Raw genomic sequence first — 144,179 nt, 5'->3', positions numbered from 1 at the left:
TGAGGATCCCAACGTCGTCCTTGGTACGCTCCTTGTTAACTGCCATCTGGCATCTGTTCTTTTCGATACTGGAGCATCTCATTCATTCATATCCGAGAACTATGCTCGATTGCATAACACGACATTCTGTGACATGCCCACTTCCATGGTAATTCAAACACTAGGTTCCAAATGGCAAACTTCTAGAGTAAGCCATGGGAACAAAATTCTTGTCGATAGACTTGTCTTCCTTGCATCCTTAATAGCTCTCAAGTCCACGGACATAAATATCATCTTGGGTATGGACTGGATGTCAGCTCATTATGCTAAGATTGATTGTGCCACTAGAACCGTTCAACTTACTCACCCATCGGGTAAGACAGTCAATGTCTTAACTCGAGTGGCCAAGCGCCAACTTTACTCCCTAAATGCCAACCCCCTTCCAGACCTTGAGGATGTTCCGGTAGTCCGAGACTTTTCGGATGTCTTTCCAGAAGAACTGCCAGGTGTTCCACCTGACAGGGATGACGAGTTTGTGATAGACCTTGTTCCAGGAACCGTACCAATTTCTAGAAGACCCTACAAGATGGCGCCCTTAGAACTAGCCGAGCTTAAAAACCAACTCGATGAGTCCTTGAAAAAGGGTTTCATCCATCCTAGTTCCTCTCCTTGGGCTTGCCCCATCCTCTTCGTCAAGAAGAAGGATGGAACGGATCGAATGGTTGTAGATTATCGACCTGTCAATTTGGTCACCATCAAGAACAAATATCCGCTTCCTAGGATCAACGATCTGTATAATCAGCTCGCTGGATCCTCAGTCTTCTCCAAGATGGATTTGAGGTTGGGCTACCATCAAATCAAAATCAGAAACGGGGACATTCCCAAAACGGCCTTTGTTACTCGTTATGGCCAATACGAGTACACCGTTATGTCCTTCGGTTTAACCAATGCCCCAGCTACCTTCTCCCGGTTAATGAACTCGGTTTTCATGGAGTACTTGGATAAATTCGTCGTAGTATACCTCGATGACATACTCATCTACTCCAAGAATGAAGAGGAACATGCCGAACATCTAAGGCTGGTATTGATGAAACTTCGAGAGCATCGCCTTTATGCCAAATTCTCCAAGTGTGAATTTTGGTTGCCAGAAGTGACCTATCTAGGCCATGTAATCTCTGGCAAGGGTATTGCTATCAATCCCGAGCGAGTTCAAGTCGTCCTTGATTGGACTCCAACTGAGACGGTCAAGCAAGTTCGGAGTTTCCTTGGCTTAGCGAGCTATTGTCGCCGCTTCGTTGAGAATTTCTCCAAGGTTGCTAAACCTCTAACTGAACTCCTCAAGAAAGATAAAAGGTTCGAGTGGACTCCACCGTGCGAGTTCAGCTTTCAGGAACTGAAAAGACGCCTGACATCTGCTCCCGTACTAGTACCACCAGATTTCTCCAAGGACTTTATTATCTATTGCGATGCCTCGCGACAAGGACTAGGTTGCATACTCATGCAAGATCGTCAGGTAATTGCCTATGCTTCACGGCAATTACACCCACATGAGGAAAATTATCCCACACATGATCTAGAGCTTGCAGCTATAGTCCATGCACTTAAAACTTGGCGACATTACCTCCTCGGTAATCGTTGTGAGATCTTCACTGATCACCAAAGTTTGAAATATATCTTCACCCAACCAGATTTGAATCTCAGGCAAAGACGTTGGGTCGAGTTGATCTCGGATTACGACTTAGGAATAACTTACACCCCGGGCAAAGCCAATGTCATGGCTGATGCGCTAAGCCGTAAGTCCTATTGTAACAACCTGATGTTACAACAAAGTCAACTACTTCTCCATGAGGAATTTCGTAAGCTAAATCTTCACATTGTTCCTCGAGGATTCCTATCCACACTGGTGGCGAAACCTACCCTTACGGATCACATCATCAAGGCACAGAAGGTAGATCCGGGAATCTCCCGTATTAAGAGAAACATTAAGAAAGGAGTCGCGAATTGTTTCTCCATTAATGATCAAGGTGTCGTATACTTTGGAAATCGCCTAGTGGTTCCAAAGGCACGAAACCGAGGCGGCTGATCCTTAAGGAAGCTCATGAATCCCCTCTCACCATTCATCCCGGTAGTACTAAAATGTATCAAGACCTACGCCAGAGGTTTTGGTGGACTAGGATGAAGAGAGAAATCGCTCAATACATTGCTAATTGCGATGTTTGTCGTCATGTTAAAGCAGAGCATCAACGGCCTGCTGGCACCCTTCAACCTTTGGCTATTCCTGAATGGGAATGGGATAAAATCAGTATGGATTTCATCACTGGGTTTCCCAGAACCAAGAGAGGGAATAATGCCATCTTCGTCGTGATCGACCGACTTTCCAAAGTAGCCCATTTCCTACCTGTTCGTGAGAGTATCACCGCTAGCCAGCTAGTAGATTTATACATCTCCTGAATAGTGTCTCTTCATGGTGTCCCATTGGAAATTAATTCAGACCGTGGGAGTCTCTTCACCTCTCGATTTTGGGAAAGTTTCCAAAATGCTATGGGAACTCGTCTCTCTTTTAGTACTGCCTTCCATCCTCAATCAAGTGGTCAAGTAGAACGAGTTAATCAAATTCTGGAAGATATGCTCCGAGCTTCTGTTATCTCATTCGGAATGAGTTGGGAGAAATGCCTTCCATTCGCGGAGTTTTCTTATGACAATAGTTATCAAGCTAGCTTAGGCAAGGCTCCTTTCGAAGTTCTCTATGGGCGAAAATGTCGAACGCCTCTTAACTGGTCAGAAACTGGGGAAAGACAACTCTTTGGCCCGGATATGATTCAGGAAGCAGAAGCACAGGTTTGCGTTATTCGTGAGAAATTGAAAACAGCCCAATCTCGTCAAAAGAGTCAATATGATCGTAAACATAAGCCTATGACTTATGAAGTCGACGAGAAGGCTTACCTTCGGGTTACTCCGTTAAAGGGAACCCATCGTTTCGGTATCAAAGGCAAATTGGCTCCTCGTTACATTGGACCCTTTCGCATTCTTGCCAAACGAGGAGAAGTTGCCTACCAATTGGAACTACCTTTGCATCTTTCCAGAGTTCACGATGTCTTCCACATTTCTCAACTCAGGCGTTGCTTCGCGGATCCCATCCGTGGAGTGGACCACGAAACGCTTGATCTACAAGATAACCTCTCCTATCGGGAATATCCCGTTCGTATCCTTGATCAAGCCGAGCGTACCACTCGACGTCATAATATCAAGTTTCTCAAGGTTCAATGGTCACACCATTCCGAGAAAGAAGCCACTTGGGAAAGGGAGGATCGTCTTCGACTCGAGTACCCCACCTTCTTCCCGGAGGATCCTAAATCTCGGGACGAGATTCTTTTGAGTGGGGGTCAGTTGTCACACCCTAGCTAGTTCAAGCATTAGAGTGTGCATCATGTTTAAATTCCTCTTAAATTTGAAATGGGGAAGGCAGAAACCCCCAACACCCCCCCCTGGAAACAACTAGGGTTTACTAAAATTATTTTCAATGAACCTGAAATGCCCTTCTCAAAAATTCACCCTCTTTGTCTTGGGTTAGAACCTCTGGCAAAATTGGTGCACAATTTTCTAGGTCAACAGAAGGTCATTGAATTAAATCATAAGTATTTGAATTTGGGCATTTAAATGCTATAAAATAATTTAAATGCTCAAATAATTCTGGAAATAAATGTTTGCTGTTGGAAATATTCTAAACAGAGCCCACAATTATTTTCAGGATTTTTGGAAATGTTTTAGTATTTTTAATAAAGCCCAACAGTTGCAGTTTAATAGAAAAAGAAAACAATCAGAAAAAAAAGAGAGAGAGGGAAGGCCACCTGGGCCTTACCTGTGCTGGCCCAGCCCACCTGGCTCGGCCCAGTCGACTGGCCTTGCCAGTCGTCGTCCTCCTCCCGCCAGAAGGATGAGGAGCGCGTGGCCGGCGCCCGCGGCCACACGCCGGCCACCTCCTGCTTCTACCGACGCCCTGGAGACGTCTAGGGATGCCACGCCGACCCCCACATCCCCCTCTCATCCTCCCTCACTCTCTCCCTCGTCTCCCTCACCCTCTCCCGTGATGGCCGAGCGCGGTCCTCGCCGCCGTTTGCCGTAGATGTCACCAGAGCCACCCCCTCGCCCCTCCGACAAGCCCAATAGCTCCGCCTCGTCGCCCTGGACCTCTCCGCTGACCCACGCGACTCCAAACGCCGCCGAACACCATCTTCGCCCTCGTCTTCAACCTCGGGCTCCCGAGCCGTCTCCGGTCGATTCGCCGCCGCCAGGATCTCCCCGAGCTCGCTGACCCCTCTCCAATCCCGCTGTGAGCTCCTCTTCCTCTTCCCCTAGCTCCCGTGCTTGTTTGGCCTCTGTAGTCGCCACTTCCACCGCACCCGAAAGCTCCCCGCCGCCGGCCATGGCGCCGTCGTGGCTAGAGCCACAGTGGCTCGAAGCCAAGCTCACCGTTGTGCTCAGCGCAGCACCAGGAGCCCGTAGCACCATTCCACGCGCCTCGCCGTGCCCCGCAGCCTCGGGTTCGACCTCGCCCGAACTCCGGCGGACGCCAAGGTCATCGCCGGCGACGTTTCCGACCATCCTAGCTCCACCCACTGCCACCACTCGATGCGGCTCGCTCCCAGCTATGCGTAGAAGCTCTCCGCCGTCGTTTTGGTTGCCGGAGCCCGAAACCCGCAGCCCTCCACCGCGTCTGGCCTCGCCGGCGGCTAAACGCCGGCAGGCTTTGAACCATTGACCGGTGGGTTTGACCGCTGACGTGGACTGGGTGGGCCCAGGTTGACTCCCCTGAGTCAATGACAAGTGGCCCCCCTCTGCTAACTAAATCAAATTAGTTTTAACTAAAAATAATTAGTTTAATTAACTACTGACACGCGGGACCCACCAGTCAGGTTTGACCTGGACGTCCCCGTTGACCACTGACGTCACCCTGACGTAATGCTAACGCAGTAATTAAATTACTGGAATTATTCTTATACAGGAAATTCCAGAAAATAGTCAAAACTTCTAAAAATCATAGAAAATCAACCATAGCTCCAAATGTAAAGATTTATATATGAAAAATGATCAGAAAAATTCAATCTATCCATCTGTAATGGTTTCATGCATGACAAAACAAGTTAACCTTGCTGTTTAAGCAGAATAAGGTAATGCACTAATGTGGCCATGTTAAATGAACTAACATTTGAACTTTTGGTTCAAATAAGCACATTCCTTTCCGTTATAGCTTGCATTAGGCCAAGACACATTCATATTGCCATGCCATAGCATGCATCATATTGTTGCATATCGTCATGTGTTGATTGTGTTCCGATGTGTTCTTCGTGGTAGGTTCTGCCTCCGAGGATATTCACGAGTATCCAACTGAAGGGCAGTATCCCACTACCACTCCATCAGGCAAGCAACCCATTGATCATTCCGATGCAAACCCATGTTCTCGCTTCTGCTCTTGTTTACTGCATTAAGAGAACGCGATTCAAACTGCTGTGTGCTACGGTAGCTGAACCCTTATCCTCTGCATGACCTGTCATTGCCACAGTAACTAGATGAAACCCACTAGCATGTGTAGGAGTTGATTGAGCCATGTATGTGATTCCTACCTTGCTATGCCTGCTATGCTTAGAGTTGTGTCAGGTCTGGTTCATCTGGGTGATGGGCTAGAGTGAAATGCTTATGCCGGTAATGTGAGGGATGTGTTGAACATGTTTTGGTAAAGGTATCGATGAGAGGCCATGTAGGAGTACATGGTGGGTTGTTTCATTGAGGCCGTCCATAAGAACTGAGATCTATATGTGTGATTTAAGATGCAGTTACTACCGTACATTGGGCTCGAAACCAATGGACCCTCTCGGCTTCTTAATCACCCTAGTACTCTGTCCAGGAGTTGCAAATAGTTTCTGGTGTTTGTAGGTTATGTGTTGGCGGCCGTGCGTAGCGCTGACTCTAGGGGTGGGCTATGTTGTGGTAGATACACCGTGGCACAGTGTACCGATTCACCCGTTTGGTGTCTCGGGAACCCTGTTCACATCGTTCGGGGCCGTAAGTGGAAACCTTGGCCAGACTTCCTGCGGATGGAACCTGAATAGGCGATAAACCTGGACTAGAGACTTAAGTGTTTAGGTAGGCCGTGGCCGACACCCTCGCTGGGCTTCCGCTTGAAGGTTGCCGAGTACATGTCGTGTAAACGGCGGTAAGTGGTGAAAGCGTGTATGAAGTACACCCCTGCAGGGTATAAAACTATTCGAATAGCCGCGTCCGCGGTAAAGGACTACTTGGTTGCCTATACAGTTCATAGACAAGTTAATGGATACTACTAAAAGACTTGAGATAAGTGTGAGTACCGAGGATGGCCCTCTCGTAGGATGACGAGGGAGGATCCCCGATGGAGTATTGTGTTGGTGAGTAGTGGACTCGTGTGCGAAAACTATTTTACTAGTGAAGTTCCGTAGGATAGCTTAGCCAAGAGTCAAAGCTGGCTTGCTGCAATAACCCCACCACCTTCTTGAGAATGAGCATGTATATTAGGTTCTGATGTAAGACTTGTTGAGTACCCTTGTACTCATGTTTGCTTAATTACTGTTTTCAGACGACAACACCGCCCCCTCCGATGGGTTCTGCGTAGACCTTGACGTCGACGAGTGACTAGCCACCCAGGTGGTGATCCTGGCCATGGAGGGCCCTATGTAGATAGACAGACTTCGAGAAGCCTTCTTTCTTTCTAGAGTCTGTACTCAGACTAGTTGCTTCCGCATGTGCTTGTATGATTGTATGACTTGAGTGTCGGGTCATGTGACCCCTATCTGTATGAACTTGTTATGTATGGCTCCCTGGAGCCTTTAAATAAAGTACTTGAGTTGTAGAGTTTTGTTGTGATGCCATGTTGTATGTACTCATATCGGGCATATTGTGTGTATGATTGAAATGCTTGGTATGAGTGGGATCCGACAATCTAGTTGTTTATCCTTGGCAGCCTTTCTTATGGGGAAATGTAGTCTAGTGTTCCTCGAGCCATAGTAGTCCGCTACAGCCCGGTTCACCGGAGTCCTGCTAGCCCAGCACTACTGTTCAGGACACTTGACTGGCCGGCATGTGTTTCACTTCGTTCCTATGTCTGTACCTTTGGGTAAATGTCATGCGGTGATATCCATAGTCCTGCCTAGCCTGCTACAGCCCGGGTTCCCCGGAGTCCTGTTAGCCTAGTGCTACAGCCCAGAATCCCTCGCTGATGACCGACATGCTCGATGTGATTCATGTATGCCTGTCTCCATAGGTCTGTGCCGCTTTGGGTTCACGACTAGCCATGTCGGTCTGGGTTCTCTGTCATATGGATGCTAGCGACACTATCATATACGTGAGCCAAAAGGCGCAAACGGTCCCGGTCCATGGTAAGGCGACACCCGTGGGATACCGTGTGTGAGGCCGCAAAGTGATATGAGGTGTTACTGTCTAGATCGATGTGACTTGGAATCGGGGTCCTGACAACACCAAAAAGCCTAAGCTTGGGGATGCCCCGGAAGGCATCCCCTCTTTTGTCTTCGTCTATCGATAACTTTACTTGGAGCTATATTTTTATTCACCACATGATATGTGTTTTGCTTGGAGCGTCTTGTATGATTTGAGTCTTTGATTTTTAGTTTACCACAATCATCCTTGCTGTACACACCTTTTGAGAGAGACTAGCATGATTTGAAATTTATTAGAATACTCTATGTGCTTCACTTATATCATTTGAGCCATATAGTTTTTGTTCTAGTGCTTCACTTATACCTTTTAGAGCACGGCGGTGGTTTTATTTTATAGAAATAATTGATCTCTCATGCTTCACTTATATTATTTTGAGAGTCCTTTAGAACATTTTGGAAATTTTCTTTTAGGAATAATATAAAAACTTTCATAGAAGTGCATTGAATACTACGAGAAGTTTGATACTTGATAATTGTTTTGAGATATGGAGATGGTGATATTAGAGTCATGCTAGTTGAGTAGTTGTGAATTTGAGAAATACTTGTGTTAAAGTTTATGATTCTCATAGCATGCACATATGGTGAACCGTTATGTGATGAAGTCGGAGCATGATTTATTTATTGATTGTCTACCTTATGAGTGGCGGTCGGGGACGAGCGATGGTCTTTTCCTACCAATCTATCCCCCTAGGAGCATACGCGTAATACTTTGCATTGATAACTTGTAGATTTTTGCAACAAGTATATGAGTTCTTTATGATTAATGTTGAGTCCATGGATTATACGCACTCTCATCCTTCCACCATTGCTAGCCCCTCTAATACCGCCCACTTTTCGCCGGTATCATACACCCACCATATACCTTCCTCAAAACAGCCCCCATACCTACCTATTATGGCATTTCCATAGCCATTCCAAGAGATATTGCCATGCAACTTTCCACCATTCCGTTATTATGACATGCTTCATCATTGTCATATTTCTTGCGTGATCATGTAGTTGACATCGTATTTGTAGCAAAGCCACCGTTCATAACTCTTCATACATGTCACTCATGCATCATTGCACATCCCGGTACACCATCGGAGGCATTCACATAGAGTCATATTTTGTTCTAAAGTATCGAGTTGTAATTCTTGAGTTGTAAGTAAATAAAGTGTGATGATCATCATTATTAGAGCATTGTCCCAAGTGAGGAAAGGATGATGGAGACTATGATTCCCCCACAAGTCGGGATGAGACTCCGGAACAAAAAAAGAAAGGCCATAAAAAAGGAGAAGGCCCAAAAAATGAGAGAAAAAGAGAGAAGGGACAATGCTACTATCCTTTTTCCACACTTGTGCTTCAAAGTAACACCATGATCTTCATGATAGAGAGTCTCCTATGATATCACTTTCATATACTAGTGGGAATTTTTCATTACAAAACTTGGCTTGTATATTCCAATGATGGGCTTCCTCAAAATGCCCTAGGACTTCATGAGCAAGCGAGTTGGATGCACACCCACTTAGTTTCTTTTGTTGAGCTTTCATACACTTATAGCTCTAGTGCATCCGTTGCATGGCAATCCCTACTCACTTACATTGATATCTATTAATGGGCATCTCCATAGCCCGTTGATACGCCTAGTTGATGTGAGACTATCTTCTCCATTTTTTTGTCTTCTCCACAACCACCATTCTATTCCACATATAGTGCTATATCCATGGCTCACACTCATGTATTGCATGAAGATTGAAAAATTTTGAGAACATCAAAACTATGAAACAATTGCTTGGCTTGTCATTGGAGTTGTGCATGATTTAAATATTTTGTGTGGTGAAGATAGAGCATAGCCAGACTATATGATTTTGTAGGGATAACTTTCTTTGGCCATGTTATTTTGAGAAGACATGATTGCTTAGTTAGTATACTTGAAGTATTATTTTTATGTCAATATTAAACTTTTATCTTGAATCTTTCGGATCTGAACATTCATGCCACAATAAAGAAAAATTACATTGAGAAATATGTTAGAAAGCATTCCACTTCAAAAATTCTTTTTTTATCATTTACCTACTCGAGGACGAGCAGGAATTAAGCTTGGGGATGCTTGATACGTCTCCAACGTATCTATAATTTTTGATTGCTTCATGCTATTATATTATCTACTAACTGGAGGCCCAGCCCAAATTGTTGTTTTTTTTCCTATTTTAGAGTTTCGCCGAAAAGGAATATCAAACGGAATCCAAGCGGAATGAAACCTTCGGGAATGTGATTTTCTCAACGAACATGATCCACAAGACTTGGAGTGGGCGTCAAGAAACAATCAAGGAGGCCATGAGGCTGGGGGCGCGCCTACCCCCCCCCCCCCCCCCCCCCCCCGCGGACGCGCCCTCCACCCTCGTGGGCACCTCGTTGCTCCACCAACGTACTTCTTCCTCCTATATATATCCACGTACCCCCCAAACATCCAGGAGCACCACGAAAACCTAATTCCATCGCCGCAACCTTCTGTACCCGAGAGATCCCATCTTGGGGCCTTTTCCGGAGCTCCGCGGGAGAGGGCATTGATCACGGAGGGCCTCTACATCAACTCCATGGCCTCTCCGGTGATGTGTGAGTAGTTTACTTCAGACCTTCGGGTACATAGTTATTAGCTAGATGGCTTCTTCTCTCTCTTTGGATCTGAATACAAAGTTCTCCTCGATCTTCTTGGAGATCTATTTGATGTAATCTTCTTTTGCGGTGTGGTTGTCGAGATCCGATGAATTGTGGGTGTATGATCAAGTTTATCTATGAACAATATTTGAATCTCCTCTGACTTCTTTTATGTATGATTGGTTTATCTTTGCAATTCTCTTCGAATTATCAATTTGGTTTGGCCTACTAGATTGATCTTTCTTGCAATGGGAGAAGTGCTTAGCTTTGGGTTCAATCTTGCGGTGTCCTTTCCTAGTGACAGCAGGGGCAGCAAGGCACGTATTGTATTGTTGCCATCGGGGATAAAAAGATGGGGTTTATATCATATTGCATGAGTTTATCCCTCTTCATCATGTCATCTTACGTAAAGCATTACTCTATTGTTATGAACTTAATGCTCTAGATGCATGGTGGATAGCGGTCGATGTGTGGAGTAATAGTAGTAGATGCAGAATCGTTTCGGTCTACTTGTCACGGACGTGATGCCTATATACATGATCATACCTAGATATTCTCATAACTATGTTCAATTCTATCAATTGCTCGACAGTAATTCGTTTACCCACCGTAATATGCTCTTGAGAGAAGCCACTAGTGAAACCTATGGCCCCTGGGTCTATCTTCCATCATATTAATCTTCCAACACTTAGCTAATTCTATTGACGTTTATTTTACTTTGCATCTTTATTTCTCTTTAACGTAAAAATACTAAAAATATTATCTTATCATATCTATCAGATCTCACTCTCGTAAGTGACCGTGAAGGAATTAACAACCCCTTTATCGCGTTGGTTGTGAGGTTCTTATTTGTTTGTGTAGGTGTGTGGGACTCGAGCGTGATCTCCTACTGGATTGATACCTTGGTTCTCAAAAACTGAGGGAAATACTTATGCTACTCTACTGCATCACCCTTTCCTCTTCAAGGGAAAACCAACGCAGTGCTCAAGAGGTAACACTGAACTGGACGCCTCACAAAGCTTCGGCTGATACTAGAATGCCGAGTGCCCATATATGTTCCCTCGTGGTGGTTAGTGCGTAAAGGCCAGTGGCCAACTCAGAACAAATACCCAAACCTGTTAGTGCATTATTAAAAGAAGTGACGGCTATCGGGACAAGTCCGGAGCTACCACCCCCTCCTGGGTGATACCACTAAATAGCCAGTTGCCATCATAACATCTCGTGGGTGCTCTCCGGGCCTGACCTACTTTCACAGGTATCTCTCGCTGGTGCTCACTGTGCCCGCCCGACTTTAACAAAGGTCTGGAGTAAAGTCAGGGTAACTGTGTGTCCAAAACATCAAGGGAGAAAACCCCAAGGAATCACCCTCCATGGATTCCTCTCGATGTAATCATCAAGGTGAACTTGGAGGAATCACCCTCGACGGTCCACCCTTGAGGGTTTGCACGACAAAGTCGTATTGGGGGTGGTGATGGAGGAATCACCCTTGATGACCACGACCAAATAACTACACTACAGAGTGAAGGAAATATACCCTAGAGGCAATAATAAAGTTGTTATTTTATATTTCCTTATATCATGATAAATGTTTATTATTCATGCTAGAATTGTATTAACCAGAAACTTGATACATGTGTGAATACATAGACAAAACACCGTGTCCCTAGTAAGCCTCTACTAGACTAGCTCATTAATCAAAGATGGTTAAGTTTCCTAACCATAGACATGTGTTGTCATTTGATGAACGAGATCAAATCATTAGGAGAATGATGTGATGGACAAGACCCATTTGTTAGCATAGCATATTAATCGTTCAGTTTTATTGCTATTGCTTTCTTCATGACATATACATATTCCTTTGACTATGAGATTATGCCACTCCCGGATACCGGAGGAATACCTTATGTGCTATCAAATGTCACAACATAACTGGGTGATTATAAATATTCTCTATAGGTATCTCCGAAGGTGTTTGTTGGGTTGGCGTAGATTGAGATTAGGATTTGTCACTCCAAGTATCGAAGAGGTATCTCTGGACCCTCTTGGTAATACACATCATAATAAGCCTTGCAAGCAATGTGACTAATGAGTTAGTTGCGGGATGATGTATTATGGAACGAGTAAAGAGACTTGCCTGTAACGAGATTGAATTAGGTATGAAGATACCGACGATCGAATCTCGGGCCAGTAACATAACCAGGACAAAGGGAATAACGTATGTTGTCATTGCGGTACGACCGATAAAGATCTTTGTAGAATATGTAGGAACCAATTTGAGCATCCAGGTTCCGATGTTGGTTATTGATTAGAGAGGTGTCTCAGTCATGTCTACATAGTTCTTGAACTCGTAGGGTCCGCACGCTTAACGTTCGATGACGATTTGTATTATATCTGTTATGTGATTTGGTGACCGAATGTTGTTCGGAGTCCCGGATGAGATCACGGACATGAAGAGGAGTCTTGAAATGGTCGAGAGGTAAAGATTGATATATTGGACGATGGTATTCGGACATCGGAAGTGTTTCGTGATGCACCGGGTACTTATCGGGTCACAGGAAGGGCTTCCAGGCACCCTCGGCAAAAGATATGGGCCTTATGGGCCAAGAGGGGAAACACACCAGCCACAAAGGGGCTGGTGCCCCCCCCCCCCCCCCGCTAATATGGGCTGGCAAAATTGGAGAAGGAAAGGGGAGAAGGAAAGGAAAAGGGGAATAGGATTCCCCCTTCCTCCTCTTCCCTTCCTACTCCGAATAGGAATAGGAAAGGGGGGCGGCCGAATTGGGAGGCACCCAAGTAGGATTCCTCCTACTTGGGGAGCCCCATTGGCTGCCTCTCCTCCCCTCCAACCTATATATATGTGGGGGTGGCACCGCTAGAAGACACATCAACAATTGCTATCCGTGTGCAGCGCCCCCCTCCATAGTTTACGCCTTCGGTCATATCTCCGTAGTACTTAGGGGAAGCCCTGCACTGATCACTTCACCATCACCATCACCATGCCATCGTGCTGACGAAACTCACCCTCGACATTGATCAAGAGTTCGAGGGACATCATCGAGTTGAACGTGTGCAGAACTCGGAGGTGTCGTATGTTCGGTGCTTGATCGGTCAGAACGAGAAGTTCGACTACATCAACCGCGTTAACAAACGCTTCCACTTTCGGTCTATGAGGGTACGTGGACACACTCCCCCCCTCTTGTTGCTATGCATCTCCTAGATAGATCTTGCGTGGGCGTAGGAAATTTTTTGAAATTGCATGCTACATTTCCCAACAGTGGCATCCGAGCCAGGTCTATGCGTAGATGATATGCACAAGTAGAACACAAAGAGTTGTGGGTTGTGATCATCATACTTCTTACCACCAATGTCTTATTTTGATTCGGCGGTATTGTTGTATGAAGCGGCCAGGACCAACCTTACATGACCATGTTCATGAGACCGGTTCCATCGACAGACATGCAACTAGTTTTGCATAAAGGTGGCTGGTGGGTGTCTGTTTCTCCAACTTTAGTTGAATCGAATTTGATTGCGGCCGGTCGTTGTTGAAGGTTAGAACAGCAAACTTGATAAATTACCATTGTGGTTTTGATGCGTAGGTAAGAACGGTTCTTACTAGAAGCCCGTAGCATCCACGTAAAACTTGCAACAACAAAGTAGAGGATGTCTAACTTGTTTTTGCAGTGAATGTTGTGATGTGATATGGTCAAGACATGATGTGATATACATTATTGTATGAGATGATCATGTTTTGTAAAAGTTATCGGCAATTGGCAGGAGCCTTAGGGTTGTCGCTTTATTGTATGAAATGCAAACGCCATGTAATTGCTTTACTTTATCACTATGCGTTAGCAATAGTTGTAGAAGCAATAGTTGGTGAGACGACCATGACGCTACGATGGAGATCAAGGTGTCAAGCCGGTGATGATGGAGATCATGACGGTGCTTTGGAGATTGAGATCAAAGGCACAAGATGATGATGGCCATATCATGTCACATATTTTGATTGCATGTGATGTTTATCTTTTATGCTTCTTATTTTGCTTAGTACAGCGGTAGCATTATAAGATGATCCCTTACTAAAATTTCAAGGTATAAGTGTTCTCCCTGAGTATGCACCGTTGCGAAAGTTCTTCGTGCTGAGACACTACGTGATGATCGGGTGTGATAGGCTCTACGTTCACATACAACGGGTGCAAGACAGTTTTCCACATGCGGAATACTCGGATTAAACTTGACGAGCCTAGCATGTACAGACATGGCCTCGGAACACTAGAGACCGAAAGGTCGAATGTGAATCATATAGTAGATATGATCAACATAGAGATGTTCACCATTGATGACTACTACATCTCATGTGGTGATCGGCCATGGTTTGGTTGATTTGGATCACGTATCATTTAGATGACTTGAGGGATGTCTATCTAAGTGGGAGTTCTTAAGTAATATGATTAAATGAACTTAATGTATCATGAACTTAGTCATGATATTAGTTGCATATCTATGTTGTAGATCAATAGCTTTTGATGTAGCTCCCCATTTATTTTTGATATGTTCCTAGATATACATAAGTTGAAAGATGATAGTAGCAATGATGCGGACTGGGTCCGTGATCTGAGGATTATTCTCATTGCTACACAGAAGAATTATGTCCTTGATGCACCGCTAGGTGACAGACCTATTGCGGGAGCAGATGCAGACGTTATGAACGTTTGGCAAGCTCGGTATGATGACTACTTGATAGTTTAGTGCTCCATGGTTTACGGATTAGAACCGGGACTTCAAAAACATTTTGAACGCTACGGAGCATATAAGATGTTCCAAGAGCTGAAATTGGTATTTCAGACTCATGCCTGAGTCGAGAGGTATGAGACCTCTGACAAGTACTTTGCCTACAAGCTAAGATGGGGGAGCATAGCTCAACCAGTGAGCATGTGCTCAGAATGTCTGAGGACTACAATCGCTTGAATCAAGTGGGAGTTAATCTTCCAGATAAGATAGTGATTGACAGATTTCTCTAGTCACTATCACCAAGTTACTGGAACTTCATGATGAACTATAATATGCAAGGGATGACGAAAACAATTCCCGAGCTCTTCGTGATGCTGAAATCGATGAAGGTAGAAATCAAGAAAGAGCATCAAGTGTTGATGGTTAATAAGACCACTAGTTTCAAGAAAAGGGGCAAGGAAAAGAAAGGGAACTTCAAGAAATATTGGCAAGCAATTTGCCACTCACGTGAAGAAACCCAAAGCTAGACCTAAGCCTAAAACTAAGTGCTTCTACTGCAAAGGGAATGGTCACTGGAGGTGGAACTACCCCAAATACTTGGCGGATAAGAAGGATGGCAAAGTGAACAAAGGTATATTTGATATATATGTTATTGATGTGTACTTTACTAGTGTTCATAGTAACCCCAGGGTATTTGATACCGGTTCAGTTGCTAAGATTAGTAACTCGAAACAGGAATTGCAAAATGAACAGAGACTAGTTAAGGGCAAGGTGACGATGTGTGTTGGAAGCGATTCCAAGGTTGATAAGATCAACATCGCACACTCCCTCTACCTTTGGGATAAGTGTTGAGCCTAAATAAATGTTATTTGGTGTTTGTGTTGATCATGAATATGATTAGATCATGTTTACTGCAATATGTTTATTCATTTAAGTTAGAGAATAATTGTTGTTCTGTTTACATGAATAAACCTTCTATGGTCATACACCCAATGTGAATGGTTTATTGAATCTCGGTCATAGTGATACACATATTCATAATATTGATGCCAAAAGATGCAAAGTTAATAATGATAGTGCAACATACTTGTGGCACTGCCGTTTAGGTCATATTGGTGTAAAGCTCATGAAGAAACTCCATGCAGATGGATTTTTGGAATCACTTGATTATGAATCATTTGATACTTGCGAGCAATGCCTCATGGGAAAGCTGACTAAGACTCCGTTCTTCGGAACAATGGAGCGAGCCACTGACTTATTGGAAATAATACATACTGATGTATGCGGTCCGATGAGTGTTGAGGCTCATGGAGGGTATCGTTATTTTCTAGCCTTCACAGATGATTTGAGCAGATATGGGTATATCTACTTGATGAAACACAAGTCTGAAACATTTGAAAAGTTCAAAGCAATCCAGAGTGAAGTAGAGAATCATCATAATAAGAAAATAAAGTTTCTATGATCTAATCGCGGAGGCGAATATTTGAGTTATGAGTTTGGCCTTCATTTAAAACAATGAGGAATAGTTTCACAACTCACGCCACCTGGAACACCACAGCGTAATGGTGTGTCCGAACATCATAACTGTACTTTATTAGATATGGTGTGATCTATGATGTCTCTTACCGATATACCACTATCGTTTTGGGGTTATGCATTAGAGACAGCTGCATTCACGTCAAATAGGGCACTATCTAATTCCGTTGAGATGACACCATATGAATTGTGGTTTAGCAAGAAACCTAAGCTGTCATTTCTTAAAGTTTGGGGTTGTGATGCTTATGTGAAAAAGCTTCAGCTCGATAACCTCAAACCCAAATCGGAGAAGTGCGTCTTCGTAGGATACCCAAAAGAAATTGTTGGGTACACCTTCTATCACAGATCCGAAGGCAAGATCTTTGTTGCTAAGAATGGATCCTTTCTAGAGAAGGAGTTTCTCTTGAAAGAAGTGAGTGGGAGGAAAGTAGAACTTGATGAGGTAATTGTACCTTCTATCGAATTGGAAAGTAGCTCATCACAGAAAACCGTTCCCATGATGTCTGCACCAACTAGTGAGGAAGCTAATGATAATGATCATGAAACTTTGGATCAAGTTACTAGCGAACCTCGTAGGTCAACCAGAGCACGTTCCACACCAAAGTGGTAATCCTGTTCTGGAAGTCATGTTATTAGACCATGACGAACCTACGAACTATGAGGAAGCAATGATGAGCCCAGATTCCGCAAAATGGCTTGAGGCCATGAAATCTGAGATGGGATCCATGTATGAGAACAAAGTATGGACTTTGGTTGACTTGCCCGATGATCAGCAAGCCATAGAGAATAAATGGATCTTCAAGAAGAAGACTGGCGTTGATGGTAATGTTACTGTCTAAAAAGCTCGACTTGTTGCAAAAGGTATTTGACAAGTTCAAGGAGTTGACTTCGATGAGACCTTTCACCCGTAGCGATGCTTAAGTCTGTCTAAATCATGTTAGCAATTGCCGCATTTTATGACTATGAAATCTGGAAAATGGACGTCAAAACTGCATTCCTTAATGGATTTCCTAAAGAAGAGTTGTATATGATGCAACCAGAAGTTTTTTTCGATCCTAAAGGTGCTAACAAAGTTTGCAAGCTCCAGCGATCCATTTATGGACTGGTGCAAGCATCTCGGAGTTGGAATATACGCTTTGATGGGGTGGTCAAAGCATATGGTTTTATACAGACTTTTAGAGAAGCCTGTATTTACAAGAAAGTGAGTGGGACCTCTGTAGCATTTCTAATATTATATGTGGATGACATATTGTTGATTGGAAATGATATAGAATTTCTGGAAAGCATAAAAGGATACTTGAATAGAAGTTTTTCAATGAAAGACCTCAGTGAAGCTGCTTATATATTGGGCATCAAGATCTATAGAGATAGATCAAGATGCTTAATTGGACTTTCACAAAGCACATACCTTGATAAAGTTTTGAAGAAGTTCAAAATGGATCAGTCAAAGAAAGGGTTCTTGCCTATGTTACAAGGTGTGAAGTTGATTAAGACTCAAAACCTGACCACGATAGAAGATAGAGAGAGAATGAAAGTCATTCCCTATGCCTCAGCTATAGGTTCTATAAAGTATGCCATGCTGTATACCAGGCCTATTATGTACCTTGCCATGAATTTGGCAAAGGGGTACAATAGTGATCCAGGAGTATATCACTGGGCAGTGGTCAAAATTATCCTTAGAGGACTAAGAAAATATTTCTCGGTTATGGAGGTGATAAAGAATTCATCATAAAGAGTTACGTCGATGCAAGCTTTAACACCGATCTGGATGACTCTGAGTCTCAATCTGGATACATATTGAAAATGGGAGCAATTAGCTAGAATAGCTCCATGCAGAGCATTGTAGACATATAAATTTGCAAAAATACATACGGATCTGAATGTGTCAGACCCGTTGACTAAACTTCTCTCACAAGCAAAACATGATCACACCTTAGTACTCTTTGGATGTTAATCACATGGTGATGTGAACTAGATTGTTGACTCTAGTAAACCCTTTGGGTGTTGGTCACATGGCGACATGAACAATGGGTGTTAATCACATGACGATTTGAACTATTAATGTTTAATCACATGGCAATGTGAACTAGATTATTGACTCTATTGCAAGTGGGAGACTAAAGGAAATATGCCCTAGAGGCAATAATAAAGTTGTTATTTTATATTTCCTTATATCATGATAAATGTTTATTATTCATGCTAGAATTGTATTAACCAGAAACTTGATACATGTGTGAATACATAGACAAAACATTGTGTCCCTAGTAAGCCTCTACTAGACTAGCTCGTTAATCAAAGATGGTTAAGTTTCCTAACCATAAACATGTGTTTTCATTTGATGAACGGGATCACATCATTAGGAGAATGATGTGATGGACAAGACCCATCCGTTAGCATAGCATATTGATTGTTTAGTTTTATTGTTATTGCTTTCTTCATGACATACATATTCCTTTGACTATGAGATTATGCAACTCCCGGATACCGGAGGAATACCTTGTGTGCTATCAAACATCACAACGTAACTGGGTGATTATAAAGATGCTCTACAGGTATCTCCAAAGGTGTTTGTTGGGTTGGCATAGATCGAGATTAGGATTTATCACTCTGAGTATCGAAGAGGTATCTCTGGGCCCTCTCGATAATACACATCATAATAAGCCTTGCAAGGAATGTGACTAATGAGTTAGTTGTGAGATGATGTATTACGAAACGAGTAAATAGACTTGCAGTAATGAGATTGAAGTATGTATGAAGATGCCAACGATCGAATCTCGGGCAAGTAACATACCGATGACAAAGGGAATAACGTATGTTGTCATTGCGGTATGACCGATAAAGGTCTTCATAGAATATGTAGGAACCAATATAAGAATCTAGGTTCCGCTGTTGGTTATTGACCAAAGAGGTGTCTCGGTCATGTCTACATAGTTCTCGAACCCGTAGGGTCCGCACGCTTCACGTTCGAAGACGATTTGTATTATATTAGTTATGTGATTTGGTGACCGAATGTTGTTCGGAGTCCTGGATGAGATCATGGACATGACGAGGAGTCTCGAAATGGTCGAGAGGTAAAGATTGATATATTGGACGATGGTATTCGGTCACCGGAAGTGTTTCAGGATGCACAAGGTACTTATCGGGTCACCGGAAGGGGTTCTGGGCACCCCCGACAAAAGATATGGGCCTTATGGGCCAACAGGGGAAACACGCCAGCCACAAAGGGACTGGTGCGCCCCCCCCATATGTGCTAGCCAAATTGGAGAAGGGAAGGGGAAGAAGGAAAGGGAAAAGGGAATAGGATTCCCCCTTCCCCCTCTTCCCTTCCTACTCTGAATAGGAAAATAGGAAAGAGGGAGGCCGAATTGGGAGGCGCCCAAGTAGGATGCCTCCTACTTGGGGCGCCCCCTTGGCTGCCTCTCCTCCCCTCCAACCTATATATATGTGGGGGAGGCACCGCTAGACGACACATCAACAATTGTTAGCCGTGTGCGGCGCTCCCCTCCATAGTTTACGCCTCTGGTCATATCTTTGTAGTGCTTAGGCGAAGCCCTGCGCGGATCACTTCACCATCACCGTCACCATGCTGTTGTGCTGACGGAACCCTCCCTCGACACTTTGCTGGATCAAGAGTTTGAGGGACGTCATCGAGCTGAACGTGTGCAGAACTCGGAGGTGCCGTACGTTCGGTGTTTGATCGGTCGGAACGAGAAGAAGTTCAACTACATCAACCGTGTTAATAGACGCTTCCGCTTTCGGTCTACGAGGGTACGTGGACACACTCTCCCCCTCTCATTGCTATGCATCTCCTAGATAGATCTTGCGTTTGGAAATTGCATGCTACGTTTGCCAACACAGAGTTATCATTGGGAGTGCGTAACGAGGTATCACCCTTGGCACTCGATAGTACCTCTGCAGAGTCGTACAACTAAGGGGGAGTGAGGTGATGTGTCGGTCTCTGCACGTCGGTCACGTTGAGCGAGTCATCGATCATCAAGCCAAGGCAACTGGGACAAGGTGAAAGGTTACTGGTGGATCACTAACCAACCTATACTAAGCTATTTAGGATAAGTAGGTATGGTACAATGAATAGGTTACAAAAGCAGGCTATGCATCAAAATAGGAGCAATCAATTACAGTAGCAAAATCTAATGCAAGCATAAGAGAGAATGCAATGGGCGGTATCGAAATGATCAAGGGGGTTTTGCTTGCCTGGAAGCTCAGCTGAAAAGGAAGAGGGTCGTCGGTGACGTGGTCGATCATAGTGGCATCAGCAGCGATCTCGGAGTCTACCGGAGAATAAGAGGGGAAAATAGTAAATACAAGAAAACAGATGCATGACATGACTACATGCATAGCTAGGGTGTTCTAACATGGTGCTACACGATACCGGCAAAGGGGGGAAACATCCAGGAATGTTTTCTCGGTGTTAGGCATTTCTGGACAGACAAAACGTAGGGGGCGGTTGCATGTTCGCTATGTTAGAGGCACGTGATAGATGAACGAAGAGGGTATTTGGATTCTCCATCTTTTTCTGAGCAACTTTCATGTAGAAAACATTTTCATCCGAGTTATGGTTTATTTTCTATTACTTTTCAAAGTTTTATTAATATTTTGTAATTTAATTTAACTCGAAATAAATGACTAAAATGCTAGTTGCACCCAGCTCTGTGTACACAGCAATGTACACAAAGGATGACATGTGGGTCCAGGGGGTCCCTGATGACCAGTTAGTTGATTAGTCAATGTTAACAAGTCAACAGGGGATGGGGCCCCTATCATACACACATTAGCTAATTAGTTGTTTCATTAGGCTAACTACATAATTAGTTTAATCAAACCAATTTCAATTAATTTAATTCATTAATTAATATTAATATTTTATTACTATTTCTTACAAATTTTTTTAAAACAGGGGCTAGCCCCACCTGTAAGTGGCCGAGGGTGGCGGAGCCCAGCTGTCAAAGACCATATGGCCTTAGCGGGCTATAGGCACTGGGGCGTGGGCGCCCGTGAAGGCCGAACCACGCACAGCACCAGGGGAGGCTCAGGCCCCGGAGGCCGGGCACGGCCTCCGGCGAGGCCAGGCGAGGCGGGGTCAGGACGGCGGAGTGGCGAGCTACGCGGCGGTGGTGGCGAACAGCGGCAACGGGCGGGGCACGTAGGCGCGGGCAGGGGGCTCGGGACGTGGCCGCCAAGCGGAGCTGTGGTAGGGGCGGCGAGAGGCTGCGGGGCAGGACGGACGGCGGGTGAGGGTGGCGCGGTCGGGAGGAGCCGGCGCAGCCAGGCGGAGGTGGGCACGACCGAGGGGAGACGGGGCGACCAGCAGCGGTGGGGCGAGCGTGATGGGGGGACGCTGGCGAGCGCGTAGCCACGGCCATGGAGTGGCCCAGGTCGGGGGCAAGCGGGGTCTGGCGCGGCGGGCGCTGACCGGAGGTGAGGCCAAGCAGTGGATGGGCCCGCAAGTGCGCGTGCAGGCGGCGCAGGGTGCGTCCCCGTGCGCGCATTGGCGCGGTAGGGGCACGGTCCAAGATCGCGGGAGCGGAGCTCGATCATGGCGACGGCGAGTGTGGGACGGCGTAGCGGCAAGCAGCTGCCGCGAGGAGTAGCGCCAACAGTAGAGCGGCAGTGAGCAGGCGGGAGAGCGGGCCGAGGCTGTAGCGGCAGCGAAGCGGGGCCGGAGCGCTGGGCGCGCGGACGTCGAGCGGTGGGCGCGGGCAGTGGAAAAAGGGAGGAAGGGAGCTGGCCTCACCGGTGATGACGGGAAGATGGGGCGGCGTGGCTCGGTGGATCTCGTCGGGGAGGAGGCCCAGAACGACGAGGCGACGCGAAGACGAGCGGCGGAGACGAGGACGACGAAACGACGGGGTCAGGGCGCCGCGAGCATCCAGATCCAGCAAGGGTAGGGGAGTAACAGCCTGGATTTTTGCCCCTTTATTCCTTTGATTTTCTGGGATTTCCTGTTTTAATTTGCTTTTCCATGGCTATGAGGGTCTGAAACTTGGGAAGATCATGTCTTCCTAGGTTTTCTAGTGGCTTGTCACCCTCATCATCATCTCAAGATCGTCTCATTTTCATCCTTGACCTAACCCAAAATTCTTTTGTTGGTAATATTCCTTTTCTGATAAAGGAATAACCCTTTAAACCCTAGGTTGTTAAGCAACCTATATTTCCTTCACTCCTAAAAATCCCAAATAATTCTCATAAATTGTTTGGGTCATATCTTCCTCAAATATGGCAAAATATTTCATTGCCATGTTCAAGAATAATCCTCCAATAATTATTTTCCTATTTTGTCCTAAATGGCACTTTGCAAAGGAAGTGCTATTTATACTTGCTTGATTGACCCCAAACATCTTGGACATCTTTTCCTGTCCATATCATTGGATCATGCCAAAATTCAACTCAATTTTCCTAGTAAATATTTTTCAGCAATTTTCCAAAGTTTTTGTCCAGGAAGGAACTTTGTGAAGGATCTATATTCTAGTCATATCCAAATGAGTTGCACTTTTGCAAGGTCTTTCCAAGGGTCAAATAATTACTCTCTGCCAAATATGAGCTCATGTAACTCATCTATGTGAGCCCAGCTCCAAATCTTAGTTTCTGGTCAGATTTTTAGTTTGTGAAGCAACTATATTTTATATTTCTTCAATTGAGCTGAAACTTTACCAGGACATGCTTCTACCTATATCAACTACTCCCACCAAGTTTTACCTCAATTGGTTAATCCAATTACCTTGTGTAATTTTTCCAAGTTTCTGGACAAAAATGATGTTTGTAAAGCAAGTACCATTTTGGATTGTCCATTTGGTATGAGCTTTTTACAGAACCTTTATATGTCCATATCATGAGGATTTGCCAAGTTGCATCCCATTCCATAACTCCATGTGAGTGCATCATGCAAATCTCATTTCTGACCAGATTTGGCAGTTGCAAAGCAACTCCATTTATCCTTGATCCAAATCTTCTAAACATTACCAGGGTGAAAGTTCTTTTTACCCTAAACCTCGCAGACAAACTCTATGGCTCCAAAACCCATCCTGTTGATCACTAGTGCTCACACAAGTTTACTGCAGTAAACTTCAAAGACTGCTTACCGTTTAACCAGATCACTTTTAACCAATCTACCACTTCAGTTGAAACCTCCCCAGGAAGGACAAGCCCCCAGACATCGTTTGGCCGGCCGTGTGCCACTGTGTGCACCAGTGCGCGCGGTGATCACGAGCCTTGGCATGCACTGTGCGCGCTCTACTAGCGTTGGCCGCGCCCAGAATGGCTTCTTGCTCGGGCCCCTCTCCCTCTCGTCGTCTTTGCGCGCGTGAGCATGTCCATTGTCTTCCTCTTGTCGTCGTCGATCACCTGGACCCCGCTCCCCCTCCGGCAGCTTCCTCACCGACGCAAGCCGCCGCGCGTCCACGAGCATACAGTGCCAACCGGGCATTTATGGCGTTCAGCTTCTTCTCCTCTTGTCCCCGAGCTTTGCTCGTCCCTGTGCATCATTGTAGCTCTGCTACACCTCTCAGTTGCCTTCCCCGAGCTCATGTGCGAGCACACGGATCTGCGGCGCCGGCCACGCGTCCACGGTGACGCCAGCGCGGCACGTCCTCGTCCCAGCTATTTAAGGCCACCCGAGCTCCTCCTTTCCTTAGCATCGGCCTCCCCTCACTCCCAGCTCCCTCCCCAATCAGTCAACTGAGCCGGAGGACCTCTCCCCGCTGCCCATCGCCGCCATGGCCGCCGTCGGGCTCTGCTCAAATCCGAGTACCCCAAGCTCCTCCCCTCCTTCTACCACCACCAATAGAACACACCACTCCGGCGACCATCCCCATGCCCTTTTCCCCTCGCCGGAGCCGCTACGGCCTCGAATCCCATCTCCACCCGAAGCCCCCTCCGCTGTAGTGCTTGCTGCTCTCAACCCCGCCCTCCTTGAGGTCCGTTCTGCCCTAGAGCGGGTCGGCCTCGTCGCCCTGAGCACGTGGGTAGGTCGAGCGCCGCCTACGGTGGCCGGAGTCGCCGGCGATCGTCGTCGAGGCGGCCGGCCTCGCCTCTGCCTCGGCGCGCGTCAAGAGGAGGAAGGAGGAGCCAGGAGGAGAGAGATGGATAAGGCGGACCCCACCTGTACGCCTCTAAGCCGCCTGGCCCCGCCTTGCCACACTGGATAAGTGGAGTCGTATTCCTCGGAATACGTCTTCCCAGCTGGAAAGCATAGTTTCGTTCTGTTTCAGCTGAAAATGCATTTTCCAGTTCTGAAAGCGTATTGTCTGAAATACGTTTTCTGTTTTTCAGCTCAGGGGCTTGTTTGTAGAGATATTTTTATAGATTGGTCCCTGAACTTCGTCGGGCTACATCTTTTTAACCACAACTCCAAATGAGGTGATTCCAAAGCCCACTTCTTCGTCTCATCGAGACCATTCTGATGGAAACATTTTCACCATGTTTTGACATTCTGAAAATGAACATTATTCCCTTGCCCTTAATCAGCTCCCTCCGAGAGAGTATGATTTCCGGCGATTCGTTCCACGAGTTCTCGCGCTTTCTCCTGGTGATTTCTTCCACCCCAGGCAAGCCACAATACCCACTTGCATGATAGTCATGCAGTAGCTATGGTTTTCAACTTGAACATTTATTAAATGATTGCTTGTTTAAAATATGGTTATAGTTGTCTCGGTACTACTTAATAAATGCTTACTTTCTTTCTATGTTGTTATGCACCGGATTTGTCATGCCCTGCTAGTTGTTAGTATTCCTTTCATATTCTTATGCTTGCTAGTAGTACATATTGATGTTGGTAATGGTCTTCGGTGCATGACTGTCGTCGGTCCTGAGTACCATTGTTATGCATGTCCCACTGTATCTAGTTGGTGAAATGCTTGCATGATGGCATTGTTGATATGTTCTTGCATGATATTTATTGTTGATGCTAATGGTCATGCTATGTTTCGTAGAAGTATGTACTTATGATGTTCATGCTAGTCTGTATGCCATGTTTAGTTGGATATAATTCATTGTTGATATGGTGGATAGTTATGTGGTTCTCTCGTGATTATGTTGATATCATGCTCATGCATTGTAATATGCATCATGTTAGTTTGCCATGGCTCAGCATATTGCATTCAAGTTTAACCGGATGTAATTGAACTTGAACACCTGTTGGCTGAGTCATGGTGCCACCATATCAAAACTGACCAGTGCAACCACGCTTACCTTTATGGGAAGGTCCTAACTGGGTCTATTGTCATGCCTCTCGTCGGTGCCTCCAATGAGGGAAGGTTATGGGCACGCGCTACCCTGATCAGGTAGGCGGACATAACCTTGTGTGCCCCTGGTTTGGATGATAAGCGCTTTTGTCCCCGAGTGGGATCGTTTTGGCCACGATGGTGGTCGGTGTGTCTTTGGTAGACACGGGGCCACCCAGGACTAGCCCATTGGGGATTGGGTCGGAGTGGCCGGGAGAGTGTCATGGCAGTAGATCGGTTCTATCGGAACGCCGTTGGTCCACCCAAATGGGAGTGCGAGGCCATGGGTTCCGTGGTGTGGGTACAGTGCGCTACCTCTGCAGAGTGTATATTAAATCTCTCGATAGCCACGCCCGCGGATAAGGGCCCAGTTCGTGTCGGTCACACTGTGTGTCAACAGTATTAATAATAACTTGACTAATGACAACCCCGGTTCGGTGATGAAATAAGTTCGTGGTGATCGCCGTAAGGATCACGAGTTACTTTGGTGGTGATCGTCGTAAGGATCGCGAGTTACTTTGGTGGTGATCTCCATAAGGATCACGAGTTACTTTTGTGGTGATCGCCGTAAGGATCATGAGTTACTTTGGTTGTGATTGCCGGAAAGATCACCATTGGAGATAAGATGGTTGTGATCGCCGGAAGGGTCACTATTTGAGATAAGTTGGTTGTGATCGCCGGAATGATCACCGTGGTATCGAGGATACCGAGTTGTTGGATATTCGTGATGTTGTGCAAGAATCGTGGGTAAAGATCTGTTGACACACGAACACGTCATGTGTACCCTCGATGCCGGGGGTGATGCACCGCAGCTCACGTCGAAGGAGACCCGACCGACAGCGTGATACGCAAGACAGTCGGCGGGCGCTTTTGCAGACCCGAAACCCCGCACACCCGGGAGGGACCCCGTCAGGGATTGCGGCGGCTATGGGATGCCCTAGGTCGATTCGCTCGCCCCTAGAGCCTCGGGATTCGCAGCTCTCAAACACAAAGAACAGCGAAGAACGAGAGAGAAAAACGATGGAGAGATAAAACGTAGATGAAAAGGTATATATTGATTTGTTCGATTGTGTGTTGTTCAATCGGCCGTCACCCCCAACATATATAAGAGGCGGTTGGACTTCTCATACAAGCAAAGGATTCATCTAGGCTTTCCTTACAAGAAAATTACATCAATTCACGACCTAGAGTCTTAGTTCTGGCCCCACTTGGATTCAGCCCGAATCTGATCCAATCTTCTGTCTTGCTCCTTGCGTGGGCCGTGGAATCTGCATATGACTTCCAATGGAGACGGTTCAAATATCAATTTTGTACGCTTCAATGATGCCAACAATCCGTATGTTGATCACTTTTCCAAATAAGGCCATCTTGAATACTCCACGGGGTCATCTTTAATTTCAAGTCGGACTCGGTCATGTAGCTGACTGGACAATTCCTCTACGTCGGATGATGATGACTCCAAAAGCAAAGTTGACCGTTTCGATGTTACGAATAACTTTCATGTTGAACACTTCTTCATCCGAGTCCATCTAGATAATCATTTGAGCCCATCTTCAGCTTCTGGTCAGATTGGCCTTGACAATTTCCACCCAGCAAGCTCTTTTCCGGCAAGCTTTTCAGCCCGGCAAGGTCTTCGCCCGGCAAGCTTTTCCCCTGGCAAGCTTTCCTCCCGGGCAAGGTTTCACACCGGCAAGCTTCTCCGCTGGCAAGCTTTCCATGCCGGCAAGCTTCTCCGCCAGCAAGCTTTCCACGCCGACAAGCCCTCACATCGGCAAGGTTTTACCCCGGCAAGGTTTCATTCAGCTGGCAGAGGCCGAATACTTTCTCACTCAGGGCCGGCCCGCGAAGTGTTGCCTCTAACTTTTGCATACGAACCCGGATTCGTGACCATGCCAAAATCTGGTGTCAACACATGCCCCCCTGTTTTTCGGCAAAGCTTGTATGCCGAAAAATAACTTGTATTGTGTTTGTTCTAAGGACGATGTCAACACTCCATCGGCCATTTATTTTCCTCAGGACGATAATCAGGTATCGGCCATGTTTGTGCTAAGGGCGATAATCATATACCGTCCATTGCCCACTTAGGCTTCTTGCCACACACTTGGGTGGTATTTCTTCAAGTACTTGCCATTGAGAGCTCGAGGTAACAGTGCCCCTTGTACGGATTCCACCAAATAAGAATTTCCAGGAACTATTCTTGCAATTCTAAAAGGACCTTCCCAACTTGGAGACCACTTCCCAAATTTTCTGTCCCTTGAACCAATCGGGAGAATTAATTTCCAGACGAGATTGCCGGCTTCAAAATTCTTCAACTTAACCTTCTTATTGTAAGCCCTTGCTACTCTCAACTTGTCCCTCTTTATGGCCTTCAAAGCAGCCAAACGTTTATCGGCAATCTCATCAATATTGTCCATCATCAAGTTATAAAAGTCTACTGCTGATAAATCATTTTGTTTGGCTATTCTCAAAGCATTCAAATTCACTTCCACCGGTAAAACAGCCTCCTGACCGTATACTAGCTCATATGGAGTCACCTTTGTAGCACCATGTCTTGAGATCCTATGTGCCCACAAAGCTTCAGACAACAACTCAAGCCATCTCCTTGGATTATCCTCAATCTTCCTATTGATGAGCTTGACTAAAATTTTATTGCTAGACTCAGCTTGTCCATTGGCTTGGGCATAATATGGAGAGGAATTGAGCAATTTTATGTCATAAGATTCGGCAAATTCTCTAACTTGGTGTGACATGAAAGAGGAGCCTTGATCTGTAGTCAATGTTTGAGGAATGCCGAATCTATGAATAATGTGCTCGGATATGAATTTAATCACCTCCGTATGTGTCATGTTCTTGAGAGGTACTGCTTCAGACCATTTAGTGAAATAATCGGTTGCCACCAATACGAACCGATGCCCCTTTGAGGAAGACGGATGAATTTGTCCAATAAAGTCTAAACCCCATCCTATGAAAGGCCACAGCTTGATAATGGGATGTAACATAGCAACAGGAGCCAACTGAATATCACCAAATTTTTGACAAGCTTCACACCCTTTGTAATATCTGAAACAATCATTAATCATAGTCGGCCAATAAAATCTAGCACGTCGTAGCAACCATTTCATCTTGGGAGCCGATTGATGAGTGCCACAAATACCTTCATGGACCTCCCCCATAGAAACTCTCTCTTGGTCCTCGTCCAAGCACTTTAGAAGAACATCATCAACCGTTCGGCGATAGAGATCATCATCTCTCATTGTATACTTGAAAGCCATCCGCCGAACAGCCCTGTCCACCCTTCTACTAGGATCACACAAATAATCAACAATGGGTTTCCTCCGGTCTTGACTTTCTCCTGCATTGAATATTTCATTAATGGCCGAAACGGTGGGCTTCGGTTCGGCCTCCCCTACGTCGGCAAGACTAGACATCGGCTTTTCAGAAATATGAAACACGCCATGATCAACATGGTAGCCGGATGCCTGCTGTGCCAACTCGTTTGCTTTCCAATTGTCATGTCTAGATATATGAGCAATGCTAAAACAATCCAAAGTAGAAATTATATCTAGACATTTATTAAGATAAACATTAAGTGATTCGTCCAAACACTGAAAGACTTTGGATATTTGCTGCACCACTAGTAACAAATCACCATAAGCCTCAATATGTGTAACACCTATAGCAAGCAACATCTCTAAACCGAATAACAATGCTTCATATTCGGCTTGATTATTTGTGCAAAAATATTCTAAGCGGCATGAGGCTTTAAAAACAGCACCATGAGGAGATATGTAAACAATACCAACACCTTGGCCATTGCTACAAACTGAACCATCAAAATATAATCTCCATGGTACTAATGAGACAAGGTTTATATCAATGTCATACTTGTCATCAATCCGATGTTCAACAATAAATTTAGCAACGATTTTGCCTTTCATGGATTTTAGAGATTCATAAGCCAAATCATATTCAATCAAAGCATAAGCCCACTTGCCAATTCTACCACTAAGAATTGGCCTATGCAACATGTACTTAATGACATCAGTTTGACAAGCTACTATACAAGCACTCGGCACTAAATAATGTCTCAATTTTGTGCAAGCATAATATAAGCATAGACATAGTTTCTCAATAAATGTATACCTTGTCTCGGCGCCCAACAAGCGCCTGCTCAAATATGTAATAGCATGCTCTTTTCCCTCGGTTTCTTGAGTCAAAACAGCACCAATAACTTCTTCTTCTGCTGCAATGTAAAGCCTGAAGGGTTCCCTATGCTTGGGTGCTTTCATCACCGGAGGAGTGCACAAATAATTCTTGATCATATCAAATGCTTCTTGCTGTTTTGCCCCCCAGGTGAAATCAGCATCATTCTTTAACCGAAGGATAGGAGTAAACGCATCAACCTTCCCTGACAAATTAGCTATGAACCTCCTCAAGTAATTGACCTTGCCAAGGAACTTTTGCATATCTCTCTTGCATCTTGGAGCTTCCACTTTCTGTATGGCCTCTATCTTTTTGGGATCAATCTCTATGCCATCTTCATGGATAATGAAACCCAAAAACTTACCAGCCGACACACCGAATGCACACTTCAAAGGATTCATCTTCAGTCCATAGTTTTTCATTCTTTCAAAAGCTAAACGCAAATCGGCCAATTGAGATTCAAAAGCGTCCGATTTGACAACAATATCATCAATATAGACTTCAAGTATGACACCGAGTAAATCATGAAAAATCAAATTCATAGCCCTTTGATATGTGGCGCAGCATTTTTTAATTCGAATGTCATCACTGTCCACTCGAATAAACCAAGAAAACCAGGGCAACGAAAAGCTGTCTTGGACATGTCCTCTTCGGCCCTAAAAATTTGATTGTATCCGGCATTACCATCTAGAAAGCTAATAACTTTATGTACAGAAGCATCATTAATAAGCATATCGGCTATTGGCATGGGATACTCATCTTTGGGTGTAGCCCTATTCAAATCTCTGAAGTCAATGCACACCCTCAACTTGCCGGATCCTTTCTTTTCCACTGGGACAATGTTAGAAATCCACTCGGCATACCTGCAAGGTCTAATAAAATTAGCTTTAAGCAAACGACCGATCTCTTCCTTGATCCGGTCATATGTTTTTGGATTAAACTTTCTGGCCGATTGTTTATATGGTCTAAAACTAGCCTTTATAGGTAACCGATGCTCCACTAGCTCTCGTCTTAAACCTGGCATCTCATGATATTCCCACGCAAAGCAACAGACATATTCTTTCAACAGCTCGATCAACTTAGCTTTATGATCGGCTCTTAAATTTGCATTTACAAATGTCGGCCTATGAGTTGAACCATCTCCTATATCTATCTCTTCTAATGGATCGGCCGATGTAAAACCTTGTCCTAATTTATCCATATCATCTAACTCTTCTATAGACTCATACATATCGTTCTCATTGGACCGATATTCTACAAGTCGCTTTTGTAGCCACTCTGAGTTAGGATCCATTTAAACATATCATACCTTGGAGCCGATTGCATTCAGTCGGCTTTAAAGAGACGGGCACGAAACCATTCTTGGTTGCGCTGAGAAAATCGAATTCTGATAAGTCACGTCCCGTCAAGCAAGTAGCATTTGGGTGTTGCCAATCCACCGATGCCTCGGCCAAAGCAACACAGGCCGAGTTATCCGCATGAATAACTTCCACCTCATCATCAACCCACTGGATCAAAAACTAGTGCATAGTGGATGGCACACACTGGTTTGCATGAACCCAATCACGGCCTAGTATGACATTGTAGTTACCTTGCACCTCAGCGACAAAGAATGCGGTAGCCAAAGTTTTACTTCCCACCATGAGCTCCACATACATCACACCTTTGGCTTCAGTTTTCTCTTTGCCTTCAAATCCATTGAGCACCATGTTGGTCTTTATCAACTCTTCATCATGCAGCCCCAATTTTTTGAAGACTGAATACGGCATAAGATTCATCACAGCACCACCATCAACAAGCATCCGAGTGAGCGGTGATCCATTGATATGACCTCTGAGATACAATGGTTTCAGATGCGTTACTAGGTCTTTTGGCTTCTCGAATATTGCATTTTTAGGGCCAAAATCCAGCTGAGCCACCTCCCCTTCCTCATTGACAGCATGAAACTCAGCAGGTAAGTAATATACCATATTGATATCCATACCTTCATGAACCGGCGTAGACTCATAGTCCAACATATCATCCTCTTCTTCAAGTGCATCCACCGATTCTGAAATTTGTCCAAGTGAAGGAGAAGTAAGAAGTGTCGCAGATAATGTAATAGCTGTCGCATCGTCCTCCTTTGGTGGCGCAGGTGCTGCTATGATAGGTGTAGAAACAACTGCATCTTGTATTTGCTTAGGCCTCCACACTTGTTTTGTAGGCACCATGGGCCGAGTGTCATTGAACAACTTATCCCTTTGCTTCTCGGCTTCTTGTTTTGTCATCTCTTGACTCCTTAACCTCTGTAGTTTCCTCTTTTGTGTTTTTGTCAGCCCTGGAGGACACCACTTTGGCTGAGTGTATTTAGGATCTCTCATCTTTACTTGGCTGGTGTTTCCTTCAAGGTCATTAGCTAAGTACTTTGGCGCGATAGCAAGTATCGGCTTAGTCGGATCCTTATGCATAATCGGCTGTTGTATGGCGAATGTTTCGGTGCCCAAGATGAGTGAGTCGGCATCGGTTTTTTCCTTGCCTTTGCTTGACTCGACCATTACAGCACTTGGCGACTTAACACGCCATTCTTGCTTGCCGACCCTTTTTTGATTATCTTGCACTGGCCGATCGACACTATTGTTCAAACGGCCTCGTGTGGGATAAGAAAGTCTCTCATGAACGGGCCTCCTTTGTTCTGCCCAACCCGGATGAAAAGCATAAGGGGGCATTGGGGGCTGCCACCATCCTCCACTGAAGTCTGCCATGTAATATGGTACATAGGGGAGAGGCGGTACCCATGGTCCCGGCGCCCACGGCCCATATGGCCTTGCATGATGCTGGAATAAGCACATTCCTTTCTGTTATAGCTTGCATTAGGCCAAGACACATTCATATTGCCATGCCATAGCATGCATCATATTGTTGCATATCGTCATGTGTTGATTGTGTTCCGATGTGTTCTTCGTGGTAGGTTCTGCCTCCGAGGATATTCACGAGTATCCAACTGAAGGGCTGTATCCCACTACCACTCCATCAGGCAAGCAACCCATTGATCATTCCGATACAAACCCATGTTCTCGCTTCTGCTCTTGTTTACTGCATTAAGACAACGCGATTCAAACTGCTGTGTGCTACGGTAGCTGAACCCTTATCCTCTGCATGACCTGTCATTGCCACAGTAACTAGATGAAACCCACTAGCATGTGTAGGAATTGATTGAGCCATGTATGTGATTCCTACCTTGCTATGCCTGCTATGCTTAGAGTTGTGTCAGGTCTGGTTCATCTGGGTGATGGGCTAGAGTGAAATGCTTATGTCGGTAATGCGAGGGATGTGTTGAACATGTTTTGGTAAAGGTATCGATGAGAGGCCACGTAGGAGTACATGGTGGGTTATTTCATTGAGGCCGTCCATAAGAACTGAGATTTGTATGTGTGATTTAAGATGCAGTTACTACCGTACATTGGGCCCGAAACCAATGGACCCTCTCGGCTTCTTAATCACCCTAGTACTCTGTCCAGGAGTTGCAAATAGTTTCTGGTGTTTGTAGGTTATGTGTTGGCGGCCGTGCGTAGCGCTGACCCTAGGGGTGGGCTATGTTACGGTAGATACACCGTGGCACGGTGTACCGATTCACCCGTTTGGTGTCTCGGGAACCCTGTTCACATCGTTCGGGGCCGTAAGTGGAAACCTCGGCCGGACTCCCTGCGGATGGAACCTGAATAGGCGATAAACCTGGACTAGAGACTTAAGTGTTTAGGTAGGCCGTGGCCGACACCCTCGTTGGGCTTCCGCTTGAAGGTTGCCGAGTACATGTCGTGTAAACGGCGGTAAGTGGTGAAAGCGTGTATGAAGTACACCCCTGCAGGGTATAAAACTATTCAAATAGCCGCGTCCGCGGTAAAGGACTACTTGGTTGCCTATACAGTTCATACACAAGTTAATGGATACTACTAAAAGACTCGAGATAAGTGTGAGTACCGAGGATGGCCCTCTAGTAGGATGACGAGGGAGGATCCCCGGTGGAGTATTGTGTTGGTGAGTAGTGGACTCGTGTGCGAAAACTATTTTACTAGTGAAGTTCCGTAGGATAGCTTAGCCAAGAGTCAAAGCTGGCTTGCTGCAATAACCCCACCACCTTCTTGAGAATGAGCATGTATATTAGGTTCTGATGTAAGACTTGCTGAGTACCCTTGTACTCATGTTTGCTTAATTACTGTTTTCAGACGACAACACCGCCCCCTCCGATGGGTTCTGCGTAGACCTTGACATCGACGAGTGACTAGCCACCCAGGTGGTGATCCTGGCCATGGAGGGCCCTATGTAGATAGACAGACTTCGAGAGGCCTTCTTTATTTCTAGAGTCTGTACTCAGACTAGTTGCTTCTGCATGTGCTTGTATGATTGTATGACATGAGTGTCGGGTCATGTGACCCCTATCTGTATGAACTTGTTATGTATGGCTCCCTAGAGCCTTTAAATAAAGTACTTGAGTTGTAGAGTTTTGTTGTGATGCCATGTTGTATGTACTCATATCGGGCATATTGTGTGTATGATTGAAATGCTTGGTATGAGTGGGATCCGACAATCTAGTTGTTTATCCTTGGCAGCCTTTCTTATGGGGAAATGTAGTCTAGTGTTCCTCGAGCCATAGTAGTCCGCTACAGCCCGGTTCACCGGAGCCCTGCTAGCCCAGCACTACTGTTCAGGACACTTGACTGGCCGGCATGTGTTTCACTTCGTTCCTATGTCTATCCCTTCGGGGAAATGTCACGTGGTAATATCCGGAGTCCTGCCTAGCCTGCTACAGCCCGGGTTCCCCGAAGTCCTGTTAGCCCAGTGCTACAGCCCGGAATCACTCGCCGATGACCGACATGCTCGATGTGATTCATGTATGCCTGTCTCCATAGGTCTGTACCGCTTTGGGTTCACGACTAGCCATGTTGGCCCGGGTTCTCTGTCATATGGATGCTAGCGACACTATCATATACGTGAGCCAAAAGGCACAAACGGTCCCGGGCCATGGTAAGGCGACACCCGTGGGATACCGTGCGTGACGCCGTAAAGTGATATGAGGTGTTACTGGCTAGATCGATGTGACTTGGAATCGGGGTCCTGACAGCGTTGGCATCAGAGCCGGACTGCCTGTAGGTTCGTTGAGCCAAGCTGGTCGATGTCGAGTCTAGAAATGCTTTAGTTATATGTAGGTGAAACACCCTCGATGCGACTATAGCTCCCATGTGTCGAGGCACGACTTAGAGACATAATCGCATTGAAGGCATATGTCTCAAGTTAGGCAATCTTCACAGCATCCCATGTAATATGATAATAAAAAGGGAGATAACATAGTTGGCTTACACTCGCCACGTCAATCAAGTACATAAATAACATTACATCATCCAAACACTCATGGCCCGACTACGGCGCCAAAATAAAAGAGAACCCAACATGCGACACGGTCCCCATCACCCCCAACTGGGCACCACTACTGATCATCGGGAAAGGAAACATAGTATCGCTGAGATTCTTCGTCGAACTCCCACTTGAGCTCATACGCGTCTCCTGGAGCGGAATCATCGGGCCCTGCATCTGGTGTAATAGTAATCTGTGAGCCACAGGGACTCAGCAATCTCGCACCCTCGCGATCAAGACTATTTAAGCTCATAGGTAAGGCAAGGTAAAATATGAGAGGAGCTCCAGCAAGCGACTAGCAAATATGGTGGCTAACTTATTCCCAAAGGAGAGCGAGAAGAGGAGGCAAAGCGCGAGCGAGAAACTAGAGAACAACCTGCGCAAACATTACTCCAACACCGTGTCCACTTCCCGGACTCCGCCGAGAAGAGGCCATCACGGCAACACACTCAGTTGATTCATTTTAATTAATTAAGGTTCAAGTTATCTATAACCGGACATTAACAAATTCCCATCTGACCATAACCGCGGGCACGGCTTTCGAAAGTTCAATCCCTGCAGGGGAGTCCCAACTTAGCCCATGACAAGCTCTCACGGTCAACGAAGGAATAGACCTCCTCCCAAGACATTCCGATCAGACTCGGTATCTCGGTAACTCAAGACACTTCGACAGGTTAAAACAAGACCAGCAACACCGCCCGAATGTGCCGACAAATCCCGATAGGAGCTGCACATATCTCTTTCTCAGGGCACACTCAGATGAGCCAGACGTCGGGTAGGCCAGCCCAGAGTTGCCCCTGGTAGCCCCGGACATCGCTCAATGGGACCAACACTCAGAGGAGCACTGGCCCGGGGGGGTTAAAATAAGATGACCCTTGAGCCTGCAGAACCCAAGGGAAAGAAAAGGCTAGGTGGTGAATGGTAAGACCAATGCTGGGCATTGCTGGAAAAGCTTTAATCAAGGCGAAATATCAAGGGGTTCCCATTATAACCCAACCGCGTAAGGAACGCAACAATCCGGGAACATAACACCGATATGACGGAAACTAGGGCGGCAAGAGTGGAACAAAACACTAGGCGAGAGGCCGAGCCTTCCACCCTTTACCAAGTATATAGATGCATTAAGATAACATAGCAATATAATGATATCCCAACAAGTAAATAAATGTTCCAACAAGGAACGGCCTCCAATCTTCACCTGCAACTAGCAACGCTATAAGAGGGGCTGAGCAAAGCAGTAACATAGCCAATCAACGATTTGCTAGGACAAAGGTGGGTTAGAGGTTTGACATGGCAATTTGGGAGCCTTGCAAGCAAGTGGTAGGCATCGTAGCATTGGCATAGCAAAAGAGCGAGCAAACTAGCATAGCAAAGATAGTAGTGATTTCGAGGGTATGATCATCTTGCCTGCAGAGCTGTCAGAGTTGACTGGATCCTCGAAAGCAAACTCAACGGGCTCCTCGTTAGCGAACTCGTCTCTCGGCTCTACCCAAACAAGACAAACAAGCAACAAGGATACAATCAACCACGTGCAAACGCAAACAACACGATGCAAAGATGATATGCTATGCGGGATGCGATGCGGGATGCAAAATGCAAGATATGACAGGAAATGCGTGAAGCTGGCCTCAACATGGAATTCCAAGGGTGTCACTAGAAAGATGAGATGAAATCGCTTGAGAACGATATAAAGAACGCCGGAATCGGAGTTACGGTTTGGAAATGGCAAGCGTTTCAAAAATGACACCGGTCTGCGATTTACAACAAGTAGGCATCTAAATGCAATGAAATGAACATGCTATAGCGCCCAAACATGACAACAAAATACATGGCAGGGATGTACACAAGATGCTTAACAAAAGTCTAGCACTGATCTACGGCCAATTCATCCATTAGGAGGTTCAAACAAGCATGGAAAAAACGCAAATGGTAAAACAGATCTCAGACTTAATGAAATTAACACTTGTCTGGAATTTCAGATCATATAGCCCTCTTCGGAGCAACAAAACTACATGCTACATGACCTGAACATGACAAAGATAGACATGGCATGGAGCTAATCAATAAGCTTAACAAAAGTCCCTTAGTGACCTTGAGCCAAAAGGGATCACAAAATATACTAACAAGCACACGAACATAGCAAAAACATAATCAGTTTTCATACTTAGTGAAAACTGGGACATGCTGAAACATAACTCACGAAGGCATGTTTACGAGCTCGATGCACTCACCACGGTGCAAGTCATGGCTATACAAGCATACACCCATAAAGAAGGCACAAAATACAAGCTAGACATGGCAAGAACAATGGCATAACATGCACGGATCAACTACAATAATATCGGCAAAATCGCAAACAAGTTGACGATCTTCCCAGATTCGCAACGAAGCAAAAGTAGAGCTCGATTGACTCAAGCTAGTTTGCTCCATAATTGCAAACAAAGACATGGATGGATAGAGCATAACAACATTAACAAAACTCATTTACTGATCATCCTCAAAAGAGGCACGGATCACTAGGAAACAACATGAACATATGGCATCATGAACTAAATAATCCCAGACTTAGTGAAAACTACAGTCCCTGAAAACAGATTTACCGGGTGCCTCACTTTTCAAGCTTGCACAAGTCACCACACACATCACAAAAATGCATGGGTTGCACCTCTGGAAAGAAGACAAAATCCTTAACAAAACATATATAGGACTCATGGGCATATCATGCACACAACAATCATGGCAAAAAATGACAAAAGTCTAAGATGAACTAGCAGATCTGACAATTAACTCACGAAGCCTCTTTCTAACAGCATTTCGGGCATCAAGATGCACACAAATGAAAATGATGCAATGTAATGAAATGATGTACCCATCGAGGCGAACATTTTGATATGCTATATGCCCAAAACGGAGCTACGGATGACGAGATACAGCAGGTCAAAGTAGGCATAAAAAATTAGGGTTCAAAGGGAAAAAGTCATCCCTAAACCGATCCGGATCTGGATCTGCGCGCAACCCGAGGTTCGCCGGACTTCAAGCTCCTGTTCGCCGGAGTTCTTGCCGGAGTAGAGGAGGAGGCCGGCCGGGGAGAGGAAGGGGCCGGGGTGGCGCCGGTGGAGCTCGCCGGAGCGGGGCGGTGGCGGCGCGGCCTTGCCGGCGCGGTGGCGGAGGCGGCTGGCGCCGGCCGGCGTCGGGAAGAGGAGGCGGTGGCCGGCGGCGATGGAGGCGGCGATGCGGTGGCCCGGCGACGAGGAAGGAGGCGGGGCTGGTGCAAGGCGGCGGCAGGCGGCGATGCGGGCCGCGGGGGCCGGCCTCGGGCTCCCGGGCCGCGGCGGCGGCGGGGACAGGCGAGCGCCATGTGGCGGGCGGCGGTAGGCGGCGGCGGATCCGGACACGTCCGGCTCGGCGCGGACGTTGTCCGGCGGCGGCGGAGAGGGATTTTTTTAGGGTTTGAGGAGGGGGATCCGCGAATTTTTGGGGGGGGTGTATATATAGGCATATGGGGAGCTAGGAGAGTCCAAATGAGGTGCGGTTTTCGGCCACGCGATCGTGATCGAACACTCTAGGACATGGAGCAGAGTTTGGTGACTTTTGGGCCAAATTGGAGGGGTGTTGGGCTGCAACACACACGAGGCCTTTTCGGTCCCTCGGTTAACCGTTGGAGTATCAAACGAAGTCCAAATGGTACGAAACATGATAGGTGGTCTACCGGTAGTAAACCAAGGCCGCTTGGCAAGTCTCGGTACAATCGGGAAATGTTTAATCCCCACACACGAAAAAAGCTAGAAATGGCCACCGGAGGAGAACGAAGCGCCGGAATGCAAAACGGACAACAGAGAAAATGCTCGAATGCATGAGACGAACACGTATGCAAATGCAATGCACATGATGACATGATATGAGATGCATGACAACGACAACAACACACGGAGACAAAAACCCGAACCCGAGGAAATAAATATAACTTAACGCCGGAAACAGCAAGAGTTGGAGTACAAATTGGGGAAGTTACATCTGGGGTGTTACAACACTCCACCACTACGAAAGGATCTCGTCCCGAGATCTAGGACTGAAAGAACGCCGAGTACTCAGAACGGAGGTGATCCTCGCATTCCCAGGTAGCTTCACGGTCGGAATGGTGTGACCACTTGACTTTGAGAAATTTGATTGACTTGTTGCGAGTCTTGCGTTCCGTCTCTTCAAGAATAGCAACTGGGTGCTCACGATAAGAGAGATCTTCTTGGAGCTCAATGTCCTCGAAGTCGACGGTGCGGTCAGGAGTCTTGAAGCACTTTCGAAGCTGAGAGACATGGAACACGTCATGAACATTTGCAAAGTTTGAAGGAAGCTCGAGTTGATAGGCGAGGTCGCCTCTCTTGCTGACAATCTTGAAAGGTCCCACGTATCTGGGGGCAAGCTTCCCTTTGATACCGAAGCGACGAGTACCTTTCATAGGAGAGACACGGAGGTAAACATGATCTCTGATCTCGAAAGCCAAATCACGGTGCTTACTATCATAGTAGCTCTTCTGACGGGATTGGGCTGCTTTGAGGTTATCACGAATGACTGTGCACATCTCTTCTGCTTCTGTGATTAAGTCATTACCCAAAAGCTGACGTTCACCAGTTTCAGACCAGTTGAGAGGGGTACGGCACTTCCTGCCATACAGAATTTCAAAAGGGGCGTTTCCCGAACTTGCTTGAAAACTGTTGTTGTAGGAGAATTCAGCATAAGGAAGACAATCCTCCCACTTCATGCCGAAGGAGATCACACAAGCCCTGAGCATATATTCAAGAATCTGGTTGACACGCTCGACTTGACCGCTTGTTTGAGGATGGAAAGCTGTGCTGAAGAGGATGTTGGTGCCCATGGCCTTCTGAAAAGAATCCCAAAACTTGGAGGTAAAGATGCTGCCATGGTCTGACGAGATCACTTGAGGAATACCGTGCAGAGAGACAATGCGAGAGGTATAGAGTTCCGCCAATTGAGCTGCAGTGATCGACTCTTTGATAGGCAGAAAGTGAGCCACTTTGGTGAGTTTGTCGATGACAACGAATATAGCATCATTGCCACGCTTGGACTTTGGAAACCCAGTCACGAAGTCCATTTCGATGTGGTCGAACTTCCATTCTGGAATGGCAAGAGGTTGGGGGAGACCTGCTGGCCTTTGGTGTTCTGCCTTCACTCTTCTGCAGACATCACATTCATTCACGAATTGAGCGATCTCGTGCTTCATTCGAGTCCACCAATAAACTTGCTTAAGGTCCTGATACATCTTCGTGCTCCCAGGGTGGATGGAGAGGAGAGAATTGTGAGCCTCGTTCGTGATCACTTTACGAAGTTCACCTTTGGGTACAACAATTCGATCCTCAAAGAAGAGAGTGTCCTTGTCATCAAGGCGGTAGCACTTGTACTTGGACTGACTCTTGGCAATCCCAATCTTCACCTTTTTAACCATAGCATCAAGAAGCTGAGCTTGGCGAATCTGGTCTTCTAAGGTAGGAGAGACTTGAAGGTTGGCAAGGAAACCTTGAGGAACAACTTGCAGATTAAGTTTGCGGAAAGCTTCACAAAGCTCGGGTTGATAAGGCTTGAGAATCAGACTGTTGCAGTAAGCCTTCCTGCTCAAAGCGTCCGCAATCACATTAGCCTTGCCTGGAGTGTACTCAATACTCGGATTATACTCTTGAATCATTTCGACCCATCGAGTTTGCCTGAGGTTGAGATTAGGCTGAGTGAAGATGTACTTGAGACTCTTGTGATCAGTGAAAATGTCCACTTTTCTTCCCAATAGAAGATGTCTCTAAGTCAAAAGAGCATGCACAACTGCCGCCAACTCAAGATCATGAGTGGGGTAGTTCTTCTCATTAGGCTTCAACTGGCGAGATGTATAAGCAACAACTTTCTTCTCTTGCATCAATACTGCGCCAAGACCTTGGAGAGAGGCATCACAAAAGACCTCGTACGGCTTGGATTCATCAGGCGGAGTCAGAACTGGAGCAGTGATAAACTTCTCTTTCAAAGTGTTGAAAGCAATGTCACACTCCGGAGACCAAACGTACTTGACGTGCTTCTGGAGAAGATTAGAGAGAGGCTTCGCGATCTTAGAAAATTTTTCAACGAATCTTCGGCAATAGCTTGCGAGACCGAGAAAACTGCGGAGTTGCTTCACGTTCTGAGGAGGTTCCCAATTCACAATTGCAGACACCTTCTCAGGATTCACGGCAATGCCCTTGGCAGAGATGATATGACCAAGATAAAGAACCTCATCAAGCCAAAATTCACACTTGGAGAACTTGGCTTAGAACTGATGTTCTCTGAGCTTATCAAGAACCAAACGCAAGTGCTTGGCATGATCTTCCTTGTTCTTCAAGAAAACCAGAATGTCGTCGAGATAGACCAAAACGAAGTCATTGGTGTAGGCGTTGAAGATGAAGTTCATCATGCGAGAGAACGTCGGAGGAGCGTTGGCGAGGCCAAAAGACATGACAGTGTATTCATATGAACCAAAGCTTGTTCTGAATGCTGTCTTGGGAATATCTTCTTCATGAATGCGAATTTGGTGATAACCCATACGGAGATCAACCTTGGAGAATACTTGAGCACCTTTGAGTTGTTCGAACAGCTCATTGATGTTGGGAAGTGGGTATTTGTTTTTGATGGTCTTCTTGTTCACTAGACGGTAATCAACACAAAGTCGGTCTGTTCCATCCTTCTTCTTCACAAAAAGAACACCACAACCCCACGGAGAAGAACTAGGCCGAATGAGACCCATTCTTTCTTGCTCATCGAGTTGCTTCTTCAGCTCCTTCAACTCTTCAGGTCCGAGCTTGTAAGGACTCTTGCACACAGGTTCCGTGCTAGGCTCAAGATCAATAACGAATTCAACTGGCCGGTGCGGAGGCATTCCTGGGAGCTCTTCTGGAAAGACGTCTTGATATTCGCAAACGACTGGAATTTGAGAGATGGCATCCAATTCACCCTTCTCATTGAGAGAAAACAGACGAATGGTATCATCACGAGCGGCAAAGACAATTACATCCTCAGACGAATGAGTCAATTGAATCTGCCTGGCTGCACAATCCCAATAGCTCCGCCTCGTCGCCCTGGACCTCTCCGCTGACCCACGCGACTCCAAACGCCGCCGAACACCGTCTTCGCCCTCGTCTTCAACCTCGGGCTCCCGAGCTGTCTCCGGTCGATTCGCCACCGCCAGGATCGCCCCGAGCTCGCTGACCCCTCTCCAATCCCACTGTGAGCTCCTCTTCCTCTTCCCCTAGCTCCCGTGCTCGTTTGGCCGCTGTAGTCGCCACTTCCACCGCACCCGAAAGCTCCCCGCTGCCGGCCATGGCGCCGTCGTGGCTAGAGCCACAGTGGCTCGAAGCCAAGCTCATCACTGTGCTCAGCGCAGCACCAGGAGCCCGTAGCACCATTCCACGCGCCTCGCCGTGCCCCGCAGCCTCGGGTTCGACCTCGCCCGAACTCCGGCGGCCGCCAAGGTCGTCGCCGGCGATGTTTCCGACCATCCTAGCTCCACCCACTACCACCACTCGATGCGGCTCGCTCCCAGCTATGCGTAGAAGCTCTCCGTCGTCGTTTTGGTTGTCGGAGCCCGAAACCCGCAGCCCTCCACCGCGTCTGGCCTCGCCGGCGGCTAAACACCGGCAGGCTTTGAACCGTTGACCGGTGGGTTTGACCGCTGACGTGGACTGGGTGGGCCCAGGTTGACTCCCCTGAGTCAATGACAAGTGGCCCCCCTCTGCTAACTAAATCAAATTAGTTTTAACTAAAAATAATTAGTTTAATTAACTACTGACACGCGGGACCCACCAGTCAGGTTTGACCTGGACGTCCCCGTTGACCACTGACGTCACCCTGACGTAATGTTGACGCAGTAATTAAATTACTGGAATTATTCTTATACAGGAAATTCCAGAAAATAGTCAAAACTTCTAAAAATCATAGAAAATCAACCATAGCTCCAAATGTAAAGATTTATATATGAAAAATGATCAGAAAAATTCAATCTATCCATCTGTAATGGTTTCATGCATGACAAAAAAAGTTAACCTTGCTGTTTAAGGAGAATAAGGTAATGCACTAATGTGGCTATGTTAAATGAACTAACATTTGAACTTTTGGTTCAAATAAGCACATTCCTTTCTATTATAGCTTGCATTAGGCCAAGACACATTCATATTGCCATGCCATAGCATGCATCATATTGTTGCATATCATCATGTGTTGATTGTGTTCCGATGTGTTCTTCGTGGTAGGTTCTGCCTCCGAGGATATTCACGAGTATCCAACTGAAGGGCAGTATCCCACTACCACTCCATCAGGCAAGCAACCCATTGATCATTCCGATACAAACCCATGTTCTCGCTTCTGCTCTTGTTTACTGCATTAAGACAACGCGATTCAAACTGCTGTGTGCTACGGTAGCTGAACCCTTATCCTCTGCATGACCTGTCATTGCCACAGTAACTAGATGAAACCCACTAGCATGTGTAGGAGTTGATTGAGCCATGTATGTGATTCCTACCTTGCTATGCCTGCTATGCTTAGAGTTGTGTCACGTCTGGTTCATCTGGGTGATGGGCTAGAGTGAAATGCTTATGCCGGTAATGTGAGGGATGTGTTGCACATGTTTTGGTAAAGGTATCGATGAGAGGCCATGTAGGAGTACATGGTGGGTTGTTTCATTGAGGCCGTCCATAAGAACTGAGATCTGTATGTGTGATTTAAGATGTAGTTACTACCGTACATTGGGCCCGAAACCAATGGACCCTCTCGGCTTCTTAATCACCCTAGTACTCTGTCCAGGAGTTGCAAATAGTTTCTGGTGTTTGTAGGTTATGTGTTGGCGGCCGTGCGTAGCGCTGACCCTAGGGGTGGGCTATGTTGCGGTAGATACACCGTGGCACAGTGTACCGATTCACCCATTTGGTGTCTCGGGAACCCTGTTCACATCATTCGGGGCCGTAAGTGGAAACCTCGGCCAGACTTCCTGTGGATGGAACCTGAATAGGCGATAAACCTGGACTAGAGACTTAAGTGTTTAGGTAGGCCGTGGCCGACACCCTCGCTGGGCTTCCGCTTGAAGGTTGCCGAGTACATGTCGTGTAAACGGCGGTAAGTGGTGAAAGCGTGTATGTAGTACACCCCTGCGGGGTATAAAACTATTCGAATAGCCGCGTCTGTGGTAAAGGACTACTTGGTTGCCTATACAGTTCATAGACAAGTTAATGGATACTACTAAAAGACTCGAGATAAGTGTGAGTACCGAGGATGGCCCTCTCGTAGGATGACGAGGGAGGATCCCCGGTGGAGTATTGTGTTGGTGAGTAGTGGACTCGTGTGCGAAATCTATTTTACTAGTGAAGTTCCTAAGATAGCTTAGCCAAGAGTCAAAGCTGGCTTGCTGCAATAACCCCACCACCTTCTTGAGAATGAGCATGTATATTAGGTTCTGATGTAAGACTTGCTGAGTACCCTTGTACTCATGTTTGCTTAATTACTGTTTTCAGACGACAACACCGCCCCCTCCGATGGGTTCTGCGTAGACCTTGACGTCGACGAGTGACTAGCCACCCAGGTGGTGATCCTGGCCATGGAGGGCCCTATGTAGATAGACAGACTTCGAGAAGCCTTCTTTCTTTCTAGAGTCTGTACTCAGACTAGTTGCTTCCGCATGTGCTTGTCTGATTGTATGACTTGAGTGTCGGGTCATGTGACCCCTATCTATATGAACTTGTTATGTATGGCTCCCTGGAGCCTTTAAATAAAGTACTTGAGTTGTAGAGTTTTGTTGTGATGCCATGTTGTATGTACTCATATCGGGCATATTGTGTGTATGATTGAAATGCTTGGTATGAGTGGGATCCGACAATCTAGTTGTTTATCCTTGGGAGCCTTTCTTATGGGGAAATGTAGTCTAGTGTTCCTCGAGCCATAGTAGTCCGCTACAGCCCGGTTCACTGGAGTCCTGCTAGCCCAGCACTACTGTTCAGGACACTTGACTGGCCGGCATGTGTTTCACTTCGTTCCTATGTCTGTACCTTCGGGGAAATGTCATGCGGTGATATCCATAGTCCTGCCTAGCCTGCTACAGCCCGGGTTCCCCGGAGTCCTGTTAGCCCAGTGCTACAGCCCAGAATCACTCGCTGATGACTGACATGCTCGATGTGATTCATGTATGCCTGTCTCCATAGGTCTGTGCCGCTTTGGGTTCACGACTAGCCATGTCGGCCCGGGTTCTCTGTCATATGGATGCTAGCGACACTATCATATACGTGAGCCAAAAGGCGCAAACGGTCCCGGACCATGGTAAGGCGACACCCGTGGGATACCGTGCGTGAGGCCACAAAGTGATATGAGGTGTTACTGTCTAGATCGATGTGACTTGGAATCGGGGTCCTGACAACACCAAAAAGACCAAGCTTGGGGATGCCCCGGAAGGCATCCCCTCTTTTGTCTTCGTCTATCGGTAACTTTACTTGGAGCAATATTTTTAATCACCACATGATATGTGTTTTGCTTGGAGCGTCTTGTATGATTTGAGTCTTTGATTTTTAGTTTACCACAATCATCCTTGCTGTACACACCTTTTGAGAGAGACTCGCATGATTTGAAATTTATTAGAATACTCTATGTGCTTCACTTATATCATTTGAGCCATATAGTTTTTGTTCTAGTGCTTCACTTATACCTTTTAGAGCACGGCGGTGGTTTTATTTTATAGAAATAATTGATCTCTCATGCTTCACTTATATTATTTTGAGAGTCCTTTAGAACATTATGGAAATTTTCTTTTAGGAATAATATAAAAACTTTCATAGAAGTGCATTGAATACTATGAGAAGTTTGATACTTGATAATTGTTTTGAGATATGGAGATGGTGATATTAGAGTCATGCTAGTTGAGTAGTTGTGAATTTGAGAAATACTTGTGTTAAAGTTTATGATTCTCATAGCATGCACGTATGGTGAACCGTTATGTGATGAAGTCGGAGCATGATTTATTTATTGATTGTCTACCTTATGAGTGGCGGTCGGGGACGAGTGATGGTCTTTTCCTACCAATCTATCCCCCTAGGAGCATACGCGTAATACTTTGCTTTGATAACTTGTAGATTTTTGCAACAAGTATATGAGTTCTTTATGATTAATGTTGAGTCCATGGATTATACGCACTCTCATCCTTCCACCATTGCTAGCCCCTCTAATACCGCCCACTTTTCGCCGGTATCATACACCCACCATATACCTTCCTCAAAACATCCCCCATACCTACCTATTATGGCATTTCCATAGCCATTCCAAGAGATATTGCCATGCAACTTTCCACCATTCCGTTATTATGACATGCTTCATCATTATCAAATTTCTTGCGTGATCATGTAGTTGACATCGTATTTGTAGCAAAGCCACCGTTCATAACTCTTCATACATGTCACTCATGCATCATTGCACATCCCGGTACACCATCGGAGGCATTCACATAGAGTCATATTTTGTTCTAAAGTATCGAGTTGTAATTCTTGAGTTGTAAGTAAATAAAGTGTGATGATCATCATTATTAGAGCATTGTCCCAAGTGAGGAAAGGATGATGGAGACTATGATTCCCCCACAAGTCGGGATGAGACTCCGGAACAAAAAAAGAAAGGCCATAAAAAAGGAGAAGGCCCAAAAAATGAGAGAAAAAGAGAGAAGGGACAATGCTACTATCCTTTTTCCACACTTGTGCTTCAAAGTAACACCATGATCTTCATGATAGAGAGTCTCCTATGATATCACTTTCATATACTAGTGGGAATTTTTCATTACAAAACTTGGCTTGTATATTCCAATGATGGGCTTCCTCAAAATGCCCTAGGACTTCATGAGCAAGCGAGTTGGATGCACACCCACTTAGTTTCTTTTGTTGAGCTTTCATACACTTATAGCTCTAGTGCATCCGTTGCATGGCAATCCCTACTCACTTACATTGATATCTATTAATGGGCATCTCCATAGCCCGTTGATCCGCCTAGTTGATGTGAGACTATCTTCTCCTTTTTTTGTCTTCTCCACAACCACCATTCTATTCCACATATAGTGCTATATCCATGGCTCACACTCATGTATTGCATGAAGATTGAAAAAGTTTGAGAACATCAAAACTATGAAACAATTGCTTGGCTTGTCATTGGAGTTGTGTATGATTTAAATATTTTGTGTGGTGAAGATAGAGCATAGCCAGACTATATGATTTTGTAGGGATAACTTTCTTTGGCCATGTTATTTTGAGAAGACATGATTGCTTAGTAAGTATAATTGAAGTATTATTTTTATGTCAATATTAAACTTTTATCTTGAATCTTTCGGATCTGACCATTCATGCCACAATAAAGAAAAATTACATTGAGAAATATGTTAGAAAGCATTCCACTTCAAAAATTCTTTTTTTATCATTTACCTACTCGAGGACGAGCAGGAATTAAGCTTGGGGATGCTTGATACGTCTCCAACGTATCTATAATTTTTGATTGCTCCATGCTATTATATTATCTACTAACTGGAGGCCCAGCCCAAATTGTTGTTTTTTGCCTATTTTAGAGTTTCGCCGAAAAGGAATATCAAACGGAGTCCAAGCGGAATGAAACCTTCGGGAACGTGATTTTCTCAACGAACGTGATCCACGAGACTTGGAGTGGGCGTCAAGAAACAATCAAGGACGCCACAAGGCTGGGGGCGCGCCTACCCCCCCCCCCCCCCCCCCCCCCCGCGGACGCGCCCTCCACTCTCGTGGGCCCCTTGTTGCTCCACCAACGTACTTCCTCCTCCTATATATATCCACGTACCCCCCAAACATCCAGGAGCACCACGAAAACCTAATTCCATCGCCGCAACCTTCTGTACCCGAGAGATCCCATCTTGGGGCCTTTTCCGGAGCTCCGCGGGAGAGGGCATTGATCACGGAGGGCCTCTACATCAACTCCATGGCCTCTCCGGTGATGTGTGAGTAGTTTACTTCAGACCTTCGGGTACATAGTTATTAGCTAGATGGCTTCTTCTCTCTCTTTGGATCTGAATACAAAGTTCTCCTCGATCTTCTTGGAGATCTATTTGATGTAATCTTCTTTTGCGGTGTGGTTGTCGAGATCCGATGAATTGTGGGTGTATGATCAAGTTTATCTATGAACAATATTTGAATCTCCTCTGACTTCTTTTATGTATGATTGGTTTATCTTTGCAATTCTCTTCGAATTATCAATTTGGTTTGGCCTACTAGATTGATCTTTCTTGCAATGGGAGAAGTGCTTAGCTTTGGGTTCAATCTTGCGGTGTCCTTTCCTAGTGACAGCAGGGGCAGCAAGGCACGTATTGTATTGTTGCCATCGGGGATAAAAAGATGGGGTTTATATCATATTGCATGAGTTTATCCCTCTTCATCATGTCATCTTACGTAAAGCATTACTCTATTGTTATGAACTTAATGCTCTAGATGCATGGTGGATAGCGGTCGATGTGTGGAGTAATAGTAGTAGATGCAGAATCGTTTCGGTCTACTTGTCACGGACGTGATGCCTATATACATGATCATACCTAGATATTCTCATAACTATGTTCAATTCTATCAATTGCTCGACAGTAATTCGTTTACCCACCGTAATATGCTCTTGAGAGAAGCCACTAGTGAAACCTATGGCCCCTGGGTCTATCTTCCATCATATTAATCTTCCAACACTTAGCTAATTCTATTGACGTTTATTTTACTTTGCATCTTTATTTCTCTTTAACGTAAAAATACTAAAAATATTATCTTATCATATCTATCAGATCTCACTCTCGTAAGTGACCGTGAAGGAATTAACAACCCCTTTATCGCGTTGGTTGTGAGGTTCTTATTTGTTTGTGTAGGTGTGTGGGACTCGAGCGTGATCTCCTACTGGATTGATACCTTGGTTCTCAAAAACTGAGGGAAATACTTATGCTACTCTACTACATCACCCTTTCCTCTTCAAGGGAAAACCAACGCAGTGCTCAAGAGGTAACACTGAACTGGACGTCTCACAAAGCTTCGGCTGATACTAGAATGCCGAGTGCCCATATATGTTCCCTCGTGGTGGTTAGTGCGTAAAGGCCAGTGGCCAACTCAGAACAAATACCCAAACCTGTTAGTGCATTATTAAAAGAAGTGACGGCTATCGGGACAAGTCCGGAGCTACCACCCCCTCCTGGGTGATACCACTAAATAGCCAGCTGCCATCATAACATCTCGTGGGTGCTCTCCGGGCCTGCCCGACTTTCACAGGTATCTCTCGCTGGTGCTCACTGTGCCCGCCCGACTTTAACAAAGGTCTGGAGTAAAGTCAGGGTAACTGTGTGTCCAAAACATCAAGGGAGAAAACCCCAAGGAATCACCCTCGATGGATTCCTCTCGATGTAATCATCAAGGTGAACTTGGAGGAATCACCCTCGACGGTCCACCCTTGAGGGTTTGCACGACAGAGTCGTATTGGGGGTGGTGATGGAGGAATCACCCTTGATGACCACGACCAAATAACTACACTACAGAGTGAAGGAAATATACCCTAGAGGCAATAATAAAGTTGTTATTTTATATTTCCTTATATCATGATAAATGTTTATTATTCATGCTAGAATTGTATTAACCAGAAACTTGATACATGTGTGAATACATAGACAAAACACCATGTCCCTAGTAAGCCTCTACTAGACTAGCTCGTTAATCAAAGATGGTTAAGTTTCCTAACCATAGACATGTGTTGTCATTTGATGAACGAGATCAAATCATTAGGAGAATGATGTGATGGACAAGACCCATTTGTTAGCATAGCATATTGATCGTTCAGTTTTATTGCTATTGCTTTCTTCATGACATATACATATTCCTTTGACTATGAGATTATGCCACTCCCAGATACCGGAGGAATACCTTATGTGCTATCAAATGTCACAACATAACTGGGTGATTATAAAGATGCTCTATAGGTATCTCTGAAGGTGTTTGTTGGGTTGGCGTAGATTGAGATTAGGATTTGTCACTCCAAGTATCGAAGAGGTATCTCTGGACCCTCTTGGTAATACACATCATAATAAGCCTTGCAAGAAATGTGACTAATGAGTTAGTTGCGGGATGATGTATTATGGAACGAGTAAAGAGACTTGCCGGTAACGAGATTGAATTAGGTATGAAGATACCGACGATCGAATCTCGGGCCAGTAACATAACCAGGACAAAGGGAATAACGTATGTTGTCATTGCGGTACGACCGATAAAGATCTTTGTAGAATATGTAGGAACCAATTTGAGCATCCAGGTTCCGATGTTGGTTATTGATTAGAGAAGTGTCTCAGTCATGTCTACATAGTTCTTGAACTCGTAGGGTCCGCACGCTTAACGTTCGATGACGATTTGTATTATATCTGTTATGTGATTTGGTGACCGAATGTTGTTCGGAGTCCCGGATGAGATGACAGACATGAAGAGGAGTCTTGAAATGGTCGAGAGGTAAAGATTGATATATTGGACGATGGTATTCGGACATCGGAAGTGTTTCGGGATGCACCGGGTACTTATCGGGTCACGGGAAGGGCTTCCAGGCACCCTCGGCAAAAGATATGGGCCTTATGGGCCAAGAGGGGAAACACACCAGCCACAAAGGGGCTGGTGCCCCCCCCCCCCCCCGCTAATATGGGTTGGCCAAATTGGAGAAGGAAAGGGGAGAAGGAAAGGAAAAGGGGAATAGGATTCCCCCTTCCTCCCCTTCCCTTCCTACTCCGAATAGGAATAGGAAAGGGGGGCGGCCGAATTGGGAGGCACCCAAGTAGGATTCCTCCTACTTGGGGAGCCCCCTTGGCTGCCTCTCCTCCCCTCCAACCTATATATATGTGGGGGTGGCACCGCTAGAAGACACATCAACAATTGCTATCCGTGTGCAGCGCCCCCCTCCACAGTTTACGCCTTCGGTCATATCTTCGTAGTACTTAGGGGAATCCCTGCACGGATCACTTCACCATCACCATCACCACGCCATCGTGCTGACGAAACTCTCCCTCGACATTGATCAAGAGTTCGAGGGACATCATCGAGTTGAACGTGTGCAGAACTCGGAGGTGTCGTATGTTCGGTGCTTGATCGGTCAGAACAAGAAGTTCGACTACATCAACCGCGTTAACAAACGCTTCCACTTTCGGTCTATGAGGGTAAGTGGACACACTCCCCCCTCTCGTTGCTATGCATCTCCTAGATAGATCTTGCGTGGGCGTAGGAAATTTTTTGAAATTGCATGCTACATTTCCCAACAGTGGCATCCGAGCCAGGTCTATGCGTAGATGATATGCACAAGTAGAACACAAAGAGTTGTGGGTTGTGATCATCATACTTCTTACCACCAATGTCTTATTTTGATTCGGCGGTATTGTTGTATGAAGCGGCCAGGACCAACCTTACATGACCATGTTCATGAGACCGGTTCCATCGACAGACATGCAACTAGTTTTGCATAAAGGTGGCTGGTGGGTGTCTGTTTCTCCAACTTTAGTTGAATCGAATTTGATTGCGGCCGGTCGTTGTTGAAGGTTAGAACAGCAAACTTGATAAATTACCATTGTGGTTTTGATGCGTAGGTAAGAACGGTTCTTACTAGAAGCCCGTAGCAGCCACGTAAAACTTGCAACAACAAAGTAGAGGATGTCTAACTTGTTTTTGTAGGGAATGTTGTGATGTGATATGGTCAAGACATGATGTGATATACATTATTGTATGATATGATCATGTTTTGTAAAAGTTATCGGCAACTGGCAGGAGCCTTAGGGTTGTCGCTTTATTGTATGAAATGCAAACGCCATGTAATTGCTTTACTTTATCACTATGCGTTAGCGATAGTTGTAGAAGCAATAGTTGGTGAGACGACCACGACGCTACGATGGAGATCAAGGTGTCAAGCCGGTGACGATGGAGATCATGACGGTGCTTTGGAGATTGAGATCAAAGGCACAAGATGATGATGGCCATATCATGTCACATATTTTGATTGCATGTGATGTTTATCTTTTATGCTTCTTATTTTGCTTAGTACAGCGGTAGCATTATAAGATGATCCCTTACTAAAATTTCAAGGTATAAGTGTTCTCCCTGAGTATGCACCGTTGCGAAAGTTCTTCGTGCTGAGACACTACGTGATGATCGGGTGTGATAGGCTCTACGTTCACATACAACGGGTGCAAGACAGTTTTCCACATGCGGAATACTCGGATTAAACTTGACGAGCCTAGCATGTACAGACATGGCCTCGGAACACTGGAGACCGAAAGGTCGAATGTGAATCATATAGTAGATATGATCAACATAGAGATGTTCACCATTGATGACTACTACATCTCATGTGATGATCGGCCATGGTTTGGTTGATTTGGATCACGTATCATTTAGATGACTTGAGGGATGTCTATCTAAGTGGGAGTTCTTAAGTAATATGATTAAATGAACTTAATGTATCATGAACTTAGTCATGATATTAGTTGCATATCTATGTTGTAGATCAATAGCTTTTGATGTAGCTCCCCGTTTATTTTTGATATGTTCCTAGAGATACATAAGTTGAAAGATGATAGTAGCAATGATGCGGATTGGGTCCGTGATCTGAGGATTATTCTCATTGCTGCACAGAAGAATTATGTCCTTGATGCACCGCTAGGTGACGGACCTATTGCGGGAGCAGATGCAGACGTTATGAACGTTTGGCAAGCTTGGTATGATGACTACTTGATAGTTTAGTGCTCCATGGTTTACGGATTAGAACCGGGACTTCAAAAACATTTTGAACGCTACGGAGCATATAAGATGTTCCAAGAGCTGAAATTGGTATTTCAGACTCATGCCTGAGTCGAGAGGTATGAGACCTATGACAAGTACTTTGCCTACAAGCTAAGATGGGGGAGCATAGCTCAACCAGTGAGCATGTGCTCAGAATGTTTGAGTACTACAATCGCTTGAATCAAGTGGGAGTTAATCTTCCAGATAAGATAGTGATTGACAGATTTCTCTAGTCACTATCACCAAGTTACTGGAACTTCATGATGAACTATAATATGCAAGGGATGACGAAAACAATTCCCGAGCTCTTCGTGATGCTGAAATCGATGAAGGTAGAAATCAAGAAAGAGCATCAAGTGTTGATGGTTAATAAGACCACTAGTTTCAAGAAAAGGGGCAAGGAAAAGAAAGGGAACTTCAAGAAATATTGGCAAGCAATTTGCCACTCACGTGAAGAAACCCAAAGCTAGACCTAAGCCTAAAACTAAGTGCTTCTACTACAAAGGGAATGGTCACTGGAGGTGGAACTACCCCAAATACTTGGTGGATAAGAAGGATGGAAAAGTGAACAAAGGTATATTTGATATATATGTTATTGATGTGTACTTTACTAGTGTTCATAGTAACCCCAGGGTATTTGATACCGGTTCAGTTGCTAAGATTAGAAACTCGAAACAGGAATTGCAAAATGAACAGAGACAGTTATGGGCGAGGTGACGATGTGTGTTGGAAGCGATTCCAAGGTTGATAAGATCAACATCGCACACTCCCTCTACCTTTGGGATAAGTGTTGAGCCTAAATAAATGTTATTTGGTGTTTGTGTTGAGCATGAATATGATTAGATCATGTTTACTGCAATATGTTTATTCATTTAAGTTAGAGAATAATTGTTGTTCTGTTTACATGAATAAACCTTCTATGGTCATACACCCAATGTGAATGGTTTATTGAATCTCGGTCATAGTGATACACATATTCATAATATTGATGCCAAAAGATGCAAAGTTAATAATGATAGTGCAACATACTTGTGGCACTGCCGTTTAGGTCATATTGGTGTAAAGCTCGTGAAGAAACTCCATGCAGATGGATTTTTGGAATCACTTGATTATGAATCATTTGATACTTGCGAACAATGCCTCATGGGCAAGCTGACTAAGACTCCGTTCTTCGGAACAATGGAGCGAGCCACTGACTTATTGGAAATAATACATACTGATGTATGCGGTCCGATGAGTGTTGAGGCTCATGGAGGGTATCGTTATTTTCTAACCTTCACAGATGATTTGAGCAGATATGGGTATATCTACTTGATGAAACACAAGTCTGAAACATTTGAAAAGTTCAAAGCATTCCAGAGTGAAGTAGAGAATCAACGTAATAAGAAAATAAAGTTTCTATGATCTAATCGCGGAGGCGAATATTTGAGTTATGAGTTTGGCCTTCATTTAAAACAATGTGGAATAGTTTCACAACTCACGCCACCTGGAACACCACAGCGTAATGGTGTGTCCGAACATCGTAACTGTACTTTATTAGATATGGTGTGATCTATGATGTCTCTTACCGATTTACCACTATCGTTTTGGGGTTATGCATTAGAGACAGCTGCATTCACGTCAAATAGGGCACTATCTAATTCCGTTGAGATGACACCATATGAATTATGGTTTATCAAGAAACCTAAGCTGTCATTTCTTAAAGTTTGGGGTTGTGATGCTTATGTGAAAAAGCTTCAGCCCGATAACCTCAAACCCAAATCGGAGAAGTGCGTCTTCATAGGATACCCAAAAGAAATTGTTGGGTACACCTTCTATCACAGATCCGAAGGCAAGATCTTTGTTGCTAAGAATGGATCCTTTCTAGAGAAGGAGTTTCTCTTGAAAGAAGTGAGTGGGAGGAAAGTAGAACTTGATGAGGTAATTGTACCTTCTATCGAATTGGAAAGTAGCTCATCACAGAAAACCGTTACCATGATGTCTGCACCAACTAGTGAGGAAGTTAATGATAATGATCATGAAACTTTGGATCAAGTTACTAGCGAACCTCGTAGGTCAACCAGAGCACGTTCCACACCAGAGTGGTAATCCTGTTCTGGAAGTCATGTTATTAGACCATGACGAACCTACGAACTATGAGGAAGCAATGATGAGCCCAGATTCCGCAAAATGGCTTGAGGCCATGAAATCTGAGATGGGATCCATGTATGAGAACAAAGTATGGACTTTGGTTGACTTGCCCGATGATCAGCAAGCCATAGAGAATAAATGGATCTTCAAGAAGAAGACTGACGTTGATGGTAATGTTACTGTCTACAAAGCTCGACTTGTTGCAAAAGGTATTTGACAAGTTCAAGGAGTTGACTTCGATGAGACCTTCTCACCCGTAGCGATGCTTAAGTCTGTCTGAATCATGCTAGCAATTGCCGCATTTTATGACTATGAAATCTGGAAAATGGACGTCAAAACTGCATTCCTTAATGGATTTCCTAAAGAAGAGTTGTATATGATGCAACCAGAAGTTTTTTTCGATCCTAAAGGTGCTAACAAAGTTTGCAAGCTCCAGCGATCCATTTATGGACTGGTGCAAGCATCTCGGAGTTGGAATATACGCTTTGATGGGGTGGTCAAAGCATATGGTTTTATACAGACTTTTAGAGAAGCCTGTATTTACAAGAAAGTGAGTGGGACCTTTGTAGCATTTCTAATATTATATGTGGATGACATATTGTTGATTGGAAATGATATAGAATTTCTGGAAAGCATAAAAGGATACTTGAATAGAAGTTTTTCAATGAAAGACCTCAGTGAAGCTGCTTATATATTGGGCATCAAGATCTATAGAGATAGATCAAGATGCTTAATTGGACTTTCACAAAGCACATACCTTGATAAAGTTTTGAAGAAGTTCAAAATGGATCAGTCAAAGAAAGGGTTCTTGCCTATGTTACAAGGTGTGAAGTTGAGTAAGACTCAAAACCTGACCACGATAGAAGATAGAGAGAGAATGAAAGTCATTCCCTATGCCTCAGCTATAGGTTCTATAAAGTATGCCATGCTGTATACCAGACCTATTATGTACCTTGCCATGAATTTGGCAAAGGGGTACAATAGTGATCCAGGAGTATATCACTGGGCAGTGGTCAAAATTATCCTTAGAGGACTAAGAAAATATTTCTCGGTTATGGAGGTGATAAAGAATTCATCATAAAGAGTTACGTTGATGCAAGCTTTAACACCGATCTGGATGACTCTGAGTCTCAATCTGGATACATATTGAAAATGGGAGCAATTAGCTAGAATAGCTCCATGCAAAGCATTGTAGACATATAAATTTGCAAAAATACATACGGATCTGAATGTGTCAGACCCGTTGACTAAACTTCTCTCACAAGCAAAACATGATCACACCTTAGTACTCTTTGGGTGTTAATCACATGGTGATGTGGACTAGATTGTTGACTCTAGTAAACCCTTTGGGTGTTGCTCACATGGCGACGTGAACTATGGGTGTTAATCACATGACGATTTGAACTATTAATGTTTAATCACATGGCAATGTGAACTAGATTATTGACTCTATTGCAAGTGGGAGACTAAAGGAAATATGCCCTAGAGGCAATAATAAAGTTGTTATTTTATATTTCCTTATATCATGATAAATGTTTATTATTCATGCTAGAATTGTATTAACCAGAAACTTGATACATGTGTGAATACATAGACAAAACATTGTGTCCCTAGTAAGCCTCTACTAGACTAGCTCGTTAATCAAAGATGGTTAAGTTTCCTAACCATAAACATGTGTTTTCATTTGATGAACGGGATCACATCATTAGGAGAATGATGTGATGGACAAGACCCATCCGTTAGCATAGCATATTGATCGTTTAGTTTTATTGTTATTGCTTTCTTCATGACATACATATTCCTTTGACTATGAGATTATGCAACTCCCAGATACCGGAGGAATACCTTGTGTGCTATCAAACATCACAATGTAACTGGGTGATTATAAAGATGCTCTACAGGTATCTCCGAAGGTGTTTGTTGGGTTGGCATAGATCGAGATTAGGATTTATCACTCTGAGTATCGAAGAGGTATCTCTGGGCCCGCTCGATAATACACATCATAATAAGCCTTGCAAGGAATGTGACTAATGAGTTAGTTGCGAGATGATGTATTACGAAACGAGTAAATAGACTTGCCGGTAACGAGATTGAAGTATGTATGAAGATGCCAACGATCGAATCTCGGGCAAGTAACATACCGATGACAAAGGGAATAACGTATGTTGTCATTGCGGTATGACCGATAAAGGTCTTCATAGAATATGTAGGAACCAATATAAGCATCTAGGTTCCGCTGTTGGTTATTGACCAAAGAGGTGTCTCGGTCATCTATACATAGCTCTCGAACCCGTAGGGTCCGCACGCTTCACGTTCGAAGACGATTTGTATTATATTAGTTATGTGATTTGGTGACCGAATGTTGTTCGGAGTCCCGGATGAGATCACGGACATGACGAGGAGTCTCGAAATGGTCGAGAGGTAAAGATTGATATATTGGACGATGGTATTCGGTCACCGGAAGTGTTTCAGGATGCACAAGGTACTTATCGGGTCACCGGAAGGGGTTCCGGGCACCCCCGACAAAAGATATGGGCCTTATGGGCCAACAGGGGAAACAAGCCAGCCACAAAGGGACTGGTGCGCCCCCCCCATATGTGCTAGCCAAATTGGAGAAGGGAAGGGGAAGAAGGAAAGGGGAAAGGGAATAGGATTCCCCCTTCCCCCTCTTCCCTTCCTACTCCGAATATGAAAATAGGAAAGAGGGAGGCCGAATTGAGAGGCGCCCAAGTAGGATGCCTCCTACTTGGGGCGCCCCCTTGGCTGCCTCTCCTCCCCTCCAACCTATATATATGGGGGGAGGCACCGCTAGACGACACATCAACAATTGTTAGCCGTGTGCGGCGCTCCCCTCCACAGTTTACGCCTCTGGTCATATCTTTGTAGTGCTTAGGCGAAGCCCTGCGCGGATCACTTCACCATCACCGTCACCATGCTGTTGTGCTGACGGAACCCTCCCTCGACCCTTTGCTGGATCAAGAGTTTGAGGGACGTCATCGAGCTGAACGTGTGCAGAACTCGGAGGTGCCGTACGTTCGGTGTTTGATCGGTCGGAACGAGAAGAAGTTCAACTACATCAACCGTGTTAATAGACGCTTCCGCTTTCAGTCTACAAGGGTACGTGGACACACTCTCCCCCTCTCATTTCTATGCATCTCCTAGATAGATCTTGCGTTTGGAAATTGCATGCTACGTTTGCCAACACAGAGTTATCATTGGGAGTGCATAACGAGGTATCACCCTCGGCACTCGATAGTACCTCTGCAGAGTCGTACAAGTAAGGGGGAGTGAGGTGATGTGTCGGTCTCTGCACGTCGGTCACGTTGAGCGAGTCATCGATCATCAAGCCAAGGCAACTGGGACAAGGTGAAAGGTTACTGGTGGATCACTAACCAACCTATACTAAGCTATTTAGGATAAGTAGGTATGGTACAATGAATAGGTTACAAAAGCAGGCTATGCATCAAAATAGGAGCAATCAATTACAGTAGCAAAATCTAATGCAAGCATAAGAGAGAATGCAATGGGCGGTATCGGAATGATCAAGGGGGTTTTGCTTGCCTGGAAGCTCAGCTGAAAAGGAAGAGGGTCGTCGGTGACGTAGTCGATCATAGTGGCATTAGCAGCGATCTCGAAGTCTACCGGAGAAGAAGAGGGGAAATAGTAAATACAAGAAAACAGATGCATGACATGACTACATGCATATCTAGGGTGTTCTAACATGGTGCTACATGATACCGGCAAAGGGGGGAAACATCCAGGAATGTTTTCTCGGTGTTAGGCATTTCTGGACAGACAAAACGTAGGGGGTGGTTGCATGTTCGCTATGTTAGAGGCACGTGATAGATGAACGAAGAGGGTATTTGGATTCTCCATCTTTTTCTGAGCAACTTTCATGTAGAAAACATTTTCATCCGAGTTATGGTTTATTTTCTATTACTTTTCAAAGTTTTATTAATATTTTGTAATTTAATTTAACTCGAAAAAATGACTAAAATGCTAGTTGCACCCAGCTCTGTGTACACAACAATGTACACAAAGGATGACATGTGGGTCCAGGGGGTCCCTGATGACCAGTTAGTTGATTAGTCAATGTTAACAAGTCAACAGGGGGTGGGGCCCCTATCATACACACATTAGCTAATTAGTTGTTTCATTAGGCTAACTACATAATTAGTTTAATCAAACTAATTTCAATTAATTTAATTAATTAATTAATATTAATATTTTATTACTATTTCTTACATTTTTTTTAAAACAGGGGCTAGCCCCACCTGTAAGTGGCCGAGGGTGGCGGAGCCCAGCTGTCAAAGACCATATGGCCTTAGCGGGCTACAGGCGCTGGGGCGTGGGCGCCCGTGGAGGCCGAACCACGCACAGCACCAGGGGAGGCTCAGGCCCCGGAGGCCGAGCGCGCGAGGCGGGGTCAGGACGGCGGAGTGGCGAGCTACGCGGCGGTGGTGGCGAACAGCGGCAACGGGCGGGGCGCGTAGGCGCGGGCAGGGGGCTCGGGACGTGGCCGCCAAGCGGAGCTGTGGTAGGGGCGGCGAGAGGCTGCGGGGCAGGACGGATAGCGGGTGAGGGTGGCACGGTCAGGAGGACCCGGCGCAGCCAGGCGGAGGTGGGCACGGCCGAGGGGAGACGGGGCGACCAGCAGCGGTGGGGCGAGCGTGATGGGAGGACGCTGGCGAGCGCGTAGCCACGGCCATGGAGTGGCCCAGGTCGGGGGCAAGCGGGGTCTGGCGCGGCGGGCGCTGACCGGAGGCGAGGCCAAGCAGTGGACGGGCCCGCAAGTGCGCGTGCAGGCGGCGCAGGGTGCGTCCCCGTGCGCGCATTGGCGCGGTAGGGGCACGGTCCAAGATCGCGGGAGCGGAGCTCGATCGTGGCGACGGCGAGTGTGGGACGGCGTAGCGGCAAGCAGCTGCCGCGAGGAGTAGCGCCAGCAGTAGAGCGGCAGTGAGCAGGCGGGAGAGCGGGCCGAGGCTGTAGCGGCAGCGAAGCGGGGCTAGAGCGTTGGGCGCGCGGACGTCGAGCGGTGAGCGCGGGCAGTGGAAAAAGGGAGGAAGGGAGCTAGCCTCACCGGCGATGACGGGAAGATGGGGCGGCGTGGCTCGGTGGAGCTCATCGGGGAGGAGGCCCAGAACGACGAGGCAACGTGAAGACGAGCGGCGGAGACGAGGACGACGAAACAACGGGGTCAGGGCGCCGTGAGCATCCAGATCCAGCAAGGGTAGGGGAGTAACAGCCTGGATTTTTGCCCCTTTATTCCTTTGATTTTCTGGGATTTCCTGTTTTGATTTGCTTTTCCATGGCTATGAGGGCCTGAAACTTGGGAAGATCATGTCTTCCTAGGTTTTCTAGTGGCTTGTCACCCTCATCATCATCTCAAGATCGTCTCATTTCCATCCTTGACCTAACCCAAAATTCTTTTGTTGGTAATATTCCTTTTCTGATAAAGGAATAACCCTTTAAACCCTAGGTTGTTAAGCAACCTATATTTCTGTCACTCCTAAAATTCCCAAATAATTCTCATAAATTGTTTGGGTCATATCTTCCTCAAATATGGCAAAATATTTCATTGCCATGTTCAAGAATAATCCTCCAATAATTATTTTCCTATTTTGTCCTAAATGGCACTTTGCAAAGGAAGTGCTATTTATACTTGCTTGATTGACCCCAAACATCTTGGACATCTTTTCCTGTCCATATCATTGGATCATGCCAAAATTCAACTCAATTTGCCTAGTAAATATTTTTCAGCAATTTTCCAAAGTTTTTGTCCAGGAAGGAACTTTGTGAAGGATCTATATTCTAGTCATATCCAAATGAGTTGCAGTTTTGCAAGGTCTTTCCAAGGGTCAAATAATTACTCTCTGCCAAATATGAGCTCATGTAACTCATCTATGTGAGCCCAGCTCCAAATCTTAGCTTCTGGTCAGATTTTTAGTTTGTGAAGCAACTATATTTTATATTGCTTCAATTGAGCTGAAACTTTACCAGGACATGCTTCTACCTATATCAACTACTCCCACCAAGTTTTATCTCAATTGGTTAATCCAATTACCTTGTGTAATTTTTCCAAGTTTCTGGACAAAAATGATGTTTGTAAAGCAAGTACCATTTTGGATTGTCCATTTGGTATGAGCTTTTTACAGAACCTTTATATGTCCATATCATGAGGATTTGCCAAGTTGCATCCCATTCCATAACTCCATGTGAGTGCATCATGCACATCTCATTTCTGACCAGATTTGGCAGTTGCAAAGCAACTCCATTTATCCTTGATCCAAATCTTCTAAACATTACCAGGGTGAAAGTTCTTTTTACCCTAAACCTCGCAGACAAACTCTATGGCTCCAAAACCCATCCTGTTGATCACTAGTGCTCACACAAGTTTACTGCAGTAAACTTCAAAGACTGCTTACCGTTTAACCAGATCACTTTTAACCAATCTACCACTTCAGTTGAAACCTCCCCAGGAAGGACAAGCCCCCAGACATCGTTTGGCCGGCCGTGTGCCACTGTGTGCACCAGTGCGCGCGGTGATCACGAGCCTTGGCATGCACTGTGCGCGCTCTACTAGCGTTGGCCATGCCCAGAATGGCTTCTTGCTCGGGCCCCTCTCCCTCTCGTCGTCTTTGCACGTGTGAGCATGTCCATTGTCTTCCTCTCGTCCTCGTCGATCACCTGGACCCCGCTCCCCCTCCGGCAGCTTCCTCACCGATGCAAGCCGCCGCGCGTCCACGAGCATACAGTGCCGACCGGGCATTTATGGCGTTCAGCTTCTTCTCCTCTTGTCCCCGAGCTTTGCTCGTCCCTGTGCATCGCTGTAGCTCTGCTGCACCTCTCAGTTGCCTTCCCCGAGCTCATGTGCGAGCACACAGATCTGCGGCGCCGGCCACGCGTCCGCGGCGACGCCAGCGCGGCACGTCCTCGTCCCGGCTATTTAAGGCCACCCGAGCTCCTCCTTTCCTTAGCATCGGCCTCCCCTCACTCCCAGCTCCCTCCCCAATCAGTCAACTGAGCCGGAGGACCTCTCCCCGCTGCCCATCGCCGCCATGGCCGCCGTCGGGCTCTGCTCAAATCCGAGTAGCCCCAAGCTCCTCCCCTCCTTCTACCACCACCAATAGAACACCACCACTCCGGCGACCATCCCCATGCCCTTTTCCCCTCGCCGGAGCCGCTACGGCCTCGAATCCCATCTCCACCCGAAGCCCCCTCTGCTGTAGTGCTTGCTGCTCTCAACCCCGCCCTCCTTGAGGTCCGTTCTACCCTAGAGCGGGTCGGCCTCGTCGCCCTGAGCACGTGGGTAGGTCAAGCGCCGCCTATGGTGGCCGGAGTCACCGGCGATCGTCGTCGAGGCGGCCGGCCTCGTCTCTGCCTCGGCGCGCGTCAAGAGGAGGAAGGTGGAGCCAGGAGGAGAGAGATGGATAAGGCGGACCCCACCTGTAAGCCTCTAAGCCGTCTGGCCCCGCCTTGCCACACTGGATAAGTGGAGTCGTATTCCTCGGAATACGTCTTCCCAGCTGGAAAGCATAGTTTCGTTCTGTTTCAGCTGAAAATGCGTTTTCCAGTTCTGAAAGCGTATTGTCTGAAATACGTTTTCTGTTTTTCAGCTCAGGGGCTTGTTTGTAGAGATATTCTTATAGATTGGTTCCTGAACTTCGTCGGGCTACATCTTTTTAACCACAACTCCAAATGAGGTGATTCCAAAGCCCACTTCTTCATCTCATCGAGACCATTCTGATGGAAACATTTTCACCATGTTTTGACATTCTGAAAATGAACATTATTCCCTTGCCCTTAATCAGCTCCCTCCGAGAGAGTATGATTTCCGGCAATTCGTTCCGCGAGTTCTCGCGCTTTCTGCTGGTGATTTCTTTCACCCCAGGCAAGCCACAATACCCACTTGCATGATAGTCATGCAGTAGCTATGGTTTTCAACTTGAACATTTATTAAATGATTGCTTGTTTAAAATATGGTTATAGTTGTCTCGGTACTACTTAATAAATGCTTACTTTCTTTCTATGTTGTTATGCACCGGATTTGTCATGCCCTGCTAGTTGTTAGTATTCCTTTCATATTCTTATGCTTGCTAGTAGTACATATGATGTTGGTAATGGTCTTCGGTGCATGACTGCCGTCGGTCCCGAGTACCATTGTTATGCATGTCCCACTGTATCTAGTTGGTGAAATGCTTGCATGATGGCATTGTTGATATGTTCTTGCATGATATTTATTGTTGATGCTAATGGTCATGCTATGTTTCGTAGAAGTATGTACTTATGATGTTCATGCTAGTCTGTATGCCATGTTTAGTTGGATATAATTCATTGTTGATATGGTGGATAGTTATGTGGTTCTCTCGTGATTATGTTGATATCATGCTCATGCATTGTAATATGCATCATGCTAGTTTGCCATGGCTCAGCATATTGCATTCAAGTTTAACCGGATGTAATTGAACTTGAACACCTGTTGGCTGAGTCATGGTGCCACCATATCGAAACTGACCAGTGCAACCACGCTTACCTTTATGGGAAGGTCCTAACTGGGTCTATTGTCATGCCTCTCGTCGGTGCCTCCAACGAGGGAAGGTTATGGGCACGCGCTACCCTGATCAGGTAGGCGAACATAACCTTGTGTGCCCCTGGTTTGGATGATAAGCGCTTTTGTCCCCGAGTGGGATCGTTTTGGCCACGATGGTGGTCGGTGTGTCTTTGGTAGACATGGGGCCACCCAGGACTAGCCCATTGGGGATTGGGTCGGAGTGGCCGGGAGAGTGTCATGGCAGTAGATCGGTTCTATCGGAACGCCGTTGGTCCACCCAAATGGGAGTGCGAGGCCATGGGTTCCGTGGTGTGGGTACAGTGCGCTACCTCTGCAGAGTGTATATTAAATCTCTCGATAGCCACGCCCGCGGATAAGGGCCCAGTTCGTGTCGGTCACACTATGAGTCAACAGTATTAATAATAACTTGACTAATGACAACCCCGGTTCGGTGATGAAATAAGTTCGTGGTGATCGCCGTAAGGACCATGAGTTACTTTGGTGGTGATCGCCGTAAGGATCGCGAGTTACTTTGGTGGTGATCACCATAAGGATCACGAGTTACTTTTGTGGTGATCACCGTAAGGATCATGAGTTACTTTGGTTGTGATTGCCGGAAAGATCACCATTGGAGATAAGATGGTTGTGATCGCCGGAAGGATCACTATTTGAGATAAGTTGGTTGTGATCGCCGGAATGATCACCGTGGTATCGAGGATACCGAGTTGTTGGATATTCGTGATGTTGTGCAAGAATCGTGGGTAAAGATCTGTTGACACACGAACACGTCACGTGTACCCTCGATGCCGGGGGTGATGCACCGTAGCTCACGTCGAAGGAGACCCGACCGACAGCGTGATACGCAAGACAGTCGGCGGGCGCTTTTGCAGACCCGAAACCCCGCACACCCGGGAGGGACCCCGTCAGGGATTGCGGCGGCTATGGGCTTCCCTAGGTCGATTCGCTCGCCCCTAGATCCTCGGGATTCGCAGCTCTCAAACACAAAGAACAGCGAAGAACGAGAGAGAAAAATGATGGAGAGATAAAACGTAGATGAAAAGGTATATATTGATTTGTTCGATTGTGTGTTGTTCAATCGGCCGTCACCCCCAACATATATAAGAGGCGGTTGGACTCCTCATACAAGCAAAGGATTCATCTAGGCTTTCCTTACAAGAAAATTACATCAATTCACGACCTAGAGTCTTAGTTCTGGCCCCACTTGGATTCAGCCCGAATCTGATCCAATCTTCTGTCTTGCTCCTTGCGTGGGCCGTGGAATCTGCATATGACTTCCGATGGAGACGGTTCAAATATCAATTTTGTACGCTTCAATGATGCCAACAATCCATATGTTGATCACTTTTCCAAATAAGGCCATCTTGAATACTCCACGGGGTCATCTTTAATTTCAAGTCGGACTCGGTCATGTAGCTGACTGGACAATTCCGACTCTTGTAGCGTCTCTGCAGGTCGTATACTACGTCGGATGATGATGACTCCAAAAGCAAAGTTGACCGTTTCGATGTTACGAATAACTTTCATGTTGAACACTTCTTCATCCGAGTCCATCTAGATAATCATTTGAGCCCATCTTCAGCTTCTGGTCAGATTGGCCTTGACAATTTCCACACAGCAAGCTCTTTTCCGGCAAGCTTTTCAGCCCGGCAAGGTCTTCGCCCGGCAAGCTTTTCCCCCGGCAAGCTTTCCTCCCCGGCAAGGTTTCACACCGGCAAGCTTCTCCGTCGGCAAGCTTTCCACGCCGGCAAGCTTCTCCGCCAGCAAGCTTTCCACGCCGGCAAGCCCTCACATCGGCAAGGTTTTACCCCGGCAAGGTTTCATTCAGCCGGCAGAGGCCGAATACTTTCTCACTCAGGGCCGGCCCGCGAAGTGTTGCCTCTAACTTTTTCATACGAACCCGGATTCGTGACCATGCCAAAATCTGGTGTCAACACATGCCCCCCTGTTTTTCGGCAAAGCTTGTATGCCGAAAAATAACTTGTATTGTGTTTGTTCTAAGGACGATGTCAACACTCCATCGGCCATTTATTTTCCTCAGGACGATAATCAGGTATCGGCCATGTTTGTGCTAAGGGCGATAATCATATACCGGCCATTGCCCACTTAGGCTTCTTGCCACACACTTGGGTGGTATTTCTTCAAGTACTTGCCATTGAGAGCTCGAGGTAACAGTGCCCCTTGTACGGATTCCACCAAATAAGAATTTCCAGGAACTATTCTTGCAATTCTAAAAGGACCTTCCCAACTTGGAGACCACTTCCCAAATTTTCTGTCCCTTGAACCAATCGGGAGAATTAATTTCCAGACGAGATCGCCGGCTTCAAAATTCTTCAACTTAACCTTCTTATTGTAAGCCCTTGCTACTCTCAACTTGTCCCTCTCTATGGCCTTCAAAGCAGCCAAACGTTTATCGGCAATCTCATCAATATTGTCCATCATCAAGTTATAAAAGTCTACTGCTGATAAATCATTTTGTTTGGCTATTCTCAAAGCATTCAAATTCACTTCCACCGGTAAAACAGCCTCCTGACCGTATACTAGCTCATATGGAGTCACCTTTGTAGCACCATGTCTTGAGATCCTATGTGCCCACAAAGCTTCAGACAACAACTCATGCCATCTCCTTGGATTATCCTCAATCTTCCTCTTGATGAGCTTGACTAAAATTTTATTGCTAGACTCAGCTTGTCCATTGGCTTGGGCATAATATGGAGAGGAATTGAGCAATTTTATGTTATAAGATTCGGCAAATTCTCTAACTTGGTGTGACATGAAAGAGGAGCCTTGATCTGTAGTCAATGTTTGAGGAATGCCGAATCTATGAATAATGTGCTCGGTTATGAATTTAATCACCTCCGTATGTGTCATGTTCTTGAGAGGTACTGCTTCAGACCATTTAGTGAAATAATCGGTTGCCACCAATACGAACCGATGCCCCTTTGAGGAAGACGGATGAATTTGTCCAATAAAGTCTAAACCCCATCCTATGAAAGGCCACAGCTTGATAATGGGATGTAACATAGCAGTAGGAGCCAACTGAATATCACCAAATTTTTGACAAGCTTCACACCCTTTGTAATATCTGAAACAATCATTAATCATAGTCGGCCAATAAAATCTAGCACGTCGTAGCAACCATTTCATCTTGGGAGCCGATTGATGAGTGCCACAAATACCTTCATGGACCTCCCCCATAGAAACTCTCGCTTGGTCCTCGTCCAAGCACTTTAGAAGAACATCATCAACCGTTCGGCGATAGAGATCATCATCTCTCATTGTATACTTGAAAGCCATCCGCCGAACAGCCCTGTCCACCCTTCTACTAGGATCACACAAATAATCAACAATGGGTTTCCTCTAGTCTTGACTTTCTCCTGCATTGAATATTTCATTAATGGCCGAAACGGTGGGCTTCGGTTCGGCCTCCCCTACGTCGGCAAGACTAGACATCGGCTTTTCAGAAATATGAAACACGCCATGATCAACATGGTAGCCGGATGCCTGTTGTGCCAACTCGTTTGCTTTCCAATTGTCATGTCTAGATATATGAGCAATGCTAAAACAATCCAAAGTAGAAATTATATCTAGACATTTATTAAGATAAACATTAAGTGATTCGTCCAAACACTGAAAGACTTTGGATATTTGCTGCACCACTAGTAACAAATCACCATAAGCCTCAATATGTGTAACACCTATAGCAAGCAACATCTCTAAACCGAATAACAATGCTTCATATTCGGCTTGATTATTTGTGCAAAAATATTCTAAGCGGCATGAGGCTTTAAAAACAGCACCATGAGGAGATATGTAAACAATACCAACACCTTGGCCATTGTTACAAACTGAACCATCAAAATATAATCTCCACGGTACTAATGAGACAAGGTTTATATCAATGTCATACTTGTCATCAATCCGATGTTCAACAATAAATTTAGCAACGATTTGGCCTTTCATGGATTTTAGAGATTCATAAGCCAAATCATATTCAATCAAAGCATAAGCCCACTTGCCAATTCTACCACTAAGAATTGGCCTATGCAACATGTACTTAATGACATCGGTTTGACAAGCTACTATACAAGCACTCAGCACTAAATAATGTCTCAATTTTGTGCAAGCATAATATAAGCATAGACATAGTTTCTCAATAAATGTATACCTTGTCTCGGCGCCCAACAAGCGCCTGCTCAAATATGTAATAGCATGCTCTTTTCCCTCGGTTTCTTGAGTCAAAACAGCACCAATAACTTCTTCTTCTGCTGCAATGTAAAGCCTAAAGGGTTCCCTATGCTTGGGTGCTTTCATCACCGGAGGAGTGCACAAATAATTCTTGATCATATCAAATGCTTCTTGCTGTTTTGCCCCCCAAGTGAAATCAGCATCATTCTTTAATCGAAGGATAGGAGTAAACGCATCAACCTTCCCTGACAAATTAGCTATGAACCTCCTCAAGTAATTGACCTTGCCAAGGAACTTTTGCATATCTCTCTTGCATCTTGGAGCTTCCACTTTCTGTATGGCCTCTATCTTTTTGGGATCAATCTCTATGCCATCTTCATGGATAATGAAACCCAAAAACTTACCAGCCGACACACCGAATGCACACTTCAAAGGATTCATCTTCAGTCCATAGTTTTTCATTCTTTCAAAAGCTAAACGCAAATCGGCCAAGTGAGATTCAAAAGCGTCCGATTTGACAACAATATCATCAATATAGACTTCAAGTATGACACCGAGTAAATCATGAAAAATCAAATTCATAGCCCTTTGATATGTGGCGCCAACATTTTTTAATCCGAATGTCATCACTGTCCACTCGAATAAACCAAGAAAACCAGGGCAACAAAAAGCTGTCTTGGACATGTCCTCTTCGGCCATAAAAATTTGATTGTATCCAGCATTACCATCTAGAAAGCTAATAACTTTATGTCCAGAAGCATCATTAATAAGCATATCGGCTATTGGCATGGGATACTCATCTTTGGGTGTAGCCCTATTCAAATCTCTGAAGTCAATGCACACCCTCAACTTGCCGGATCCTTTCTTTTCCACTGGGACAATGTTAGAAATCCACTCGGCATACCTGCAAGGTCTAATAAAATTAGCTTTAAGCAAACGACCGATCTCTTCCTTGATCCGGTCATCTGTTTTTGGATTAAACTTTCTGGCTGATTGTTTATATGGTCTAAAACCAGCCTTTATAGGTAACCGATGCTCCACTAGCTCTCGGCTTAAACCTGGCATCTCATGATATTCCCACGCAAAGCAACAGACATATTCTTTCAACAGCTCGATCAACTTAGCTTTATGATCGGCTCTTAAATTTGCATTTACAAATGTCGGCCGAGGAGTTGAACCATCTCCTATATCTATCTCTTCTAATGGATCGGCCGATGTAAAACCTTGTCCTAATTTATCCATATCATCTAACTCTTCTATAGACTCATACATATCGTTCTCATTGGACCGATATTCTACAAGTCACTTTTGTAGCCACTCTGAGTTAGGATCCATTTAAACATATCATACCTTGGAGCCGATTGCATTCAGTCGGCTTTAAAGAGACGGGCACGAAACCATTCTTGGTTGCGCTGAGAAAATCGAATTCTGATAAGTCACATCCCGTCAAGCAAGTAGCATTTGGGTGTTGCCAATCCACCGATGCCTCGGCCAAAGCAACACAGGCCGAGTTATCCGCATGAATAACTTCCACCTCATCATCAACCCACTGGATCAAAAACTGGTGCATAGTGGATGGCACGCACTGGTTTGCATGAACCCAATCACGGCCTAGTATGACATTGTAGTTACCTTGCACCTCAGCGACAAAGAATGCGGTAGCCAAAGTTTTACTTCCCACCATGAGCTCCACATACATCACACCTTTGGCTTCAGTTTTCTCTTTGCCTTCAAATCCATTGAGCACCATGTTGGTCTTTATCAACTCTTCATCATGCAGCCCCAATTTTTTGAAGACTGAATACGGCATAAGATTCATCACAGCACCACCATCAACAAGCATCCGAGTGAGCGGTGATCCATTGATATGACCTCTGAGATACAATGGTTTCAGATGCGTTACTAGGTCTTTTGGCTTCTCGAATATTGCATTTTTAGGGCCAAAATCCAGCTGAGCCACCTCCCCTTCCTCATTGACAGCATGAAACTCAGTAGGTAAGTAATATACCATATTGATATCCATACCTTCATGAACCGGCGTAGACTCATAGTCCAACATATCATCCTCTTCTTCAAGTGCATCCACCGATTCTGAAATTTGTCCAAGTGAAGGAGAAGTAAGAAGTGTCGCAGATAATGTAATAGCTGTCGCATCGTCCTCCTTTGGTGGCGCAGGTGCTGCTATGATAGGTGTAGAAACAACTGCATCTTGTATTTGCTTAGGCCTCCACACTTGTTTTGTAGGCACCATGGGCCGACTGTCATTGAACAACTTATCCCTTTGCTTCTCAGCTTCTTGTTTTGTCATCTCTTGACTCCTTAACCTCTGTAGTTTCCTCTTTTGTGTTTTTGTCAGCCCTGGAGGACACCACTTTGGCTGAGTGTATTTAGGATCTCTCATCTTTACTTGGCTGGTGTTTCCTTCAAGGTCATTAGCTAAGTACTTTGGCGCGATAGCAAGTATCGGCTTAGTCGGATCGTTATGCATAATCGGCTGTTGTATGGCGAATGTTTCGGTGCCCAATATGAGTGAGTCGGCATCGGTTTTTTCCTTGCCTTTGCTTGACTCGACCGTTACAGCACTTGGCGACTTAACACGCCATTCTTGCTTGCCGACCCTTTTTTGATTATCTTGCACTGGCCGATCGACACTATTGTTCAAACGGCCTCGTGTGGGATAAGAAAGTCTCTCATGAACGGGCCTCCTTTGTTCTGCCCAACCCGGATGAAAAGCATAAGGGGCCATTGGGGGCTGCCACCATCCTCCACTGAAGTCTGCCATGTAATATGGTACATAGGGGAGAGGCGGTACCCATGGTCCCGGCGTCCACGGCCCATATGGCCTTGCATGATGCTGAAATTCTTCCCGAGGAGGTGACCTTGAGCGCTTCAAATTCGGTGACCGGTTAGAGCTAGAACCGGCTGCATGATTGGCATACTTGGACAGCAACATATCAAAAGTTGGCTTGATTTTCTTGCGCTGCACTTTAGCTTCATTCGTCTTCCACTTGCCAACTTCTGGACCTTTGGGCTTGACAAATTTAACACGAGTATTTTCTTGCGCTTCCGGTTGCCCCCCGAGTGTAGGATTCTTGATGGTGATTTTGATTGTCTCCTTGCCACAGGGTTGCTTGTCAAGCACAACATGTCTCCCCAAGACCTTGTCACCCTCCTTGTCTTTCCTGGGCTCACCAACAATGAAATTAGCTTTATTAGCAGATTCGGCAACCTCCGGCCGAATGAGTAGCTTCTTTCCCTCCAAATCCATGGTATTCATTGGAAAAGGCTGTTTATCAACTTGCATCTCAAAAAAGTTCAATCGTCCGTCATTAATGGCCGATTGTATCTGCCGTTGAAAAACATTGCAATCGTTAGTAGCATGAGAAAAAGAATTATGATATTTGCAATAAGCGCGCCGCTTCAGCTCTTCAAATGGCGGTAAAGTATGAGATATTCTAATAATCTTAGCCTGTAGCAAAGCATCAAATATTTTATCACACTTAGTAATGTTAAAAGTAAACTTCATCTCTTCATCATGATTCTTATGAATCGGTTTCAGATCATTGCAAGTAAAGGGTTTGGCCTTAGATGGCCAAACTAATTCAGTAGAAAAAACATCACCCTCATCGTCCGAGTGATCACTATCATATTCCACCATATTCATCTTTGGACGATCGACTTTGTATCTATGCACTTCTCTGAGGTCTTTGCTTCGACTTTCCTGAGCCAACGCCCTTTGTAAGACTTGGTTGATATTTAAGAATTCGTAGCCTTCTAGCTTTTCTATAATGGGAGTTCTCAAACCACTCAGCACTAGGTCTGCCAAGTCCCTCTCGGTTATCACCAAACTAAAACACCGGTTTTTTGTTTCTCTGAATCTCTTGACGTAATCGGAGACCGATTCATCATGCTTCTGTTTAACCGAGATTAGATGTGACAACTTAAGTTCATTGTCGCCGCTATAAAAGTGATCATGAAACTTCTGCTCTAGCTGCGACCAAACCCGAATGGAACCATGGGGTAAAGAAGAAAACCATGAAAATGCGGTACCAGTTAATGATAGAGGAAATAACCGCACTTTCAACTCATTTAGTGAGCCTGCTTCACCTAATTGTGCCAAGTATTGACTAACATGCTCCCATGTGGTTTTTGTGCCCTCTCCATTGAACTTAACAAAATCTAGAATCTTATATCCCGGAGGGCACTGGATGGCATCAAAGTACTCAGGGTACGGCTTTTGGTAAATCCGATTCCGAGGTAACTCAACTCCAAAATTCTCTCGAAGCATCTTAGCCATCTCCTCTCTAAGATTAGCTAGACCATCATCCACAGTGGACGATGCAACTTGTGGCAGCGGCATAGGAGGAGTAGGACTACTAGCAGTAGGTATGAACTATGGCACATATGCCGAACTATAGTTCGGTAATGGCCGAGTGGTTGTAGCTATAGGTAGGGTTTGGTTCGGCGTTGCCACCGAACCTGGCATGCTCATAATAGGATTAATAGGTGCAGTCACAATCTGATTTGTTTGAGTAGGATAATAAGCCATCAGCACGGGAGGCGCCGATGCAATAGGTAAAGCCAGATTAGGGTTTTGCACACTAGCAGCTACACCATCATTACCACTAGACAATTGAGATGTATTCTTCTGAGCATTAGTATTTTCTATGAAAGTTTGGTAGACTAGATTGTTACCATCAGCAATACGACTTTCAATCTCAGCCCACTGCTCAGGAGAAAAGGCAGTACTTACAGAGGTTTTAACCTGCTCGGCTTGAAGAGGAGGGAACTTGATTTCTTCAATCGGAGTGATGTTGCCTTGGCAATCCTTCTTGAACTTTGCAAGGAACTCCTGCAAGTCCTTCTCCTCGCGCACCTTCTTGTACTCCTCATAAACTTGGCGATGATCGGCCGATATCTCATCAAGACTGGGCTTAATGATGTTATTGTTGGGTTTTGTAGTAATTTCAAAAAAATTCCTACGCACACGCAAGATCATGGTGATGCATAGCAACGAGGGGGGAGAGTGTTGTCTACGTACCCACGCAGACCGACTGCGGAAGCGTTGACACAACGTAGAGGAAGTAGTCGTACGTCTTCGCGATCCAACCGATCAAGCACCGAAACTACGGCACCTCTGAGTTCGAGCACACGTTCAGCTCGATGACGATCCCCGGACTCCGATCCAGCAAAGTGTCGGGGAAGAGTTCCGTCAGCACGACGGCGTGGTGACGATCTTGATGTACTACAGCAGCAGGGCTTCGCCTAAACTCCGCTACAGTATTATCGAGGACTATGGTGGCTGGGGCACCGCACACGGCTAGGGAATAGATCACGTGGATCAACTTGTGTGTTTCTGGGGTGCCTCTGCCTCAGTATATAAAGGACCAAAGGGGGTAGGCTGGCCGGCCACATAGGGCGCGCCAGGAGAGTCCTACTCCCTCTGGGAGTAGGATTCCCCCCCCCCAATCCTAGTTGGAATAGGACTCCTTGAGGGGGGAAAGAGAGAGAGGGGGCCGGCCACCTCTCCTAGTCCTAATAGGACTAGGGGAAGGGGGGAGGCGCACAGCCACCTTGGGCTGCCCCTTTCTCCTTTCCACTAAAGCCCACTAAGGCCCATATAGCTCCCGGGGGGTTCCGGTAACCTCCCAGTACTCCGGTAAAATCCCGATTTCACCCGGAACACTTCCGATATCCAAACATAGGCTTACAATATATCAATCTTTACGTCTCGACCATTTCAAGACTCCTTGTCATGTCCGTGATCACATCCGGGACTCCGAACAACCTTCGGTACATCAAAATGCCTAAACTCATAATATAACTGTCATCGTAACCTTAAGCGTGCGGACCCTACGGGTTCGAGAACAATGTAGACATGACCGAGACATGTCTCCGGTCAATAACCAATAGCGGGACCTGGATGCCCATATTGGCTCCTACATATTCTACGAAGATCTTTATCGGTCAGACCGCATAACAACATACGTTGTTCCCTTTGTCATCGGTATGTTACTTGCCCGAGATTCGATCGTCGGTATCCCATACTGTGACGCCCCCGATTTAATCGTACACTAATCATACACGCAAACGTGTACGATCAAGATCAGGGACTCACGGAAAGATATCACAACACAACTCTACAAATAAAATAAGTCATACAAGCATCATATTACAAGCCAGGGGCCTCGAGGGCTCGAATACAAGAGCTCGATCATAGACGAGTCAGCGGAAGCAACAACATCTGAGTACAGACATAAGTTAAACAAGGTTGCCTTAAGAAGGCTAGCACAAACTGGGATACGGATCGAAAGAGGCGCAGGCCTCCTGCCTGGGATCCTCCTAACTACTCCTGGTCGTCGTCAGCGGGCATCACGTAGTAGTAGGCACCTCCGGTGTAGGGGTCGTCGTCGACGGTGGCGTCTGGCTCCTGGGCTCCAACATCTGGTTGCGACAACCAGGTAGAAGGGATAGAGGGAAAAGAAGGAGAAAGCAACCGTGAGTACTCATCCAAAGTACTCGCAAGCAAGGAGCTACACTACATATGTATGCATTGGTATCAACTGGAATAAGGCTATTATATGTGGGCTGGACTGCAGAAAGCCGGAATAAGAGGGGGATAGCTAGTCCTTTCGAAGACTACGCTTCTGGCAGCCTCCGTCTTGCAGCATGTAGAAGAGAGTAGACTGAAGTCCTCCAAGCAGCATCGTATAGCATAATCCTAACCGATGATCCTCCCCTCGTCGCCCTGTGAGAGAGCGACCACCGGTTGTATCTGGCACTTGGAAGGGTGTGTTTTATTAAGTATCCGGTTCTAGTTGTCATAAGGTCAAGGTACAACTCCAAATCGTCCTGTTACCGAAGATCACGGCTATTCGAATAGATTAACTTCCCTGCAGGGGTGCACCACATACCCCAACACGCTCGATCCCATTTGGCCGGGCACACTTTCCTGGGTCATGCCCGGCCTCGGAAGATCAACACGTCGCAGCCCCACCTAGACCAACAAAGAGGTCAGCACGCCGGTCTAAACCTAAGCGCCCAGGGGTCTGGGCCCATCGCCCTTAGCACACCTGCACGTTGCGTGGGCGGCCAGAAGCAGACCTAGCCTAGTGGTGTTCCAGTCCAATCCAGCGCGCGCCGCTCCGTCGCTGACGTCAAGAAGGCTTCGGCTGATACCACGACGCCGGGATACCCATAACTACTCCCGCGTAGATGGTTAGTGCGTATAGACCAAATGGCCAGACTCAGATCAAATACCCAGATCTCGTTAAGCGTGTTAAGTATCCGCGAACGCCGACCAGGGCCAGGCCCACCTCTCTCCTAGGTGGTCGGAACCTGCCCTGTCGCTCCGCCTCAAAGATCCACACAGAGGGCCGTTGGGACAAAGGTCCTTTCAGCCCCCAATCCGTGAATCACTCGCGGGTGCTCCACAAGCCGACCCATCTTTAGTCACCACATGTATCATGTATAAAGCATATAGTATATACCCGTGATCAACTCCCGAGTGATCACGGCCCGATAGTATAGCATGGCAGACGGACAAGGATGTAGGGCCACTGATGAAAATACTAGCATCCTATGCTAAGCATTAGGATTGCAGGTAAAGGTAACAACAGTAGTAGCAAGGACAGGCTATGCATCAGTATAGGATTAACGGGAAGCAGTAACATGCTACACTACTCTAATGCAAGCAGTATAGAGAAGAGTAGGCGATATCTGGTGATCAAAGGGGGGGGCTTGCCTGGTTGCTCTGGCAAGAGAGAGGGGTCGTCAACTCCGTAGTCATACGGGGTAGCAGCGGCGTCGGTCTCGGTGTCTAGAGAGAGAAGAGGGGGAAGAAACAATAAATACAATGCAAGCATATGCATAGTGATGCATGACAAGACAAGTTACGGCGTTAGAGGTGCCCTAACGCGGTAGTAGGTGATACCGGTGAAGGGGGATAACATCCGGGAAAGTATCCCCGGTGTTTCGCGTTTTCGGACAGAGGAGCCGGAGGGGGGAAAGTTGCGAGTTCGATAGGTTAGAGGGGTGTGGCGGACGAACGGGTTGCGTATCCGGATTCGTCTCGTCGTTCTGAGCAACTTTCATGTTGAAAATATTTTAATCCGAGTTACGGATTCAAAGATATGATTTTCTAAAGATTTTAATAATTTCTGGAATTTAATTAATTATTTAAATCTAACATTATCCAAAACAGTGTTTGCTGACGTCATCATGACGTCAGCATGACGTCAGCAGTCAACAGGGGCGTTGACTGGTCAAACTGACGTGTGGGTCCAGCGGGGCCCACCTGTCATACCCTGTTTAGGCTAATCAGGTTTTAGCTAAACTAATCACAGTTTAATTAGACTAATTAGTTAATTTGATTAATCTAATTATGATTAATTACTTAATTAATTCCTTAATTAATTAATTATTTTTATTATTATTATTAATTTTAATTCCTTTTTTTTAATCGTTCTGGGGCGGGGCCCCCTTGTCATAGGGCCAAGGCCCTTAACGGGCATACGGGTAGTGGTTCTCAGCGTCGGGCGCCGGGTGCGGGCGCACCCGAGCGGGCGTTCGCCCGCAGGGCGGGACGAGGCCGCCGGGGCACCGACGGCGGGGCACGCCGGCGCGGCTAGCCGGGGCCACGGCGGGCGGAGGCGAGGGGTGGCGCTGGTGCGGCCAGTGGCGCGGTGGCGCGGCCGTGGGAGGAGGAGAGGGCGGAGACTAGGCGTGGCGAGGCACGGTGCCATGGGGCGCCGGCCGGAGCAGCAGGGGGGCAGGCGGTGAGGGGAGGCGGCGCAGAGGGGTGAGGTCACCGGCGACGGGGCGCTGCAGTGGTGGTGGCCGCACCGCCGCAGCACAGCAGCTGCTGCTGCACCTCGTGGCGGGGCACGGCCAAGAACGGCAAGGGGCGACGGTGTGGCCGACGCGGTGGTGCGCGTGCGCACGGTCGGCCTCGAGCAGAGGCAGGGAAGGAGGAGGACGAAGCCGTGGCCTCACCGGGATTCGTAGGGACGGGACAGCGGGGGTTGAGGAGGAGGACGGTGACGAGCGGCGTAGGGGATGCAGGCCGGCGGGGAGGAGGATGCAGTCCGGTGGGGGGGGTCCGGCGATGGTGATGAGGTGGCGGGGCTGCGCCGGAATGGCGTCAGGGGCACGGGGCCGGGCCCTTGAGCGAGGGCAGGCGGCGACGGCGGGGGTTGGCGTGGCGGCGACGGAAGGGGGGGCCCCTTCCGGTCTAGGAAAGGGGGAGGGGGGTGAGGACGACGGCGAGCGACGGGCGGGGCGGCGCCGGTGATGCGTCGGGGAGGCGGCGATGGGTTCGGGCCCGATCCCGATTGGATCGGGGGGGGAGTGGGGGCGAGAGGAGAGGTGGGGAGTGGGGGGGTGAGTGGGGCGACGGGGTGGGGTTAGGGTTTCGGGGGTGTGGGTTATGGGGGGGGTGGCCGCCTGGGCCTTTGCCCAGTTGGGCCGGTGGTGGCCTGGCCGGCTGGGCCGTCTGGCCCAGTGGGGGGGGTCCTTTTATATTATTTTTTTATCTTTTCTGTTTGATCCATTTTAAGTATTTAGGTCTTTTATAAAGGCATGGATCCCACACCATAAATTCCTAGGCATTTATTTGCACACCCCGAACATTTTTGTTTTAAATTTTGAAAAGTTTGATCCCCTAGTTGATTTTGAATTTGAATTTGAATCAGTTTCGAACTAACACGAGATTAGGAACAGTAACCGAGGTGACGTGGCATCATTAGCAGAGGTTCACTGTAGCTTAATTATCCGGGCGTTACAAATCTCCTCCACTACAAGAAATCTCGTCCCGAGATTTAGGAGGTAGAAGGAAACAACGCGGGGTATTCTTCATGCAGGCGATCCTCGCGTTCCCAGGTGGCTTCGTCTTCAGAGTGATTCGACCACTGGACCTTGAGGAACTTGATCGCCTTCTGGCGTGTGCGGCGTTCAGCTTGGTCGAGGATGCGGACCGGATGCTCTTTATAGGAGAGGTCCTGTTGCAATTCGAGCACTTCATGATCCACCGCTCGGATTGGATCCTTGAAGCAACGGCGGAGTTGTGACACGTGGAACACATCGTGAACCTAAGAAAGGTTCGGTGGAAGCTCCAGTTGATATGCCACCTTTCCACGCCTTTCGAGAATAGTGAAGGGACCGATATAGCGAGGAGCTAGCTTGCCCTTGATCCCGAAGCGGTGAGCACCCTTCATTGGTGTAACTCGAAGATAAGCCTTTTCGCCAGGTTGATAGACCATGTCTTGGTGATGACGGTCATACTGACTTTTCTGACGTGACTGAGCAGTCTTGAGATTCTCGCGAATAATGCGAACTTGTTCTTCGGCCTGTTGTATAATATCCGGACCAAAGAGTGGACGTTCCCCAGTTTCTGACCAGTTCAGAGGGGTTCGACACTTTCGTCCATATAGCACTTCGAAGGGGGACATCTTTAGACTAGCTTGATAGCTATTATTATAAGAGAACTCGGCATATGGAAGAGATTCCTCCCATTTCTTGCCGAATGAGACTACACAAGCTCGTAGCATGTCTTCGAGAACTTGGTTGACACGTTCAACCTGTCCTTGCGACTGAGGATGGAACGCAGTACTGAACGACAGATGAGTCCCCATAGCTTCTTGGAAACTCGCCCAAAATCTTGAAGTGAATAAGCTGCCACGGTCGGAACTGATAACCAGTGGGATACCGTGAAGTGAAACAATTCTAGCCATGTAGAGAGTAGCAAGCTGACTAGCAGCGATTGCCTCTTTGACCGCCAGGAAATGGGCAACTTTGGAAAGCCGGTCAATGACGACAAGAATAGCATCATTACCTTTCTGCGATTTGGGAAATCCAGTGACGAAGTCCATTTCAACATGGTCCCATTTCCATTCAGGAATAGAGATAGGTTGCAGAGTTCCAGCAGGCCTTTGATGCTCTGCTTTGATTCGGCGACAAACGTCACACTCAGCAACATAACGAGCAATGTCCTGCTTCATATTAGACCACCAGAATCTTTGACGAATATCCTGGTACATCTTTGTACTACCAGGATGGATGGACAGAGGCGTATCATGGGCTTCTTGCATAACCCTTTTAGTCTTATCCAGGTTTTTCTTCGAACATGGTACCACTAAGCGGCCTTTGAAATACAAGGCGCCATCGTCGGCGATCGTGAAGAATGAGGGCTTCCCCCTTTTGAGGTCGCGTTTAATCTTGAGGACTTCATCGTCACACTTCTGTATCCATTTGATGGTGTCCACAAGATCTGGTTTCGCAACCAGGGTATTGAGAGAACCCTTGGGAACAACATGGAGGTTCTGTTTGGGGAAACCTTCGGGAGGGGGAGCGAGTGATCCCGGGGGAACAATATGGAGGTTCAGCCCTCTAAATTCTTCGACAAGCGAGGGCTGAACTTTGTGGACCTGGAGGTGGTTGCAGTAAGACTTGCGGCTCAGGGCATCAGCCATTACATTAGCCTTGCCGGGGGTATATGATATATCCACGTCAAAGTCTGCAACAGTCTCCATCCATCTTTGCTGGCGTAGGTTCAAATCTGGCTGAGTAAACAGATACTTCAGACTTTGATGGTCGGTGAAGATCTCGCAACGATTACCGAGAAGGTAATGTCGCCACTGCTTCAGTGCATGAATGACAGCAGCAAGCTCGAGGTCGTGAACCGGGTAGTTTTCTTCGTGAGGGCGCAATTGACGAGAGGCATAAGCAATCACTCTGCGCTCTTGCATTAGGACACAGCCTAATCCTTGACGGGAAGCGTCGCAGTAAATGACGAAGTCCTTCTTAGTATCAGGTGGAGCAAGTACGGGGGCAGAAGTCAACTTGTCTTTGAGCGCCTGGAAACTTTCCTGACACTTGTCTGTCCAGTCGAACTTGACACCCTTATGCAACAAATTAGTCAGAGGCCTGGCAATCTTGGAGAAGTTCTCGACGAATCGACGGCAATAGCTGGCGAGGCCGAGAAAACTTCGGACTTGCTTCACATTCTTCGGAGGAGTCCAATCGAGAATAGCCTGAACTCGTTCAGGGTTGACGGCAATACCATCTTTGGAGATGACATGCCCAAGATAGGTTACTTCGGGAAGCCAGAATTCACACTTGGAATACTTAGCATACAGCTGATGTTCTCGAAGCTTCTCTAGCACAAGACGCAGATGTCCAACATGTTCTTCCTCGTTCTTGGAAAATACAAGGATATCGTCCAAATAAACCACGACGAACTTGTCGAGGTAATCCATGAATATATAATTCATCAGACGAGAGAAGGTGGCGGGAGCATTCGTTAAGCCGAATGACATGACGGTGTACTCATATGACCCATACCGAGTCACGAAGGCGGTTTTTGGGATGTCCTCTTCACGAACACGGATCTGGTGGTAACCCAACCTCAAGTCAAGTTTGGAGAACACTGATGAACCAGCCAGTTGATCGTAAAGATCATTGATCCGAGGAAGAGGGTATTTATTCTGAATGGTTGCTTGGTTTATAGGACGGTAGTCTTGGACCAATCGGTTTGTTCCATCCTTCTTCCTAACAAACAGAGAAGGTGCTCCCCAAGGAGAGCAACTTGGGCGAATGAAACCTTTGACAAGAGATTTGTCGATTTCCTCCTTAAGCTCAAGGAGTTCATGCGGCGGCATCTTGTAGGGTCGCTTAGCTATAGGGGTAGTGCCGGGTTTCAAGTCGATGATGAATTCGACAGCTCTAGCAGGGGGAATCCCTGGAAGTTCTTCAGGGAATACATCTTGGAATTCACGAACGACGGGAACGTTTTCAATGCCCTCGAGTGGTGCAGCGTTCAACGCGTTCAAGGCATAAAGTCGTGCCTCGGCGTTCTGAACTAGATGAGCTTGATAAGCTATTATTTCATCAGAAGGGTGTAGCAAATGGACGACCTTAGTGGCGCAAACTATAGAAGCAGTATGCGCTTTTAACCAATTCATTCCCAGAATGAGATCAATGCTACAGGACTTCAGTACGATGGGAGAGACAAGGAATTCCAGTCCTTCGATTTCTACAGGGACGTCGTTGCAAATCATGGAGGTTCGACATTGGCCCGCAGGGGTGTGTACTAATAGTGAAGCATCCATGTTCTCACATTTAATGTCGTGCAAGCATGCAAAACCTTCTGACATGAATGAATGCGATGCACCTGTATCAAATAAAACGGATGCTGGTACTGAATTTACGAGGAGGGTACCCATCACAGTAGCAGGCTGGTCTTGAGCTTCGCTCAGATCAACATGGTTGGCATGAACACGACCATAAGACTTGGCATTGTTGCTGCGAAGCTGGTTGCTTCCACGGCCAGTTGCTGGAAGGGCCAGTTGATTCGGGTTCTGGTTGCATTCCCTAGCACGATGCCCTGGTTGCCCACACCTGAAGCACAATCCATTATTGGGAGTGGGAACAGGAGCTTGTGGTGGTGGAGCTGGGAGTCTTGGCCGCCTAGTCGGAGGAGTAGGCAGACGAGGTGCAGCATAGGTCTGCCTTGGGGTAGGTGCATCCGGTTGGTACAAGCTATTGGGAATCCATATCTTGCGCTTCTGCGAGGACGGGCCCGAAGATGAGCCCGTGTCACGGTTGCGCCTGTGAGAGCTCTGGTATTCCTGCAGACCAGTTTCGACATTGATGGCTTTGTTCACCAGAGTGGCGAAATCAGCAAAATCATGCACTAGAAGTGCGAGTTTGATGTCAGCTTGAAGGCCATCCCGGAACTTCTCCTGTCTGCGTGCATCAGTTGCAATGTCCTCTTCAGCATAGCGGGACAAGTCCAGAAACTCCCGCTGATAAGCTTCCACAGTCTTGTTGCCTTGGGTGAGGTTGCGGAACTCACGCTTCTTCCGGTCCATAACTCCCTGAGGAATGAAGCGAGCACGGAAGGCAGCTTGGAAGTCTGGCCAGGTGATGATTGTTCCAGCTGGCAGTGTACGCCTGTGGCTGTCCCACCATTGAGCTGCGGGTCCCTTCAGGAAGAAGGAAGCAAAGGTGACATAGCTGGCAGGGGCTACATCAGCAGACTCCATCTCATAGGTGATGTCACGGAGCCAGTCATCAGCATCCAGAGGCTGAGTTGAGCTGCGGTACACAGTTGGGTTCAGGCGCATGAAATCCTGCAGAGTTACTGGGGTTGGCTGCTGGTTCATATTGGGGCGAGGAAACTGAGCCATCATATTCTCCATGAACTGGCGATTCATCTCAAGCTGTTGGATCATACCAGCCATGTACTCAGGCGGTGGTGGGGCGTTGCCACCACGACCACGACCACCTGGTCTAACCATCCTACTAATATTTAACAGGGGTAGTTCAGCATTGAGGAATTGTAAAAACAAGAATCATTCATGATGAAACATGCACAACGAAAGCAGCACGATAGATACCACATAGTAGTCGGCATATCTTACAAAAGAGATCATGCATAGAGTTCGTTACACAGTGTTCAGTACATAGACTAAGACATCATAGGCGGCACGCAGGCTCGCGGCGAATGCATCTAACACTAATAAGCAAGTCTACGTCAGTCCCATGCGGTACTGCGGAGGTAGGTGTAGCCCGACAACTGGCAGTGACGCGAAGGGAAGACCTCCACGCGAGTAGCCTGGGGTCCGCGGATACTCTGGTGCGGAACCCGACGCGCAGGTGGCAGGAGAGGGCCCAATGCAGGAGAGTAGCCTCCCACATCTGGCCAGCCGACGCCCTGGGGCATCACGGTCCTGGCTGGGTAGATAGCAGAACGCGACAGCTCCCCAGATCCGACGAAGGGGTGCAACATCGTCAGAGCACGGTAGAGGTGCTGACGGGTGGTGTACAACTCGTGGCGAAGAGCTCGGTTAGCTCGATCCAGCCCATCAGCATGCAGAACCAGGTTCTGATGGTAGAATGGCTCTCGGGTGACAGTGGAGTAGGCAGCAGTGTAGTAACCCTCCGCACCAACATCGGATGCGATAGCAATGTGCCTGAAGGGGGAGGTGTCCAACTCCTGATACTCTCCACGAAGACGTGTCAGAGCAGCATAAGCAGCATCGTGGACCGCCATATCGATAGTCACTCCAACACCATGAGCAGTGTGCAGCACGGTAGTGGAGTCATACTCTCGAGAGTAGAGGTGGACGATGACACGGTACTGCTCCTGGTTGAAGTCCTGATACTCCTCATAGACGGTGTACTCAGGGTGCCAGCGATAACCCAGATAGGTCATCATCTCAACCAACACAGCAGGTGACCCTGAGGCACCAATGGCCGTCGTGTGGCGCACGACCTGCCTCGTGGGTTCCATCTGAAAACACAGATGTTTTCACAGGAGTCAAATGACAATGTGGATAATGTTCAAATACAATTCTAAAGAATAACTAGGGCTTATCCAACTTTGGGGTGAATGTCGTAACGGGATCCTAGTGTCAGAGTTAGTAAATTCGTTTAACCCGAGTAGAAGGGAGTTCAGAGTCCCAGAGTAAAGGTCGAGGAGTAAAAGATCCTAGTACCACCCGATGGCGACGTGGGCCCGTAAGGCACACAGCCAAGTTAGTAAAAGTTTTTGCAATGTCTAGACTCGACTTCGGCCAAGGAGTGTGGAAGGGGAGTTCCTACAGGCAGTCGGCTCTGATACCAACTTGTGACGCCCCCGATTTAATCGTACACTAATCATACACGCAAACGTGTACGATCAAGATCAGGGACTCACGGAAAGATATCACAACACAACTCTACAAATAAAATAAGTCATACAAGCATCATATTACAAGCCAGGGGCCTCGAGGGCTCGAATACAAGAGCTCGATCATAGACGAGTCAGCGGAAGCAACAACATCTGAGTACAGACATAAGTTAAACAAGGTTGCCTTAAGAAGGCTAGCACAAACTGGGATACGGATCGAAAGAGGCGCAGGCCTCCTGCCTGGGATCCTCCTAACTACTCCTGGTCGTCGTCAGCGGGCATCACGTAGTAGTAGGCACCTCCGGTGTAGGGGTCGTCGTCGACGGTGGCGTCTGGCTCCTGGGCTCCAACATCTGGTTGCGACAACCAGGTAGAAGGGATAGAGGGAAAAGAAGGAGAAAGCAACCGTGAGTACTCATCCAAAGTACTCGCAAGCAAGGAGCTACACTACATATGTATGCATTGGTATCAACTGGAATAAGGCTATTATATGTGGGCTGGACTGCAGAAAGCCGGAATAAGAGGGGGATAGCTAGTCCTTTCGAAGACTACGCTTCTGGCAGCCTCCGTCTTGCAGCATGTAGAAGAGAGTAGACTGAAGTCCTCCAAGCAGCATCGTATAGCATAATCCTAACCGATGATCCTCCCCTCGTCGCCCTGTGAGAGAGCGACCACCGGTTGTATCTGGCACTTGGAAGGGTGTGTTTTATTAAGTATCCGGTTCTAGTTGTCATAAGGTCAAGGTACAACTCCAAATCGTCCTGTTACCGAAGATCACGGCTATTCGAATAGATTAACTTCCCTGCAGGGGTGCACCACATACCCCAACACGCTCGATCCCATTTGGCCGGGCACACTTTCCTGGGTCATGCCCGGCCTCGGAAGATCAACACGTCGCAGCCCCACCTAGACCAACAAAGAGGTCAGCACGCCGGTCTAAACCTAAGCGCCCAGGGGTCTGGGCCCATCGCCCTTAGCACACCTGCACGTTGCGTGGGCGGCCAGAAGCAGACCTAGCCTAGTGGTGTTCCAGTCCAATCCAGCGCGCGCCACTCCGTCGCTGACGTCAAGAAGGCTTCGGCTGATACCACGACGCCGGGATACCCATAACTACTCCCGCGTAGATGGTTAGTGCGTATAGACCAAATGGCCAGACTTAGATCAAATACCCAGATCTCGTTAAGCGTGTTAAGTATCCGCGAACGCCGACCAGGGCCAGGCCCACCTCTCTCCTAGGTGGTCGGAACCTGCCCTGTCGCTCCGCCTCAAAGATCCACACAGAGGGCCGTTGGGACAAAGGTCCTTTCAGCCCCCAATCCGTGAATCACTCGCGGGTGCTCCACAAGCCGACCCGTCTTTAGTCACCACATGTATCATGTATAAAGCATATAGTATATACCCGTGATCAACTCCCGAGTGATCACGGCCCGATAGTATAGCATGGCAGACGGACAAGGATGTAGGGCCACTGATGAAAATACTAGCATCCTATGCTAAGCATTAGGATTGCAGGTAAAGGTAACAACAGTAGTAGCAAGGACAGGCTATGCATCAGTATAGGATTAACGGGAAGCAGTAACATGCTACACTACTCTAATGCAAGCAGTATAGAGAAGAGTAGGCGATATCTGGTGATCAAAGGGGGGGGGGCTTGCCTGGTTGCTCTGGCAAGAGAGAGGGGTCGTCAACTCCGTAGTCATACGGGGTAGCAGCGGCGTCGGTCTCGGTGTCTAGAGAGAGAAGAGGGGGAAGAAACAATAAATACAATGCAAGCATATGCATAGTGATGCATGACAAGACAAGTTACGGCGTTAGAGGTGCCCTAACGCGGTAGTAGGTGATACCGGTGAAGGGGGATAACATCCGGGAAAGTATCCCCGGTGTTTCGCGTTTTCGGACAGAGGAGCCGGAGGGGGGAAAGTTGCGAGTTCGATAGGTTAGAGGGGTGTGGCGGACGAACGGGTTGCGTATCCGGATTCGTCTCGTCGTTCTGAGCAACTTTCATGTTGAAAATATTTTAATCCGAGTTACGGATTCAAAGATATGATTTTCTAAAGATTTTAATAATTTCTGGAATTTAATTAATTATTTAAATCTAACATTATCCAAAACAGTGTTTGCTGACGTCATCATGACGTCAGCATGACGTCAGCAGTCAACAGGGGCGTTGACTGGTCAAACTGACGTGTGGGTCCAGCGGGGCCCACCTGTCATACCCTGTTTAGGCTAATCAGGTTTTAGCTAAACTAATCACAGTTTAATTAGACTAATTAGTTAATTTGATTAATCTAATTATGATTAATTACTTAATTAATTCCTTAATTAATTAATTAATTAATTATTTTTATTATTATTATTAATTTTAATTCCTTTTTTTTAATCGTTCTGGGGCGGGGCCCCCTTGTCATAGGGCCAAGGCCCTTAACGGGCATACGGGTAGTGGTTCTCAGCGTCGGGCGCCGGGTGCGGGCGCACCCGAGCGGGCGTTCGCCCGCAGGGCGGGACGAGGCCGCCGGGGCACCGACGGCGGGGCACGCCGGCGCGGCTAGCCGGGGCCACGGCGGGCGGAGGCGAGGGGTGGCGCTGGTGCGGCCAGTGGCGCGGTGGCGCGGCCGTGGGAGGAGGAGAGGGCGGAGACTAGGCGTGGCGAGGCACGGTGCCATGGGGCGCCGGCCGGAGCAGCAGGGGGGCAGGCGGTGAGGGGAGGCGGCGCAGAGGGGTGAGGTCACCGGCGACGGGGCGCTGCAGTGGTGGTGGCCGCACCGCCGCAACACAGCAGCTGCTGCTGCACCTCGTGGCGGGGCACGGCCAAGAACGGCAAGGGGCGACGGTGTGGCCGACGCGGTGGTGCGCGTGCGCACGGTCGGCCTCGAGCAGAGGCAGGGAAGGAGGAGGACGAAGCCGTGGCCTCACCGGGATTCGTAGGGACGGGACAGCGGGGGTTGAGGAGGAGGACGGTGACGAGCGGCGTAGGGGATGCAGGCCGGCGGGGAGGAGGATGCAGTCCGGTGGGGGGGGTCCGGCGATGGTGATGAGGTGGCGGGGCTGCGCCGGAATGGCGTCAGGGGCACGGGGCCGGGCCCTTGAGCGAGGGCAGGCGGCGACGGCGGGGGTTGGCGTGGCGGCGACGGAAGGGGGGGGGCCCTTCCGGTCCAGGAAAGGGGGAGGGGGGTGAGGACGACGGCGAGCGACGGGCGGGGCGGCGCCGGTGATGCGTCGGGGAGGCGGCGATGGGTTCGGGCCCGATCCCGATTGGATCGGGGGGGAGTGGGGGCGAGAGGAGAGGTGGGGAGTGGGGGGGTGAGTGGGGCGACGGGGTGGGGTTAGGGTTTCGGGGGTGTGGGTTATGGGGGGGGGTGGCCGCCTGGGCCTTTGCCCAGTTGGGCCGGTGGTGGCCTGGCCGGCTGGGCCGTCTGGCCCAGTGGGGGGGGGGGGGTCCTTTTATATATTTTTTTTATCTTTTCTGTTTGATCCATTTTAAGTATTTAGGTCTTTTATAAAGGCATGGATCCCACACCATAAATTCCTAGGCATTTATTTGCACACCCCGAACATTTTTGTTTTAAATTTTGAAAAGTTTGATCCCCTAGTTGATTTTGAATTTGAATTTGAATCAGTTTCGAACTAACACGAGATTAGGAACAGTAACCGAGGTGACGTGGCATCATTAGCAGAGGTTCACTGTAGCTTAATTATCCGGGCGTTACACATACCTTGTTCAATCTCGTTGCCGGCAAGTCTCTTTACTCGTTCCGTAATACATCATCTCGCAACTAACTCATTAGTTGCAATGCTTGCAAGGCTTATGTGATGTGCATTACCGAGAGGGCCCAGAGATACCTCTCCGACAATCGGAGTGACAAAACATAATCTCGAAATACGCCAACCCAACATGTACCTTTGGAGACACCTATAGTACTCCTTTATAATCACCCAGTTACATTGTGACGTTTGGTAGTACCCAAAGTGTTCCTCCGGTAAACGGGAGTTGCATAATCTCATAGTTACAGGAACATGTATAAGTCATGAAGAAAGCAATAGCAATATACTGAACGATCGGGTGCTAAGCTAATGGAATGGGTCATGTCAATCAGATCATTCTCTTAATGATGTGATCCCGTTAATCAAATAACAACTCATTGTTCATGGTTAGGAAACATAACCATCTTTGATTAACGAGCTAGTCAAGTAGAGGCATACTAGTAACACATTGTTTTTCTATGTATTCACACATGTATTATGTTTCCGGTTAATACAATTATAGCATGAATAATAAACCTTTTATCATGATTATAAGGAAATAAATAATAACTTTATTATTGCCTCTAGGGCATATTTCCTTCAGTCTCCCACTTGCACTAGAGTCAATAATCTAGATTACACCGTAATGATTCTAACACCCATGGAGCCTTGGTGTTGATCATGTTTTGCTCGTGGTAGAGGCTTAGTCAACGGGTCTGCAACATTCAGATCCGTATGTATCTTGCAAATCTCTATGTCTCCCACCTGGACTAGATCCCGGATGGAATTGAAGCGTCTCTTGATGTGCTTGGTTCTCTTGTGAAATCTGGATTCCTTTGCCAAGGCAATTGCACCAGTATTGTCACAAAAGATTTTCATTGGACCCGATGCACTAGGTATGACACCTAGATCGGATATGAACTCCTTCATCCAGACTCCTTCGTTCGCTGCTTCCGAAGCAGCTATGTATTCCGCTTCACATGTAGATCCTGCTACGACGCTTTGTTTAGAACTGCACCAACTGACAGCTCCACCGTTTAGTGTAAACACGTATCCGGTTTGCGATTTAGAATCGTCCGGATCAGTGTCAAAGCTTGCATCAACGTAACCATTTATGACGAGCTCTTTGTCACCTCCATATACGAGAAACATATCCTTAGTCCTTTTCAGGTATTTCAGGATGTTCTTGACCGCTGTCCAGTGATCCACTCCTGGATTACTTTGGTACCTCCCTGCTAGACTTATATCAAGGCACACATCAGGTCTGGTACACAGCATTGCATACATGATAGATCCTATCGCTGATGCATAGGGAACATCTTTCATATTCTCTCTATCTTCTGCAGTGGTCGGGCATTGAGTCTTACTCAATTTCACACCTTGTAACACAGGCAAGAATCCTTTCTTTGCTTGATCCATTTTTAACTTCTTCAAAAAAAATTCAAGGTATGTTGTTTGTGAAAGTCCAATTAAGCGTTTTGATCTATCTCTATAGATATTTATGCCTAATATGTAAGAAGCTTCACCGAGGTCTTTCATTGAAAAACTCTTATTCAAGTATCCCTTTATGCTATCCAGAAATTCTATATCATTTCCAATTAGTAATATGTCATCCACATATAATATCAGAAATGCTACAGAGCTCCCACTCACTTTCTTGTAAATACAGGCTTCTCCGAAAGTCTGTATAAAACCAAATGCTTTGATCACACTATCAAAGCGTTTATTCCAACTCCGAGAGGCTTGCACCAGTCCATAAATGGATCGCTGGAGCTTGCACACTTTGTTAGCTCCTTTTGGATCGACAAAACCTTCTGGTTGCATCATATACAACTCTTCTTCCAGAAATCCATTCAGGAATGTAGTTTTGACATCCATTTGCCAAATTTCATAATCATAAAATGCGGCAATTGCTAACATGATTCGGACGGACTTAAGCATCGCTACGGGTGAGAAGGTCTCGTCGTAGTCAATCCCTTGAACTTGTCGAAAACCTTTCGCGACAAGTCGAGCTTTGTAGACAGTAACATTACCATCAGTGTCAGTCTTCTTCTTGAAGATCCATTTATTCTCAATTGCTTGCCGATCATCGGGCAAGTCAACCAAAGTCCATACTTTGTTCTCATACATGGATCCCATCTCAGATTTCATGGCTTCAAGCCACTTTGCGGAATCTGGGCTCACCATCGCTTCTTCATAGTTCGTAGGTTCATCATGATCTAGTAGCATGATTTCCAGAACAGGATTACCGTACCACTCTGGCGTGGATCTTACTCTGGTTGATCTATGAGGTTCAGTAGTATCTTGATCTGAAGTTTCATGACCATCATCATTAGCTTCCTCACTTATTGGTGTAGGTGTCGCAGAAACAGTTTTCTGTGATGTACTACTTTCCAATAAAGGAGCAGGTACAGTTACCTCGTCAAGTTCTACTTTCCTCCCACTCACTTCTTTTGAGAGAAACTCCTTCTCTAGAAAGGATCCATTCTTAGCAACGAATGTCTTGCCTTCGGATCTGTGATAGAAGGTGTACCCAACAGTCTCCTTTGGGTATCCTATGAAGACACATTTCTCCGATTTGGGTTCGAGCTTATCAGGTTGAAGCTTTTTCACATAAGCATCGCAGCCCCAAACTTTAAGAAACGACAACTTTGGTTTCTTGCCAAACCACAGTTCATAAGGCGTCGTCTCAACGGATTTTGATGGTGCCCTATTTAACGTGAATGCGGCCGTCTCTAAAGCATAACCCCAAAACGATAGCGGTAAATCAGTAAGAGACATCATAGATCGCACCATATCTAGCAAAGTACGATTACGACGTTCGGACACACCATTATGCTGTGGTGTTCCGGGTGGCGTGAGTTGCGAAACTATTCCACAATTTTTCAAATGTACACCAAACTCGTGACTCAAATATTCTCCTCCATGATCAGATCGTAGAAACTTTATTTTCTTGTTACGATGATTTTCAACTTCACTCTGAAATTCTTTGAACTTTTCAAATGTTTCAGACTTATGTTTCATTAAGTAGATATACCCATATCTGCTTAAGTCATCTGTGAAGGTGAGAAAATAACGATATCCGCCACGAGCCTCAATATTCATCGGACCACATACATCGGTATGTATGATTTCCAACAAATCTGTTGCTCTCTCCATAGTACCGGAGAACGGTGTTTTAGTCATCTTGCCCATGAGGCACGGTTCGCAAGTACCAAGTGATTCATAATCAAGTGGTTCCAAAAGTCCATCAGTATGGAGTTTCTTCATGCGCTTTACACCGATATGACCTAAACGACAGTGCCACAAATAAGTTGCACTTTCATTATCAACTCTGCATCTTTTGGCTTCAACATTATGAATATGTGTATCACTACTATCGAGATTCATCAAAAATAGACCACTCTTCAAAGGTGCATGACCATAAAAGATATTACTCATATAAATAGAACAACCATTATTCTCTGATTTAAATGAATAACCGTCTCGCATCAAACAAGATCTAGATATAATGTTCATGCTCAACGCTGGCACCAAATAACAATTATTTAGGTCTAATATTAATCCCGAAGGTAGATGTAGAGGTAGCGTGCCGACCGAGATCACATTGACTTTGGAACCGTTTCCCACGCGCATCGTCACCTTGTCCTTTGCCAGTGCCCGCTTATTCCGTAGTCCCTGTTTCGAGTTGCAAATATTAGCAACAGAACCAGTATCAAATACCCAGGTGCTACTGCGAGCTCTAGTAAGGTACACATCAATAACATGTATATCACATATACCTTTGTTCACCTTGCCATCCTTCTTATCCGCCAAATACTTGGGGCACTTCCGCTTCCAGTGACCAGTCTGCTTGCAGTAGAAGCACTCAGTTTCAGGCTTAGGTCCAGACTTGGGTTTCTTCTCCTGAGCAGCAACTTGCTTGCTGTTCTTCTTGAAGTTCCCCTTCTTCTTCCCTTTGCCCTTTTTCTTGAAACTAGTGGTCTTGTTAACCATCAACACTTGATGCTCCTTCTTGATTTCTACCTTCGCAGCTTTCAGCATTGCGAAGAGCTTGGGAATAGTCTTGTTCATCCCTTGCATATTATAGTTCATCACGAAGCTCTTGTAGCTTGGTGGCAGTGATTGGAGAATTCTGTCAATGACGCAATCATCCGGAAGATTAACTCCCAATTGAATCAAGTGATTATTATACCCAGACATTTTGAGTATATGCTCACTGACAGAACTATTCTCCTCCATCTTGCAGCTATAGAACTTATTGGAGACTTCATATCTCTCAATCCGGGCATTTGCTTGAAATATTAACTTCAACTCCTGGAACATCTCATATGCTCCATGACGTTCAAAACGTCGTTGAAGTCCCGATTCTAAGCCGTAAAGCATGGCACACTGAACTATCGAGTAGTCATCAGCTTTGCTCTGCCAGACGTTCATAACATCTGGTGTTGCTCCAGCAGCAGGCCTGGCACCCAGCGGTGCTTCCAGGACGTAATTCTTCTGAGCAGCAATGAGGATAATCCTCAAGTTACGGACCCAGTACGTATAATTGCTACCATCATCTTTCAACTTTGCTTTCTCAAGGAACGCATTAAAATTCAACGGAACAACAGCACGAGCCATCTATCTACAATCAACATAAACAAGCAAGATACTATCAGGTACTAAGTTCATGATAAGTTTAAGTTCAATTAATCAAATTACTTAAGAACTCCCACTTAGATAGACATCCCTCTAATCTTCTAAGTGATTACGTGATCCAAATCAACTAAACCATAACTGATCATCACGTGAGATGGAGTAGTTTTCAATGGTGAACATCGTTATGTTGATCATATCTACTATATGATTCACGCTCGACCTTTCGGTCTCCGTGTTCCGAGGCCATATCTGCATATGCTAGGCTCGTCCAGTTTAACCTGAGTATTCTGCGTGTGCAAAACTGGCTTGCACCCGTTGTAGATGGACGTAGAGCTTATCACACCCGATCATCACGTGGTGTCTGGGCACGACGAACTTTGGCAACGGTGCATACTCAGGGAGAACACTTCTTGATAATTTAGTGAGAGATCATCTTATAATGCTACCGTCAATCAAAGCAAGATAAGATGCATAAAAGGATAAACATCTCATGCAATCAATATAAGTGATATGATATGGCCATCGTCATCTTGTGCTTGTGATCTCCATCTCCGAAGCACCGTTATGATCACCATCGTCACCGGCGCGACACCTTGATCTCCATCGTAGCATCGTTGTCGTCTCGCCAATCTTATGCTTCCACGACTATCACTACCGTTTAGTAATAAAGTAAAGCATTACATCACGATTGCATTGCATACAATAAAGCGACAACCATATGGCTCCTGCCAGTTGCCGATAACTCGGTTACAAAACAAGATCATCTCATACAATAAAATTCAGCATCATGCCTTGACCATATCACATCACAACATGCCCTGCAAAAACAAGTTAGACGTCCTCTACTTTGTTGTTGCAAGTTTTACGTGGCTGCTACAGGCTTAAGCAAGAACCAATCTCACCTACGCATCAAAACCACAACGATAGTTTGTCAAATAGACTCCGTTTTAACCTTCGCAAGGACCGGGCGTAGTCACACTTGGTTCAACTAAAGTTGGAGAGACAGTCGCCCGCAAGCCACCTGTGTGCAAAGCACGTCGGGGGAACCGGTCTCGCGTAAGCGTACGCGTAATGTTGGTCCGGGTCGTCTCGTCCAACAATACCGCCGAACCAAGTATGACATGCTGGTAGGCATTATGACTTATATCGCCCACAACTCACTTGTGTTCTACTCGTGCAAATAACATCAAACCATAAAACCTAGGCTCGGATGCCACTGTTGGGTTTCGTAGTAATTTCAAAAAAATTCCTACGCACACGCAAGATCATGGTGATGCATAGCAACGAGAGGGGAGAGTGTTGTCTACGTACCCATGCAGACCGACTGCGGAAGCGTTGACACAACGTAGAGGAAGTAGTCGTACGTCTTCGCGATCCAACCGATCAAGCACCGAAACTACGGCACCTCCGAGTTCGAGCACACGTTCAGCTCGATGACGATCCCCGGACTCCGATCCAGCAAAGTGTCGGGGAAGAGTTCCGTCAGCACGACGGCATGGTGACGATCTTGATGTACTACAGCAGCAGGGCTTCGCCTAAACTCCGCTACAGTATTATCGAGGACTATGGTGGCTGGGGCACCGCACACGGCTAGGGAATAGATCACGTGGATCAACTTGTGTGTTTCTGGGGTGCCTCTGCCTTAGTATATAAAGGACCAAAGGGGGGAGGCTGGCCGGCCACATAGGGCGCGCCAGGAGAGTCCTACTCCCTCTGGGAGTAGGATTCCCCCCCCAATCCTAGTTGGAATAGGACTCCTTCAGCGGGGAAAGAGAGAGAGGGGGCCGGCCACCTCTCCTAGTCCTAATAGGACTAGGGGAAGGGGGGAGGCGCACAGCCACCTTGGGCTGCCCCTTTCTCCTTTCCACTAAAGCCCACTAAGGCCCATATAGCTCTCGGGGGGTTCCGGTAACCTCCTGGTACTCCGGTAAAATCCCGATTTCACCCGGAACACTTCGATATCCAAACATAGGCTTCCAATATATCAATCTTTACGTCTCGACCATTTCGAGACTCCTCATCATGTCCGTGATCACATCCGGGACTCCGAACAACCTTCGGTACATCAAAATGCCTAAACTCATAATATAACTGTCATCATAACCTTAAGCGTGCGGACCCTACGGGTTCGAGAATAATGTAGACATGACCGAGACATGTCTCCGGTCAATAACCAATAGCGGGACCTGGATGCCCATATTGGCTCCTACATATTCTACGAAGATCTTTATCGGTCAGACCGCATAACAACATACGTTGTTCCCTTTGTCATCGGTATGTTACTTTCCCGAGATTCCATCATCGGTATCCCATACCTAGTTCAATCTCGTTGCCGGCAAGTCTCTTTACTCGTTCCGTAATACATCATCTCGCAACTAACTCATTAGTTGCAATGCTTGCAAGGCTTATGTGATGTGCATTACCGAGAGGGCCCAGAGATACCTCTCCGACAATCGGAGTGACAAAACCTAATCTCGAAATACGCCAACCCAACATGTACCTTTGGAGACACCTGTAGTACTCCTTTATAATCACCCAGTTACGTTGTGACGTTTGGTAGTACCCAAAGTGTTCCTCCGGTAAACGGGAGTTGCATAATCTCATAGTTACAGGAACATGTATAAGTCATGAAGAAAGCAATAGCAACATACTAAACGATCGGGTGCTAAGCTAATGGAATGGGTCATGTCAATCAGATCATTCTCTTAATGATTTGATCCCGTTAATCAAATAACAACTCATTGTTCATGGTTAGGAAAAATAACCATCTTTGATTAACAAGCTAGTCAAGTAGAGGCATACTAGTGACACTTTGTTTGTCTATGTATTCACACATGTATTATGTTTCCGGTTAATACAATTCTAGCATGAATAATAAACCTTTTATCATGATTATAAGGAAATAAATAATAACTTTATTATTGCCTCTAGGGCATATTTCCTTCAGTCTCCCACTTGCACTAGAGTCAATAATCTAGATTACACCGTAATGATTCTAACACCCATGGAGCCTTGGTGTTGATCATGTTTTGCTCGTGGTAGAGGCTTAGTCAACGGGTCTGCAACATTCAGATCTGTATGTATCTTGCAAATCTCTATGTCTCCCACCTGGACTAGATCCCGGATGGAATTGAAGCGTCTCTTGATGTGCTTGGTTCTCTTGTGAAATCTGGATTCCTTTGCCAGGGCAATTGCACCAGTATTGTCACAAAAGATTTTCATTGGACCCGATGCACTAGGTATGACACCTAGATCGGATATGAACTCCTTCATCCAGACTCCTTCGTTCGCTGCTTCCGAAGCAGCTATGTATTCCGCTTCACATGTAGATCCTGCTACGACGCTTTGTTTAGAACTGCACCAACTGACAGCTCCACCGTTTAGTGTAAACACGTATCCGGTTTGCGATTTAGAATCGTCCGGATCAGTGTCAAAGCTTGCATCAACGTAACCATTTACGACGAGCTCTTTGTCACCTCCATATACGAGAAACATATCCTTAGTCCTTTTCAGGTATTTCAGGATGTTCTTGACCGCTGTCCAGTGATCCACTCCTGGATTACTTTGGTACCTCCCTGCTAGACTTATATCAAGGCACACATCAGGTCTGGTACACAACATTGCATACATGATAGATCCTATCGCTGATGCATAGGGAACATCTTTCATATTCTCTCTATCTTCTGCAGTGGTCGGGCATTGAGTCTTACTCAATTTCACACCTTGTAACACAGGCAAGAATCCTTTCTTTGCTTGATCCATTTTGAACTTCTTCAAAATTTTGTCAAGGTATGTTGTTTGTGAAAGTCCAATTAAGCGTTTTGATCTATCTCTATAGATCTTTATGCCTAATATGTAAGCAGCTTCACCGAGGTGTGTTGTTCAATCGGCCGTCACCCCCAACATATATAAGAGGCGGTTGGACTTCTCATACAAGCAAAGGATTCATCTAGGCTTTCCTTACAAGAAAATTACATCAATTCATGACCTAGAGTCCTTGTTCTGGTCCCACTTGGATTCAGCCCGAATCTGATCCAATCTTCTGTCTTGCTCCTTGCATGGGCCGTGGAATCTGCATATGACTTCCGATGGAGACGATTCAAATATCAATTTTTGTACGCTTCGATGAGGCGAACAATTCGTATGTTGATCACTTTTCCAAATAAGGCCATCTTGAATACTCCACGGGGTCATCTTTAATTTCGAGTCGGACTCGGTCATGTAGCTGACTGGACCATCCGACTCTTGTAGCGTCTCTGCAGGTCGTATACTACATCGGATGATGATGACTCCAAAAGCAAAGTTGACCGTTTCGATGTTACGAATAACTTTCATGTTGAACACTTCTTCATCCGAGTCCATCTAGATAATCATTTGAGCCCATCTTCAGCTTCTGGTCGGATTGGCCTTGACAGTTTCCACCCAGCAAGCTCTTTTCCGGCAAGCTTTTCAGCCCCGGCAAGGTCTTCGCCCGGCAAGCTTTTGCCCCTGGCAAGCTTTCCTCCCCAGCAAGGTTTCACACCGGCAAGCTTCTCCGCCGGCAAGCTTTCCACGCCGGCAAGCCCTCACATCGGCAAGGTTTTACCCCGGCAAGGTTTCATTCAGCCGGCAGAGGCCGAATACTTTCTCACTCAGGGCTGGCCCGCGAAGTGTTGCCTCTAACTTTTGCATACGAACCCGGATTCGTGACCATGCCAAAATCTGGTGTCAACAAGATCAAGCTCCTTGTGGTCATTTACTGATTACTACGGTATTGTTTATACCAAGCTTGATTTGATCTTGAGATGATCGTGTGATGTCCAAGGTTGGTAAGTGATGCATGTGCTGGTTACGAGGTAACCCGAGCAGAATAAATGGTGCATGTAGTGTCATCATGTTGCATGCTAGCATCATCAGATTTATATGTTCTTGCCATGATCATATTGTTCTAGCAGTATTATGTTCATGTTGTTCATGCCATGTTATTCTAATAATCTCATGATAATTCCTGCTTAACCTGTAATTTCCATGCTATTGTTTGTCTTAAATGCTTCTGGTTATTGTGAGCTTGCAAGTACATTCAATGTACTGACCTGGCGTGTCATGCCAGCTTGCAGGTCGTGCCTGGATTGCTTGCTTGTTTGGTGTTGTTCCGGTGTTCGCGAGCTAGGATAAACGTTCCAGCCAGAGTCCCTGCGGATTGGAGTCCATCATCATCGTTCGTTGTTCCGCTGCTTCGAGTTGTTATGCTGCTTGTATATAGCAACCGTGGTTGGCGTAGTGTCGCCGTGCCGATGTTATTCATTGTAATATCGGAACCTGTGTATTCATATTCGTGTTGTAATAGAGAGCTGGTTTGTTCTATACTAAGCAGTGTCGTATTCCAGAAGACTTCACCTCGATCTCTGGGTTGGAATATGGGGCGTTCCGGTTTTCTCTGAGCCGGGGTGCCACAAGGGGGAAGCAGCGAGGGAGGTAGCTAGGGTTCATCAAGGGCGGTGGAGGGCGTCGGAGTGCCCCTGTAGCCATCGGGGAGGCGGGGGATGACCGCTTCGCACGACATGGCCGACGGATGGGCGCCACGATCCCCTATCTCCCTATAGCAGGTTGAAGGAGAGTGGAGGTGGGCTCGGCCGGCCATTTGGCTTGTTGGGCCAAAGTGTCAAGTAGAATAGGCCCTTCTCTTTTTATTTTTATTTTATTCTCTGTTTTCTTCTAGTCCTATTGTTTTTCCTTTATTTTTAAATAGCAATTGACTTATGTAAAATATGAAACTCGGCCCATTAATTCCATCGCAATATTTAGCACTGCCAAAAGGAGTTTGAGATATATTTAAAATAGTTTGAATTTTAATAAATAGAAAAGCAATTTAAAATGCTTATCTAGCACTGTTTAAATTGCTTGAGCCTAAATGAGCAAATGGGTGGTGTTGTTTTCCCCAACCTTTATTTGTTCTGGAACATTTGCTAAAAGGTGAACTATTTTCCAACCATGTTTGTGAATTTAGATTCTCACTTAAAATTTGAATTGATTTTAGAGGTGGAAATTTGAATGAGATTTGAACCCAAGTGATTAAGCACTGCAAATGAAAACGGCTTAGCATAATCATGAGGATTACTGTAGCTTAATACATGGGGATGTTACAGTGCGGAATTGTCCCTAGGTAATTAGCTATTTACTAGACCAATGACAAGTTTTTATGTGGGAGATGCCTCTGCTAGCATGTCATCCCTTACGTGGAATTATATGCACTTATAATTAGAACTATTAGCAAGCATCTGCAGCTGCTAACACGTTCATTAAGGTCAAACCCAACCATAGCATTAAGCTATATTGATCCTCTTCAATCCCGTATGTATCAATTTCTATGGTAGGGAGAAGTTTATGTCGCTCTCGCCCCCAGTGCATAGTCATATCAACATACAACTAACCCTATAGTGTGATTCACTAGCGCACTCATATGATGGGCACCAAAGGACAGTAACATAACCACAAGTAATTTAAACTAATCATAGCAATTCACCAATTAACCGGTAGGACAAGATAATCTACTAAAACGCAATAGCGATGACACAAATCATTGGATAATTTCATAGCACCAAAAACCATGTTTAAGTAGGGGATTATAGCGGGTTGCGGGAGAGTGGAACGCTAATATAGAGGGAGGAAGGTGATGGAGGTGTTGATGAAGACTGCGAAGTTGATGGAGATGATCGTTGTGACGATGGTTCCCTCGGCGGCACTCCAACACCACTGGGAGAGATGGGAAAGACCCCCCCCCCCACCCTCTTCTTCTTCTTCCTTGGCATCTCCCCTATAAGGGGAGATGACCCCCCCTATGGTCCTTGGCTGCCATGGCTCCCGGATGGCAGGAGCCCCTCTGAGATTTGATCTCCCATCTCCTTTTTCTTTGTGTTTTCTTCTATGTTTCGGTATTGTTTTCTAGCCGTGCAACATTTCTTAAATAGCTAGAGATCTGTAACTCCGATCTGGCTGAAATTTTGAAGAATTTTTTCTCTAAAAATTAGTTTTCTTGCGGCGAAAGAAGAGCTCCAACCGCTTTAAGGGTTGGCCACAAGCCCACATGGCAGGGGTCGCGCCCCTGCCCTTGTGGAGCCCTCGGCACTGTTTCACATTGATTCCTTCGCCCAAAATTCTAGTAATTCCAATAAAAAATTCACAAAAAAATTAGGTCATTCTAGCTCCGTGAGTTTTTCACCAAAAAACCCAAAATCAATAGAAAACAGGAAGTGGTCTTTGGCACTAGGTAAATAGGTTTGTCAGGTACATTATGTGATTTTGTAAACATGCTTTTATTTCTTTGAAATTTCACGTACAACTCTCCATTATGGAAGAAAGAAAACTTAACCATTTGACCAATTCAATCTAAAAAAAACATTAGTATCCTATTGTATGGTTTTCATCGGCTATATATCTTTGTTTTGCTCTCCTTCAAGGCTTCAACCTCCCCAGAGTGGTTTCTGGTCAATTAACGACATCAGTAGACCACTGCTTCATTAGGTAGGATAAACATACCTGCTCTAGTAGAGCTGACCTGCAATTATCGAAGTGCTCGCCCATCAAGTAGCCAACCATTTCCTTTTTCTTTTATTGGGCTCTACTCCCCGTGATAAAGATGACAGGAGCATGACAAGGCGCTGCTTTCGCAAGCAGGGGACGTCAAGCTAGCTTTGGTCAAACCAGTGCCATCTAGTAGCACCTCTCAACTGCTACAGTACATACGATCTAGTCACAACCGCAGCTTTGATCGAAATGACACGCCACGAATCATGTTCCTGGATTCCACACTGATTCGGCAACGAATTTTCAATGGCACTATGATTGCTTTTTCCTTGAGAGCTCTTATGTCAACACTCCAGGGCACATGTCTAGTATATAATTTGCACCTTTCCTCAATTTTTTACTACTCAAATGGCGGGTGAGATGTCTTGCTTTGTGTGGTTTACGATATCCTTATATGTTTGAATTGGGCAAAGTCTGCGGTGCCAAGTCACATTCTCAAGTTTGTAAACAAAAAATGTCGTTTTCTGAAACTGTCATGCAATTCTTGCCACGGCAGTCATCCGTAGCCCTCGTCAGCGACCAGAAGAACGGAGAAATTTCCATCTCGAAGATAGGAGATGTATATGACCGGTCACCACCACGCGTCCTAGCACAGCCAGCACTATCTATGCATGCGTAGCGCACGAGCTCTACAGCCATACGGGGGACGGCAAAACATTCTACTCTTGCCTCAGCACCATCTTGTTTATTTGGGATCCCTTGAACAGCTGCACCTGCAAACACCATGAGAGTAAGAAGTTCTTGGAGTCCAGTTTATGTGGGTGATGCGTCTGTCTGTTTATCTGTATGTAACTAACACGTCTGAAGCGCCGGTGGAAATCTTTCAGAAGGAGATCATCATCCGGATGCAGCCGGGCTCGGACAAATACCACAAGAGAGCTCTCAAGGTGGCCGCCGCCGTCAGCGGTAAGTACGAGCCCCGCGGCTGATCGATTCTTCCTTCCTCTGCATCCGGTGAATTAAACTGGGTGGGTTCCAATTCAGGAGTGGTGTCGATCACGGTGGCCGGCAGGGACAGGGATCTGCTGGTGGTCATCGGCGACGGCGTGGACGAGAGCCATCTGACCAAGAAGCTGAAGAAGGAGGTCGGGGAGGCCGAGATAGTGCAGCTGCGGACGCTACTCGAAGGCGCCTCGGCATCAGGGTATCTGCCGGGCACGTCCAGGGACGTCGTCTGCGGACAGTCCCGGTCGCCGTACCACCTGCATCCCTCGAACACTCCGGGCCGCGTCACCTACCCGGTCTACGCGCCGTCGCCGGCGGCCAATCCCGGCGCTGCACGGTGGTCGGGAGACCACAGGCAAGCCGAAGCGGGATACTATCCCAGCGCGTCCAGCCCGTCCTTCTACCACGCGTCGCCCGCGGCCGGGCACGGCGGGTACGGGGGCAGCAGCTATGCAAGCGCGGTGGCTCGCAGCCACCCGGCGAACTACTCCCCGATGATCGAGCGGCACCGGCACGACGACGGGAGCTGGCGTCGGCACAACGGCGGGGGAAAGCCAAGCTGCTGCTCGATACAGTAGCAGTGGTTTCCATCGTAGTGCCAATATGGCGCTACGATGGAAACATTGGCACTACATTGTGGTGCACTAAATTGTGGTGTTCTTTTGTTCATTCGTGCTTCTTCCTTGAATTTGAATTTAGTGCACAAAGTTAGTTAGCGGCTTGTACACCTGAACGAATTTTAAGATAAAGGTGTCATTTGTTTTTTGTGAAAACTTTTTTTTCGAGAAAACTTCTGATCTATTCATCTTTAACAATGGATGTACAACGAAAACCAAAAATAATAAAAATTACATCTAGATCCGTAGACCACCTAGCAACGACTAAAGCGAGCCAAAGGCGCACCGCCGTCATCGTCCCTCCCTCCCTCACCGGAGTCGGACAAAACTTGTTGTAGTATACAGTTGGGAGGTCGTCGTGTTAAGGCCCCATAGAACCATAAGCAACCGCCGTTGATGAAGAGGAGCGTAGATCTAAAGGATCCAACCTGAAGACACACGAACATAGACGAACGGCGAACAGGTCTAAACAAATCCACCAAAGACATATCCGCTGGAGACACACCTCCACACGCCCACTGACGATACTAGATGCACCATCGAAACAGGGGCTAGACGGAAAGAACCTTATCCATCTTCAGGGAGCCGCCGTCGTCTCACCTTTCTGAGTAGGACACAAACCCTAACAAATCTCGAAGACACATCTAAAAATGAAACCCTCCCACCGGCAAGAGCCGAGATCCACCACACACCCATGGCACGAACGCCACCTAAGACGAGGCGGCATCGGTGGGACGCAGAGGAACCCTAGTTTTTTGGGTAGGAGGCTCATGCCTGAGGAGCGTGCCTAGGCATGCTTTCGTGTTTCTATTAGGCTTGTGAAAACAAATTTGAGCCATGAGAATTAGAGAAAACCAATCTGTGATTGGATTATTATAAGGATAGTGGTATCCTAGTCAATCAGGGATCAAACCTCAGGTTGCCTCTTTGATGTCTTATAAAGATTCGGTGGGAGGCGATGTTTTCATTGATAGTAGTAATGCTTCCCCACTAGTGGCTAAGTGGTGTGGTGACAAATTACAGTTGGACAGCTATTAAATTGCAATATTTATATTTGTAACTATAAGCATTCATAGTATAATTTCATAGGCATTACGTCTGTGGTAACTAGATTGTTAATCCAACTGCATCTATTATTAACATTCCACTCAAAGACCGCGATCCAACATGCATCCCAAAATATTAAATTTACAAGAAACAAAGCATTGCAATAAGTATGATGGCCTAATGTAGATAGCAAAACATCAAGCAATATGACGAGACATCGTCGTTTATCCTTGTATCAACAATACAATACATATCTTGACCCTAATTCTCACTGGATTAGAGCATGGCAAGATTGAACCCATTACAAAGCATCACTCACTCTGAAGGAAAACCCACATCAAACTTGGCCAGAAAAGGTAGATAGATCAGAGAGCATGCAAAGCTGTTTAATTATAAAAGCAAGAAAACCTGAAAAGATTTAGCTCTATTCAATGAACAATGTAATCATAAAGTGCCAATTCAACATATCCCAACAAACACACTACTGATTACATCGAATTGATCCTGATCATGTGAGGTAGCTTATAGGAACATGATATTGAAGATCCGAGAGAGAGAGAGAGAGAGAGAGAGAGAGATCTAGCTACTAATATGGACCCTAAGGTCCTAAGGAAGGTACTCACACATGGCCGGCAACAAGGTTGGTGAAAAAGCCTTCGACAATGAATTTTCGTTTTGGTAGAGCTCCGAAACAGACCTTCAGACTGGATCTCCTCGGAACAGAAGCTTGCGGAGGTGGAAAAATTTGAATAAAATTATCTCAGAGGGTTTCTTTAGTTGTACGATTTTATGGCGGTGGAATGGAGAAAGACGGTAAGTGTGCACCCACACACCCAGGGGGCACCAGGTGGCCTTGTGGGCCCCCTGCCTCTTCTCATTGCCTCAAGATGCTTTTTAGAACCTTCGTGTTCCGAACAAAATCGTATTAAATTGGCACAATATTTGACCTCCGTAGATATAGATTTTTTCTACAAAATCAAAAACTTGCGGAAAACAACAAATGACAATGGGCACTGGATTGATAAGTTAGTCTATAAAATAATACAAAATGCTATAAAAAGTATCCAAAAGTGATAATATAATAGAATGAAACAACAAAAAATTATATATACATTTGAGATGTACTCCCTCCGTTTCAAATTACTTGACTCATATTTATCTAGATACGTAACAAATATAGATACATCCGTATTTAGACAAATTCAAATCAACTATTTTGGAACGAAGGGAGTATCATTTAGCTAGTAACATAACGCAGCCCAAAACAAAATTTGCCTATATGACAAGTAGTTAATGAGGAGAGAGGTGTTTGTGGTAACATAATGCATCCCAAGGCAAAATGAGTCTAATTCTAAATAAATGAAGGCTTGCATGATATCACACATATGGTAGGGCATCTCCAACGCTGACCCACAAACCAGACACCGCATCACGGACTGATGACTCGACACTGATGCGGGAGCTAGTCATCCGACCCTATACCTTATATGTCCGCCTCTATAATTTTAAAAAAATGTCTTACACTAATCTTCTGCTAAATATCAGACTCCGCTAAATAGCCTTCTGTCAAATTAAAAATACTACTCCCTCTGTGCGGAAATATTTGTCCTAAAAATGATTGTATATACAATCATTTTAGGACAAATATTTCCGAATGAAAGGAGTACATGATGTAGTTTTTTCTGGAAGTCTAGCTTCCGCCAAATTTAGTATGGATAGCTACGTGATTAGCATTTTAGTAGCTTGCTTCCACTATCCCCGAAATAACTAAATAGTCTGTTTGGGTTGTTGTGGACAGAAAAGTCGGCCCAACACGTCGATCCAAACGGACGCGCGTCCGCTTTTTGTCTGTGGGCGATCCATTTCTAGTCCATTTTTTAGTCAGATTTGCGTCGGCGCGGACATGCGACGGACGCGTGCACGCTCGCCTTCTCCTCTTTCTGAACCCGCTGGTCGATGGCTCATTGGTCTCCTTCCTCACCTCCAGTCAACAGCAACCCTCGCCCGCCTCCTTCGTCACCTACGTCGCCGTCCTTTTTTGCCGACGACTCTGCCAGCTGCCGCCGCCTCCACATCCGCCCAGCAACGCCGCTCACTCCCCTCCCCCCTCCCCGTCCCCCGCCACTGTCATCATGTCATCGGGGAGCAAACTGCTTCCCACCGCCGCTCCCCCCCCCCACCGCACAGCCGCCCGCGACCAAGAAGCCGCCTCGCCGCCCCGGCCAGATCCTCACTATCACGCTCGTCGGACGCCGGCCCACTCATCGGACACCGGCAGGGCAGCTAGCTGGTCCGTGCGCGCCGCGACTACCCTCGCCGACCATCTCCTTCTTCGACGCCCGCAAGCTGTTCGACAGTTTGCCAAGGTACGAAAATGGACTCCACCAACGAGTTCTTTTTCCACAATTTCCTTTGCGACTCCGACGATTCGTCGTCCGACAAGGGGGAGGAGATATTGGATGCCGTGTTGGTCCATCACCACCTCAACAGCCAGCGGCCGTTTTTTCGTGGCTCCATCCCAGGCCACCTTCCGGCGTTGAATCACAACCGAGAGAGCGGGCATTTCCTTCTTTGCAAGGACTACTTTGATACAACAAACCCATTGTTCAAACATCAAAAATTCCGCCGCCGTTTTCGTATAAGTAGGCATGTTTTCAACCGTATTAGAGAGGGGGTGGTCGGCTATGATGACTATTTCGAGTGCAAAGAGGATGCTGTCAGCAAGATCGGTTTCTCCTCTTATCAAAAATGCACTGGCGCCATCCGAATGCTTGCATACAGAGTGCCCGGTGATCTCATTGACGAGTACGTCCGTATGAGTGAATCTACATGCCTAGAGTCCCTGTATAAGTTCTGCAAGGCTGTTATTGATGTGTTTGGCCCTGAGTACTTGAGAGGGCCGACAGTTGAGGATACAACCCGTTTGTTGGCGATGAATGCCAGAAGGGGCTTCCCAGGGATGCTTGGCAGCATAGACTGCATGCACTAGGAGTGGAAGAACTGTCCTTCTGCTTGGCAAGGGCAGTATAAGGGACATGTCAGGGCTTGCACTGTAATATTAGAGGCCGTGGCGTCTCAAGATCTCTGGATCTGTCACTTTTTCTTTGGCATGGCTGGATCACACAATGATACCAACGTGCTTCAGCGCTCGCCGGTGTTTGCTAGGCTTGCCGAAGGCAACAGCCCACCGGTGAACTTTATTGTCAACGGACACAACTACGACAAAGGATAGTACCTGGGTGACGGTATCTATCCTCAGTGGACCACTATTGTTAAGACATTATCCAACCCTGTCGGAGAGAAGAGGAAAAGATTTGCCCAAGAGCAAGATAGTGCTAGGAAGGATGTCGAGCGTGCCTTTGGTGTTTTGCAATCTCGATGGAGCATCATTTGGTATCCTGCTAATACCTGGAGCACGCAGAAACTGTGGGAGGTGATGACTGCTTGTATGATCATGCACAATATGATCCTAGAAGACGAGCGCCCGGAACGTTTGTACGATCAAGGTTTCAGTTTCAGGGTGAGAATGTTGTGCCTGAGCATGGAGTAGCGGCAACATTTGAACAGTTCACCGAATTTCATGAAGACATGCATGATTGGGAAACTCACGTGTAGCTACAAAATGATTTGGTTAAGCATATGTGGGCTCGTGTTGACAACCAATAGATGTATCTTTTTTTATTCGTTTGCAAAACTATGTGAAACATTTTATTTGTATCCGGCTTGTAAAATTATAATATTTTATTCGGTAAACTATGTTATTTGACAATATGTTTGAATGCAAATCAATGTAATATTGGACGGCCAGCCAGCCACGCCAGCACATATGGATCGAGGCGTTGGACGCGCTGCCGACTCAAATATAAAAGAAGGCGGACGTCGGACGGGCGGTCGATCCAAACGAACAAAAAATGGACGAAATCGCCGTCCATTTGGGTCGGTCCATTGGAGTTGCTCTAATTACTTTTAGGAAACTCCTTCCAAACAGTCGGATGTAAACATTCCTGTCGCTAGTCGCCTCGTCTGAGAACCACGTGTCCATGTTGAGGGGCCACTGTCTGCGTCCTTTACGATTTTCTACCGCACACGCTGCGAAGCCAACTTGCGGTTGGCAGTGCCGCTTGGTCCGCGTTGCGCTCTTACGTGGTAGCGTGGGTTTCTTCATCGGTAAGTGTTTGGGGATGGTGCGCCGGCCGAGGCGCTCGGCCGATCGCTTCCTTTTTCACGTGCGGGACATGCTGGCACGCGCGTGCTTAGTTGACCCAATCGTTTTTTTCTTTGCTTCTTCTTCCTTCCGCCTTCGTCTAACCCCATCTCATCTCCCCCATTGTAGCGCATGGAGCAGCTCGCCGTCAGCCATGGATATAGGTTGCAGCCCCGCTCGCCTCCACCTCATTTTTCTTCCTTCTCCCTCTCTTCCGTTTTCCTCCTCCTCTCTTCCCCTTTTGTTGCAACCGGCGACAGGCAAAATGCCGGGAGGACCGAGGTGCTCGTGCTACAACCATGGCCACGGGGAGGAGCTGCAACCGCTGTACTGGGAGAGTCGCAAACGGCGTTTTCCCGTGCTACAACCATGGACACAAAAAGCTACATCCACTAAATAAAAAATCTTCAACCAGACAACAAAATATAGGAAAAGTTACAGCCGTTTGACAAAAAGCTTCAACCCGCAGATGAAAAATCTTCAATCAGAGATTGAGAAATCTTCCTCGACGACGGCCATGGCGTCTCTCTGTGATTTTGCTGCAACCGAACGATAGAGGAAGACTTCAACCATTGAGAGAAAAGCTACAACCGTGTCAATTTTTTGCTACTACCGTCTGTGTGTTTTGCTACATCCATTCATGCGGCCATGGCGCTTTTTTACGACCGAGGTGTGACCGGCGACGACGAGGACGGCATTTTTGTTACAACAACCTCGTTTTTTTGCTACCAGTGGCGATGTGTTTTACTACATCCATTTCACGAGGCCATGGTGCTTCAAGCGCGGCAACGAGTTTCGGCTGTTGGGGAACGTAGTAATTTCAAAAAAAATTCCTACGCACACGCAAGATCATGGTGATGCATAGCAACGAGAGAGGAGAGTGTTGTCTACGTACCCTCGTAGACCGAAAGCGGAAGCGTTAGCACAACGCGGTTGATGTAGTCGTACGTCTTCACGGCCCGACCGATCAAGCACCGAAACTACGACACCTCCGAGTTCTAGCACATGTTTAGCTCGATGATGATCCCCGGACTCCGATCCAGCAGAATGTCGGGGAAGAGTTCCGTCAGCACGACGGCGTGGTGACGATCTTGATGTTCTACCGTCGCAGGGCTTCGCCTAAGCACCGCTACAATATTATCGAGGATTATGATGGAAGGGGGCACCGCACAAGGCTAAGAGATCAATGATCAATTGTTATGTCTTTGGGGTGCCCCCTGCACCCGTATATAAAGGAGCAAGGGAGGAGGAGGCCGGCCCTAGGAGGGGGCGTGCCAAGTGTGGAGTCCTACTAGGACTCCCTAGTCCTAGTAGGATTCCACCTTCCATATGGAATAGGAAAAGAGGAAGGGAAAAGGAGAAGGAAGGAAGGGGGCGCCCCCCTTCCCTAGTCCAATTCGGACCAGACCAAGGGGAGGGGTGCGGCCACCCTTGAGGCCCTTTTCCTTCTTTCCCGTATGGCCCAATAAGGCCCAATACGTATTCCCGTAACTCTCCGGTAGTCCGAAAAATAACCGAATCACTCGGAACCTTTCCGATGTCTGAATATAGTCGTCCAATATATCGATCTTTACGTCTCGACCATTTCGAGACTCCTCGTCATGTCCCCGATCTCATCCGGGACTCCGAACTCCTTCGGTACATCAAAACTCGTAAACTCATAATGTAACTGTCATCGAAACATTAAGCGTGCGGACCCTACGGGTTCGAGAACAATGTAGACATGACCGAGACACGTCTCCAGTCAATAACCAATAGCGGAATCTGGATGCTCATATTGGCTCCCACATATTCTACGAAGATCTTTATCGGTCAGACCGCATAACAACATACGTTGTTCCCTTTGTCATTGGTATGTTACTTGCCCGAGATTCGATCGTCGGTATCTCAATACCTAGTTCAATCTCGTTATCGGCAAGTCTCTTTACTCGTTCCGTAATACATCATCTCGCAACTAACTCATTAGTTGCAATTCTTGCAAGGCTTTAGGTGATGTGCATTACCGAGAGGGCCCAGAGATACCTCTCCGACAATCGGAGTGACAAATCCTAATCTCGAAATACGCCAACCCAACAAGTACCTTCGGAGACACCTGTAGAGCACCTTTATAATCACCCAGTTATGTTGTGACGTTTGGTGGCACACAAAGTGTTCCTCCGGTAAACGGGAGTTGCATAATCTCATAGTCATAGGAACATGTATAAGTCATGAAGAAAGCAATAGCAACAAACTAAACGATCAAGTGCTATGCTAACGGAATGGGTTAAGTCAATCACATCATTCTCCTAATGATGTGACCCGTTAAACAAATGACAACTCATGTCTATGGTTAGGAAACATAACCATCTTTGATCAACGAGCTAGTCAAGTAGAGGCATACTAGTGACACTCTGTTTGTCTATGTATTCACACATGTATTATGTTTCCGGTTAATACAATTCTAGCATGAATAATAAACATTTATCATGATATAAGGAAATAAATAATAGCTTTATTATTGCCTCTAGGGCATATTTCCTTCAGTCTCCCACTTGCACTAGAGTCAATAATCTAGTTCACATCGCCATGTGATTTAATATCAATAGTTCACATCACCATGTGATTAACACCCATAGTTCCCATCGACATGTGACCAACACCCAAAGGGTTTACTAGAGTCAATAATGTAGTTCACGTCGCTATGTGATTAACACCCAAAGAGTACTGAGGTGTGATCATGTTTTGCTTGTGAGAGAAGTTTAATCAATGGGTCTGCCACATTCAGATCCGTAAGTATTTTGCAAATTTCTATGTCAACAATGCTCTGCATGGAGCTACTATAGCTAATTGCTCCCACTTTCAATATGTATCTAGATTGAGACTTAGAGTCATCTGGATCAGTGTTAAAACTTGCATCGACGTAACCCTTTACGACGAACCTTTTGTCACCTCCATAATCGAGAAATGTATCCTTATTCCACTAAGGATAATTTTGACCAATGTCCAGTGATCTACTCCTAGATCACTATTGTACTCCTTTGCCAAACTCCGGGCAGGGTATACAATAGGTCTGGTACACAGCATGGCATACTTTATAGAATCTATGGCTGAGGCATAGGGAATGACTTTCATTCTCTCTCTATCTTCTGCCGTGCTCGGGTTTTGAGTCTTACTCAACTTCACACCTTGTAACACAGGCAAGAACTCCTTTTTGACTGTTCCATTTTGAACTACTTCAAAATCTTGTCAAGGTATGTACTCATTGAAAAAACTTATCAAGCGTATTGATCTATCTCTATAGATCTTGATGATCAATATGTAAGCAGCTTCACCGAGGTCTTTCTTTGAAAAACTCCCTTCAAACATTCCTTTATGCTTTGCAGAATAATTCTACATTATCTCCGATCAACAATATGTCTTTCACATATACTTATCAGAAATGCTGTAGTGCTCCCACTCACTTTCTTGTAAATACAGGCTTCACCGCAAGTCTGTATAAAACTATATGCGTTGATCAACTTATCAAAGCGTATATTCCAACTCCGAGATGCTTGCACCAGTCCATAGATGGATCGCTGGAGCTTGCATATTTTGTTAGTACCTTTAGGATTGACAAAACCTTCTGGTTGCATCATATACAACTCTTCTTTAATAAATCCATTAAGGAATGCAGTTTTGTTTATCCATTTGCCAGATTTCATAAAATGCGGCAATTGCTAACATGATTCAGACAGACTTAAGCATAGATACGAGTGAGAAACTCTCATCGTAGTCAACACCTTGAATTTGTCGAAAACCTTTTTGCGACAGTTCTAGCTTTGTAGATAGTAACACTACTATCAGCGTCCGTCTTCCTCTTGAAGATCCATTTAATCTCAATGGCTCGCCGATCATTGGGAAAGTCAATCAAAGTCCATACTTTGTTCTCATACATGGATCTCATCTCAGATTTCATGGCCTCAAGCCATTTCGCGGAATCTGGGCTCATCATCGCTTCCTCATAGTTCGTAGGCTCGTCATGGTCAAGTAACATGACCTCCAGAACAGGATTACCGTACCACTCTGGTGTGGATCTCACTCTGGTTTACCTACGAGGTTCGGTAGTAACTTGATCTGAAGTTACATGATCATCATCATTAGCTTCCTCACTAATCAGTGTAGTAGTCACAGGAGCAGATTTCTGTGATGAACTACTTTCCAATAAGGGAGCACCTACAGTTACCTCATCAAGTTCTACTTTCCTCCCACTCACTTCTTTCGAGAGAAAGTCCTTTTCTAGAAAGGATCCATTCAAAGCAACGAATATATTGCCTTCGGATCTGTGATAGAAGGTGTACCCAACATTTTCTTTTTGGTATCCTGTGAAGACGCACTTCTCCGATTTGGGTTAGAGCTTATCAGGTTGAAACTTTTTCACATAAGCATTGCAACCTCAAACTTTAAGAAACGACAGCTTAGGTTTCTTGCCAAACCATAGTTCATACGGTGTCGTCTCAACGGATTTAGATGGTGCCCTATTTAACGTGAATGCAGCTGTCTCTAATGCATAACCCGAAAACAATAGTGGTAGATCGGTAAGAGACATCATAGATCGCACCATATCTAATAAAGTACGGTTATGACCTTCGGACACACCATTATGCTGTGGTGTTCCAGGTGGCGTGAGTAGTGAAACTATTTCACATTGTTTTTAACTGAAGGCCAAACTCATAACTCAAATATTTTACTTCTGCGATCATATCGTAAAAACTTTTATTTTTGTTACGATGATTCTCCACTTCACTCTGAAATTCTTGGAACTTTTCAAATGTTTCAGACTTGTGTTTCATCAAGTAGATATACTCATATCTGCTCAAATCATCTGTGAAGATCAGAAAATAATGATACCTGCCACGAGCCTCAATATTCATCGGACCACATACATCAGTATGTATGATTTCCAACAAATCTGTTGCTCGCTCCATTGTTCCGGAGAATGGAGTCTTAGTCATCTTGCCCATGAGGCATGGTTCGCAAGCATCAACTGATTCATAATCAAGTGATTCCAAAAGCCCATCATCATGGATTTTCTTCATGCGCTTTACACCAATATGACCTAAATGGCGGTGCCACAAATAAATTACACCATCATTATTAACTTTGCATCTTTTGGTTTCAATATTATGAATATGTGTATCACTACGATCGAGATCCAACGAACCATTTTCATTGGGTGTGTAACCATATAAGGTTTTATTCATGTAAACAGAACAACAATTTATTCTCTTACTTAAATGAATAACCGTATTGCAATAAACATGATCAAATCATATTCATGCTCAACGCAAACACCAAATAACACTTATTTAGGTTCAACACTAATCCCAAAAGTATAGGGAGTGTGCGATGATGATCATATCAATCTTGGAGCCACTTCCAACACACATCGTCACTTCACCCTTAACTAGTCTATGTTCATTCTGCAACTCCCGTTTCGAGTTACTACTCTTAGCAACTGAACCAGTATCAAATACCGAGGGGTTGCTACGAACACTAGTAAAATACACATCAATAATCTATATATCAAATATACCTTTGTTCACTTTGCCATCCTTCTTATCCGCCAAATACTTGGGGCAGTTCCGCTTCCAGTTGCCTTTGCAGTAGAAGCACTTAGTCTCAGGCTTAGGACCAGACTTGGGCTTCTTCACTTGAGCAACAACTTGCTTGCCGTTCTTCTTGAAGTTCCCCTTCTTTCCTTTGCCCTTTTCTTGAAACTAGTGGTCTTGTCTACCATCAACACTTGATTTTTCTTGATTTCTATCTTCGTCGATTTCAGCATTACGAAGAGCTTGGGAATCATTTCCGTTATCCCTTGCATATCATAGTTCATCACGAAGTTCTACTAACTTGGTGATGGTGACTAGAGAATTCTGTCAATCACTATTTTATCTGGAAGATTAACTCCCACCTGATTCAAGCGATTGTAGTACCCAGACAATCTGAGCACATGCTCACTGCTTGAGCTATTCTCCTCCATCTTTTAGCTATAGAACTTCTTGGAGACTTCATATCTCTCAACTCGGGTATTTGCTTGAAATATTAACTTCAACTCCTGGAACATCTCATATGGTCCATGACGTTCAAAACGTCTTTGAAGTCCCGATTCTAAGTCGTTTAAGCATGGTGCACTAAACTATCAAGTAGTCATCATATTGAGCTAGCCAAATGCTCATAACATCTGCATCTGCTCCTGCAATAGGTTTGTCACCTAGCGGTGCATCAAAAACATAATTCTTCTGTGCAGCAATGAGGATAAACCTCAGATCACGGATCCAATCCGCATCATTGCTACTAACATCTTTCAACTTAGTTTTCTCTAGGAACATATCAAAAATAAACACAGGGGAGCTAAACACGAGCTATTGATCTACAACATAGATATGCTAATACTATCAGGACTAAGTTCATGATAAATTAAAGTTCAATTAATCATATTACTTAAGAACTCCCACTTAGATAGACATCCCTCTAATCCTCTAAGTGATCACGTGATCCAAATCAACTAAACCATGTCCGATCATCACGTGAGATGGAGTAGTTTCAATGGTGAACATCACTATGTTGATCATATCTACTATATGATTCATGCTCGACCTTTCGGTCTCCGTGTTCCGAGGCCATATCTGTTATATGCTAGGCTCGTCAAGTTTAACCTGAGTATTCCGCGTGTGCAACTGTTTTGCACCCGTTGTATTTGAACGTAGAGCCTATCACACCCGATCATCACGTGGTGTCTCAGCACGAAGAACTTTCGCAACGGTGCATACTCAGGGAGAACACTTATACTTTGATAATTTTAGTGAGGGATCATCTTATAATGCTACCGTCAATCAAAGCAAGATAAGATGCATAAAAGATAAACATCACATGCAATCAATATAAGTGATATGATATGGCCATCATCATCTTGTGCTTGTGATCTTCATCTTCGAAGCACCGTCATGATCACCATCGTCACCGGCGCGACACCTTGATCACCATCGTAGCATCATTGTCGTCTCGCCAATCTTATGCTTCCACGACTATCGCTACCGTTTAGTAATAAAGTAAAGCATTACAGCGCAATTGCATTGCATACAATAAAGCGACAACCATATGGCTCCTGCCAGTTGCCGATAACTCGGTTACAAAACATGATCATCTCATACAATAAAATTTAGCATCATGTCTTGACCATATCACATCACAACATGCCCTGCAAAAACAAGTTAGATGTCCTCTACTTTGTTGTTGCAAGTTTTACGTGGCTGCTATGGGCTTAGCAAGAACCATTCTTACCTATGCATCAAAACCACAACGATAGTTTGTCAAGTTGGTGCTGTTTTAACCTTCGCAAGGACCGGGCGTAGCCACACTTGGTTCAACTAAAGTTGGAGAAACTGACACCCGCCAGCCACCTGTGTGCAAAGCACGTCGGTAGAACCAGTCTCGCGTAAGCGTACGCGTAATGTCGGTCTGGGCCGCTTCGTCCAACAATACCACCGAACCAAAGTATGACATGCTGGTAAGCAGTATGACTTATATCGCCCACAAATCACTTGTGTTCTACTCGTGCACAACATCAACGCATAAAACCTAGGCTCGGATGCCACTGTTGGGGAACGTAGTAATTTCAAAAAAAATCCTACGCACACGCAAGATCATGGTGATGCATAGCAACGAGAGAGGAGAGCGTTATCTACGTACCCTTGTAGACCGAAAGTGGAAGCGTTAGCACAACGCGGTTGATGTAGTCGTACGTCTTCACGGCCCGACCGATCAAGCACCAAAACTACGGCACCTCCGAGTTCTAGCACACGTTCAGCTCGATGACGATCCCCGGACTCCGATCCAGCAGAATGTCGGGGAAGAGTTCCGTGAGCACGACGGCGTGGTGACGATCTTGATGTTCTACTGTCGCAGGGCTTCGCCAAAGCACCGCTACAATATTATCGAGGATTATGGTGGAAGGGGGCACCGCACACGGCTAAGAGATCAATGATCAATTGTTATGTCTTTGGGGTGCCCCCCTAACCCCGTATATAAAGGAGCAAGGAAGGAGGAGGCCGGCCCTAGGAGGGGCGCGCCAAGTGTGGAGTCCTACTAGGACTCCCTAGTCCTAGTAGGATTCCACCTCCCATATGGAATAGGAAAAGAGGAAGGGAAAAGGAAAAGGAAGGAAGGGGGCGCCCCCCTTCCCTAGTCCAATTTGGACCAGACCAAGGGGAGGGGTGCGGCCACCCTTGAGGCCCTTTTCCTTCTTTCCCGTATGGCCCAATAAGGCCCAATACGTATTCCCGTAACTCTCCGGTACTCTGAAAAATACCCGAATCACTCGGAACCTTTCCGATGTCCGAATATAGTCGTCCAATATATAGATCTTTACGTCTCAACCATTTCGAGACTCCTCGTCATGTCCCCGATCTCATCTGGGACTCCGAACTCCTTCGGTACATCAAAACTCATAAACTCATAATATAACTGTCATCGAAACCTTAAGCGTGCGGACCCTACGGGTTCGAGAACAATGTAGACATGACCGAGACACGTCTCCGGTCAATAACCAATAGCGGAACCTGGATGCTCATATTGGCTCCCACATATTCTATGAAGATCTTTATCGGCCAGACCGCATAACAACATACGTTGTTCCATTTGTCATCGGTATGTTACTTGCCCGAGATTCGATCGTCGGTATCTCAATACCTAGTTCAATCTCGTTACCGGCAAGTCTCTTTACTCGTTCCATAATACATCATCTCGCAACTAACTCATTAGTTGCAATGCTTGCAAGGCTTTAGGTGATGTGCATTACCAAGAGGGCCCAGAGATACCTCTCCGACAATCGGAGTGACAAATCCTAATCTTGAAATACGCCAACCCAACAAGTACCTTCGGAGACACCTGTAGAGCACCTTTATAATCACCCAGTTACGTTGTGACGTTTGGTGGCACAGAAAGTGTTCCTTCGGTAAACGGGAGTTGCATAATCTCATAGTCATAGGAACATGTATAAGTCATGAAGAAAGCAATAGCAACAAACTAAACGATCAAGTGCTATGCTAACGGAATGGGTTAAGTCAATCACATCATTCTCCTAATGATGTGATCCCGTTAATAAAATGACAACTCATGTCTATGGTTAGGAAACATAACCATCTTTGATCAACGAGCTAGTCAAGTAGAGGCATACTAGTGACACTCTGTTTGTCTATGTATTCACACATGTATTATGTTTTCGTTAATACAATTCTAGCATGAATAATAAACATTTATCATGATATAAGGAAATAAATAATAGCTTTATTATTGCCTCTAGGGCATATTTCCTTCACCGGCAGCGTTCACGGAGTTAGCTACAACTGCGGCGAGTGTTGCATGTGCCGATGGCCGGCAGTGACGGAGTTGCGACGAACTTCATCGCCAAGTTTCGGCTGGTGGTGGAGGTGGCTTGTAACGCCCTCGATGCAGCTATATCTCCTACGTGTCGAAGCACGACTTAGAGGCATAACCGCATTGAAAGCAATGTCGCAAGTAAGGTGATCTTCACAACAACCCATGTAAATAGATAAAAGGGGTAAAGGTACATAGTTGGCTTACACTCCCCACGTCACACAAATACATGAATAACATTACAATCATCCAATACACTCATGGTCCGATTACGGTACCAAAATAAAAGATCAACCCCAACATGCGACACGGTCCCCGATCGCTCCAACTGGGCAGCACTACTGATCATCTGGGAAAGACACATAGTAACGGCGAGAGTCTTCATCGAACTCCCACTTGAGCTCAAGCGCATCGTCTGGAACGGTATCATCGGTCCCTGCATCTGGTTTGGAAGTAATTTGTGAGTCATGGGGACTCAGCAGTCTCGCACCCTCGCGATCAAGACTATTTAAGCTTATAGGTAAGGCAAGGTAATATGTGGAGCTGCAGCAAGCGACAAGCATATATGGTGGCTATCATGTTCGCAAAAGAGAGCGAGAAGAGAAGGCAAAGCACGAACGAAGAACTATGATCAAGAAGTGATCCTAGAACAACCTACGTCAAGCATTACTCCAACACCGTGTTCACTTCCCGGAATCCGCCGAGAAGAGACCATCACGGTAACACACGCGGTTGATTCATTTTAATTAAGTTAAGTTTCATGTTATCTACAACCGGACATTAACAAATTCCCATCTGCCCATAACCACGGGCACGGCTTTCGAAAGTTCAAATCCCTGCAGGGGTGTCCCAACTTAGCCCATCACAAGCTCTCACGGTCAACGAAGGATATTCCTTCTCCCAAAACATTTCGATCAGGCTCGGCATCCCGGTTTTACAAGACATCCTCGACAATGGTAAAACAAGTCCAGCAACACCGCCCGAATGTGTCGACAAATCCCGATAGGAGCTGCACATATCTCGTTCTCAGGGCACACTCAGATGAACACTACGTACAACTAAAACCAACCCTCAAGTTTCCCCGAGGTGGCGCTGCAAGTGGCTCTGTTTGGACCAACACTCAGAGGAGCACTGGCCCGGGGGGGTTTAAATAAGATGACCCTTGGGCTCCGGAAACCCAAGGGAAAAAGAGGCTAGGTGGCAAATGGTAAAACCAACGTTGGGCATTGCTGCAGGAGTTTTATTCAAGGCGAACTGTCAAGGGGTTCCCATTATAACCCAACCGCGTAAGGAACGCAAAATCCGGGAACATAACACCGATATGACGGAAACTAGGGCGACAAGAGTGGAACAAAACACTAGGCAAAAAGGCCGAGCCTTCCACCCTTTACCAAGTATATAGGTGCATTAAGATAAACAAGATAATATGGTGATATCCCAATAATAAACAATGTTCCAACAAGGAACGATCTCCAATCTTCACCTGCAACTAGCAACACTATAAGAGGGGCTGAGCAAAGCGGTAACATAGCCAATCAACGGTTTGCTAGGACATGGTGGGTTAGAGGTTTGACATGGCAATTTGGGAGGCATGATAAGCAAGTGGTAGGCATCGTAGCATAGGCATAGCAAAAGAGCGAGCATCTAGCAAGCAAAGATAGAAGTGATTTCGAGGGTATGATCATCTTGCCTGCAAAATTGTCAGAGTTGACTTGATCCTCGTAAGCAAACTCAACGGGCTCCTCGTTCGCGAACTCGTCTCCCGGCTCTATCCAAACAAGACAAACAAGCAAAAGGAACACAATCAACCACGTGAAATGCTCAAACAACATGATGCAAACATGGTATGCTATGCGGGACGCGATATGTGATGCATATGCAAGATTTGACAAGGAATGATTGAACCTGGCCTCAACTTGGAAATCCAAGAGTGCCACTGGAAAGGTAAGGTGATTTCGGTTGAAATCGATATAAAGATCACCGGAATCGGAAGCACGGTTTGGAAATGGCAAGCAAAACAAATATGGTACCGGTCTGCGATAATCAGCAAGTAGCCATCTAAAAGCATCAAGATAGTTATGCTACAGCACTCAAACATGACAACAAAATACATGGCAGGGATCCACTCATGATGCTTGACAAAAGATGAACATTGAGCTACGGCTAATTCATCCATTAACAGGTTCAAACAAGCATGGCAAAAGTGCAAATGATAACAGGTTTCAGACTTAGTGAAATTAACACAAGTCTGGAATTTAACATCAGGTAGCACACTTTAGAGCATGAAAACTACATGCTACAGGAACTTAACATGGCAAAGCAAGGCATTACATGAAGCTACTCAAAGCACTTAACAAAAGTCCCTTGGTGACCTTGAGCCAAAAGGGATCAGAAAATACAATTGCAAGCATGTGAACATGGCAAAAACATAATCAGATTCCAGACTTAGTGAAAAACTGGAGCATGCAAATCAGTTAACGAGTAGGCATGTTCGCGAGCTCGATGCACTCACTACAGAGCATGACATGACAAACTAAGCATACACCCATCAAGAATACATGGCATAGAAGCTAGACATGGCAAGAACAACAACATAGCATGCACGGATCAATAGCAACATCCTCGGCAAAATCGCTAACAAGTCAACAATCTGCCAGGATTCACGAAATAGCAAAAATAGAGCTCGATTGACTCAAGCTAGGGTGCTCCATAAATGCAAACAAAGACATGGATGGATAGAGCACCACAATGTTAACAAATCACCCTTACTGATCATCCTCAAAAGAGGCACGGATCACTAGGAAACAACATGAACATATGGCATAATGACAAAATCAGGACAAGGACTTAGAGAAATTCTAAGTCCCTGAAATTAGCATTACCGATTGCACTACTTTGCAAGCTTGTGCTAGTCACCACACATATCATAAAAATACATGGTAAGCACCTCTGTAAAGATGGCATGGCATATAACAAAACTCATGTAGAGCTCAGGAGCATATCATGCACACATTAATCATGGAAAAAAGACAAATATCTATTTGATGAAACAGATCTGACAATTTTATCACATAGCCCTCTTCCAATAGCATTTCGGGCATCAAGATGAGCTCAAATGAAAATGATGCAATGAGATGAAATGATGTACTCTCTGAGGCGAACATTTTGATATGCTACACGTGCAAATCAGAGCTACGGATGCGGAGTTACCGCATGATGAATATTGCAAAAAAATAAGGTTCGAGGGAAAATTAGGTCAACCCGAGGACTCCCAGATCTAGATCGCCGGGTCACTGTAGCTTCGCGCCTCGCGGGGATCGCCGGAGGCTTCGGGGAAGAAGAAGCAGTGGCCGGCGGGGACGGCGAGGTCGCCGGTCGGTCCGGTACCGACGAGACGACGGGGAGGAGGACGGCGGCGGAGGACGACGGTCTCGGGCGGCGGACGACGCTGGAGGAGGAGATCGGCGCGGTGGCGAAACTCGCGGCCGACGACGGCGAGCTTCGGCGGCTGGAGACCTCTGGCAATGGCGTGCGACGGCGCCGGAGTTGGAAGAAGGCGGCGGTCGGCGGAGGAGGTGAGAGGCGCGGGCGGCGCGGCCTCCCAGTCGGCGGGCGCGGGCGACGGGCCCCGCGGGCCGCGGCAGGTGCGGACGGCGATGTGGGGCGCAGAGGCGCCACGTGGAGGCTTGCGGTAGGCTGGGCGGCGGCGGGCGGATGTGTCCGGTCCGATCCGGACGCGTCCAGCGGCGGGAGGAGGAAGATGCTTGGGTTAGGGTGGATTTTGCCCGAAATTTCGGAGGGGGAGTCCTTTTTATACATAGAAGGAGCTAGGAGGCTCCAAATGGAGTGCGGTTTTCGGCCACGCGATCGTGATCGAACGCTCTAGACGATGGGAGAGGTTTTGGTGGGTTTTGGGCCAAATTGGAAGGGTGTTGGGCTGCAACACAAATGAGGCCTTTTCGGTCCCTCGGTTAACCGTTGGAGTATCAAACGAAGTCCAAATGACACGAAACTTGACAGGCGGTCTACCGGTAGTAAACCAAGACCGCTTGGCAAGTCTCGGTCCAATCCGGAAATGTTTAACCCCCACACACGGAAGGAGGTAGAAAGGGGCACCGGAGGAGATAGGAGCGCCGGAATGCAAAACGGACAATGGGGAAAATGCTCGGATGCATGAGACGAACATGTATGCAAATGCAATGCACATGACAACATGATATGAGATGCATGACAAAGGCAACAACACACGGAGAACAAAAACCCGAACCCGAGGAAATAAAATAACTTAGCGCCGGAAATGGCAAGAGTTGGAGTACATATAAGATAAATTACATCCGGGGTGTTACATGGCTAGCTGCCATCCGTGGGGGTGGGGGATGGGTGCTACGAGGTCAACGGCCGGCAGGGGGGCGGCCCGCGGTGCGGTGCGGCAAGGGGCCGGGGTGTGGCGAGGTGCAGCCTGCGGCGAGGGGCGGGGGCACGACGAGGTGCAGCCTGTTGCGGCGCGCTGTTGTGCGGCGAGGGGCGGGTGCGGTGCGGGAGGATTTATCCAGAGGGATCTGGATCGCGCAGATCTGACGACCTCGGCTCGCACATCGGACGACCGGTGCTGGACTGGCCCAACAGTTGGGCCGGCGCACCGGCGCAGATCAGCGCCCTTCTTCATCTGGCTATGCCTGCTGCTGCCGCATGCTACTCACAACCATTTGTTATTTCTACTAGTAGTATACTAGCTACGTACTAGTTGATAAGTTCTAAAAAACTAGCTAGTTGATATAATACTTAATCAGAACTGCTGCTAACTTTTTTAACTCACAAGATTTATACTAGTTGTAGCAGTGTACTCCTACTTAACAACAGTAAGCACAATCAGGGCTAATATTTGCAAACCGGAATGCACAACTAGAAGGCCGACGCCCCTGCTGCAAATAATGGTAAGCTTTTTGCGGCACCAGTACACCAACGGTACAAGACCGGATACAATGTGATGCTGCAAAATCGATATCGTTTCTGTCGAAGTAAATGACCACGGGTAGCCTCATCAGCCTCCCATGGTGTTTCAAGACACCGAGGCCAGCTGCGCCCCTCAAGAATCAAATACCAAAGCACCGCCTTCTTTGCAGCCGGCTGGTCCAAGCGGCCGGCTGCCAGAAGACGGCAAGGCTCAGAAGACGGCCCCAAGGTGGGCCGACTCTTAGCAGGCGGCCTCCAGAGAAGCCGGTTCCTAGTAGGCGGTCCCAATCGCCCTCCAAGTTTGCACCACATTATGACAACGAGACGGGGCGCGGCTACAGCGATGCCTGCCACCCCCGAATCCAGGGCGGAGCGTGGCCACAGTGCAGCGTACTGGGCGAACATCCCTCACCCAGCGTAGCACTGTTGCCACGCAGCCCATGACATCACCATGGCAGAGAAGGCCATGCTCCCACTACGAGCTGTCGGTACGGCCCCAGGCGGCGGGCCTTACCTGACAGTGAGAAGCAAGAAGTTGGCGAACTCGGACCAGTCGGCATGAGGGGAGGCCGACCCCCGGCAGGCGGCCCTCTTCTTCCCTCAGAGTTTGTGTGCCATTAACCAGAACGGGCAGGGAGTGGCTACAGTAAACGCCCGCCAGGCGGCGACACTGTAGCCACGTTGTCCCTGACAAAGCGTGCATCATCAGCAGCATTGCCCCATTAATGAGAAGCTGGCGAGACCCGCAAGCAGCGAGCGTGTCCTGTCGGTGAAGTACGAGACAGTCGGCGGGGCCCACCAGGCGGTGGGCCCCAGCGGTCGGCAGAGAAGCCGGCACCTATAGACACTGACAGCCGGGTCCACACCCGGCTGGGTTACCATTGTACCCCTGGGGTAGGCCTATATAAACCCTCAGGACACCCATGCAAAGGGTTCAGCCTCACTGAGACCTTAACATACCCACACACGCATATAGGGGAAGGAAGCTAGGGCTAGCATTGTTCTTCTTCCCCCTCTAAAGAAACAGCTCAAGGAGCAAGCTTGTAGCCACCGTTGTTGCTTGAGTGATCATGCGGAGACCCCGCAGAGCAGGAGTAGGGGTGTTATCTCCTAGGAGAGCCTCGAACCTGGGTAAGATTCGCCGGCGGGCATGTTTGCGCCTTATCCCGTTTCCTGGCACCGGCGACGTATTATTAGCCCCCTCCATTATAAGCCATCTGTTGGCATGTGTCGCACGACATCCCCGACAGTCTGTGCTGCAAGCAGGAACCATGGGCCTACAAAGGCTTGTCATCATTGCTGCAAGTCGGGACACGATGTGACGCTGTAAGGTCGATGCCATTCTACTTCAAGAAGGAATGTGGCTCTACAAAGGCTAGACAACGTTGCTGCAAGCCGAGACACAACGCTGCGAGCACGATCCCATTGATGCTCCAAAGGCTAGATGCCACAAGTAATAATGTGACGCTACAACGCCAGCATCACCATTCAACAAATCAAGCATGATGCTAGAAGGCATAGTTGTCACGAAGGCCGGCCAATGTTGCAACTATTGGACGCATGATGTTGCAACGCCTATTGGAGAAGCCGTAGGTATGACGGTGCAAATTCGAGCACCGTGCTACAAGACTACTCAACGGTGCAGCTACCGGATGCCAGCATCACCATTTAACCAGTTGTAATGCTGCAAGGTCGGCCAATGTTGCGGCATGCGCGTGATGTTGCAAGTCAGACACACAATGTTGCGAAGCCACCTCACCATGTTGCAGGATGTTGGGCGCTACAATAACCGGACATGTGTCACTGCGGGATCAACCGACCATTGCTGCAAGCCGGCACGACGTTGCATCTATCGGATGTGTGATGTTTTTGGGGGTGGGCCATCCACTTTTTGCAATTCTGCACGAGGTTGCAAGGTCGGCCGGCATTGCGGCTACCGGGCATGTTACGCTACAAGTAGGATGCGCGACGTTGCAAAGCTGGTCATTGTGCTACAATGTCGGCCAGTGTTGCAACTATCATAAGTGTTATGTTGTAGCTGGGTGCGTGATGCCGCATAGCCATGTGGGCGTGCTTCAAGGCCGATTAGCCTGCGGCTACCGAGCGCGTGACACCGAAGGACGGGCACATGTATTTGCAAGTCGGCAAACGTTGCGTCTATTAGACGGGTGATGTTGCGAGGTCGGGTGCCCAATGCTGCAAGTTGATCGCCGCGGTTGCAAATTAGATGGGCGATGTGTTGATCCGACCATTCAAATAATAATAATTTAAGCAATTCTTTTACAAGAGTTACCGTGGTTCTCTAAAAAATCAAATTATTGTCAATGTTTCATGCAGTTTTTTGGCAATAGTCTATTTTAGTTTTTAAATTGCAAAACTATGCCTGAGTCTTTTTCCTTTTTCCTCTAACCATCCCTTTACAAAATGCAATCAAGCAAACAGTGGATGTGCCATGGAATCCCAGCCCCAAAAAGTGACGGATAGAAGAGAGAGATGTGCGCAATTAATGAGCTCGCGGGGTATAGTGCACAGCTAGTAGGCTAAGAGCATCTTCAGCTGTTGGCCTTCCCAGGAGGGATAAAAATCGCCGTTTGGGGGCGAGCCGGCGGTAGAATCGATTCTGGGGGCAGTTTGGCACCCAGCCGTCGCCCCCAGGCGTCGATATCGACCCATTTCTGGCCGTTTTTTGACCCACTTTCGCGACAAATGGCCCGATATCGACGCGAATCGGCCCATATTCGGCGTGGTTCGGCTTGAATTTTCAACATAAGTAATTTTTGTATCACATAGTTCATCATAGAAAATCAATAAAAATCAAATAGTTCAACAAATTATATAGTTCAAAAAAATAAAAACTCATATTTCATCACACGTCGAGTTAGGCGTCGCCCTTGATCCTCCATAGGTGCTCCACCAGATCCTGCTGCAGTTGTTGATGCACCTGTGGGTCTCGGATCTCCTGATGCATATTGAGGTAGGCAGTCCAGGTTTTCGGTAGCTGGTGATCAACTTCAGCTAGAGGACCCTGCCTGTAGTATGGTTCAGTGTCAAACACTGGCTCTTCCTGCTCGCTCTCAATGATCATGTTATGCAAGATGACACAGCAAGTCATGATCTCCCACATTTGATCTTTCGACCAGGTCTGAGCAGGGTAACGGACAACAGCAAATCGAGATTGGATCACACCAAATACCCGCTCGACATCCTTCCTGCAAGCCTCCTGCACCTTGGCAAAGTGGGACTTCTTGCCTCCTGGCACAGCGTTTGAAATAGTCTTCACAAATGTAGACCATCTCAGATAGATGCCATCAGCTAGGTAGTACCCCTTGTTGTAGTGCCGCCCATTGACCTCAAAGTTCACCAGAGAAGAATGACCTTCAACAAGCTCAAAGATAAGGGAGCACTGCAGCACGTTGATGTCATTGTGAGTTCCTGGCATACCAAAGAATGAATGCCAAATCCAGAGGTCCTGTGTGACCACTGCCTCAAGTACCACACTGCAACCGCCTTTGGCGCCTTTGTACATCCCCTGCCAAGCAAATTGGCAGTTCTTTCATTTCCAATGCATGCAGTTGATGCTTCCAAGCATCCCAGGAAATCCTCTTAGTGCATTCTGTGCTAGGATCCGAGCAGTGTCTTCCGCATTGGGTGTTCGCAAGTATTGCGGTCCAAACACTGCTACCACTGCCCTGCAGAACTTATAGAAACACTCAATGGTCGTAGACTCGGCCATGCGCCCATAGTCGTCGCGTGAATCACCGGAAGCTCCGTATGCAAGCATCCTCATCGTTGTCGTGCACTTCTGAATTGAGGTGAATCCAAGTTTGCCGGTGCAATCCTTCATGCACTTGAAGTAGCTGTCGAACTCCCGGATGGAATTCACAATCCTGCGAAAAAATCTTTCGGCTCATCCGATAACGACGCCGAAATACTTTGTCGCCGTGCAGTGGAGCGTCAGCGAAGTAGTCGGAGTAGAGCATGCAGTAGCCTTCCAGACGATGCCGGTTCTTTGCTTTCACCCGCCCCGGCGCTGAGCCACCTTGCCGCGGCCTTTCATTGCTCGCGAGCAAGCCGACGAGGGCGGTGAGGACCATGAGATGCTCCTCTTCCTGGACGTCGACATCGGCTTCCTTCTCCAGCAACGCGGCGAGCGCCTCGTCGTCGTCTGAGTCCATCACCGAGCAGGCAAATCGCCGAACACCTTGCGGGTGTGGTGGACGCACACCCGTCGGTACACTGCCCTGCGCGGTCGGAACGCCGGAAAAATCGCACGGACGGTGGTGGAAAGGCTGCCGCGGCGAAACCTCTTCTCTTTTTCGACGGGGAATGACCTATCTAGTGGTGGTGGGCGGTGGGCGGCGCCGGGATCGGCAGGGTGGCGGCCGAGCGCGCGGGGGGTAGGGGGCAAATCTGGACGGTTGGCTTGACTTTTCGCCTGACAGTGTGGGCCAGGCGTGTTTTTCCCTTACGTCGGAGCCCCGAACGCCCCCAGTGCGCCGGGTTCGACCTGCGACCGCCAGGCCCAAAAACAAGCTAAGTCGGACGATTTCGGCATTTTAGAGACGCGACTGAAACGTTTTTTCGGCGTCGGCGCGTAAAAAGTCACCTGAGGAAGCCTGTTAGGGACGCCGCTGGAGATGTTGTAAGCGATGTGGCGGTCAGAAGAAAGAAAGCGGGCTGGGCTCGTGTGTGAAAGCGATGGGTGCGTGCGAAAGAACAAAGAAAAACAGCGTGCAAACCGATGGGTGCATACGACTCTCACGGACGCGGATCAACGGATCAATCAAATGGCTATGAAGGGGGCTGCTCGCATTGACGCTACATCCGGATGGCGCTTAGCGCGCGCCTTACTTTTAACCTACTTCCGCCATCGATGTTAGGCTCCTTTCGCCATTTAGCTAGCTACTTTAGTACAAAGCTGGATTATCTATTTTGAAATGGATGAAGTACGTGATTAGTAGCTTTCAGTCACCTGGCCATTTGGCAAGAGAAAACTTTTCACCAAATACATGGTCATTTTTAGACATGCTTCCGCCAAATACTGTCTTTAAACATATTAGCTTCCGCCAAATTAATTACCTAGCCAGCAGCGACTTTCCGTCATTCAGACAGAGAAAGAGCACGTGGTGGCTTTTGATTCGTCAAAAGGATGTTCGGACTCTGACAAAGCCTCTTTTTGTTTGTTTCCGGTTTGCGGAAAAAACTGACATCGTAATGCTTCGTTGGACCGATATGGGACTGCGTTGGATTGCAAACTACGTCCAGACAGGACGATCCAGACGCGCGAGAGGTTTGAGAGTCTGATTTGAAGATGCCCTTACTATATGGAAGGTAGTAACATATGTTACTACTCTAAGCTATTTCTCACTATGACTAGCGTCGTGTCTAACTATTGTATGAGTGGGACATTAGGCTGCCTGTAATGAGTGTGTCATAGCTAATATTATGTATGTCAACTAGACAATTTTGATTAGATAGTGTATAAAATTAAATGAAGAAAGAGAGGATCATGATACCATCATAATAAATATTGAGGTCATCTACGATATATTACAGATATAGTATCATACACTAATATTATAGATGATACTAACTTATGACATTATCCATTATGTACAACCTTAAGGTAGGTTATAAATGACGTGGCAACATCAACCATATAGCCGGCTGTTACTATTAGTCATGCTCTAAGAGCATCTACAGCCGAAGATATCAAATCCGGCCCCTCAAATGTCCGCAAACACGTCCTGCGGTTCTGGCACGTTTGCGGACACTGACCGGGCGCTCCTCATTTTGGTGCGCCCGCACCTGTGTATCTCAAATCTGATTCCTCATATACATGCAATACATGCATGTATGGAAATAAACTCACGTAGATCAACGAACTAGCACCAAATCTAGTTAAATCAGGCATGACTCTATCATAAACGATCACCGAACAACCAAAAGTTGTTGTTTCAATTGGACAGTACCCTAAACATACAATAAAAAACTTAATTAAATGGGGAACGGCGGAGGAAATCACCATTCCTTGCTGCTCCCTTCGCCTTGCGGTCGACGGTGCTGCTTTTGCCTTTGGTGTACGCGTCGGCCATCGGAGGATCGTCGCCGTCATCATCGGAGTCGCCCAACAGGTCCATGTGACCCTGGCAAGCCTCCGAAGCAAGCGCTCCTGCTCCTGGGTGTGCCTCCTCGCCTTCGCTGCCACTTTCATCGACGCCTTGTGCTCTGACAGCTCGATAGCGAGCCGCAGCCGTCGCGCATCTGTTTCCACTGTTGTTAGGGAGTGCCGGAGGACAAACACAATGAGCGCGTCCTTAGGATCGACCAGTGCATGCGTGAGTGCTCGTCGCCTCGCCGACGCCTCGCCCGCCGCCATGGCCTCCGTTGCGCATTGCTGCTCGCGCCGTGCGGCCAGCTCCTTCGACTCGGGCGCCCTCGAGCAGCCTGGCGCCGGGAAGGGCACAAGCACCCAACGGTGCCCATGGACGCCCTCTGGAGGTACAATGGATGTGGTGGCGGCGAGCGGCGTACCTGGAGCGGGGCGGAGCGGGCGACGCTCCCACCGGTGTTGCGCGCCGGACGGGCCCGGTTACAACGCTCGCACCGCGACGACGGGCGGAGGGGGACGACGCATCACTCCGTGGGCTGCCTCCGCTGCTGCCGCCCTGATCTAGACGGGAGCGGCACAAAGCAATGCGGAGAGTGACCGCATCGACGTCGCTCTCGTCACCATTGAAGTCGGAGCCACTGCGGTCATCCGTCATGAATCGGATTGGGAAGGGAAGAGGTTGAACTGGGAAGAGGAGAGGACGAAGAGAATGGAATGGACCGAGCGGATTGCGGTCTAGGGTTCATCGGAGGGGATATATGTAGGGTTAGGCTGGGCCGGGCTGATATGACAGACGCGTCTAGACCGTACTATATTCGTCCCATATTTAGGCTGGATACAAGAAACGCCGAACAGTCCGGGGCGTTTGAGAACAGTTGGAGGCGTCTATATGGATGAGTTTTTTTGTGACCATGCAGAGAGACGGGTTTAAGATCCGTGAATAGATGCTGTAAACATCCAAATGAAGCTGCTAGCCGACACACGCAGTCCCATACGGCCATAATCCACACCCGTCTACCGCAATGCAATCATAAAAAATTAAAGGCAGGCAGTACCGCCACTGACGCATCCATGCACGGTGTTGGATCTCATCTGACCACCCACCACCGGGGATCGACCGTTTGAAACTTTGAATCCATCCCCTTCCCCTGGCGTCGCGTCGCGTAAGCGTAATCGGACAGAAACAAGAGGATAAAAGGTGCGTTCGAATCTCTGGGGCTCCGAGCATAAATACGCCGCTGAACTGCAGTCGATGCGCACCGCCCACACACCCCTCGAGCACGTGAGCTCCGACTCGTCGCGACTCCATTGGCCGGCGACGCTGCCCGCTGTTGGTCGACCCGCAGCGGACGCCTCCCATCTTTCAGCGCTGAAGCACCCCACCCCCCGTGAGTTCAAAATATCGCTTCTTCGAGGCCACCTTGGAAAGTTTCAGTTAAAGCCCACCTCCTCTGCCCCCATACCGCCCCTGACTCTCCCTCGGGGTCGGAGTTTTTCAAACACTCCTTCCTGCCTAGCCTACCGTTGGGGCACAGTACGGTACGGCAGGAGCTCGAGGTGAGCGTGATCTGCGGGCGGTACGGCGGCGGGCGAGATGAGGCTGCTCGGCGGGGCGGACGACGGGAAGATCAACGACGAGGGGATGGCGCTGCGCAAGGCCGAGGAGGCCGGTGAGTTCTCTCCTCCCTTCCTTCCGCGTTCCAGTCCTGCCACGCGTTTCGCCTTCTCCGTCGCGATGCTGCGTGCGTGCGTGATCTTCTGCGTTTTCGCCGTTGCGCCGGTGTCTGAGTGGCGTTGAGTTGAGCTGCGGCGCCGGCGCCGGCGAGGGCTGGATTGAGTGCTCCGTGAGGACGCTGATAGCTTGTGCTCAGTTGCGGCATTCGCACACGGAGAGCAGTAGTAGTAATAAGCTGTGTTTACTGCAGTGGTGATTGCTCGTAATTAGTACTGTGCTCGGGTCTGCGCTTGATTTAAGTCGAGATGCATTTAGTGCATGCGGCATTCCGTCGGTTTAAATCGGGAGAACCAGTTGATTAGTGCTACACTGCAATCGCTCACATGAATTCAGCATCTCAGATTTCCGGTTTCCGTTCGTTCAGCATTCAGAATTCGAAAATAAATCAATCGGGGCATGAAAGCAAGGGAGAGGACAGACCGCACGATCGTGTTTGTTTGTCTGCACGAATCGCGACGCGAAATCAGTAACCTCCCTGACTCTGATCTGCTGCCGATACCGTACGCAGCTGCGCGGAGGTGCGAGGCGGCGCGATGGCTGCGGCAGATGGCGCCGGCGGCGGTGGAGGCCCTGCCGGACAGGCCGTCGGAGGAGGACTTCTGCATGGCCCTGCGCAACGGCCTCATCCTCTGCAAGGTCCTCAACCGCGTCAACCCCGGCGCCATCCCCAAGGTACATCCCATCCATCCCCAATAACACCCACCATAACCCGGTCGACTGGGTTCAGGGAGGGACTTCAAATGCCTGTTGGGAGTACTTGGAATCTCAGTGCCTGTTGTTTGTTTTGGCAGGTCGTTGAGAATCCCATTGACACCGTGCAGTGGTCCGACGGGGCGGCACAGTCCGCGATCCAGTACTTCGAGAACATGAGGAACTTCCTCGTTGCAGTTAGCGAGATGAATCTCTTGGAATTTGAAGCTTCCGACATTGAGAAGGTACGGCCTTCACGTAGCACTACCGTTGCTCCAAGTGTTGCCCTGTTTTTCTCGACATATCATGACAATTATTCATTACACCTTTCAAAACAATCATAGCGATTACTAGGAGTATCTTGATTTGCTGAATTGTATAGCCTGATACGATTCACTGAATTTGTTCCACATTTGCAAGAACACTAATGGGTTAAAGTTTATTACTGGAAAATGGAAATTGTTGTGGCTCTTCTGTTAGTACTCATTTTAACTTCTAAGACCAAATATTCAAGAGTATCTTAGTGAGAAACAAATGGAGCAAATATGAAATATCTCCTCCAGATTTTCATCAAAAGAAATATCTTCAATCAAGCTATTAAAAAGTTTGCTAATAAGAATTATGTGTTACTGCTAGAGTTTGGACATTTAGCTGTATATTTTGAACATTGTGGCATCTGAATTCACAGGGAGGCTCATCAATGAAAGTTGTGGACTGCATACTCTGTCTCAAAGCATACCACGAGTGGAAACTTTCAGGTGGAATCGGTATATGGCGGTATGGAGCTATTGTTAAGATTGCGCCTCCAAGCAAGAGGTTGCCTTCACATTCATCCAGGTTTGGAGGCTCAGCTGACCAGAACCAACAGATGCTGGAATTTGTTCATCTTCTCTCCGAGGTCTCCCTTGAGGAAACCAGAGTTGAAGAATCTCAGCACTCACTTTTCCAGCAGTTTGTTCTTCGGGTTGTGCGGGCATTCCTTCTGGAATGGAGTGAAGCTGACGACTTGCCTTTAGATGATATGGTAGGTATGTTCTGCTTATTCTTATATATTGGTGATCCCCTTTTAGTACTAGTTTAGCTGATCTCGTCACCAAACAATGCTGAACACCTGTGGACTAACTTATGGTGGTGGATTTTTTCAGGTCCTTGAAACAATACTTGAGCAAGCCTCTAAAGAATTCACCATTCTGCTTGTGTCCCACCGGAATCAGGTGCAGTATCATATTTGTACTCCTTGGTGTATTTTCCTTATGATGATGTACACCATCAAATAGGCAACAGGCAGCATTTGCCATTAGCAGTCCTGAAAACTAAAAACTCTGCACCAATTACTGAAACTTACTGTTTAAACATGTACCATCTAACAGGTCAGATCCCTTTTAAGGAAGATGATGAAAGATGACAGTGGTGTTTGCTCTAAATTGGAGTTAATCGAAGCTATTTCAAAATCTTTGCAATTGCCCTGTGGTAGCCGCAAACACTTGGGTGACGGGGAAGGACTTGAACGCCAACAAGAAGAGCTGAAGGTAGGGAATGATGTGCATTTTTGTACTGCTTAACTTGAACATCAACACCGTTTTTCTTCAACTGTCAAGCTGCATGTTAAGTATTTAGTGGCAAGTCCACGTATTCCTTGTAGTTCCCTTTTTTAACATATAAATAACAGTAAAAACAATAAAATTACCTACCAATTTTATACTTATCTAATGAAAAATATCCTGTTCAGGGTTAGAATATACAGAATTAATATGGACATCTATTTTATGGACATTATCGCATTGTGCTAATTATTATTTCTTCTAAACATGAAATATTCAGAAGTTAAAACTGTCCTTCAATGAGATGAAGTCCGAAGTTGAATCCACTCGAGCTAAATGGGAGGAAGACTTGACGAGGCTAGGTGAGTAATGGTTTTAGAATTTTGTCAATTGTCGTCCTCTTCGGTCTCTAAAAATTATTCTAATGTTGCAGAAAGCTATTTTGAGGCGCAGAACCATAATGCTTACCACAAGTTACTGGAGGAAAATCGTAAGCTGTACAATCAAGTCCAAGATCTTAGAGGTAAACCTAAAATGGATTCAATTCATTTTATTTGCAGTAAAATAATAGTTACTGACAACTTCAAATATGTTTCTTAGGTAGCATCCGAGTCTACTGTAGAGTGAAACCTTTACCGAAGTCCCAACCTGATCAACGATCTACTGTGGATCATATTGGGGAAAACGGGGAGATCATGATTACTAACCCTGAAAAGGAAGGAAAGGATGGACGGAAGATATTCTCTTTCAACAAAATATTTGGACCTAATGTTTCACAATGTACATCATTAAACTTCCTCATTTTGTTTCCCATGTACCGCAAATCAATTGCATTCCTTCCAGTACTTTCCTAAAGAATAGTTGGTGATTCACAAGAAAGTTATGCTATTTTTTTTGTTATTATATACTTATTCCAAAGATAGAATTACTTGTTTATTTTGCATAAAGCCTTGCATGATCAATAAGAATGATATGTTATTTTGGGAAACCATAAAGTAATTTTGTAGGAGATGCTGTACTCTAATTGCAACTCTTAATGCTACCAGTCGACTCACTTTCATTTTCTTTGTAACAGCTGAAGTTTATGTTGATACACAACCACTTATAAGATCAGTGATGGATGGCTATAATGTTTGTATATTTGCATATGGTCAAACAGGATCAGGAAAAACCTACACTATGGTAATTTTTCACATTTATTTGCTTTTGGGTTCACACCATTAAATTTGTGGGGCATGTCCAGTCGACGTGCAATACTATAATGGAAGGAGTTGCAATAATAAAAACTACAAGGAGGGGATAAAGATCTTTAATACTGAAGCATGTCCTATTGGAGGGTTTTTTTTTGACAATGTATTTGTTTTTTGCATATGTTACTCAGAGTGGTCCAGACAAAACAGCAGAGGAGACCTTGGGCGTAAACTACCGGTCGCTAAATGATCTGTTTGATATTTCTCAAAACAGATCAGATACCACGACATATGATGTGAGGGTTCAGATGATTGAAATATACAATGAACAAGTGAGAGACCTATTGATGGCTGATGGTGCAAACAAACGATATCCTTCCATGATTTCCAAAAAATGCCTTTTCTTTGTTGCAATGTGCATACCAAATATATTGCTTTATGCTTACTTTCCTTGCTTCACTGTCAAAACTTTGGTTCCATAAATTTCCTTCTGGATTTTTTTCTTAACTGTACACACATTAGAGATTCGTAACAATTCCCATGTAAATGGACTCAACATCCCTGATGCCAATCTAGTGCCTGTGAAGTGCACAAAGGATGTTTTGGACCTGATGAAACTTGGCCACAGAAATCGGGCTGTTGGAGCAACTGCCCTTAATGAACGAAGTAGCCGCTCACACAGGTATTCACTACAAAACTAATGAAATGAATTGTATCGCCAAATAAGGTTATACCCTTAGTATAATCTCCTTGCATCATGTGTATAGACCATATCTTCAAACATCTGCGACATAGCCATAATCACTGCATGTGGTAACGTTGCTTCCCTTCTCTTCAGTGTGTTGACAGTTCATGTGCAAGGGAAGGAGATAATTTCTGGTTCAACTTTAAGAGGATGCCTTCACCTGGTGGATCTCGCAGGAAGTGAGAGGGTGGACAAATCTGAGGCCGCCGGAGAAAGACTGACTGAAGCCAAGCACATCAACAAATCACTATCGGCACTTGGTGATGTTATAGCGGCACTAGCCCAGAAGAGTTCACACGTTCCATACCGGAACAGCAAACTGACACAAGTGCTGCAAGACGCCTTAGGTACAAAAACACTCTTACAAGACTTAGAACTTGTTTCGTCAAGAATGCCGACATGGCTAATCATTTGCTTTTCTTGCGATACAGGCGGCCAGGCAAAGACATTGATGTTTGTGCATGTGAACCCTGAAGCAGATTCTTTCGGTGAAACAATTAGCACTCTCAAGTTCGCTGAGCGTGTGGCCACCATAGAACTTGGCGCAGCCCGTGTTAACAAGGAAGGAGCACAGGTCAAAGACCTCAAGGAAGAGGTACGTACGGCATTGGGATTGTGTTGTTGAGTTGTGAAACGCAGAGCAGGCCTTGGAACTTTGTTTTTGTTCACTCATGAGTCATGATACGACTTCTACCTTTGTCAGATTGGTAAACTGAAATCGGCATTGGAAGATAAGGAGCGTGAAGCAGCACAGCTGAGAGATGCCACAAACCGTATAACATCATCCGAGACCAGAAATGCTGCAAGGGCGAGGTCACCTCTTATCACCACCAGCTTGCGCTTCAAGCCTGAGGCTAGGCAGGATTCCAGCGTCGACACCTGCACAAGCGAGGTACTTGATTGTTTCAAACATGGATTTTCATTCTCACAGAAGGAAGTAACCTGAGTAAACATACGACTTGTTCCGTGCTTGCAGATCAGAAGCTCGTCTTCTGGAAAGCAGAGAAGGTTCCGGTCTCCACTGTCGGTGCGAGAGGTGGACGACAAGTCACCCGTCATCAGCAGGGAGCTATACTTCAGCTCACGCAAGTTCAAGACCCCGTCACCTCCGGTGAGAAGCTCGTTCTCCGCCGAGAGATCCGGCGGCACCGTCATGAAAACCGTGGAGAAGGCCGAGAGCATCATCGAGTGCACGCCCACGCCGAGGGCCGAGCCGCCGGCAAAGGCATCGCAGGGCAGCCGGTCCAGGAACAACACGCCGGCGTCCATTCTGACGGAGCAGAGCCTGCGGAAATTCCGGGACTCGGAGGAGAACCGGAGCGCGAAGCCAACGGTTAGAGAGAGCGTGAGCGTGACCAAGAACAGGCCTGACAGCGCGGCCAAGGCGCGGAGGGAGGAGCAGCAGACGGCGAACGGCGGCGCGGAGTCGGGGAGTAAGGCGGCGAGGTCGGAGGCCAGGGTGAGGAAGAACTGGTCCGATGTGGAGAACGAGGTGGCCAACGGCGAGCCCACCTTCCATCTCAGCCGGAAGTCGGCCAAGAAGCTCCCGCCGCCGGCGACTAGGCAGTCCCAGAGCATCGACCTCCGGTACGTCGTACCAACGATTCTTCAGCTGGGCGTGTCACTTTGGCGGTGCATCGGTGGCTTCATTTTGCTTGGGTGTTTGTTGTTGTCTGTCAGGGCGTCGGTCCGGGAGGCGGAGGCCGTGACGGAAGGGAAGCATCGCCGGAGCAGGCCGCCGTACGCCGAGAGGACCAACGCCCCCTTGCCGGAGACGCGCCGCAGCATGTCCCTGCCGCGCGGGAAGCTCGCGCCCGTGTGAGCCTTCTTCCTGGCTTGGCTGGTTTGTTTAGCCATTCTTTGATTGTTGTGACGGTGTCGTTCCCGTCCGGTCTGCAGGTTGGCTTCTACGGCTGGGTAGAAGCATGTGGATCCATCAGACCATCACATCGTTGCTTGCGTTCGTTCGCGTGTTTGTTGATTGGTTTGTTCTCCACAGGTCTCGCGTGCGTCCTTTGTAGGAGTAAGTACATTGTAAAGTGTGGTGGTTGCCATTATATTGCGTCGCAGTGGCGACCAGAAATTGAAACCGGTGCTTGTTTCGAAAGAAGCATAGATATCTGCGGAGGCCCATTTGTTCCTATTCTGATGTTCAGGACCAAGAGGCTCTTTCAGATGCCCTAAAAGAAGAAGAAAGACTGAAATGCCAACTGACCTGTGTCTATTCTTTAATTCACCCGATTCGATAGTGCTTATTTTTTCGAATATCTGAACACATCCAAGGTGGCGACCATTGAACAGATTGAACATAGCTGCGTGCACCTAATCTTTAAAAAAACTTGCATTCATTAAGAGGAATACAGTTATTTTAAAAAAAAATTCTTACGGTCATCAGGCCGGAACACCACTAACAAAAAGGAAAAAATTCATTTTAAACCCTAAACTCGTAGAGGTTGGGTGAAACGAACCTTCAAGTCAAAATCCCGGTCGATTGCACCCTGAACTATGCAATCTCGGTCTAAATCGAACTCTGGCATCGTTTGAGCCATGAAAACGCTGATGTGGCAGGGATTCATCTGGCTGGTGGGCCAAGGCGTCCTGCACACTGGGCCAGCCCATTTTGTATTTTTTTTGTCTGTTAAAAATGTCTATTTTTTCTGTTATTACACTGCTAGCGCGCATGTTTACTGGGCCGGCCGTGGCTAGCGACTATTCAAACGGAAACTGTAGCGCTTTATCCTCAAAAAAAAAGGGAAACTGTAGCGCTTTAAAAAAATAAACTGTAGCGCTTAAAAAAATTGTGCTCCCCAAGGTTGGAAACGGAGGCCAGATGCATCCGAAAAGTACCGTAGCCAGTTGACCTACACAGCTTCCAGTTTCTTAAAGCAGCGCGAGGTCTTAAAAACAGACACGGACGCAGACCCGAATGTTTTTAAAATTTGAAAAATCATGGATGTTGTATGAAACCGCAAACCCGTTTAAATACTTTGAGTAAAATTTGGCAAGCTCAAACAAGTTTTGGAAACGGCAACATTTTTTCAACTCCCCCAAAAAATTGAATACATGAACATTTATTTTGAAAGCGCGAACATATTTCAAATTCCAAAACAATTTCTTGCTACGCGAACATTATTGAGAAAAGGGCACTTTTTTGAAACGAACGAACAAAAATTGGAAACATGAATATTTTTAAAATTTGCAAACAATTTTGAAACTCCCGAACAAAATTTGAAGCACGGTCATTTTTAAAATTTTGGAACTCCGGAACAAAATTGAAAACAGGAACATTTTTTTTAAGTTGCGAACAAAATTTGGAGCACGGTCATTTTTAAAATTTCAGAACTCCAGAATAAAATTGAAAACAGGAAATTAGAAAAGAAAAATACGAACAAATTTCGAAATAGGATTTTTTCCAAACTCCCATTTTTTTTAAAACAAACATTTTTTGAAAGGCGAACGTATTTTCTAGTACTCGGATTTTTTTAAGATGGTAAACATTTTTGAATTTTAAACAAAAATAAAGAACATGATCTATTTTGAAATTCTGAACATTTTTCTTGAATTTTTGAACAAATTTCAAATTCTAGAAAACAAAAAATAAACATAAAAAGAGAAGTAAAAGGAATTAAAAAAGGAGTAGACAAAATGAATAAAGAAACAAAAAAATAAAGCCTATAGCGGGCCGGCCCAATGGGGAGCAGACTGTGCGTCGTGCGAAATGCCACAGATCCCGGCCATCCTTTGCCACGTCGACAATCCCTGTTTGCCAAACGATGTCAGGATTCAATTTAGACCAGGATTGTGTAGTTCAGGGTGCAATCGACCGGGATTTCGACCTGAGGGTTCGTTTCGCCCAACCTCTACGAGTTTAGGGTTTAAAATGGACTTTTTCCCTAACAAAAACCATCAGACGTAGCACGATAACAAATTAGAGCATCTCCAAGAGGTTTCAGAAAAGAAAGCTATAATAAATGGTTATTGGGGCTCTTCCAATAATTCTATTGAGGTTTGGGGGTGTGGTGCTTTCTCATATCCCCACTATTTCTCCACTGAATACCCAACCTGACTTCTCTCCACCTGGCGGTGGCACGATGGGCGGGCGGCGAGATCAAATTTTCACATAAATTGGAAGAGATGGAGGGATTTATTGGGACGCTCCAATAATTTTTTGAGAAAAGGACTTATTGGAAGAGATATTAGGAGAGATAAAATTTTCCTGGATATTGGAAGAGATGGAGGGATTTATTGGGACGCTCCAATATTTTTTAGGAAAAGGGAGTCCATTGAAGCACTTTTTTTAGCCCAACTATGAATACCAAATTTTATTAGGGAAAGGGAATCCATTGAAACACGTTTGTTGGCCAATTACCCCAATACGAGAATTTTATTGCGGAAAGGGGGTCTCTTGGAGCTTAGCAATTTTGTGAGCCACCTTGTTAGCCTTCCTTTTGCTATGATATTCGTAGGATTACTCATTTAACAAACTTAAGGGTTGTCTTTAAATCATTTTTGTTATATAATTCGTCCCCTTTCAAGAGATAATTCTATCTTTCTTTGTCTTTTAGCCTTCAATTTACTTTGAATTCTCCATGTTTTTACTTTGTGGCCACTAACTCACATAGTACTATGAGTACTAGCAAGAATTTTGCCTTTACGAAATTATGTGTTTCTTAAGCCTAGAAAATGGTGATACTGCAGTAAGATGATATGAAGTGTATTATGAGTTTTCCGACCAAAATTGCATAAAATTATCCGATCACAATATCTCAAGTAAACTTGATTTTATAAGTGACAAAACTATAAGTTGCAAAAGACTCGAGTCCTGAAAAATGATACTCTTTTTTTTGCGAATATCATTTGTGTTGTACTCCTGACAACATATTTCTCTTAAGGGAGTACCGCAGGGTAAATAAATATTTAACTATTATATGCTTGGTTGGAAACTAAGTGAAGTTGATGATATGTAAAATGTACATGTGCATATTTAGCTATCAAGAATAGCCGTGACATCCTTTGAATGTTGAGTTATAGTGGCAACAAGGCCAAGGGTGGATACAAAATGATGTTGATTCCTCCATGTTAAAATAATTATTTCCACCTAACATGAGCTTAGTGTATTTCCTTTTGAAAATGTCGGCCATGTATTTCATGAAATGCTCTCACAATCATTTAGAGTAATAAACATATTATGGATGAAATGAACTAATTTGACACAATCACGATCAAGATGATCCTTTATTTATTGAACACAGTACAATCGAAATCACCCGCATACACTCACCCCTATGATCGTATGGCATGCCCACCCTACCCCTATGAGCATATCTGAGAGACTGAGCTGGCATATCATCTTGAGACTGACGAAATCGCCACAAACGCCTTCGGTGTCGGCGGGAACGTCTCCTCTCACTGAAGGCACATTGCCGGAAGGCCTGGAATAATCCAGAAAAATGCAAGCACCAACATAAGTCTAAGACTTGAACTCTAGTGGTTGGGGATATCACCGTCCTCCTAACTATCCAACCATAGATTGATGGCAATCAAGATGATCCTTAGTGATCGTGTTGATAGTGTATGAAAGTTAGAAGTGAATGATGAAATACAGGGGGGTTGTTAGCAGTTGCCCCAAATAAGAAATGACTGTTGGGGATCGTTGCAGAAATTAAAAAAAATTCTACGCATCACCAAGATCAATCTATGGAGAAACTAGCAACGAGAGAGAGAGGAGTGCATCTTCATACCCTTGAAGATCGTGACACGGAAGCGTTACAAGAATGCGGATGAGGGGGTCGTACTCGTGGCGATTCAGATCGTGGTTGATTCCGATCCAACCGCCGAACAATGGCGCCTCCGCGTTCAACACACGTGGAGGCCGATGACGTCTCCCACGCCTTGATCCAGCAAGGAGAGAGGGAGAGGTTGGGGAAGACAACTCCAACAGCAGCACGATGGCGTGGTGGTGTTGGAGTAGCGTGGTACTCCGGCAGGGTTTCGCCAAGCGTTGCGGGAGGAGGAGGAGGTGTTGGGAAGGGGGAGGGCTACGCCTTGGATGTGGTCCCGCTGCCCTCCCACCTCCCCTCTATTTATAGGGGCAAGGGAGAGGGGGGCGGCCCCCTCCAGATGGATCTAGAGGGAGGCGGCGGCCAAGGGGGGATGCTTGCCCCCCAAGCCAAGGGGGCGTGATACGTCTCCGTCGTATCTACTTTTTCAAACACTTTTGCCCTTGTTTTGGACTCTAACTTGCATGATTTGAATGGAACTAACCCGGACTGGCGTTGTTTTCAGCAGAATTACCATGGTGTTATTTATGTGCAGAAAACAAACGTTCTCGGAATGACCTGAAACTTCACGGAGCAACTTTTTGGAAAATATAAAAAATACCTGCAAAATATGAAGGCCAGGGGCCCACCACCTGTCCACGAGGGTGAGGGCGCGCCCCCCTACCTCGTGGGCCCCCTGGAGCTCCTCCGACTCCAACCCCAACTCTATATATTGTGTTTCGGGGAGAAAAAACCAGAGAGAAGAATTCATCGCATTTTACGATACGGAGCTGCCGCCAAGCCCTAAAACCTCTCGGGAGGGCCGATGTGGAGTCCGTTCGGGGCTTCGGAGAGGGGAATCCGTCGCCATCATCATCATCATCAACCATCCTCCATCACCAATTTCATGATGCTCACCGCCGTGCGTGAGTAATTCCATCGTAGGCTTGCTGGACGGTGATGGGTTGGATGGGATCTATCATGTAATCGAGTTAGTTTTGTTAGGGTTTGATTCCTAGTATCCACTATGTTCAGAGATTGATGTTGCTATGACTTTGCTATGCTTAATGCTTGTCACTAGGGCCCGAGTGCCATGATTTCAGATCTGAACCTATTATGTTTTCATCAATATATGAGTGTTCTTGATCCTATCTTGCAAGTCTATAGTCACCTATTATGTGTTATGATCCATTAACCCCGAAGTGACAATAATCGGGATACTTACCGGTGATGACCGTAGTTTGAGGAGTTCATGTATTCACTATGTGTTAATGCTTTGTTCTGGTACTCTATTAAAAGGACACCTTAATATCCCTTAATTTCCATAAGGACCCCGCTGCCACAGGAGGGTAGGACAAAAGATGTCATGCAAGTTCTTTTCCATAAGTATGTATGACTATATTCGGAATACATGCCTACATTACAATGATGACCGGGAGCTAGTTCTGTGTCACCCTAGGTTATGACTGTTACATGATGAACCGCATCCGGCATAATTCTCCATCACCGATTCATTTCCTACGAGCTTTCCATATATTGTTCTTTGCTTATTTACTTTCCCGTTGCTATTGCTATCATCACTAAAAAATACCAAAAACATCACTTTTACTACTGTTACCTTTTGCTACCGTTTCCACTACTATCATATTACTTTGCTACTAAATACTTTGTTGCAGATATTAAGTTTCTAGGTGTGGTTGAATTGACAACTCATCTGCTAATACTTGAGAGTATTCTTTGGCTCCCCTTGTGTCGAATCAATAAATTTGGGTTGAATACTTTACCCTCGAAAATTGTTGCGATCCCCTATTGCAACACCCATGATGCAGCTATATCTCCACGTGTCGGAGCATGACTTAGAGGCATAACCGCATTGTAGGCATGTCGCAAGAGGGGTAATCTTTACACATCCCATGTACTGAACAAGAAAGAGGTACAGAGTTGGCTTACAATCGCCACTTCACACAATACATGAATATAACATTACATCAACCAGATACAAACAAGGTCCGACTATGGAACCAAAATAAAAGAAGACTACCCCTAATGCAAAAGATCCCCGATCGCCCCGACTAGGCTCCACTACTAATCAACTGGAAACGAAACAACACAACGACCACGACCTTCATCGAACTCCTCCTTCAGCTCGGTTGCCTCACCTGCACGGTTTCATCGGCACCTGCAAACTGGTTTTGGAAGTAATCTGTGAGTCACAGGGACTCAGCAATCTCACACCCTCGTGATCAAGACTATTTAAGCTTATGGGTAGGTACAAGGTATGAGGTGGAGCTGCAGCAAGTACTAGCATATATGGTGGCTAACTTATGCAAAAGAGAGCGAGAAGAGAAGGCGAAGCACGTTCGAGAACTAGAAGTGATCAAAAAGTGATCCTGAAACTACTTACGTTCAAGCATAACTCCAACACCGTGTTCACTCCCCGGACTCCGCCGAGAAGAGACCATCACGGCTACACACGCGGTTGATGCATTTTAATTAAGTTAAGTTTCAGGTTTTCTACAACCGTACATTAACAAATTCCCATCTGCCCATAACCGCGGGCATGGCTTTCGAAAGTTCAAAACCCTGCAGGGGCGTCCCAACTTAGCCCATCACAAGCTCTCACGGTCAACGAAGGATATTCCTTCTCCCATGAAGACCCGATCAGGCTCGGAATCCCGGTTACAAGACATTTTGACAATGGTAAAACAAGACCAGCAAAGCCGCCCGGATGTGCCGACAAATCCCGATAGGAGCTGCACATATCTCATTCTCAGGGCACACCGGATGAGCGCTCCGTACAGCTAAAACCAAACCTCGAGTTTCCCCGAGGGGGCGCTGCAAAGGACTCTAGTTTGGACCAACACTCAGAGGAGCACTAGCCCGAGGGTTTAAAATAAAGATGACCCTTGAGTCTGCAGAACCCAAGGGAAAAAGGCTTAGGTGGCAAATGGTAAAACCAAGGTTGGGCCTTGCCGGAGGATTTTTATTCAAGGCGAACTGTCAAGGGGTTTCCATTATAACCCAACCGCGTAAGGAACGCAAAATCAAGGAACATAACACCGGTATGGCGGAAACTAGGGTGGCAAGAGTGGAAAAAACACCAGGCATAAGGCCGAGCCTTCCACCCTTTACCAAGTATATAGATGCATTAATTAAATAAGAGATATTGTGATATCCCAACAACAATCATGTTCCAACAAGGAACAAACTCCAATCTTCACCTGCAACTAACAACGCTATAAGAGGGGCTGAGCAAAGCGGTAACATAGCCAAACAACGGTTTGCTAGGACAATGTGGGTTAGAGGCTTGGCTTAGCAAAATGGGAGGCATGATAAGCAAGTGGTAGGTATCGTAGCATAGGCATAGCAAAAGAGCGAGCAACTAGCAAGCAAAGATAGAAGTGGTTTCGAGGGTATGGTCATCTTGCCTGCAAAGTTCTCCGAGTTGACGTTAGCTTGATCCTCGTAAGCGTACTCAACTGGTTCCTCAATCACGTACTCGTCTCCCGGCTCTACCCAAAGCAAGAACACAAACAATGGGAACCACAATCAACCACGTGCACTGCACAAACAACATGATGCAAAGCATGGCATGATATGCGGGATGTGATATGCGATGCATATGCATGTTTCGGAAAGGAAAGATTGAACCTGGCCTCAACTTGGAAAACCAAGAGTGCCGCTGGAAAGATGAGTTGATTTCAGTCGAAATCGATATAAAGATCACCGGAATCGGATGCACGGTTTGCAAAAGACAAGCAAAACAAATGACACCGATCTGCGGTTTACAGCACGAGGCCATCTAAATGCATCAAGAACAACAAGCTACTGCACTCTAACATAGCAATAAAACACATGGAAGGGATCCACTCAAGATGCTTGACAAAAGATGAACACTGAGCTATGGCTAATTCACTCAATAGCAGGTTCAAACAAGCATGGCAAAAGTGCAAAAGATATCAGGTTACGGACTTAGTGAAAATAACATGTCAGGAATTTAACATCAGGAAGCAATGTTTAGAGCAAGATAACAACATGCTACAGGAACATATCATGGCAAAGCAAGGCATGGCATGAAGCTACTCAAAGCATACAACAGAAGTCCCTTACTGACCATAAGCCAAAACGGATCAGAAAATACAATGGCAACCATGTGAACATAGCAACTTTCGTTAACAGATTCAGACTTAGAAGAAAACTGGAACATGGCAAAACAGATATTGAGTAGGCATGTTTACGAGCTCGATGCACTCACCACAAAGCATTTCATGACAAACTAAGCATACACTCAACAAGTAGACATGGCATAGAAGCTAAACATGGCAAGAGCAACATCATAGCATGCATGGATCAACTACAACAACCTCGGCAAAATTGCTTAACATGTAAACAATCTGCTAGGAACATTTTATAGCAAAAGTATAGCAAGATTGAGTCATGCTAGGGTGCTCCATAAATGCAAACAAAGACATGGATGGATAGAGTATAACAATAACTACAAAACATCCTTACTGATCATGCTCAAAAGAGGCATGGATTGTTGGGGAACGTAGTAATTTCAAAAATTTCCTACGCACACGCAAGATCATGGTGATGCATAGCAATGAGAGGGGAGAGTGTTGTCTACGTACCCTCATAGACCGGAAGTGGAAGCGTTATGACAACGCGGTTGATGTAGTCGTACGTCTTCACGGCCCGACCGATCAAGCACCGAAACTACGGCACCTCCGAGTTCTAGCACACGTTCAGCTCGATGACGATCCCCGGACTCCGATCCAGCAAAGTGTCGGGGAAGAGTTCCGTCAGCACGACGGCGTGGTGACGATCTTGATGTTCTACCGTCGCAGGGCTTCGCCTAAGCACCGCTACAATATTATCGAGGAGTATGGTGGAGGGGGGCACCGCACACGGCTAAGAAAACGATCACGAGGATCAACTTGTGTGTCTAGAGGTGCCCCCTGCCCCCGTATATAAAGGAGCAAGGGGGAGGAGGCCGGCCCTAGGAGGGGCGCGCCAGGGAGTAGGATTCCTACTCCTAGTTGGAGTAGGTTTCCTCCTTTCCTAGTCCAACTAGGAGAAGGGGGGAAAGGGGGGAAGAGGAGAAGGAAGGGGGAGAGGGGCCGCGCCCCAAACCCCTTGTCCAATTTGGACTGGGCTTGGGAGGGGCGCGCGCCACCTCCTGGTCCTTTCCACTAAGGCCCATTAAGGCCCATTGCTTCTTCCTCGTATTCCCTTAACTCCCCGGTACCTCCGAAAATACCCGAATCACTCGGAACCTTTCCGATGTCCGAATATAGTCGTCCAATATATCGATCTTTACGTTTCAACCATTTGGAGACTCCTCGTCATGTCCCTGATCTCATCCGGGACTCCGAACTCCTTCGGTACATCAAAACTCATAAACTCATAATATAACTGTCATCGAAACCTTAAGCGTGCGGACCCTACGGGTTCGAGAACAATGTAGACATGACCGAGACACGTCTCCGGTCAATAACCAATAGCGGAACCTGGATGCTCATATTGGCTCCCACATATTCTACGAAGATCTTTATCGGTCAGACCGCAGAACAACATACGTTGTTCCCTTTGTCATCGGTATGTTACTTGCCCGAGATTCGATCGTCGGTATCTCAATACCTAGTTCAATCTCGTTACCGGCAAGTCTCTTTACTCGTTTCGTAATACATCATCTCACAACTAACTCATTAGTTGCAATTCTTG

The 144,179-nt window shown here is 46.5% G+C and overlaps 2 protein-coding genes, 2 long non-coding RNA genes and 1 pseudogene across 5 annotated transcripts; 4 read left to right on the top strand and 1 right to left on the bottom strand.

Annotated features, from left to right (window-relative positions):
- The first annotated feature begins 24,335 nt into the window (after window positions 1-24,335).
- Window positions 24,336-97,746, top strand: LOC147985849 (uncharacterized). Its single transcript, XR_015615160.1, has 4 exons — window positions 24,336-24,485; window positions 24,654-24,740; window positions 24,849-24,928; window positions 97,051-97,746. It is a non-coding gene; the product is annotated as an uncharacterized LOC147985849 (long non-coding RNA).
- Window positions 61,617-68,141, top strand: LOC125541802 (uncharacterized). Its single transcript, XR_015616923.1, has 3 exons — window positions 61,617-62,600; window positions 62,769-62,855; window positions 62,964-68,141. It is a non-coding gene; the product is annotated as an uncharacterized LOC125541802 (long non-coding RNA).
- Window positions 97,747-100,103: 2,357 nt separating the features above from the next.
- On the top strand, window positions 100,104-101,242 carry LOC147985848 (disease resistance protein RGA5-like). Of its 2 annotated transcripts, XM_087539946.1 has the most exons (3): window positions 100,104-100,254; window positions 100,352-100,430; window positions 100,509-101,242. In XM_087539946.1, exons 1-3 carry the CDS (start codon window positions 100,249-100,251, stop codon window positions 101,045-101,047), a joined length of 624 nt encoding a protein of 207 aa, XP_087396072.1. In that variant the 5' UTR covers window positions 100,104-100,248; the 3' UTR covers window positions 101,048-101,242. The 2 variants fall into 2 exon arrangements, with proteins under 2 accessions (XP_087396072.1, XP_087396071.1); XM_087539945.1 differs by having other exon boundaries at window positions 100,106-100,430.
- Window positions 101,243-123,561: 22,319 nt separating this feature from the next.
- LOC147985847 (uncharacterized) lies at window positions 123,562-124,858 on the bottom strand (annotated as a pseudogene).
- A 3,190-nt stretch (window positions 124,859-128,048) lies between these two features.
- On the top strand, window positions 128,049-134,928 carry LOC125530571 (kinesin-like protein KIN-14F). Its single transcript, XM_087544343.1, has 18 exons — window positions 128,049-128,465; window positions 129,039-129,202; window positions 129,322-129,465; window positions 129,909-130,244; window positions 130,366-130,434; window positions 130,591-130,749; window positions 131,042-131,123; window positions 131,195-131,284; window positions 131,362-131,541; window positions 131,837-131,943; window positions 132,143-132,323; window positions 132,471-132,633; window positions 132,790-133,043; window positions 133,128-133,291; window positions 133,400-133,588; window positions 133,673-134,283; window positions 134,377-134,514; window positions 134,596-134,928. Exons 1-18 carry the CDS (start codon window positions 128,390-128,392, stop codon window positions 134,615-134,617), a joined length of 3,129 nt encoding a protein of 1,042 aa, XP_087400469.1. The 5' UTR covers window positions 128,049-128,389; the 3' UTR covers window positions 134,618-134,928.
- The last annotated feature ends 9,251 nt before the right edge of the window (window positions 134,929-144,179 follow it).

This window comes from Triticum urartu, chromosome 2A (genome assembly GCF_056163025.1).
Source record: "Triticum urartu cultivar PI428250 chromosome 2A, HENAU_Tu73, whole genome shotgun sequence".
Classification (NCBI taxonomy): Eukaryota; Viridiplantae; Streptophyta; class Magnoliopsida; order Poales; family Poaceae; genus Triticum; species Triticum urartu.
Note: the sequence above shows the minus strand (reverse complement) of the source record. Positions and strands in the feature narration are given on the sequence as shown.

Coding starts and splice junctions, on each gene's coding strand:
- LOC147985848 (XM_087539945.1), top strand. CDS start 100,280: ATGTGGGTGATGCGTCTGTCTGTTTATCTGTATGTAACTAACACGTCT. Junction 100,431..100,508: donor GGTGGCCGCCGCCGTCAGCG/GTAAGTACGAGC, acceptor GTTCCAATTCAG/GAGTGGTGTCGATCACGGTG.
- LOC125530571 (XM_087544343.1), top strand. CDS start 128,390: ATGAGGCTGCTCGGCGGGGCGGACGACGGGAAGATCAACGACGAGGGG. Junction 130,245..130,365: donor ACTTGCCTTTAGATGATATG/GTAGGTATGTTC, acceptor GGATTTTTTCAG/GTCCTTGAAACAATACTTGA. Junction 134,515..134,595: donor CGCGGGAAGCTCGCGCCCGT/GTGAGCCTTCTT, acceptor TCCGGTCTGCAG/GTTGGCTTCTACGGCTGGGT.